The sequence below is a fragment of the Emys orbicularis genome, chromosome 6 (assembly GCF_028017835.1).
Source record: "Emys orbicularis isolate rEmyOrb1 chromosome 6, rEmyOrb1.hap1, whole genome shotgun sequence".
In the NCBI taxonomy this organism is placed as follows: Eukaryota; Metazoa; Chordata; order Testudines; family Emydidae; genus Emys; species Emys orbicularis.
Genome location: NC_088688.1, coordinates 58,261,114 through 58,405,292, shown reverse-complemented (window position 1 = coordinate 58,405,292; position 144,179 = coordinate 58,261,114).

Sequence of the window (144,179 nt, the reverse complement as noted above, 5' to 3'; positions counted from 1 at the left end):
TTGCAGTGGTCATTTGGGGATCGGAGCTGGCTAATATAAGAATGCACTTCTGGCAGATCGCACAGGGTTATGAAGTTGGTAAGGGCGTTTGTTCTACAATGCTTAACCTTCAACATCTGTTTTTTCTTCCAAGCACGTGCCGGGCATGGATAATGGCATAGCAGATGCCTGGTCTCGTTTCCAGTTCCACAGATTTCATGAGCTTGCAACAGGGGCTAGCAATGAACCCTAGCACATGCCGCAGGCTATCTGAAACCTCAGAATGTGATGTGGTCAGCAGAATGGAGATTTTTGGCTCCAGCTTACAAGTTGTTTTATTTTGTTTTCTTTTAAGGAGTTTTGTCAATTCAAAGATCCAGAGAAGGGGTCGCCTATGCGGCCCTCCGTGGAGGGCGGTTGTCAAGGACAATGCAGCTGCTGGTGCCCCTCAACGATCACACATGGGACAATTTATCCCCAGTAGGGCTGCTAGGCAAAAGGCCAAAAGGCCACAGGTATTTACTTGTATTCACTTTCTATGTAGCTTTGAGTGGTTGAATTTTACTCACATGAATATTTGGGGAAAGCATATTTAAGTTTCAATGCCTGAGTATTCAAGGGTGGTGAATATTAAATTTGCACTGGAAGTGCTCCCATGACTACACAAGCAATTAAATGAGCCAGAAGAGGATATGACCACACCCTTCACAGCTAGGATCACCTATACACATACAATTAGTGTGTGTCAGTGACTGTGGTGGTGATGACAGATAATTACAGACTAATCAATGCAATATATTTGATATATTTTTATGTAACAGGGTGCTGCGTTTTTAAAACAACAGGGGATAGAGTTCTCAAAACCATTGCCATAATGTGGATACAGAGGCGATTAAATGAGCCTGTCATAGCTATAAAGGGAAGGGTAACAGCTCTCCTGTGTACAGTACTATAAAATCCCTCCTGGCCAGAGACTCCAAAATCCTTTTACCTGTAAAGGGTTAAGAAGCTCGGGTAACCTGGCTGACACCTGACCCAAAGGACCAATAAGGGGACAAGATACTTTCAAATCTTGGGGGGGGGGGAAAAGGCTTTTGTTTGTGCTCTTTGTTTAGGGGGTTGTTCGCTCTTGGGACTGAGAGGGACCAGACATCAATCCAGGTTCTCCACATCTTTCTAAACAAGTCTCTCCTATTTCAAACTTGTAAGTAAATAGCCAGGCAAGGCGTCTTAGTTTTACTTTGTTTTCTCAACTTGTAAATGTACCTTTTACTAGAGTGTTTATCTTTGTTTGCTGTACTGTGAACCTAAGACTAGAGGGGAGTCCTCTGAGCTCTTTAAGTTTGATTACCCTGTAAAGTTATTTTCCATACTGATTTTACAGAGATGATTTTTACCTTTTTCTTTAATTAAAAGCCTTCTTTTTAAGAACCTGATTGATTTTTCCTTGTTTTAGATCCAAGGGGTTTGGATCTGTATTCACCAGGAGTTGGTGGGAGAAAGGAGGGGGATGGTCAATTTCTCCTTGTCTTAAGATCCAAGGGGTTTGGATCTGTATTCACCAGGGAATTGGTGAAAGGTTTCCCAAGGCTTCCCAGGGAAGGGAATTAGTCTTTGGGAATGGTGGCAGCGGACCAGATCTAAGCTGGTAATTAAGCTTAGAAGTCTTCATGCAGGCCCCCACAGTTGTACCCTAAAGTTCAAAGTGGGGATACAGCCTTGACAGAGCCGTACAAGGATTTGACTGCACTCTCCATAAATAGGACCAAGCCCAAATAGGCATCACTGTGTGTGAATATGATGAGAGAAAATTAAATTTAAATTATGAACACCCGGTCAATAAATCCGTGGCCTAATTTTTCTAGGAATGATACCTAAATAAGACTTACTTGATGCACAATAGGCCTGCAAATTTCTATAATTCGCTAATCCTGTTTGTCTGCCAACTCTTCCTTAGAAATCCAGAGCCCCCAGTGTCTTCAAATCCAGATTATGGGCTTTATCCAAAACCTACTGAAGTAAATGGAAAGCCTTCCTGGTACATTCCAGTTTCCCATTCAATAGGCTTTGAATGAAGATCTATAAGAATTAGGCTCATTTAATCTGGGTACCCAAACAACATCATGTGGTTTATGTGACCAACTGATCTTGAATTTAGAATAGTAAGTATTAAATACTCCTGGTGAATAATTGATGCTGATTTTATAAAGTAAACAAAATACATTGAAAAAAGGACACAGAGAAATCTATAGCTGGCAAAATTAAGGACAACAAGAACTTTTTTGTTAAAGTATATCAGGAACAAACGGAAACCTAACAACGGCATTGGTTTGTTACTGGATGGAAATAGAATTGTCAGTAATAATGCAGAAAAGGCAGAAATTTTCAATAAGTATTTCTATTTTGTATTTGGGAAATGGCCAGATCATATATTCATATCATACAGTGATGATATACATTCAATTACAAAAGTAACAAAAGGAGGAAGTTAAATAATAGTTACTAAAGTAAGACATTTTTAAATCAGCAGCTCTAGAGAACTTGCTTTAACAAGAGCTGGCTGAGGGGCAGTCGGGCCCTTTAATGTTGATTTTTAATACGTTGGAAAACTGGAAAAGTTCCAGAGAACTAGAAAAAAGCTAATGCTCTGCCAATATTTTAAAAAGGTAAATGATATAACCTGAGTAACTATAAGCCTGACAACCTGATGTTGATCCTGGGCAAAATATTGGAACAGCTAATACTGGATTTGATTAATAAAGAATTAAAAGGTAATATAATTAATGTCAATCAACAAGGGTTTATAGAAAATAGATTTCGTCAAACTAATTTGAAATTTTTTGATGAGATTACAAGTTTGGGTTTTAAACACAATGGTGTTACAAAATACTTAGACCTTTGTGTGGCATCTGACTTGGTTCCACATGATATTTTGATTAAGAAAATAGAATGATACAAAATAAACTAGCGCATATTAAATCGATTAAAAACTGGCTAACTGTTAGATCTAAAAATATAGTTGTAAACAGGAAATTATCATCGAGCAAGTGGAGTCCCTCAGGATTGCTTCTCGGCTCTTCACCATTTAATTTTTTTTTTTAACCTGTGAAATGGAAAAAATATAAATCACTATTGATGAAGTTTGCAGAGGACCCAAAGATTTGGGGAATGGTAAATAATTAAGAGGATAGTCACTGACACAGATTGATCTGGATAGCTTAGTGAGCTGGGTGCAAGCAAACAATGTATGTTTTGATATGGCCAAATGTAAGATTGTACATCTGGGAACAAAGAATGTAGGCTGGGAAGGCTCTAAAAAAAATGTTGGGAGTTGGGGCATGGTGGATAATCAGCTAAACATGGGCTCCCAATGCAACATAGTGGCCAAAAGGGTTAATATGATCTGTGGATGCATAAAAGAGGGGAATATTGAGTAGCAGTAAGAAGGTTATATTACCTCTGTATTCTGCACTGCTACTGGAATACTGTGTCCAGTGTTTGTGTCCACAATTCAAGAAGGATGTTGAAAACTTGGAGAGGGTTCAAAAAAGACCCACAAGAAAGATTAAAAACTTAGAAAACTTGCTTGAAGTAAGAGACTCAAGGAGTTCAATTTATTTAGTTTAAGAAAGAGAAGGTTAAGAGGTGACTAGATCACAGTCTATAAGTACCCACATGGGAAACCTAAATTTGAGAAGAGGGCTCTTCAATCTTGAAAACAAAGGTATAATAAGATCCAATGGCTGGAAGTTGTAGATAGACAAATTTAGAATAGAATTAAGGTGAAAGTTTTTAACAGTGAAGGTAATTAACCACTGGAACAATTTACCAAAGATTGTAGTAGCTTTTTCATCGCTGGCAATATTTAAATCAAGATTTATGTTTTTTCTAAAAGCTATGCTCTAGTTCACACAGGAATTAATTCAAGGAAGTCCTATTGCCTGTGTTAGACAGGAGGAGGTCAGACTAGATTATTGTAATGGTCCCTTCTGATTTTATAATCTGTGAACGTATGAAACTGGGCTAGGCCCAGAGTTAGTGAGATGAGATCTCTAGGAGCAGCTGTGTGCTTTCCTTTCTCCTTTGTGGTCTTCCTTTCAGCTTTATATTTTGATATATATCATAGCAAAAATCCCTGAAATTACCTGTGAATTACTGCGGTGCTGCACTCTAGGTATTGGCTATGTGAAAATGCATATAGAAACACACTGTATAGGAAAGTCTCAGGTACATCCGGAAATTATCAAATACAAAATCCATGGTACAATAGTTAATTATATTTCTTAGTACTTTATATTTGAAGATAATCCTTTCCCCTCCTGTTAACCTCTCATCCAGCTAACTAAGACTCCAATCATGCAAAGACTTATGCTTATGCCTAACTTTATGCTATATGAGTAGTTTCATTGATTTCATTAGCTATACGGGGAAGAATGTATTACATTGTTAAAGATTTATGTACATGCTTAGCTTTACATACTGTGAGTAATCTCACTGAAGTAAATTCAGGATCACGCCCTAAAACAACTGCATTCCTCTCTTTAATATATCTATAAAATGCTAAATCACCATCTCAGAACAACAGCTACGTTCAAAATAGAAGTTTTGTTATGTACTCCAAATACCATGGTGATGTGTAAAAATTACCTACGTGGTAGATTAGACATATTAAAAGTAGATTAGGTAGATCAAGAGACTAGGTAAAATGCATGAAACATTAGCTCATATAACAGATTAGATGTATTAGATCAAATAGATAAGAGATTAGATAGATCATATTAATGAGATTAGCTATATATTAGAATCTATTTTATGTTCTCCCACAAACCAATTCATTTGGCGATGAAAGGGGGAAATGGATCAAATTGTACAAACAGTATTTATAATATAGCACAGCCATGGAATGCTTTAGCAGTAAAAGGAATAAAGAGGTAACAACTTTATATTCCTGTCTGGTCTCTATTTCTTTTCAGGCCCTCTGCTGAGGGACATTATACTAGTCATAGAGAATGAATATGATCACCATCTGTTGGCTGTTCTGTGGCCTATACAAAATGAGTAGTGGTCTCAATTCAGTTCCCAGTGAACAGGTGCCCAAATCACAAAAAACTTCAAAAATGGCACTAATTGCCACCCTCACTAGTGTTATAAGCAGAGAGGCCAAGAATTGAATTGGCTTGATGAATTAACTACCCCTCACATCTAGAGCAATAAAAAAGTTCATTAGGATACAGATGTTCTGCAATAGGAATTAGAGAGAAAAAAATGATAATGTTTACTCACAGAATAAGGTAGCTATGATATTTTGAGGCCCCAGCTATTGCTGCCAAAATTTAATATAGAAACATTTTGATTTTATCAGTCAGTCTTAGTTCTGCAAATATTTTAATGTTGGATCTAATTCTGTACCCATTGCACATATGCGATTCATCCCCACGACTAGGAGTTGCAAAGGTGGCATAAAGCCAGCTGTGTCCCCCATTGCTTTTGTGTTTCTATGCCAAAAGCTGCTTGACCAGATCAAAAATCTGGGCACCTGAGTCTGTCTAGAGTTATCTATACTAGAGCATAGTATAGTAAATACTGAAATTTACCACAGTCATGCAAATGTGAAAGAATTAAAATTGAACATTTTGGAAATGATGTGATGGGACAGATTCCTGAAACAGATGAATAGTGACTACAATAAAGCCTTTGCAATGCAGTGCAAAATTAGGGCCAGATTTTCACACCCGCCTGTGGGACTATTGTGGAGAAAGGTGCTACTGAGAGTGAGTAAGGGTACTGGAATCTGGCATTTGCTGACTAGTTCCAATTCTAGTGATTGCTTAGGGAAGATACAACTGTCTATAAGAAATTAAAGTCTATAAACAATAAAGAGGGAAAAGAATTGTGAGAGAGAAGTAGAAAGTCCCATCATTTCAGTTGTTTACAACAAGGCTTAGCAAAGCATTGATGCAGAGAGAGGAAACACATTGAAAGAAAGATGGACAAGATGATTTTTTCATCTGTTGTTTTTTTCTGTTGCTAATGCTTAGGATGCTACAATTTTCTCTCGATAGAAAAATGTTCCATACATGGACAATTTGCTGTTTAGGAAGTACTCAGTTTTCCAGAAATGATGTGGGATTGTGGAAGATTTTAAGAATTGTCCATTCACTTTCAGTAGGCAGTGCATAGTGCCCACCACAAAGTTTATCTCCCCCTTTCCTCTCCCCCATCCTGGGTGCCTTCTTCTCTGAATGGAAGTCTATGACAAATAAACAAACAATAGATTTGAAAAATATTACAATGCAATATTTTTAAAGTCACATTTTTCTTATTGTCATAATTTAAAACCAAAGCCATTTGGTGAGAATGAAAAATTAGATTAATAATTCTATATATAAAAACTCCACAAATGGAAATTAATCTAACTATTTCCCCTGTTTGAAATCTGGCCTCATACCTGTTGAAAATTGACCCATGTATCAGTCCCCATTTTACACATCAAAATCATTGCAGAATTGTAAAACTGAGAAGATGTATTATTTATTCAAAAATGCAAATAATATATACTTAAGATAAATGTACACAGTACATTTTAGTAGGGAATATAAAAAATACCCTGAAAAATATTTTATTAGAACTGAGGAATCCTTTTCAGTCTAAAAAAACTGATGAGGTAAATCATTTGAAGTGTGTAAAACTAACATCATAAAGTACAAAATTATGAGTATTGCCCTAATTACATTAGTCCAATAAAAATTACATGTCACTTCTTTCTGCAGTGATTTAGTCATCTTGAATACTATCCTTATACTCCCTCAAATATGTAAAACTCATTTAGGGAGGACATTACACCATTTCTTTAGTGTTACTCTCATCACCCCCCCCCCCCACCCCCAATCCTGTTCTTCGAATTAAAAAAAAATCTGCTGAACACTAATTATTTAACCTTACCTCCTACCTACTTTCTCTCTTTATTCTGGAGATTTCTTAAGGGCTATAATGAGCTGTCCCCACACAAACAGGCCAAATTAGTGGATAATTACTGCTGGGCCTGTGAATGTTCTCACTCCTCCTTTCTTACAGTTTCACAATATTACCAGAATGGTCTGTCACCTCCCTACCAATTAGGCACAATTACTACTTTATAACATTAGTGGTGGCAGGCTTATTATGTTGGAGGATATGTAAAAGTAAGGGGGCTTGTAGTGAGTGGGCAGTGAATCAAGGTCAAAGGAGGTCATTACAGCACTGAGAATTTGTTATGTGCATAGTTTTATTTTTATTTTCCAGAACTAAACCTGCACCAACCTGTATAAACATGGTGGAAGACAAGAAAGTGAATCTCACACACCCACGTTTTTTTCTTAAATAAACAAGATAGCATTTAGTTTTGATGCATGTAGATTTTCCAGATGATGGAGCCAGCGCTTCCTTAAAATTTATGATTATTTTCATTTAAAGATGTCTTTTAGCAGAGAGAAAAGGATCTGGGTGTCTGAATTTATCAAAATGAGGTATATATCAAGTGTGTCATGGCAAAGGGAGGTACAGTGACCCCAAAGAGTAACAAAACATTCCCGTCCAATCTGTATTTAAATGGGAGAGTTCAGGTCAAGATAAATCTAGGTCAAACATTCAGAGAGAGAAAGAGAGAAATGTTCTAAAGGTTTATACGTCCCACATTATTATGTGTGTAGTTAACTTCTGTCCTTCTTGTGGAAAAAATAACTCAGGCTCACATGCCTTAGATTATCTGTTCTCTGCCTTTCACATTTCAAAGGCCAAACTTTTTGAAATGTCCAAAAGTCTGCATTTTAGAGGTCATAGATACATTTCTAATAGTGAAATGACTCATTGGGATAATAAAAATCAGAGATTTTCAAAACAAGAGAGGCCACAGCACATTTGGTTTTCTGATGTCTGTTTAAAGAAATTTCCTATGTTCCTCTTTCTCCTCATCCTCCCACCCCAGAGGAAGAGTTTCTCTTTAGGATATTTCAACTGGTGATTAAAAGATATGTACTTACAAATAATAGTGTGTATGGGTATCTTGGAAGGGGTGGCAGGCAGGGGTATCATTTGCTATGTGGCAAGATGGGCATTCTCCCCCACCTCACAACTTTACATAGGTCTAAGCACTTTTTGCCTCCCTCCCAGCTTTTGAAGGACATAATATAATCACATATAATGTTCTATATGCTGACAGAACTTTGCCTCTCCCAAGATTTTTTCTGAAATGACACCCATGCTGGCAGGCATGAGGGAAAGGAATAGTGAATTTTAAAGTGGACAGCATGGAAAGTACCACATCACTGTTCTGTAATAAAGGAATTTTGTGTTACTATCATGAGTGTTACTATCATGTAGAGATAAATTCCATGATTACCCTGTATATGCAACTCCATCTCTTTTATGGAAGATGGTCAAGCAGTTTTAAGACCAAACTTCAGCTGTTTATTGTTAAAGAGAGTTATACAGAACTGAATATGATTAGAAACATTTTTCTGTAATTAAAAACAAGCGAACACAGGGTTTTCTTTTTTGGGGGGAAGGGAGTAGTCAGAGGGGAGTAGGGGTAGACTAAAGAATCCCCTGTAGTGCTGGTTTCTCAGTGCATGAAAACCTGATAATGAAATTGACTATAAACAGAAAATTAAACTGGCTAGTCTAGTTTCACTGCCCAGTTCAGTGCTGTGCAAAAACTGGGCAAATAGCACAAATCATGAATTTTTGTTGTTGTTGTTGAATTCAATTCAGTTAATGATTTTTAATGCATTTTTATAATGTCAGTGTCCTTTTCACAAATGTCACTCATTAGGGGCAGCTCTATGTATTTTGCCGCCACAAGCACGGTAGTGAGGCATGCCTGTGGGAGGTCCGCTGGTAACGTGGATTCGGCGGCATGCCTGCGGGGGGTCCTTTGGCGTACTTGCAGCCTGACTGCCGCCCTCACGGTGACCGGCAGGCCGCCCCCCCGCGGCTTGCCGCCCCAGGCATGTGTTTGGTGCGCTGGTGCCTGGAGCCGCCCCTGCACTCATGGAAGCTACTACTGGTAGTGTCTGCTAGCCTTGCTATCGGGAATTGATTCTTTGTAAGATGGTTTCCTCAATGAGAGTAAAGAGAAGGAAAGAAGGATGAGGAAATAAACAAGGGATATAGGTAGAGTAAAATATGGTTATAGAAGATACAATGTACATCTTTAAATATACATTTAATGATTATATTACATGAACGTTATTATTCCCTATTCTTACTTCATGCATGTTAGCTATCAACATACCTCAAATCTTTTTGCGTACATACCCTCATACTAGTTTATTCTGCTTTAAATTTGATGTTAAATTCTCTTCCAAAGAGACTTGATAAATATTCTTACCCCAACAACAGGCACAGAGGATAAGCACAATCTTGCTACTGAAAAATAAAAATATGTGAAGTCTCCAGCAGACACAGAGCATCACATTATGAATTACAGTGAAACCTTGTATTAAATGTACCACCTTTATAAAGCTTCCACCTGCCAAGATATCCCTAAGCATTTTACAATGTTAATTTATCTGTTTTAAGCTACCTGCTTGGGACATCATTGCCCATAAACATATATGGTATAAATACATAGCTGTGCACAGGGTACCCTACACTTTGCATCGTTTTGGGTATTGCTTTAATTTTTTATACTGAACCACCAAGCAACAGGTCAATACAAATTTCACATTTTTATTTCATTTTGTCTACAGACGTTAGCAGACAGAGCCTTATTTCAGATGTAAGTGAACATTCAAACCTGTTTTCATTAAGTATTTATATTTCAGGTAATTTTGTAAAACTAATAGTATTTTGTCTTACAAATGTTTTATAAACTCACAATTTTTTGAATCAAACTGATTTTTTTATTGGACTCCCTTCACCTTCTCAGATAACCTTCTCAGTAATCTTTATTAAAAATTAGCAGCTCCTTTAAGAAATCATATTTTGACGGGTCCTTGAGTAGTCAGTAAAAATATAGGTTTCACTTAGGGATACCTTGGCAGGTGGAAGCTTTATAAAGGTGGTGCATTTAACACAAGGTTTTACTGTAATTCATAATGTGAATGGATAGATGATAAAAATGAATTCAACACATACAAGCTCAGAGCCTGATTTGCCTTTCTGTTATAGTGCTGTATCATAGAATCATAGAAGATTAGGGTTGAAAGAGACCACAGGAAGCCATCTAGTCCAACCCCCTGCTCAAAGCAGGACAAACCCCAACTAAATCATCATTGTCAAGCTGGGCCTTAAAAACCTCTAAGGATGGAGATTCCACCACCTCCCTAAGTAACTCATTCCAGTGCTTCACCAACCTCCTAGTGAAATAGTTTTTCCGAATGTCCAACCTTACAGTGCCCGGTTTACAATAGCTCCAGTGTCTCCATGGAGCCAGGCCCATGCTCAGAAGGGGCTCGGCCTGCTCCGCTTGCACTGCATCCCGAGACCCTGCTGCCTTCCCCCGCCTACCACTTGCTCCTCTCAGCCTGCCCGCCAGCTAGCCAAGGGCTGCTCTCTGGCCCCTGGCCAGACCGCAGTGCATCTCCGGCTATGGGCAGTCTCTGATTCCCACCACCTGTTGGGCCCCACTTGTCTCCCTGAAGCTGAGCTGCCTGGGACTGGTGCAGAAGCCTGGCCAGTCTCAGCCAGATGTAGGGGGGGAACAGTGTGGAGGGCTTGGCTGGGCCCCTCCAGGCAAGTGCGTCTTGAGGGACCGGAGCCGGGGCAGGTCCTGGCCTGGCTGATCATGCCACTCCCGAGGGGCCAAAGTGATTCCCCACCCTGGGACCGGCCATGGCTGTCCAAGTTTCCACTTCTTGTAAGCTTCATTTTTGTGTTTAAGTTCACCAAAGATTTTTCTGTTAAGTCAAGCTGGTCGCCTCCTATATTTGCTATTCTTTCTGCACATCAGGATGGGTTGTTTCTACGCCCTCAATAAGGCTTCTTTAAAATACAGCCAGTTCTCCTGGACTCCTTTCCCCCTCATATTAGTCTCCCAGGGGGTCCTGCCCATCAGTTCCCTGAGGGAGTCAAATTCTGCTTTTCTGAAGTCCAGGATCTGTATTCTGTTGCTCTCCTTTCTTCCTTTTGTCAGGATCCTGAACTTGACCATCTTATGGTCACAGCTGCCCAGGTTGCCACCCATTTCTGCTTCCCCTACCAATTCTTCTCTGTTCTTGAGCAGAAGGTCAAGAGGACCATGGCCCCTAGTTGGTTCCTCCAGCACTTACATCAGGAAGTTGTCCCCAACACTCTCCAAAAACTTCCTGGATTGTCTGTGCACTGCTATATTGCTCTCCCAGCAGATGTCAGGGTGATTGAAGCCCCCCATGAGAACCAGGGCCTGTGATCTGGAAACTTCTGTTAGTTGTCCAAAGAAAGCCTCATCTACCTACACTGTTGTAAAACTGGTATAATGAGAAGAGAATCAGGCTCACAAATTCCTAGTCTGTTCCACACTAAAAGAAGTATGTGCAAGAAAAATGGTTTTATTAAAAATGTGCCTTCTATGTGCCAACTAATTCTTTGCTGAGTCAGCCAGCCAGGCACAGAGCCTAATTCCATACCTACTTTGATAGTGCTGTGATTGCACTCATAGAATTGTGAATGCCCTTTCACACATACCCACTCTGTGTGACTTTTCCTGAGACATGACAGCAATGCCAATCCCAGTCTGGAAACTCCTGGAAAAGCACCGTTTGCAAGTCTGCAGTGTGTTTTCAAGAGAAAGTTTGCACTGAGTTCCCTACAGAGCAACATGCTAAGGCTTCCCAGTCCCCTGCTTCTTTTGTGATTTGTGGTTTATGATCAAGTATTTCCTGAGATTTTGATGCCTTTTATATATCAAATTAATCTTGAGAAAGTGATACATTAAACAGAAAATATATAAACCAGTAGCATACTGAATCAGAACTGCCTCTGTTTCTACATATAGGCTGAAGGAAAATAACAGTGATAGATGAAACTCAAAAGATTCATATCTATACCTAGAAATTTCACAGTTATATAAGAAGAGTACCTAAATCTTTTTGGGTCAGAAGTGTTCTGAGAACAAGCTCTCTCATGAGATTTCAAGAATATCTGTATTTCAGATGAGTCAGAAATAAAACAAAAATAGCTTAACTCATGCTAGATCAATATTTCTATTTCCAGACTCGATCAAAAATCCAGCAATTCAGAGGCTTGCAAAAATAAAAATTTAGCAGCAGCAGCAAAAAAAAAAAAGGCAAAACTTTTTGGAGGTAAAAAGCTCTGAATACTTTTGGGGCAAAACTTCAGGTCAATTCTTATATTATTTGATGTAGTTTATTCTTCTCCTGAATAGAGCTGTTTTTCAATATAAAAGAGTGTTGAAACATTCAGGTATCAAAAAACAGCCAGTCAAACTAACTTCTTTATTCATAAGTTTCTTTGGGAGATCAGATGGCTTGCGTGCAACTGGCAATGAACAACTAAGCTTTTCATGCCTAAACCTAATCTTGTTTAGTTGCCAGAAGATAGTATTTTTTTATGATACCAATAGGAATGAGCATGCTTGTTGGCACACACAGGCCTTGTCTTTGTCTACATACAAACATTGAACAAATGTTATAAAACTGGTTTAAAAATTGATTTATTTAAATCCATGCACCCCATTGTGTATGCACTCTTAAAACAGTCTAAGAGTGCTTCATATCAATTTAGTTTAAGCAGTTTCTTTAATGGCTTAGCTAAATTGATATCAGGTACTCCAAAACTGGAGGCTTGGACCAATTTAACTAAATTGGTTTAAACTGCTGCAACTTTTGTGGGAAGATATGCTTTATCTCATATGCTTTATCTTCACTGCTTAAAAAAGGTGATGGGGGCTTTTTTTCTTTTATAGTAATGTAACAAATGTGTGATAGTTCTCTGACTGTAAAAACCTAGTGGAAATAAGCTCCCTGTTCTTTTTACTGTGAGGTAGCGAGACTAACTCATCCCTGTGGTTGACATCACCTTGTTCACTGGGAGTAAAACTACAGTGACTTGCCTCCAGTAGGATTTTGCAGCAGGATATGTAACGTGCATTAGTTATCCCACAGTAAAAAGCTTTTTTTTAGCAATGAAGACAAAGTCAAAGAGGTTAAGGACTGAGGTGCCAATTCAGTATTAAAAGTCACATTTACTTCAGTGGATTTAAGCACGTCCTTAAGTGCTTTGCTGAATTAGGCCCTGAATGGGCATAGAGCTTAATCCTACTGTATTGATTTAAATGAGAGCTTTGCCATTTATTAAAACAGAGCAGGTCTGGACTTATAAAGAAATCAACTTCGAGGTGAACCTTCCTCAAGTCTTCTGTACATTGGTGGGACAGAATAGGGCATATTCAGCTGCTACTGTACTTATTTCCATTCTGTATATAAACTAATAAACACAATTTCCAGTGTGGTTTTTATAAGCATTAGATTCACTTTACAGATTCTAAACTTTTGTAAATTAAAAGGGGCCTTTCCTCAAAATTAGGTTCAGATCTATCTTGAACACAGAATAAAAATGGGTTACTGATCTTACAGTAGAGTGGTCCCAAGGAAGCTTTAGAGGGCTAATTGAGAAGTTCACACATAAAACTAATTTGCTGTGCTGCCAAATGAATGTTAATTTCATATTTTTACATGCATTGTTTCTGTGTTTAATTTGAAAAGTAACAAAGCACTAGAAAATATATGCTGTAGGGAACAATCCAGAATTGGCAGAATGACGAACTAGGTGACCTAAAAGTTGTTTGGATTTTGTTTTGTTTTTCGCCCCTTCCATTCCTAAATTCAATGCTAGCATTTCCATTGCTGTGAAAAGCAGTGTATGGTGACACAGTTGCATGAATGTTTCAAAATTAAATTGAATAATTTATATTGTGCAGCTTTCAAAATAATGATTATTCTTTAGATACTTCTACTTGCATGTGTCTTCCTTTCAGAAATAATGAACATATTTTTTTAATGTCAAAATCACCCCACAAACATTTTACAGGTTAATTAGTAGCAAGATACAGTTTCTTTCTGGTGCGTGGCTCTCAACCCCCATGGCTTCGCTGGGAATGCCCTAGAAGCAAGATCTAGGGATGAGTGAATCTTGTTGATTTCAAGGTTTTATAGACCCGGCACACTGTTTTTGAGGGTTCATAAATCTATGTTGAGTTCCTAAAACTTTCCCCCCCCTGTAATTTAAGCCTATCGTTTCTCTCATTTTAGAAAAACAACTGAAAGGAAACCTATATTATGTTGTATTCTTGATAAAAGAGTTGTTCCCTCAAAAGCCTATATAGTGTATAGAATGCATCTATACCGTCATCAGAATGTTTTCCTCTCCCCTTTCTGATCTGTATTTCAGTCTGTCTATATTTGTTTTACATTCTATCCCCTCTCTGCTCCATTTTTCACAATTTCTCCTAACCAGAACATGAATCCAATAACATCTAAATCAGTCAAACTTTCAAACTCAGGATGTTCAAGTGGGTATGAAATTATGCAAAACAAATTTGCCTATTCTTAAAAAAAAAAGACAAACAAATGCTTTATTCTGCCTGGCATATTGTATTGTAACAGACAATTAATGGAGAACACAAGTCACATGATGATTTCAGCATAGGCAATAAACTCAGAATTTCCTTTGCATTGTATGTTACTCTAGTTGTATAGTTTCTAAAAACAACTGTGGGATTTGGCATTCATCATTACACTTCCAGAATGTGTTTCATGGCATGATCTCAAAGGGCTAGATCCACAACGGGATTTCATTGCCACTATAGGTGCCTAATCCAAAATAGAGCTCCTTGGAACCCCTGCTCAGCTGCTGCCTACCCTAGTAGGTGCCTAAAGTCTCTAGATGTCTAAGTTTCTACCAACAAAGTCCCTTAGGTGCCTAAAAATCTGCTGCTGGACACATGCACTGCTGCCTCATTTCTGATGCCCATGCAACTAGCTCATACCTAAACTCTGTCAGGATCTTCAAACTACTCATTTCCCTGCCTCTCTCCCCTGTGGGGCCCAATCTGATAGATATTTTCAAAGGCTGCCTAAAAGACTGGGCCCAGCACAAAACACAACCAGAGGAGGATGTGAAGGTGCACCCCATTATAATGTTTAGCCCATTGATTAGTGCACTCAGTCATTGGAACTGGGACATGAACTTGGGTCTTCCAGGTGAGTGCCCTAACCACTGGGCTATAGTGTCATTCTCACTTATTCTCTGGCCCAATGAATATTTAATTATTTTACAAAATGTGGGACAACTTCGATAAGAGAGATTGAGAGAGACCCACCCCAGAAATTAAGGCATTCTCCTGAGAGGTGGGAGACCAGCTTTCACATCCCTGCTCCAAATCTGGTGGAGGGAGTATTTGAACCTGTCTCTCTCACATCATGGATGAGTGTTCTAACCACTAAGTTTAAGGTTATCAGAGGGAACAATGGCATCACCACTATACCTAGCCAGAGAGAGAAAGGCACCTAACTTTAGGAAATGCTTCACAGCTGTGAATTACAGCTTTGTCCCTTCATCTGACCTGGACAAAGGCACCTAACTCCTTCTGAGGGGTAGGACTTAGGCCATACCTTTCTCCTAGGCATTTCCTATTGGCTAGCTTAGACGGGTCCCCACTAAGCACCCTGGCTTCTATGAAACCCGTTCTTAGGTGCCTAGCTCTCACATACAATGTATAGGCATCTAACTCAGGGCTGAGGATTCAACTAGGTGGCAGAGCTCCCAAAGTTAGGTATTGCAATTAGGGTGACCAGACAGCAAGTGTGAAAAATCAGGACGGGGTGAGGGGTAATAGGCGCCTATATAAGACAAAGCCCCAAATATCGAGACTATCCCTATAAAATTGGGACACCTGGTCACCCTAGTTGCAATGCTGAGCCTAAATCCTGTTTGTGGATCTAGCCCAACATGTCTTACAAACATTCAAAATGGACCCTATCCAACATCTATTGAAATCAATGGGAGCCTTTCTATTGACTTCCTTCTATTGATCCTGTTCCACTTACCTTTTAAGAGTGGTAATATGAAGGACAAAACAATGAAATATTTGCCCCCAAGGATATACAATGTGCCTGTGAAAGAAACAGTAAGAGAACCCAGAAATCCTGATTCTCAGCCACTTTTCATTTGATGCAGGCTTTGATGAATATTTGCATGCATCTTCTGTATGCCCCAAATGCATGTTGTTCCTCTACCTGTTGGACTGGAGACCGATGTGAAATTAAACAAATTATTCCAGTTCTTGAGAATCTGCTCATGCTGCATACTAGAGATCACTCTTCTTAGATTGCAGTTTTTATTATAATTGACAAGAAATGCTGGAAAGATTTCTTTCCCCCTTACTATATTTTCCTTTGTATATAGCAAGGCTTGGTCAAAAATACCTCTATATCCAAAAACGTCAGATTAGATTGTATAGTTTTTAATTTTATCATGTATTCTTTAAAATGCTGTGTCTTATCTGAAGCCATCCTGAAATAGTATAAAATTGGCTTATAGTATATGCATTTGCTTTCATCCTTTTCTAACAGCATTAAAATGACAATTTACTACAGTCTAGTATGTTCATTTTCTTGGAATTTAAAGGTTGCCTTTCTGTTGCTAATTGTTAAGATTAAAATAGCAATCATTTTCTGAAATATCACTGTTCTTTCCACTCCTAAAACCAGAAAAAACATCCAATTCATTTGTAAATACTGCACTTAAACAAATGGGTATGCCAGGTCTTAGCACACACAATGTCCATTGTGATGCCAAGAGAGAGCAGAGCAGGAGAATTTACCAAGGCTATAATTAATGCTATTTTCTGGTCTGGTCCCCAAATGGTCCAATGTATGGTCATTACCTATTGCCAAATCCAGATTCTTCCCTTGGCAAGCCTTCTCTCAAATAGCAGCGCAACAGTTTGGCTAAAATTAGCACAGTCATTGCAACCAGTTTCAGTGTCCTTAATTATCTTTGACTACATTGTGTATTAATGGCTCTCAGTACCTAGCAGGATTGATCTATAATTCCATATATTTGTTTAAGCCGGTCCCTAATGAATTTTGTTTAAGGGGTTACTATGACATCATCAGAGCCCTTTGATCTGAGGGTATTGCAGTACACTGTAGTCCAGTAACGTGTGTAGTGTTCATCCTCTTTCAATTTTCTTACATCAGGTACTGGTCTCTGGTTGGCCTCAGGATCAAAGAGCTGCAAGTGGCAGCTACCTTCATCCCCTCCTGCAGAGCTGCACAAAGTCTACTTGAGTCTGGGCAATGGCCCCTGTCTCGAGTAGATTAATTTCTAGAGGCCCAACCCTGTAAGGATTACCCAGCAGTGATTATGTAAAGAGTCATTCACCTGACCACTCATGTGAGTAAAAGTCAGACTTGCGTGCAAAGTGTTTGAAGGATCCAGCCTTATGTTAGATAAGTCATGACAAAACACAGGGATATAGGACAACAGAGAAAAGGATGGGAATGCGAGGGAAATTTGCACAGCATAAAGTTACTTGTTTTCTCCTGGTTTGTATCATGTTATTTCCTTTAAAATTTTTAGGTCAGTATTTGTTAAGTTTGCCTAGGGGTGGCTGTCAGGTTTGAGGAGATAATCAAAAGATGTAGGTTTGGAAGCTTTCTGAAGTATTAGAAAAGGGTTTATGAATCATCTCCAAAATAACAGCCTAAGCAACATATTCTTCTCCTCAACTTCATTGTTTTTATTTATTACACTGTACATTTGAAAGCTACTGTACCCGCTGCATGCAAGAAATATATTCAGGAACCCATAGGGGTAGGAGCTTTCCATAGCCTCAACAGAACAAATGCTTCTACTCCAGTTAAATATTCTACACAGTTTTGGTCTCAGAGATTAATACGCAATAACCTCTGCCAGACAATTGGCAACAAATAGCTAAAGAAAATTTGCACCAGACAGCTTCTAACATCTGAGGAAGCTAAAATCTCAGACATAAATAAGGCAGGATTTGTTAATGTTTCCGACCCTGTTATATAACACAAAGTAAAATTCTGATGAGTTTTAGATGTAGCACATTTTTCTTTCTTAAATTGCGTTATTTCTCCTTCCATCTCCCCAACAGCACCAGATTGGGACAACTCATCCTTCAGTGGGAAAGGGCTGGACACAGCTCACTCTAGAGCCTATTAAATGCTGGGTTATAGCTGGAGAAGATCACCTGAGAGGAACTGCAAAGATGTCCTTCTCCCAGAGCCTGAGCACATCACTTCCTGTGTGCTTCCAGCCCCTATGGCCTCAGAACTTGGGATTGAACTCTCTTCCCCCATATGAGAGCTTGTTGCAGTGTCAGTGTCAATAGACAACTTTACTGTAACGCTCCAGGACACAGTTCCTCCAAATTTTCACTGGCAGAATCAGGCCCTGAAGCTTTAGAGATTCATTTGCCCTTTGTTACATGCAGTCGTACTGCATTTTGCATTGCTGTTTAGCACTGTGAAATTCTGACTGCCAGATGGTACCAAGGGGGAACTTTGTCACTGGCAGGTGGCTTCGCCTTGATGTCATGTTACCTATTTTTGTCTAGGAAAAAATTCCCTCCTGATTTTTCAGTCTCATATCATATGTGAGCAAAAAAGATAATCTTCCCAAGAGTATTTCTCCTATAGGTGCAGAACATATGTCTAAGAAATGGGTTCATTTCAGTGGGTACTGATGGGCCATCACAGCCTAATATCTAAACAGGAGAAATTAGGAAAAAAATATTCTTTTTAAACTCAGAATAACTAATTGTAAAACTTGGCAGGCAGCCAACCATTTGAAAGTGAAGAAAACATCTTGATTTAACATCTGAGCAGGGATAGGGTTGGTGTGGTTTTTTTGTAATCTGTAAACAATTGGACCATATGTAGTGTGATGGGAAACATGAAGGCTGTGATAGAATATCATTTAAGAAACCTGGTGTTTAATTATTACACTTGATTAGCTGGATAGAAAAGGCTTTTCATGTTGGCTTATAACCTCTGTTTTAAAGATATACAGAGTAGGTCTTACTCCGTTTGTGAGAGATGCAGAAAAGTCGATAACTTCAGAATAATTTTGCAGCCATCATTTAGAGCATTCATGCTTTAAATATACAGGTATTCACAGTTTTTAAAAAAGGGACTAGTTCTCATAAGAAGACAAAGATTTGCCATCTGGTCCTCAGAGATTCCCCAGACTCCTCACCTTCTTAGTTCAGTGTCTCTCTTCTATTCCCTCAGATCAACTGCAGGCTTAGTCGCTTCCCGTTGCTACTCTCTTGAGTTCAGTCTCTTTCCCCAGTTATCCCCAAACCTGTTCATTGATCAAGACACACAGGTGAGTGACTGACCCAGGAATGGATTTAAGCACCAGGCCACCCCAGCAACTTCACAATGAAGAGGGGCACGATCCGCCCAACCCCTCTCAGATCAGGCATTTAATCCAGTTACAGACATCCCACAATATAACCAATAACTCAGGATAGACCCTCTTCAGCCTAACACTATGACTCAGCTACCTTCTAAATCTTCTCACTTTGCTCCCTGCAAGGCACAGCAGGTAGGGGAATCTCAGTCTGCGAAGGCTTTAGATCTCCCCTTCTCCTTATAGCAAAAGGTCCACCAAATTCAGGGTCTCATTTACCTCCGGAAGTTGGCCCTCTTAGCTTTTATCTACACTGGATCCCAGTCACAAGTTGTGACAAATGAAACTTTCCTATATACCCTCCTAACATTAGAATTCCTCTTGACCTACACTGTGCCTCCATAATGCTGTGAGAAAGGCGAAAAACCCTCCAAGACCCCTGCAAATATATCCCAACAGGAAATATTCCTTCCTGATCTGCAAAACAGGCAATTGCTCAGATCCACAGCACCCTGGAAATGCAGCTCAATACCAGTATACCTCAACTACAGAGAGGGAAGATGGGGCAGCCATCATTGTAAAATAGCCCCTAGATGTAAATTGAAAGAAGGGGGGGACCCTGAGAGAAAACCAGATTCCTTAATCTTTCCCCCACCCCACAGGCACACTTTGTGTGCACTTTGAAACACAAGGTAGGGCTAGGCTCCAGCATCTCTGGGCACAAGCTTTCTCCTCTCCCTTCTAGGGGCTAGCCATCCTTCGGATGGTCTGACCAAACTTCATCCCCATCTCCCTGCTGAGATAGGGAGGAACATTCTCTTCTATCCCACTGCTATAGATATTACTTGTTATATCTATCCTAGATCATGTTTGTTCTGACTCTGTAGGACTCTCAGAGCCTGCGTAACAACAAAAGTGGGACTTATTAGATAATATGCCCTTTTCCATGCCCAAAAAGGGAAAAGCATATATCACTGCTTTATTTAATTTGAACATTTGGTGCTGCATGCACATGCCTTCCCCACTTCTGATGCACACTCAACACAATAGGGTATGAGGAAGAAGGTACAGGGCCTAGCTATGCCAGATGTATGTCTGCTTCCCCATCTCAGGAGAATCCCCAGCAGGGGACATGCAGATAGTTTCTGTCTGCTTTGTGCGACCCAAACAGTGCACAGGGTGTAGAACCTACCCCTAAAATATTGATTGTGGCCCCTTGACTGTTTTGAAATAATATGTTAGGCCCTCAGGCTGTAAAGGGTTGGACACCAGTGTTTCAAAGGTTTTACTTGTCTTGCTTTTGCTGAGCCAACCTCCATTTCCATGGAAACAGAAGAAAGACAGCTGGCAGCCAGCAAGTGGGAGTTAGAAGAACTCACCCTCATGCCAATTTCAACTGAGTGCTACCATCTGAGACCTGTGCTGGATGTTAAAAAGCACCTAGAATTTTAGAAGCAAAATGGCTCCTAACATCTTTAGCATTTTAAGTTTGAATCCATGCACAAGGCTTTTTAATGGAGCTCTCTGTTACTTGCCTTTACTAAACCTTCTTGTAAAATATACATTCTAGCTTTAAAATATGTTAGTAAATGATTTCTAGCAAAAGATCTGTGGGATAGACCTGTGAGTACAGACAACTAAAGGGTAGGAACTCCTGTTCCTGAATTCTAATCCTACTTCTGGCACTGACTCCCTATTGGGCACTGGGCAAGTCATTTAACTAGAGCTGGTCCAATTTTTTCTAAAAGGGCCATTTTTCAGAAACTTGTATGAAAAATTTACATAGTTGACATTTTGTTTTTTGTGAAAGGATTTTGTGCCTTTTTGATTTTTTCCAAGATTTTAAAATGAAAACATTATCAAAACAGTTATTGAAATGTTTCATTAACTGAAATGTTGGGTAAATGAAACACTTTGATAATATTTTAATATGTTTCATTTTGGAGGGTTTTTAAAAAAAAATTGTTTAAGAAATTTGGGGGGAAATCATGATTAAAAAAGAAATAAAGAAATAGGTCTGTTTTGAACTCTTTTTAATAAGTCACCTTTTTCATTTTGAAGAAAATAGTTTTCTTTCAGTCTCAGTTTCCCCAGCTGAATAGTAGTGATAACAACCACCAGTGGAGCTCAAATTGATATAGTTCTCTCCACCTGGAGCTACAGGGGTGTGTCCTTCAGCAATATTTAGGGACTTTATCTTACTGCATCCATTATACACCTCCCTTACAGATGGACCTGATCAAAACCAATTAGACAGACTGCAGTTTTTGCAGTACTAATTTGGCCCCATTTTGAAGGGGAAAAGAATGAAGCCAATCATTATTATTAGTGTGCCACTATCGTCTATCTTTGAGCATCATTAATACCGGTAATTCCAGCCCAGATGTGGAAATACCATTTCTTAATTATTAAAGTGCCTCTAGAGATAGCACAAATGGCTTTCTGTGGGCCACTGAAAATACTGACCTGTCTTACCTTCCTTCTGCGGTGGAATAGTGGATTTAAAAAAAAAAAAAAAAAAGATACTAGAGAATTTTGAACATCTGATCTTAACTCTTAAATTAGCCATATGTTGAGCCTCAACAGATTGACAGTATTCATTAACATGAATGTAAAGTTTTAATATTTAAAATCTGCATTTTATTAATATTTAATCCAGGGTCATAGGTAATGTCCATGGGTATGAGATAGAAAGGGAAGAAGGAGGAAGCACAGGAATCCAATTCAATTACTTTTCTTCCTAATTGCAAATGACTCCAAAGATTGAGGCAGTGTTCTTCCTGTATGACCTCTAGTGCATATTCGAGGCTTCATTAAACAATACCTTTTGTTCCTGTCAGTTATAAGTAAATTCTCTCCCATCCCTATTCCTCTGGCTTCTGTTTGTGATCCAGTGACAATTTTGGTAAGAACAGTAAATCGAGATGTCTGAGTATAATCCATATGGGAATCAAAATATGATTGTTTCTTAAGTGTTTTCATCCTCAAGCAATCTTGATCAGCTCTTATTGTCCATTGAAACATACATTTACTTAAGCATTATGTGACACAAATAAATCAGTATATTATTTGTTCTATTCAAGTATATCCATTTTCATATGCATAGCATTAATATCGATCTAAAACTAAAATACTATGTCATTCATCCCCCTGCACTCTACACTTAATACAGGAAACATCCACTCGTGCCAAGTTTTAAATTAAAAGAACAGTAAGAGAGTTCAAGAGATCAAGCTACTACTACAGGAAATATCAAATGATATTGTTTATTTCCACATGACCACATATTTGTGCTATACAATTCTGTCTAGAATACATAGGTTAATGTACAGAGCAGCAGTAAAACAATAATGGAAATTCAGGGAGAGCTGTAGGGTGTAACTATTTTCACATTTAGGTGGATTATAGTGTAGTCCATGACATAATACAGAGTTGGTCATAAGTAGAAACAAATTAATTTTATTTTCCTCTAGTATCAATATGCATTGCACAAGATCTAATAATGTGAACAGTTTTCACATACAGTAAATATTGAGTCTTTGACTAGCCAAGCAAGTACAGAGGAAGGGGAAATGACAAGGAAAGGTGGTTTCCTGCTCCTGGGGCTTCAAGTGTTGTTCTGGCAGCTGGGATGCATGATGTTTGCTCACACCAGTGTTAGAATAAATCCTCTTCAGGGTGGAAGATGTATGATCACATCCCCTTTATGGATGGTGGTGGAGTGCGCAGGGCTTCCTCAGAATGCTTCCCTAAGTGGTTTGCTTCTCTTTGTTTCTGCCGTTAGGCCCAAACTGGAGATCAGCACATAGTCTAAGTGCAATGGCAATCTCTCTGGGGTCCAGCAAGGGAATGAATCCTCTGGACAGGCCATGAAATGACTGTGGGGCTACTCCACTACTGCTGCAGCCCTTACACCCCTTCTCTCTACGGCGAAAAAAGTCATTGGATCCAGAAGGTGGAGGGTCCTGATACCTCTTTCCCCTGCCTGCCTCCACCACATTCTCCCAAAACATGACATAGGCTTCCCCTGGCCAGGGAGAAACTGGAGCCCCCTAGCTCACTGGTGAGCTTTCCCCTACTTCTGAGCTTCTCCTGTCTCCCCAGCTTCCAGACTTTGACTCTCGCTTGCAATCCCAGATTTTCCTCCTTGCAGACTAGTTGAAGTATTTCCATATTTTCAAACGTTTGAGTTTCAAGTTGAACCTTAACACGGAATTTTCTGGGTTTCTAATTGTTGTTTTACCACACTATATAAATATGATTTTTTGTTTTTTACCCCAATATGCACTCAAAGCTTTAACTGCCTCTTAACCAAGCCCATTTTCTTGGTGGACTTTCATTATTAGTTTTAGAGGTATTTAAGGAAATCAGAAGGTCTACCTAAAAGACCACACATTAAAGAGGGACCCTGATGCACCAGAATGACAATGTACAATGCACTGATTTCCATTATAGCAATCCAAGCTAGAGATGGCAGGTGTAGTAGCTGTATATTGTACCTGGAAACGGTGTGTAGCAGACTAGAGAGACAAGAAGCAAGCAACAATAATAAAGCATGTTGGCCTGCAAAGTATAAACAATAGAATATTTGGTTCAAGGTTATAGAGTTAGCACAGCTCTTCTGCCAGTGTTATCCATGCATAGCATATCTATATTATCCACTACAGTGAGTGGCACTCTTTATGAATATGAAAGAATGGAAAGTACTGAGCATTGTGTATACATGATAAGATACTGTATATAAATGAATTGAGATCCATTTAAAAGGATATAGATAATGGCTCCCATTCTTTCATTAAGATCATTATTTTTTTCATTTGTGCAAGGAATTTGCATTTGCAGTATAGGGTTTCGGTGTGAAGTTTCCAGCCCCAGTATTTGCAAGCATTGTTTTTTATTGTATATCAGCTGAATATCACAGATGTGGCTGTTTTGGCTTATTTTCAAAGCTGCATTCTTTTAAAAGCTGTATGTTAATATGTTGTGACACTACTTTTCCTTATTAACTTTTTCCAGCTGACACTCCCCATGGAGAAGTATCCTGTTTGACTGTATCAATCATGTTTCTCTTTATGACATCACTCAATGTAAGTGAATCCAAACGGGTTACCCTGTAACATGGGTGCTAAGAGAGCATTTGGAAAACAAATGTGGACCAGATTCTTCCCTCATCCACACTTAGGTAATAAGAAGCTTGATCCAAAGCCCACTAACTCCAGTTGAAAATATTTCAGTTAGCTTCAATGGACTTTGGATCAGACCCTAAATCATGAGTAACTCTATTAAAATACTTGTGTTACATTGTTGCAAATCAGGCTACTCTAAGTAAGAGGAGAATCAGGCTCATTGTACTCTTCTCAAAACGATGGGTAAAATTTTCAATGACACCAAAGTGATTTCGGAGCCTATTTCCTATTTTCAGAAGTGATTTAGGCACCTAGAATAATAGAATCATAGAACCATAGGGCTAGAAGGGACCACAAGGGTCTTCTAGTAAAACCACTTGCCAAGATGCAGGATTTGTTGTGTCTAAACCATCCAAGATAGATGGCTATGTAACCTCTTTTTGAAAACCTCCAGTGAAGGAGCTTCCATGACTTCCCTAGGTACTTTGTTCCATTGCTCTACTGTTATTATAGTTAGGAAGTTTTTCCTGAGATTTAATCTAAAACTGCTATGCTGTAATTTGAACCCATTGCCCCTTGTCCTGCCCTCTGTTCACTTAGGAGTTTAAGTTTAAGTAAGGGTAGGAGAGATGTCCTGGAAGCCAAATTTAGGCTGCTAGGGAAGAGACTGAAATCCAGGACCTCTATGGTGGCATTTTCAGAAATGCTCCCAGTTCCACGCGCAGGGCCAGATAGGCAGGCAGAGCTTCAGAGTCTCAATGCGTGGATGAGACGATGGTGTAGAGAGGAGGGGTTCACGTTCATTAGGAACTGGGGAAACTTCTGGGATGGGAGGAGCCTATACAGGAGAGATGGGCTCCACCTAAACCAAAGTGGAACCAGACTGCTGGCACTAAACATTAAAAAGGTTGTAGAGCAGTTTTTAAACTAGGAGATGGGGGAAAGCCGACTGCTGCAGAGGAGCGTGTGGATCGGACACAGACTTCTCTTAGGGGAGAGTCTGATGATAGAGAATTTCCAGGTTATAGTCAGGAGCAGAGGACTGAAAAGTATAATGTAAGGGCCGGATCAGATGATAAACAGCCACATAAAAAAGAATCTGGCACATCAGAAAAAGGCAGGCTAATAAACAGGGACAAGTTTTTAAAGTGCTTGTACACAAATGCCAGAAGTCTAAATAATAAGATGGGTGAACTAGAGTGCCTTGTGATAAAGGAGGATATAGATATAATAGGCATCACAGAAACCTGGTGGACTGAGAGCAATCAATGGGACACAATCATTCCGGGGTACAAAATATATCGGAAGGACAGAACAGGCCGTGCAGGGGGAGGAGTGGCACTATATGTTAAAGAAAGTGTAGATTCAAATGAAGTAAAAATCTTAAGCGAATCCACAGGTTCCATAGAGTCTCTATGGATAGAAATTTCATGCTCTAGTAAAAATATAACATTAGGGATCTATTATCGACCACCTGACCAGGACAGTAATAGTGATGATGAAATGCTAAGGGAAATTAGAGAGGCTATCAAAATTAAGAACCCAATAATAGTGGGGGATTTCAATTATCCCCATATTGACTGGGAACATTTCACTTCAGGACGAAATGCAGAGATAAAATTTCTCGATACTTTAAATGACTGCTTCATGGAGCAGCTGGTACGGGAACCCACAAGGGGAGAGGCGACTCTAGATTTAATCCTGAGTGGAGCGCAGGAGCTGGTCCAAGAGGTAACTATAGCGGGACCGCTTGGAAATAGTGACCATAATACAATAGCATTCAACATCCCTGTGGTGGGAAGAACACCTCAACTGCCCAACACTGTGGCCTTTAATTTCAAAAGGGGGAACTATACAAAAATGAGGGGGTTAGTTAGACAAAAGTTAAAAGGTACAGTGACTAAAGTGAAATCCCTGCAAGTTGCGTGGGCCCTTTTTAAAGACACCATAATAGAGGCTCAACTTCAATGTATACCCCAAATTAAGAAAAACAGTAAAAGAACTAAAAAAGAGCCACCGTGGCTTAACAACCATGTAAAAGAAGCAGTGAGAGATAAAAAGACTTCCTTTAAAAAGTGTCTGCCGCTCTAATTCTCCTTCCCCTCCCAGGCTTGCGGCACCGATTGGAGGAGAATTAGAGCGGGGTCTGTGTGCTCAGCGGAGGAGGCAGAGTGGAGGTGATCTGGGGCGGGGAGCGGTTCCTCTGTGCGCCCCCCGTTACTGCGGGCGGCCCTCCCTGCGGCCCTCTGCCCCAGCTCACCTCCACTCCACCTCCTCGCCTGAGCGGGCTTTTAGGCGCCCTCAACCACTAGACGCCCTAGGCGGCCGCCTAGTTCGCCGAGTGGTTGCACCGGCCCTGGCTGGAGGTATAGGTTACAGCCCAGGTTTCACCTTAACACAGGTCCTAAATTTTCTATTTTGGACACAAGCTGAAACCCAGGTTACAGAACACAGGCTCTGATAGTCCTCCATTGTCCTCTTTCTGTTTCTGGTTGCAGAAATGGGTGGTGCATTAATATGATAGCTGGATAAAATCATGGTCCTGAGCTGGATTGACACCTTAGCACCAGCTGGAATGGATGTCACAGACAGCAGTGAGGAGCATCCAAAGTTGGTAATGGTTTAGTTTTCTATGTTGGTGGGCTAAGTACGACAATGAGAATACATAATATTCAACACAGGAGCCCAGGAAGGACGAACAAGGTCTTCCACAATACACTGTAAAACAATTTATAGAGCACCATAGCTCAGTGCAGGGCTAAGAACCATAGGATGCCCTTAGAAATCTTAGCACCTAACCCAGGTTATGGCAGCACCCGTGTGGACATAGCTACATGCACATGACTCAAATGTAACTTAGTACTTAATAGATGCTTGCATCTGGGGCTTGGCTAACTTAGGTTCCCATACCCTGGTAAACTTTGCAGTGAAGTCATACCCTTAGACTCCTAAGGGCATGCTTCACTGCAGTTACCTTGAGTTGCAGTTCAAGTCTTACCCCGAACTCAAATCCTGTCCGCACAAAAACACCCTTAATTCTAGTGTGGTGGTGCTTTTAACTCAAGTTGGCTGGCCCTTCAAGAGGTATAGGTTACAGCTCATCAGCTTGCTAACACAACCCTTATGTGTAGCTTGCATGTTTTTCCACAGTGTGACTGCCCTCACTTGAGCTAGGCTCTAACTCGAGGGGAGGTACCTCGAGTGTAGGTAACTCAAGTTAACACATCAGTGAAAACATACCCTAAGTTATTTTTCGAACTTTGACTTAGACACTGAATATTGATATCACACCTTAAAACGCTCTGTAAAATAACATTACTAAAGCAACCAAAAAAATAAAAAAAGAGGAAAAAGCATCCATGTATGTAATGATTGATTTACACCGACATTAGAGTGTGTACAAATTTTGCACTTTATGTGAATATTAATGAAGCATAAATATAACCCATTAAGATATATTACCAAACTACGTAATCAGGCCAAGTTTTAAAGTTCACCTAGAGGACAAATTAGATTGGCATCTAGTGTTATGCTCAGGTTAAATGTTTCAGCTTTCTGCACATTCTAGGTTTTTTTTTATGTAATTGAATTTATCCCAGCTCCCAGTACCAAAGGATTACATATTATTATTTGAAATAATCTTACTCTGCAGACAAGCAGTACGTTTTCCTTCAACCTATAAGATATAAACCCAAACATTAGCAGCATAGTAAATATGTATGCTTCAGAACAGGAAGAAACAGAAAATGAATACCAGCTAGAATATTTACAATATGAACTGTTTAAAGAAAAAATGTGTTTGATCTTTGGCAAGTTCCATGACTTTGAACTGACACTAGACAAATGATTATGTAGAGAAGATTCATGAATAGCTACTCCTCCACTTGTGGGCTCTTACATTTGACTGTATAGCCAGCATTCCTGCCTGTGTAAGATATTTGCTCCCACATATGTTACTAAGGTCACTTATTTTTGGTACATTGAGACAGAAAGAAAAAAGGTCTTTCAGCAATGTAGCCTCAATTAATTTAAAACACATAGTAATAGGCTCTAAAATAACAGCATTTTAACCAATGAGTTCATTAAACATTTTCACAAATGCATAACCATTATTTTGCTTAGTCAGATGTTTTCTCAAAGGAGAGTTCATTCATTTTAACTGCTTAAAATACATGATGAATGAAGTAATTTGTTTTTTTATTTACATTTTACCACTGATAATATTTTATTAAAACCACCACCACAAAAGAGCAGAGTATAGCTTTAATCAGTGTTTAGTTTCCAGGGCAAAGCTTGCTGTTACATTTAAAGAAATGTTCGAGTTGTCTTCAGAAATGATGGGAAATGAGCTACCCCAAAACTCTGATATATGGATGCTACCATAATTAGTTCTGGAAATTGCTGAGGGATCTATAATGTATAACTAAGCTCATAAAATAATTATATAGATGGTAAACTGTTACGCTTAAGTATATTCACAAATACAGGTTATAGCCCTTGAATATTTAATAAAGGCAGGTTTACCGGAACTGATTTCAGCAGAATCTACTCAGACATTCTAGTGATGAAAGAAATAATCACAAAACTAAAGGAAAATCCTATTGCATGCAAGAGGAACATATCCGGCTAATGGTTAGAGGAGGAGGCAGGCATTCCTGAGCTCTATGTACTATACCACTAGTTTACTGTATGACCTAGCGCAAGCCACTTAACTCTTCTGTGCATCCATTTCCTTTCGGTAAAATAGGGATAGCAATACTTAGCCTTCCATTTAAAGAGCTTTGAGATCTTCACATGACAAGCGCTTTATAGGTGCAAAGCAGTATTACCAAATTTTCCCAGGTTTCAAGACATTACTGTAGGAAAACAGGGCCATCAGAATTCCTGGCTCAATATAAAATAACCATGAGAGTGTTCGTGGTGTTGATAGTAGTAATTATGAAAGTGTGTCAGCACCATGACATCTCATTTTCTCACAGTCCATTGTTTACTCCTCTATTTTCATTGAAGGTGGCCTAAGGTAGGAAATGAGTCATAGAAATATTTCACAACTTTTCACCATTTTTAAATACCTCTAAAAGCCAATATTTAACCTATTATGATATCAGTGTGCTACTTGGGGTCTAGTTCTGCAAGGTGCTGACTACCATCATTGACATGGCAACTGAAGTATCTTAGCTCACCCAAGTAGCTTGTATAATTCAGGCCCTTATAAGGGCACAGTCATGATATTTTTCATAAATTTAAACCTTGCACATAATGTTGCTCATAATAAATAGTGAAAGAGGCAAAATAGTTACAATAGACTAAGAACCTCTAATAAGAACTCTATGGCCTGAGTGGAGGATTCCATTTCCCCAACTTGTCTGCTACCCCATCCCGCACAGCTCATTTACTCAGGCTGGGTGAAATTCCTGAGGAATTTACAGTCATAGTACCCTGAAAGTAGTCCTTACTCATGTAAAGTGTTGCATTAACTGTGTGCAATTGAGACCTCATGTAACAAATGATAAAAACAAATAAGGGTGGGTGAGTGACAAGAGCTATCACCATATATTGTGTGGATACTTGAACTTGTTATACATACATCTTGTTGCTTTTGCCTTTAAAATAAAAAACAAATAGACAGCTTGGTTACAAACTGAAGACACTGGCTGAGATTTTGTGCTGTGCCTCCAGAGGGAAAGAGGAGCAAAGGTAGCTTTATGGCATCGGCATTCTGGGCAGCTCTATGAACAAATTAGAGCAGCCAAAGCCTCCTGCTTGTAGGCTGCTGCATGGTCCAGAGCTGCCTAAAATCCCCTATATTGCTTTTTGCTGCTGTGACCCACAAATTCTGGGCTGCTCTGGATTGTGGAGCAGGCCATAGGCAGCCATCAGGTGTCTTTTGTAAATCTGAGCAGCACCTGCCTTCTCTAACTCCTGACCAATGCTCCACACCCAGCACACCCTCTGTGCCAGGCCTTGCAGGGAGAGTCAGTGTATTGTATTTTTTGTGGGTTGTAGTAATAGGTAAAGGGAGGTAAAGAAGGATGAATGGGAATTACACATATAGACACCTAATGCCATCAGGGGACATCATAATTCCCCCTAACTGTTGCAGAATACTTTTTTAGTTTTAGTGTTCAAAACACTAATGTAAGATAATGTTGCTTTTCATACATTTCAAAAATATGTAAATTCCAAGTGATTGCATCTGTATTTGTTATGTCACTGTGAATCTGCAGCAAAAATCCCAGCAGATATATTTCATGGTGCCAAAGCCACCCACTGTCTATTTGTGCCTACAGGGTAAAGCAACTTTAAGTGTCAGTAAGGATTGGCCTATTCTGAATTAGCGTAAGTGATGGGTGAACCAGTTAAACTAACAAAAAAGCATCATGACTCCCATGACTGTTCCTCAAACTGAACCCGAACCCCAACCTTTCAAGGGAACTAATTCAGTGTAGTGAAAGGCCTGCATTTTGCAGTTGACACTTGTCTGTGTAATGAACTGAAGCAAATCCTAGAACAGAACTACACAAACTTAAGGAAGTTCCTAATCCAAACATGAATCCAGATTCAAATTATGCAGCTGGTCCCTATTCTCTTTGGCTCTGAATCAATCCAAAATCTGGGTGGGTTGAAACTGGAATGCTAATTTTGTACTCGGGTTTTCTCTAGTTTATATAAAGGGCCTAGACTACCTTCCTTCTCTTCAGAACATCTGCCAGTCCCTTGCCTCATTCAGTGTGACCTCTCACCTCCATGACATATGTTGCCTTCCACTCTATCATGCCTTAGCCTGCCCTCCCCTAGAATCTAAGTTCCCACACAACCCTTAGAGGTTTATGGCAGGGTCCAGATATCTTTCTCTACCACAAATATTGATGCTGTCTAAATCGCATGTACTCATTTATGTGAACAATGCAGGCTAGGGCATATTAAGCAGCAGAACATGCCAGAGTTCATGAGAAAGATATAAAATCCAGAACATTTGAGAGAGGTTTTGGACTCTGCAATGGATCTTCAAAAGCAGGGGAGCTTCTGTAAACACTCTGGGCTTGTCTACACTTACCGGGGGATCGACGTGCGGCAATTGATGTATTGGCAGTCAATTTAGCGGGTCTAGTGAACACCTGCTAAATCGACCGCAGATCGCTCTCCCGTCGAGTCCTATACTCCACCTGAATGAGAAGCACAAGGGGAGTCGATGGGAGAGTGTCTCCCATCGACATAGCGTAGTGTGGACCCCACGGTAAGTAGATCTAAGTACGTTGACTTCAGCTACATTACTCACTCGGTAGCTGAAGTTGTGTAACTTGGATCGATCTCCCCCTGTAGTGTAGACAAGGCCTCAGTCTCCAATGCTACTCTTTTGTTTTGTAACATTACTGCTGAAATTCACCCATCTCAGTGAGGTGGCTTGTTGTTAGATCAACTGTTTTTCTCTGCACTAGGCCCAAATATTACCTGTACTTTAATGGGATGGGAGTGCATTTCTGTAAACCTCCACCCACACTTTGTTATTTATATGACTAAAGTAACAACCTGCTGCTGCTAACCCATTCTTTGTGCATGTCCTGATAGTCGATTAACATGTTAATCAAACAAAGAGGAAGAGAAAAGATTGTAAACGTTCATGAATAGCCAGCTGTCTGGGAGAGGTACGTTCACAGAGAGATGGATGGAAAGTGGATCCATTTGAGAAGACATGGCTGGAAAGGGAGAATTAGGTTTATGGAAGTGTCTCAGGGAATAGGCTTATGAGCAGGTTACAGTTTTGGGAAGCTTTTGAAGAACTTACTCCTATTTGGGGAGGGAAAAGAGGGAATGTGGTAGGGCAGCCTCAATCCAAATGCACTTTACAAAGAGCCTCTAAAAACTGTCTGTGCTAATGCATGTGACATTCATTTTAGGGTCACACACCATCATCATACCAGCTTCCTTCAATTGCAAAGGATCATTTCTCTTTCTGGTTCATTTTCTCCTGGATCATTCACTGTGCTGCTACTGCTTTGGTCCATTCCCTTGCATTTGCCTGTATTCTGAATGATCCTATACCACTATGATCACATGGACTATTTTTTATCTTCATATTGTTGATCTATCCTTAAGTCCTTTATTACTTAGCCCCTGCCGCTCTCTCTGATGCAACATTCTCAACCTTCAAACCGAGATGCTCATTCCATAGAATTTAAGGCCAGGAAGGACCACCAGATCATCTAGCCTGTATGTCACAGGCCACTAACCACCCCCCAGCACGCACACATCAAGGGCAACAACCAGAATTAGATCAACGCATTACAGCCCAGTATATGTTATATTATAGTAACAAACACAATGTGCTAGACACTGCACAAACACATGGGAAGACAAAGCCCTGCATCAAGGAGTTACACTGCAGAGATTAGACTTTGGCCAGTCTCTCTGCAGGCATACAGTGGTGAGGAGGAATAAAGAGCTCCTTCCCACCTGCCCATTTTGTGGCCTGCATTCAGTCCAGCCAGATTTGGATCCCCTGCACTCAGGGCAGCTACTGAGACATGACCCAAAGGGAACAGGAAGTAAGGCAGAGCTATAGCTCCATCCCCACTATCTGCCAGCAAGTAGAGCTAGCTGATCAGACAGGATATAGCTGTTTGTGCACTTTACTGTGCACCGGGCAGCTGCAGGTAGCATTCTGTCTTACAGATTGCCTTCAGGGCTCCCCGAGGGTGATGCATCTCCACCTAGCCAACGCAGGGCTTTGCCTCAAAGGCACAATCCAGCCCTAAATAAAGATAAAGAGACCCCAATACTGGACTGATGCCCTCTGCAAGGTTTCTCAGAGGATATTTGTTCCTCTTTTGAAATCACTATATCTTTGTCTCCAGGACACCATTTTAGCTCTCTCCCTCAATCCGTCCCTCTCTTTCTTTCCATCATTTTATGTTTTATAAATCAAGCTATTGTTTGTGTGTTTCTTGAGAACACCTTGGGCTGCTTTACCAAAAAATTAAAAGCTAGAGAGAAAAACAAATAAAAAAATGTGCCACTCAGAAGGACAAATGAATAACAGCTTTGTTTGATCAGCATTCACTTTAAGAAGTTGGCAGACATCAACCCCCTGTACTAGCAAGCTAATAACACAAGGGTGAGAGCTGTCATCACAGGGAACACAGGGACTGACCAATATGTATGAGAGTTGCACATGATGCCAGGGACCACGCACACAAATATCACTACCCCCAAAGAATCCTGTGAATACAAAACAATATTGGTGCCAAGTTATTCCTTGGTGATTCCACAAATAATTGGGATAGCAATGAAAAAACAGTGAAGACCCAAAATAATCAGCTCTATGAGTCTACAACAATAATATTCAACCAGAGGGAATGTTATACCATAAGCAGCAAGGCAGGAACCATATTCAGCTGATGCAAGCAAACATTATATGATTAACAATATCAAGTGCTGCAGAGGAGTCCAGCAACAAGAAAGAAATGTAACCTGTATTCACCAGATATATAGAGGTCACGGTGGATGGTAGATTGGTTAAATGCAGTCTCCATATATAGCTCATGCTGCAGAGACTAATATTTTTTCATATAAACAGGATTCCTACATGTAAGGATCACATAAGTAAATTTTATACATTATGCTGCAAATGTCATGTAGGAAATATAACTGTCTGATTGATATGCAGAATGTTTGCCAGAACAGTGACAGCCAAAGTAAGTTCAAAGTCACAGAAAATGTTGTCATCAGCCCACTGTAAAAATGTACAATTACTTGCTATTCTCTTTCTGTTTAAAGGTGACTACTACCATCTTTTCCCTAGGCTACTTGTTCACTGTACCTTATTATCATTACAAAGTATTATAATGGATTAGCTTTTCCATATTGTGTTCATATTGGGAAGGGCATGTTTTAGACAGCACACTGACAAGATTTTTGAAAAGGCATTTATTCCTCCACTAAAAATTACCAGGCAGCTTGTTTTCAGAATAAAAATCTCTAAATTGCATGCTTGCAAATTCCTCTTTCCTGATAATTCATTTAATATAAAGAAATCAGAAAGAAGAAGTGAGCAGTATCTAATTAATATCTCCTAATGCTCAACTAATGTCAAGCATGACTCCAATTTATAACTGAACTATATTTTTACATTGAAAAATTCAATTACATTTACTGACAGACTTTGAAATGCCATATTATTTATATTGGCAAACTTTGCAGTCTCTCAGTATATTTATTAACATTCTTTCCACAGAATAAAGCATATATACAATACAGATCACTGCATTCTTCATTTTTTAATCTTTCAAAGTGATATGTACATCTGCTTGAGTAGGATGGCACTGCCTCATTCTAGGAGATCCAAAAGACCAAATAGAGCCAGCAGTTAATTTCCCTTCCCTTTTGATTCTCCAGGCAAAACAAGGTAACCTTGACATTTCCCTCTTTCTCCTCTCCCTCCCTTTCTCTCTCCCTCCCTCTTTTTCATCTTTCTCTCATTCTCTTTCTCTCCTGCTCTCTTTCTCTCTCACACACACATCCCCCCACACCTACTGCACTCTCAGTGCACACATCAACAATTTTGAGCTGTGAAGAGGTTCAATTGCCACCTTGGTGACTCACTTGTAATGCACAAATCATTTACTAGGATAGCTTGAGGACATGACAATGACAGAGAGACATCTGTTGGGTGGAGGGGATTAAAAAAAGAGGTTATTCACAGCTGGTAGATTAGCCATGCTCGCCACTAGGCCACCATAGTGTCCTAGTCCTACAGCTTCTTTTTCCTCCTTTCTGCCTGTTCCCTGCTGTCAGCTGCCAAAAGATATCTGTTCTCACCCTTTGCTGAATGAAAAGGTGCTAATGCATGACTTCAGGATATGTCAGAACATACAGTACTTACAAGTGTTTGGAGATGCAGCCAACCTGACCATGGGGAAAAGAAATGAGTAACTAAAGAGTGATTTTCTTGAAAAGGAAAGAATAGGGAAAAATAGTCAGGGGAGTGATTTCTTTCTCTAGCTATACAGGGGAAGAAAAATCATTTTCTTTTATTGAAACTCAGTTGTGCTTCTCCTACAATAGCAAAATACCTAATCAAATGTATTTGTTCAAAAACTGGCCTGTGTTTTGTTTTGTTTTCCCCACTCTGATTGACTGAAGTTTCAAAATATATAAAAAGTACACAATGGTCGGGAGAGTGCTATTAAAGGGACAAGATTAATTTGAAATGACTTTCTAATATAAATGATTAGAAAAAGATGGAGGGGGGTGTTAAATGAGCTGTGAACAGTCACACAAAATGGCTACTTGTTCTCTGTTGTGGCTGCTGTACAACACTCATTCACACACTTCAGATATGTAGTAATCCTCTCTCACATAACACAAGATTTGTGCTGCATATTCACTCACATAAGCTCAACAGGCAGAACGATGTGTTTGCTTTGGGATCGGCATTTCAGCATTCCATTGCATCTCTATATTTTCTGCCCCCAAAGGAGTCAAGATAACATTGGACACTGTTTAAAGGCTTTTAGCATAAACCTGTTTTGCAGGGCTTTAAAAACTAAGGGTGGGGTGGGGTGTGTGGAATAAAGATTTGCACCGTTCACCTGATAAACAGGCCTACATTGGTTCATTTATTTAGGGTAAGGGGCAAAAATCAGCAATTCTAGGATAGTCAGAAGGCAGCGTGCCCCAGAAAATACTGGTGATTTTTGTAGTGATGAAAATAAAATAAGACATACTTTTGAATGATAGCACTGGACTATAAGGTAGGAAAGTCCTGCAGGTAGGAAGGTCCTGAACACATTTTAAAAGATACATGTATTAAAGAACTCTTTCTTTTCCCCCTCCAGCCTGCTGTATAGTCTAAAGGGAAGGCTAGAACTAATCAAGGAGTGCATCAGTCCTATAGAACCATATAATAAAGTACACAAACTCAGTCCCAGATCTATCCACCTCATAGTTGTGCATGAATTACATGCTCCAATACTTCTGTTAGTCTATAAGGTGCCACAGGATTCTTTGTCGCTTATCACAAATTGATACTCCTGCAATAATCTGTGGATTCTGTGGTTTGCTGAAAAAAGGGCGCAATGGAAAAAAGGATATTCTTCCTTGTTGAAAACTGAGAAACACATTTTTCTTTAAACAAAGATTTCTTAGTCCACTGGTTTGAAATTCTAGTGAGAGACATTGCCCTTAAGAATAAATTTACATTAACTCTACCGTGGGAAGTTTGTCTCCTAAATGCATTCAGAAACCAAGAACAATTCTTTAATGTTTTGGGTGAAAAAACTTTATTTAACAAGCACATTGAAAGAACTAGCAGGAGTCTCATTCAGTGGGAGCCTATATGCAATTTTCACACATGAGCATGTATGTGTAGTGGTCAATGCATACAAATTCACTGCACTCTCCACATTGTTTGTGGCTTTTCCAGTCAGCTGACCTTGGGCAAATATGGCAGTGTCCACTGTTGAGCTTCCTAAGTGGTCCCATGGTAGCTGGTTTTCAATGGTAGCCAGGGGATGAGGGTGCTGCTTTGATGGGCATAGTGAGATGATGGATATCAAAGATTTTGCTCTTTATATGAACATCTACAAGTCATTCTCCTAGATTGACAAGGAACAAGAGCCTTTTTGGTCTTGATCTTGTGTGGTGCCAAGCAGGATTGTTGCTAACCCAAACAATAAAACTTGCAATGCAAGCAACATCAAGCACACTGAAAAAAGAACCATTGGCCACCTATTTATCTTGTGCCTGCAGAAGTACAGTTTTGCAAGATGGTCCATGTTATTGACACAGCTTTTAGTGTTATCGTAGTGGAGAATTGGGTGAGGTTTCTTTCTGTCTCCTTCTACAACCTTGCCATGATGCATCATCAATCACATTATTACCAATATGCCCTTCTTTGGAAAATAGGAAACCAGGATGAGTGGCCCAGCAAACTTGAACACCGATGACAATTTTCTCTGCTGAGATATGGATGCATCTCTCTAGGTTATAACTGGCCTGTTCTGTTGGATTGTTCCAACATAGGTCAAGTTTTCATTGAGCAGGTCTTCAGCAAGCTGAGTAGTGGTGAAGAAGTTATTCCTAACTCTCTCTTCCAGTCTTATAACAGGGCTGAACATGAGCTCCACATTGTCTGAAAATTAACTTGATGACCAATCAAGAGAAACATGGTCCTCCTTCTTGGAGCAACTCTCGACATGACCTGGCACAAGTCACTATCATGTAATACGTTGTCATCACGTGCCAACTCAATTTCAGAATTGCAAATCATTTTTATAAGGTCAGAAGCAGAATATTGTACCCATTTGTTCACCATTTTGACTTGTGCAACACAGAAAATCCCCCCAAGAATATCCTAAATCTGCTGTATTTTGAGCACAATACCTGGACAAAGTAAGCCAGCATCAGTTCACTCTGTGCTGAGGTTACCAACAAGCCTGGATTTGAAGGGACCAACCCTCCTGAGGTACCTTCTACCTTAGGGAGACAGAAGGCAGCAACCACTATCACTGCAATGCATTAATAATTAGCATAAGCTAACTATTATGATACAAGATACTCTCCTTAGAAGCAAACAGATGTAGATAGAACTACTAAAAATACAGGATAACATTGCAACCTGTTTGGGGTACAGTTGTAACTCACATACTTTTTGATATTAACCCCCCCCATTTTTCACAGTAAATCATGTTTTTTGCTGACTTGTATACATGTGCACACAATGTTCTAAAACAGCATAGTTGGAGGGCCACTAGTTCATGAGTTATCATAACAATATGCTTGTGAAGTAAAACATTACCCCATGAAAGTGGATGAAGGTTAACCCATGGTTCAATTCCTGGAACTTTTGAAAAGACCAGTAAAAAAGATAAATGTTACTGATAAAGTTATTTTAAAATTCATAGGGCAGGGGTCGGCAACCTTCAGCACATGGCCCATCAGGGTAATCCGCTGGCAGGCCGTGAGACATTTTGTTTACGTTGACCGTCCACAGGCAAGGCCCCCCACAGCTCCCAGTAGCCGCAGTTCACCATTCCCGGCCACTGGGAGCTGCGGGGGGGGCGTGCCTGTGGACAGTCAACGTAAACAAAATCTCTCACGACCCGCCAGCAGATTACCCTGATGGGCCACATGCCAAAGGTTGCTGACCCATCATAGGGTATGGCAAGCTCCTAGACAATCACTGATGTTGGTGTATTTTCATATTTAAAATGTTTGTCAGGATAAACTGAGAGCCAAATTCAGCCTCGCAGCAAATATGTAGGGCACAACTCCTGCTGACTTCCTACTCACCTGCTAAGCTAAGAATTCCTACTCACCTGCTAAGCTACTCTGCATGTTCAAATTAACAGCAGACACACACCCATTTTGTTCACCACATGAGGCTATGTTGTTCTTTCAGAGAGGGTCTCTAGTTTAGAAAGATTAAGACAATCTGGACTCTGAAAGCTTCTCTTCACAAGGAAATTGATGGGAGGGATCTATATTATTCGAATTGCCTGTAGTTTGCCTCCAAGCTCCTTTTCTTAATAATTTACCACAATTTATATTAAAAACAGCATATCTCTTCTGCTCCAACAACAGTTCGCTAATGGTTATAGCAAAGAAGTGCTATGACGTAAATAAAACAAAAAACTTTTAAAAGAAATTCTGGGGACTTTCAACTGCACATAATAAGCAGACAAAGAATTTCCTGTACACATTTAGATGTGTAGATTGGGGGTGGGGGGAAAGAAGCAAGAAATAAAACTTTGATTCAAGACTAGGTCTCTTGAAAATTACTGAATCTAATATGAAGCATGGTCTGGCCTGGACTGATGAAAGGAATAAATATTTTGTCTGTGGAATTTTTTACCCATTGCCTTCCTAATATACCTACTTTAAAAATTTCATAAGCATTCTAGTGACAAGTAGTAAATGTGGATATTTATAGCAAAATGGTACTTCATAAGTATAAAATCATAGCAGTATCTACATATTGTATGTGCATAGCAATTCAGTAATTATCACTAGTACTATTCATTAAAACTAGAGAACTAAGAAATTGGATTGACATTAGTTAAAATTCAAAAGTGAAAAATATCTACTTGTTATCCCTTTGATGAATCCATCTCTGTCTCATACTCTCTTTAGTCTATTTTCATGTAAATGTTCAGTTTCCATTTGGTTGAGGGCACAGTTCAGTATTATTCTATTTTTAATTGTTATCACAGTTAGCAGGGGAAAGGGAAGTTCCTCTGTCATTGAATAATATGGCTCCTCTCTTCCCTTTTATCAATTATTGTTTCACTTCAACAACAGTTCCAATGATTGAGGCAACATAATGAATACAAACGATAATGAAAATGGAGACAGGAGTTCAACTGTTGCCTTAATCACAAGTGAAAATGAATATGGTGGTTTCATTCTAATTCCCCTTTGTGAACATCAACTAACCACACAGTTTGTCAAAATTCAGGGTTGACAGTTTCTGCTGAAGAGAAGTCTTGGCTGGAAAAGAAGGATTCTTCCTTGTCAGGAGCTGGATTGAAGTACAATGGCACTCTTGTGAAAAAGCCTGCACAAAACATACTGACTTAACCCATCTTGGCACACAGAAGGGCTGAACTGCAGACTTCTAGAGCTAGAAACATGAGCTGCTATCACTTGAGCTAAAGAACCATGCCTGTAGTTAGGACTGTAACAGACTCTCATCAATTCTGGACCAGACACAGAAGGGGACCCATAACACACATTAACCAGTGGGTTACACGGACACTATACTTGGTTCAGAGCAGTTGGTCTCTCACTTACATGAACACTTTTGTTACTGTGTTGTACTATTTGATTGTGTCCTAGGCATGCCACACAAGACAGAGGGTCCCTGCTTAAAAAAGCAAACTAAATTCAGATGTGACATGGTGAGTGAGGGATGAAAGTACAGTATAGAAAGATGAGGTTTAGAGAGAGGAGCCTTGCAGCAGTTATAGGAAGAGATTAACTAAACTTGAAAAAATAAATATAAAATGAAGGCTCAGACTGTGGCTGTCCTCATGCACGTATGCACAGGGAGGAGGAGAGAACAAACACATGACAGATATTAGTCACGTTGCTTAATGTTCGCACTACAGTGAGAAGAGCGGTGTAAGAATTTATAGACTAGAAGAGATGGTGTCTCTCCCAGCAATGTGTCCTCATGCAGAGGCCAGCTGCAATGTTGCTGAGAGTGCAAGCACTGCATAAGGGTGACATCACCATTGATAAATGCCTCCCTTAAAGGGAAGGAAGTGGGGTGAGGGTAAGGCGGGGCCAGGCCTTCTCCATCCTAGGAGTTCATTGAGTGCATGTTGCTCCTGTTGCATTATGAATGGCCCTCGAGCCCAGGAAGGAATTGTCTGAGTCTGCTAAAATGCCTCTTATTGCTTCTGCTACAGTGCAGTCCCCTTGCACCTTTTCCAATCTCAGGGTTGAACTTTAAAGGCACAATACAGACTTAAGGATTTAACTGAAGATGGTTAATTGTTCTAGCTGGCTCAGAAGTGCAGCCTGTGACAGTGGACCAACTCACAAAAAAACTCCTGGGAAAATTAATAAGAGTTCTGGGTGTAACCCTGTGACGGGGCGCACTCACCCCACACTGGACAGGGAAGGGTTAACCCTACATTGTGGGCTGAGGAAATCACACCCCCTCAACTCTACTGGACATGCTCCAAATGCACTAGTATAAAAGGGAGCAACTCAGCTCAGTTGCTGCTGTCAGCTCCAGTCAAGGATCAGCTGAAGCCCAAGGCCGTGGGAGCTGGAGACGCTGCAACCCAGGCAGATGCCATAGTACCTGTGGAGGCCCCATATAATCCGGAGTCACCGGAGATGCCAGACTGCAGCAGCAGCAGGAACTACGGTAGGAAACAGCCCAGGGGAATTAGATAGTGGCCTGGTTAGTGAACCAGAATTTTTTAGTTGGCATGTATTGGTCGGAAACCTCCTACTGACTCTCATACTCCTGCCATTACCTGGTCTGGGGTATGATGGAGAGGGAGGGCCCGTACCCCCCTACCTGGGCTGTCACCCCCCCTTTATTGTTTGTGGCAGCTCCCTTTGACTGGAGCCACTGGGCCTCACTACCCTACCACCAGGGATGAAGTTACTGACTTTGGCCACTAGGCCTTACTGCCCTGCAAAGAGGGATGAATCTATGGACTCTGGCTGCTAGGCCTTACAGCCCTGTCAACTGGGGCAAATCTATTGACTCTGGCCATTGGGCCACACTGCCCAGCTATTAGGGGTGAGTACATTGACTTTGGCCATTAGGCCTAATTGCCCTGCTAAGAAGGGCAAGTATATTGACTCGGGCTAAGGAGGTATAGATATAAGTTATGTACACCCCAATCCTATGCCCTAAGAGATGGGGTGCACTCACCCCACACTGGACAGTGTCTCCCCCATCCCGGTCACAAACCCCCTTTGGAGTTTGCTAGCTCCTGGAACACTGAACTGAGTCTCTAGTTATCCTAACCTCTGGACTATAGCCACAATGGTTCCTGAGCCTCCAGACACCATTTCCCAGCCTGCTCAGGGTTGGAGTGGACACAGAATAGCCTGGAAAAATCCCACAAAATCCAGTGGGGAGCTCCAGACCAAGTGATTTATATAGACAGTTTATAGGGTCAGTGTGAAGCCAGGACTGCTCAAGTCCCTCAGTGGGAGGGGACAGGCTGCCTCAGAGAAAAGTGGAATAGTTTTGGTTTCCCTTTAGGGCTGTTTGAGTTTGCAGGAGCTGAGAGAGGAGCAGCACAGCCTGGAAAGTCTCTACTCCCCACACCAAGGGAGACTTTGAGCTTGTGGGATTTAGTATGTAATCAGGGAGTGCCATCCCTGCAGAAACCAATGATCAGGGAGGCAGAGAACCAACCCCGTGCTGGCTATCTAAAGTCAGCCAAGACCTCCATAGGGCTCCAGACCAGGGGGCCAGGAGAGGACCCTGTCCAACACAGGAGTGAAGACACCATAAGGAATCCCTTTACTTTTTGTTTAAGCTGGCTAATGTTCACAGCGCTGCAGCAATCATTGCAGGATTTATCCTCAGCATCCCCATCTGCCTGGAAATGTACTAGGGAGGAAGCTGGCGGGGGGTGAAGGGGCTGCGTGAAGGGAGATGTGGGATTTGTTATACTGTTGAAGTTTTCATATTTACGTTCAACTTAATCCTTTCCTTCCATAGAACATAAGAACATACGAACAGCCATACTGGGTCAGACCAAAGGTTCATCAAGCCCAGTATCCTGTCCTCTGACAGTGGCCAATGGCAGGTGCTCCAAAGGGAATGAACAGACAGGTTATCATCTGCAAATTTTGCCACCTCACTGTTTACCCCTATTTCCAGATCGTTTATGAATATGTTGAATAGGACTGGGCCCAGTACAGATCCCTGGGGGACACCACTATTTACCTCTCTCCATTCTGAAAACTGACCATTTATTCCTACCCTTTGTTTCCTATCTTTTAACCAGTTATCAGTCCATGAGAGACCCTTCCCTCTTATCCCATGACTGCTTATTTTGCTTAAGAGCCTTTGGTGAGGGACTTTGTCAAAGGCTTTCTGAAAATCCTAGAGCTTTTGTTTCCTGTCTGCAATAAAGTCCCCTCTCTTATACTGTTCTTTTTGAGAGTGACATTTCACTGATTTGGGTTTGTATTATGGGTTATATTCCTTGTGAATAGAGTAGCAGTATTAGTTATTTTACCAAGGGACCACATCCCTGGTATCCCAAGCACAGAGAGGAATCACCTTGAGTGGAGGCACCAGGTACTTGAAATAAATAACTCAAGACCCAAAACATGTGAAGAGGGGTGGAGAAGCCACTCCGATTAGCATGCACCAGAGAGGGGACTTGAGTCACGTCTCACGGGAAGAGATACATGTGGACGCAGCAAGCGGTATTTGACCCTTTCCAATTAATGCATACTAACTCTTAGCAAATTTTCCAAGAGTAAGGAATATACATTTAAACTCTATTTGTATGTTTTGTCTCCTTGATTATTTCTTTCCTCAGTGTTTTTTTTTTAATCCTATACAAAATCATATTATCATTGTGGTTAGATGGCCTCAAGTAGACACTGTCAGAAAAAACATTTTTTAAATGTCACAAGTGATCATAAAGCCAGTAAATTTACTCTTGAGCTGTCTGTCTATTAAATTATCTAAGGATCAGTATAATTTTTCCAAGTGTCTTGTTTCTAATCCACAGCATCTGATTCCTTTTTTGGAATGCTAAGGGGTTATACTATCTCATTGAATGATTAAACAAATAATCTCTTACCTTAAATCAGTTAAGGAGAGCACCATATCTCTAGAGAAAGCTCATATGACATCTTGAGAAACAGAAGTTGTGAGAGGGTAGGTAGGACATGCAGTAACTAGTGTTGGTTCAGGCCAGGTACTCAGATTTATAACTGTAGTATAAAAACCTATGATCTCCAAGTCATCACACAAATAAAGACAAGAGAAAAGGTGCATTGTGATGCAGAACACACTTGGATAATTCTACTGACCCTTTGCAATGTTTCCTGGAACCCACTTACAATGAATAGTCTGAGAGTAAAACTCCATCTATAACACTTCAATGCATTGGACTTCCTCTTATAGACTGCTTAAGGTCTCTTAACATGCAATTTAAGTGAATTTAAAAGGTGAACAGGACTTTGTCCTGGCCCTTTGCATAGGAATAAATTTAATCAATAGTGAAGAGTCACTAAACTATAAGCAGATACCATTGTTAACCCTCTTGGAACACAGTAATCTCCACCTATCAGCTATTAAACTGCTTTGAGCTAATTGCTCATAGATTGTGTTTTTGTGGGATCATAAAAGTTTCTGCCACTGTAGTAAATGGACAATGGGACACTGCCATCTCTCTATTCATGTTCCAGTGTGAAAGAGGGTCTGGACTTCTGCCCACAATTCACTGTTCATCACACATTTATTTAGGACAGAAATTAGATATAACCTGCAAAGATGGTCTATGAAAGGCGAAGTCAGTAAGCCTTTGAAAGATGGATATTGATAATCACTAAAGGGTTATTGCATCTCTTGGAGAAATCAGATCGCATTAAGTGTATAGATAACTGCAGTAAACACATTTGGAAAATAGGTGCAGCAGGCATGGACCCGAGTGAGGCTTGATAAGAGAGATCTCTGGACATCAAAGGGAATTGCTATTACATCGCCGGTTGACTGATGCTGATCCAGAAACCATGATGCTGACAGGTGGCCTACCATGGTGAGAGAAAGAGGACTGCTTCCAATGTACATAAACCATTCACTTTTCCTTTTTTTCTTGGTAACTAAGCTGAAAATGCCTTATATAGTTTAGTTTATGAGAGGTACACATCTGGATGTTAAGCAAACTGTTTATTTTGTTTTAATTCATTTTTGTCTCTTGTTTTAATTCCCTTTTGTTTCTGTCTTTAATAAATCTTGCTTGTTAAGATGATGGTTGTATTTCTCACAGATAGCCTCAAAGAGAGAAAAAAACCTGGAGTCTCTAAAAAGTTCTGCAGAAGAGTAAAGAGCTTCTAGAACTACGCCTCCCCCCTCAGACTCCATAAAGGAGAATAGAAAAATTGTCTATTAAGTTGCCATCAGGCTGTGGCAAGAAGAGAAGCCAAAAGAATAGGGAGCAGATGAGAGATAGTATGTGTCACTCACACTTGTTAAGCTATTTATACTCTTTGAGACATGATAGCTATGATAGTTCCTTAGATGAAGTTCACAAGAAACAGGATAAAGTGTTCTTGGTTAAGGCCCTCATCTGTAGATGAAGTTACTGAGCCTACAGGGATCTGTTTCTAGATGGCATTTGAATGTAGTTGTGTCATTACAGGCACCCAGGGTTTCCATAACTCATTATTTTGTTGCACTGATTATAAAATAGCAATGAGCAGACTTACTGATTTAAGATATGACCGGTTATACACATTAGATGTTCACTTTTGACAACCAGTAGTGGAGAAGAAAAGAATGGTGGGCTTCCTGCCTTTATGTTGCATTGTACCCATACCATACATGTACAGATATTGTATAGTTGATATATATTTTCACTCCAGCCTTAAGTCTTCCTTCCACTTTGTCCCTGCAAATAAGGGGACAATTCCGCACTAACCACCAATGTCGGGTTCTATTTAGGTAGTTTAGATGTTTCTAAGTACTGGATTTTCATTCAGTCATTAAAGTGCAATTATTTGTGCTGACAGACTCCTCCTCTCAAATGCAGATGTCAGAGTTCAATGTCCAGGTTCCATAACCAGAGGATAGCCTCTGTATGAAGGGTGACTAGGTGTTGTAAACCGTGCTCCAGCTGTCCAGTTGGGCACTCTTCCACCACGAGCTATTGCCTACGAAGCTCCCCAGGACTCACAGCACAGAGAGGAAACCAGGCCAAGCTGGTGCATAGTTGTGGCAACTTGGAGTGAGCCAGAAAGTAGCCTGTTAAGCCTGGTCCAGGATCTGCAATCAAGTGGACAAGGAAGCAGATGCTACAATGGGCTCCTGAATTTACTTACTATATTAGACTCTTTCCCATCAATGTTTCACTCTGTCAGAATGTAGTTTTCAGCTCCCTGGCAGTACTGATCATCTGTGCATGGTAAAGGGCCAAGTGAAACATGTGAATTGTAGTAGCAAAGGGGTATTGAGTGATCATCCATGGTGAAACACCCTGCTCTGCAGCAGTGGGATTTCTCCCCTGAATATGAGCAGACATTCAAGTTGATATAGTGAGTTTGCTGTCTGAAAATGGAGTATTAGTCAACTGGCGATGCAACAGGTTGGTTTCATCTGTCCTAGTTCTTGAGGCAGACTTATCTGTAATGGCTTCTCATCAAAGATCTGGCAGTCTTAGCACTTACAAACTGAAAGTTAGGGTATAGTTCAGTCACTAATAACAATATGGGTTGTCAATACAGAACTGAATTCAACAAAGTGAGTATGATGACTGCACACCCAGACCACTGAGTGATGATCAGCTACAGCAAACACTATGCCCCATACAGATTTATGAAGGACCAAAGGGTCTAGTCCCCAGAAGGTTGCTGAGAGTTTTCATATCAAAGTGGGAAGAGATCTTCCCTGACTTTCAGGATGCTCACAAATTAAGGGTGCAAAAGGCAAGGACGCATTTTGAAAATGCGCCCCTTAATACACAGTGCTTACTTTCAGTGGTGCTCAATCTTTACAATGGATTTTCAGCCTATTTGTAGCCCACTTCTTATTAGCTACCAAATGAGAAAAAGACATTACATTGAATTTTTGTGGTCCAAATAATGGTAGTTTAGATTGTTGGAAAACTATGAGTCTGCAGCCTCCCTGGATAACATGGCGTGCAAAATACTACATTTAGAAATCAAATAAAGTACATCATAAAATTGAAAATACACAGTATGAACTTCCATGCCACAGTTCCTATTTGACCTTATCTATTGGAATGGGATGGAAGAATCTGTCCGCTAATGTATAGTCTCATCTCTAGAAACTACTTCCTGATCTAAGTCCTTACTGATGACAGAACAAGTTTGGTAATATGAAATTAAATGCCTTGGAAGGATGAAGATTGAGAGGTAAGTGAAAGTACCATTACAGAAGAGACTGTAAACTCTTTGGGGCAAAGACCATGTCTTTCAATGTGTTTGTATAGTGCCCAGCACAACAAGATCCTGATTGAGGCCTTTGAGCTACTATATATATAGTACTTAAAAGTGACTCTGCAAAAATGGCATAGGCAGGCAGGTCCATATTTATTGCTTGTCACTGAATTCCAAAGCAAATTAGCTGTGTTTCATTTTTTTCTAAAAATTGTTTCTTCTAATCACAAGTACAGAAAAACTTGTTATCTGAAATTGAGGTTGTTTATTTCCTCTTGGTTGTACATCCAGTAATGAGTCTACAGTTGAAACTTAATTAACAGTTGTGTTGTTGGTGTGAAGAGAACAAACATTTCCTTAAGTAGATATGACTCTAAATATTCCAAGGGAGCAGACCTCCTGTGGAAGGAGGAGTCATTTTACAGTCACTTTTCTAACATACAACCTTTTTATCAGATTTTCACCTGTCAATTAAAATGTGTAATCTTAAATTGAGACCAGATATTGGATGATTCTTAATATGAGCTACAGAATTTAGTACCTGATGTTGTAAGCCTTTGCACATATGAGTACTCCTTTCTCATGAGAACAGTCTTCAATGTAATTAAAAACATGTAAGAATTCACCAGCTCAGGCCCATATATACCCCTTTACATTTTGCCATATTACATCCATCATCATCTGGTGCTGGAAGTGTCACCAACTGGTTTAGGCAAAGAGTTTAAGACATTTTTACAGATGACAGGCACCATTTGGTAATATCTCTTGAAGATATCCCTGAAATACCTATTATGATTCAATAGCAACCCGAGCATCCATTAAAATTGGACTATTTTGACTACTTTATTGGCTAGTCAATAAGGCTTCAATCTTCACTGGGAATAGGGTCAGACCTCAATCCTCTTCATTTTGATCTGCCAAAAATACTCTGGATCTTGATAACCTTGAGTCAACCTTGCTAACAGAAATCACACCTTTTGATCACCTGAGATGTTTTACTCTGAGTGTTAATAGATGTCCTGTGTGTGGCCTCTCCCGGAACAATGCCTCTCACTTTCAGGAGGAGTAGCTAGCTGGGGCCCACTTGCAGAGGGATAGTGTGCTGCCACTGCTGCCCTTTGAGCACACTTTCCATCACCAGAACCCTGCATCAGGGGGTTAACTCCAGTAAGAGCTGGCATAACCCAGGACAACTTGCTCTGATACAGTGAGCTGGAACTGTCTAGTGTATGCTAAGCTTCTCAGCTCTAGATTCTGTTTATATTACAGTTGACATTCATCTTGACACACAGGGTAGTGAGCAGTTGATGGAATATAGGATCCACAATTATGTGGTAACCTGGAGAGCTATGTGGATCTAGTGGCCTAGAGGAGCTGTGACAGCTATTCTGTCCCATACACTGGAGTAATGGCCAGAGGCAGAGGGGGAGTATACTGCCCCCTCAGGATGTAGCTCCAGATTTTGGGAAGTGAATTTAATCACCCAAACTCCATGCACTGCACCCACATAAAGCCAAATTATTCTGGTTTTATGTAGGTTATGTGAATGTCACTATTGGGTAGGTGTGAGTATATAGCAGATAACTCTCCTGAATCAGTGAGGTACTTTATAGTGTTGTACTTAGGTTGACACATTTCTTTCCTCTTTTTTCTTCCTGTCTTCTTCCTCTCTTGATCTTTTAACTGAACTACTCATTCTTTTTGCTCACACAGTCAACCTGATTTCTTTTTATATGCAACCTTCAGGTTAACTGGGAATGAGACTAATTAATTAGCATGCTTGATTTTCAATCTTTAGTGTCTTCCAATGAAATATGATAACTGACATTGACATATGAATTGCAGGATATATAAGCCACCTTTCTATTTCATTGCATCCTTTTATATTAATTACTCTTCCAACCTAATATTTTATTCATGTCAGAAGATTGTTTGTGTTAGCACATGTTCGCTTTAAAAAGATGGTTAAGGAAGAAAACTTTGCCAGCATATCTGGTACAAATAACAGAGCTGATCACTAGAATAATTTTTGTCCACTGGTGAGAAGGTACTAAAAATAACTCCATTTAAAACCTGATGCCTCCAGCCTTGTTCAAAATAAAGACAAACATATGCATGACAAAAATACATGATTTCATTACAATTCAGAAAGACTGTGGATTTGATTTTTAATTCATACAGAAAATTCTGTATGCTAGTCGGATGCATTCATGATGTCAGTGACTGTATGAGCAAAATAAGCTTATATAGAATTAGATAACAGTAATCTATTTCCTGTTAATTTGGTGTCTTTATGTCTTTTTATGCCTGCCGTTTCAGTGGGTACAAATTCTCCTGCAACCCAACGAAACCTGGGAAAAAACCAAAGCTTGTAACATCACTCCTCCAGAAATGCCAAATTATGCCACGAGGCACAGTCCTGCCTGGGGATGTTGCAGAACCATTCACCCCAGAGAGAGCTAACGACACATTATGGAGCAACTGGCTCTAGAGAGTACATTATGCACTCCCCTTTGCAACTAGCCTGATCGGATGATCAGCACATAAGCAAGGGTAGGGCCATGATTCTGCCTCCTTCCTGCTCCTCCTTGTCTTTTTTGTGAGGCAGCTTTATCCCCAGGGAGATAAAATATAAGCAGGGAGCAGTTCCCATGTTCATAAGACTAAAGGCTGTTAGCTGGCTCCTATGCAGGGAGACAGCAGAGTGGGAGGAGTAGCTCCATGCATCCCCCTCTGTGAACTTGCAGAAACGCCGGCCACATTTTCAACTTAAGGGAGCTGTCTGGTTGGTTCTTCTCCAGTCTCTAGCAGGCAAAAGTAGCTATCCTGGCTTGTGAAGCTAGATAGTTTCTGGTCATTTATTATTTGTATTCCAGTAGTACCTAAAGACCCCAAATCAGCACCAGAGACCTATTGTGCTAGGCATTGTACAGACACAGAATAAAGACATGGTACCTATTGCACTTTTACTACACTAACATCCTCATGATAACTACTTCTCTTCCTGGATTAAGTCTATCCCAACAGTAACAAATGCACTTTACCCCCAAACCCTGCCACGCAAGTAGGAATACAATTTAGTTACTCAATATGAACCTGACTTCCTTCTGCATAGGTCCAGCAGCTTTGCCTTACAAAAATGGCAAACTGATGCAGGGAATACACTGTAACCACTCAAACTTTCTCTGAAGCATTAGTTATGTTTAGTTCATGACAGAGAAAAGAAAAACAAAATCCTCGATTGTCTTTGGCTGAAAGAAGGTTTGCACATGTGAGTTAGTACTTAACATTGCATGAATGCAGATACAGCATTACATTTGATTGGTAATTAAAGTCAAGTGCCCCCAAGTTTAGGCAAATCCAAAATAGCTAATTACAGGTTTTACATTGCAAAACAATTGTAGCATTAAAAGCCCCCTTACAGAAAAAAGAAATCTGGAGGGAATTTTTGCAATTCTGTAATAGTTTCCCCCAGCTCTATGCAAATGTAATTGGGAGGAGGAGGAAACTCTCTTGCTTGACTTCATCTGGCACATCTCTTACTGTTACTCCAGCTCAGGAGAGATCCACACTTCTCTGCAACACTGTTATCACCTTCCCCCTTTTAATTACAAAAAACATGAGGCCACTACTCTCTTCAAATCTCTTCTCAAGACCCACCTTTGCCACCAGGCCAATCACATAGTTGAGGAGCTGGCCCCAGTCCATAACTAAGTCAATCAGTGGTACTTTGTTGATTGTTTGAGTAAAGAGGGGCTCTCCCCCCTCCCCAACACCAACCAGGGATGTATTATTTTTTTTGGTCCCTGCTGTGGCCAGTTTGCATTTTATTCACATTTCCCCTGCACTGAGCCTGATCTTGATTGGGGCCTCTGGGCACCAGGGTAATATTAATATTAAATAAAAGCACTGGGGTCCAAACCCTGCTCAGGTTCCACTAGCTTCTGTGGAACTGCTCACGTGAGTAAGGTGGGCAGGATTTGGCTCTCTGGACCATGGAGTGTTTTGAAATAGCCTTACCACTTTTGGTGTTTTTGCTCTCTCTCCCTGAAAGCTGCCCTCCCTCTTGTGAGTAAATTCTCTGTTTGGATTTTTGGCTGCAGCAGTGCTTTGCTGGTGTTCCAGCAGATGCCTGCTGTCTGGCCCCCTCTGCTTACCAAGGCCTCTATTATTTCTTCCTTTCCCCCAGAATATGTATGTGATGGATGAACATCTCAGTCTCATTATCCAGACTGCCCTCTCACCACTCTAAGTCATTAATTTTCAAAATCATCTTCCTCAGCATGAACCTAACCAACCAACCACAAGTTGATACTCTTAATATTTGTTTATAGCTCAAACACAACTGAATGACAGCTGTCAATACTTAAATAAAATCCCACTTGCTGTTAGATAATACGGACTTGGGCCAAGATTTTCAAAAATAAGAGCCTAAAGTTAGGTTCTTGGGGTAAAATTTTCAGAAGTGCTAACGTTACCTTGAAAGTCAAGGGGATTTTGGTCAGTAGGCTGCTTTTGAAAATGTTATGCCAAATCCATATTGAAGTCAGACCTGTTAGTTTAGCACTTCTGAAAATCAGGCAAGTGCCTAACTATAGATTTAGGAGCCTAACTTTAGGCTTTTTTTTTTTTTTTTTTTTAATATTGACCTTGGTGGGTGGGTGGAGGGAAATCTAGAAAACCTGTCTGACTTTTAAAATCCATTACCTCTGTTTGCGCGTGTGTGTGGTGTCTTTGTTTGTTTCCACATGCCTTTCCTAATTTTCTGAACTAATTCTATACTTTTCTTGGCCAACTGCTTCCTTTGAAATTAATAGATGTTCATACTTTAAATTTACCACCAGGCAGAACAATTGAAATGTCTGCTTTTTTCAGATGCAAATGAAGCACTCGGAGTGTGAGTATAATTAAGTGGCTTAATGCATTAGGAAATACACCTTTTCTATGGTCAACTTTCCTTTCCTTTCCTTACTGTTGGTAATGTTTCATCACTTTGAGGTGAGTGAAAAGGGAAAACTGTTATTTCAGAAAACATTATTGTTCCTAGCCAGGGGAAAACTTGGGCTCCCGCCCAGCTTCTGCACTGTAAGTCTGCACCTGTGTAGTCTGCCCGTACCTCTGTTTTCATCTAATATGCCACAAACTTCCGTATAGGTTTTCATGTGAAGAATAATACAAAAGAGATTCTAATAGTTATGCTAATGGAAGACAGAGGGATAAAATAAAGTGTTCATGGTAGAAATGCTGGAAGGATTGTTTCTGTTACAGTACTCACAGTATGTCCCATTTTGGCAGGGGTGTGGGGGAGCAGTGGGAAGAAAACTGAAACAGGCTGGCATGCCGGCCACCTGCATTCAACAACAAAAAATTCAGAGAAAAAGGAAATTGAGGCACAGATGGTACCAAACATTTTCAAATCTCCAAGCAGAAAAGCTTTAAGCGGGAACCCTTTGGGATTTAGCAACCCATATTTTCATCAAATATACTTCAAAATGACCACTTCTTTATCAAGAGAGGTCAGTTATGGGATGTGGGAAGGCAGTGGGAGAAGTTAAACAGAACAGTACATAAACATAAACCATAAACAATTCTTCATTAACACTTTTGTGCAATATGAGCCAAATATGAGTTAAAGTGCTGACCAGTTGTTGATGGAAGTTGAATATGGTACTATGTAATGAATTCATCATAGAAGCTGATTGAAACAACCTTTGCAGTAGGTTGAAATTCTTGGGCAGGTGGCCTTTTTCACTTGTTCATATCATACTGCTGGAACAGGGCAGGGAAAGAACCAGTAATGTGATAACTCAAAGGAGAACACCTTACAACTGATTAGGTGAGAAATCTATCTTCATCGATGATACTGGATGTGGCACTACACAAAGAGTCTTTCCCATCCTCCTGGCCTTTAAATACACATACAGTATTAATATCAATACAAGGCTAAAAGTAATCAAAAGTGTATGAAAACAGGTTCTAGCATTAGGGGCCTGTTGACAACAGGTAAATTTTCTTCAAATCCACCATTTCTAACTTGTTTTAAAATGCTGTGATGTAGAGTTGCATAAGATTATACTGTATACGTTAATCACATGTGCTGATATGGGCCATAAATACGACATAAGATTGTGTAATGCAGGGGTCGGCAACGTTTGGCACGCGGCTCGCCAGGGTAAGCACCCTGGCAGGCCGGGCCAGTTTATTTACCTGCTGACGCGGCAGGTTCGGCCGATCGCGGCCCTCACTGGCCGCGGTTCGCCATCCCGGGCCAATGGGGGCGGCGAGAAGCGGCGCGGGCGAGCGATGTGCTGGCCGCGGCTTCCCGCCGCCCCCATTGGCCTGGGACGGCGAACCGCAGCCAGTGGGGGACACGATCGGCCGAACCTGCCGCGTCAACAGGTAAATAAACTGGCCCGGCCCGCCAGGGTGCTTACCCTGGCGAGCCGCGTGCCAAACGTTGCCGACCCCTGGTGTAATGAAACAATCATATATCAGGGTAGTGGCCCGGTCTAGTGGCCAGAAAAAAGAAAAAAGAATCAGAACTGTTTTTTATAGCTGATTCCATCCCTAAACTGCTGAATTATTATGGACTAATAATTTTGTCTCTGTGCCTCATTTTCTCCATTCGCCTGTGTATAGTGCGTTTGATTCTTAGAAGAAAGTTCAGAAATACTGTCAGTGCAAAAAAATAGTATTACTACTACCAGACACATTAAGAGTTATTAAATCCTTTAATTCATCTTGGGTGGTCATTATGCGTGAACATTCAAAATGTCTGGGGCAATAGGTGAGGAGAGCTGGGCAGTGCTGAATATAAACAGACTCTATGGGATGTGGCGTGAAGGCACACCTTAACATTTACCAATACTCAATGGAGAAATGAATTACTGAATGTCAGTCTCTATTAACCCAACAATAAATTTGGACAAAAATACACATAAAAATGAAATAAAACAATTAGATAACACTTTAAGTGGTTCATTATTATTAATTCATTTAGTATTCATTGTAACTGTGCTGGTCATAATGAATTCATTTGATATTAATGTGGATGTTCTGCAGCAATTTCATTGTAATGCAGTTTTAATTCATGTGCCATTAAAATAAAGTAATGCCAAAATTTATATTTATTATTCGGAGTGCATAATTTCTTATTTTCAGAAATATTGTAATATTGGTTTTGTTTCCCACAAATTTAACTGCATATTTCAATCACGGGGTCCTTGACACTCAACAATATCATCCCCTTTCCAGGGATACAGCACCTTTACTTCCACAGTCCAAAGCACAGCACAGATTTTAGCTGCACTGCTCCAATTAAAGTCACTGGGAGATGTATAGTTAAAATTCTGCACAACACTTTAGAAGTTTACAGGTCAAACACAAATGTGTTTTATATGCCCCAAATCACATAGCTAAGAGCCTAATTTTATCACCCTTGCTAATATTGTTCAGAATATTGCTCATGCACGTAGTCACACTGAACAAGTAATACTCAGAGTGAGCAAGGTGGCTGAATTGGGTTCAGTATGTTTAGCATGAGTAAACATTAACTTTAAACCCACAGTAGAGAATGTTAATCAGGACCGCAACTGTGACTTTCTCAGCTACCGAGACAAAAATTTTGGCCAATACAAAGTAATGTGGGTTTTACTTACTATCACGGCTGATGAGCCCAATTATTAGATGGATGCATTCATTTTCCTAGACAATACTATCCATAAAGTAGAGAGGAAATACAATTTATTTTTCTTATTACTAATGCTTTACATATTAAATGCTGACAATTGCTAAACTGTTAATTTTTATGTAGGATATTTTTGAATCAATGCACCAAGATATGATTTTTTTTTAAATAGAACCAGTGTATACAGAGTCCAGACAGTGATGTGTAATCAGTGTTGAGCCATGCTAATGTATTTGTTACTAAGCAGCTATTCAGATATCCTGATTCTTGTGGCGTGATAAGCATTGTGGGCCATTCTAGAGGGCCTCTCCCTTCTCCTCCATCCTCTGGAGTGCTGTAGGCCACGTGAGGCCAGATTTTCAAAGTGCTCAGTCAACACCCACAGTTGAGGCCAAATTTTCAAAAGAAATCAGCGCATTCCAATTGAGATGCTTATGGTCATATTTTCAAAGAAGCTCTTCTGAAAATCTCACCACTATTTTTGGCGCCTTAATAGAGCTGCTTTTAAAATTCTGGCCACAATACCTGCCTTCTGCTGTACAGAGAGCAACACAGGAGAATGAGACTCCCGCAACGTTTTTCTCTCTCTAATTCATTGTATAGAGGCAGTCTTAATATACAGTACATACCAAAAATGGTACGTAATGCTTGAATTATAATCCTTAGTGAAATTAAATAGTTAGAAATGTGGGACTGCGTTTTGGGAGATGGAGTTGGGGTGCTTTTTAATGTTGTACAGTGCTTTGTTTTTGATGGGGGCAGTTTTCACTCTCAGACACTAATGTGGTAATACCTAGCTCATGAGGCAAACTAAAATGGCTATTAGGATGTTAAGGAGTAACATATCAGAGTTGCTTGTACTTTCATTTAACCTGTCCGTTATTAAAAAGACTTATCTCCCTGATATAATTAAAAAATATAAAGTGTAAAAAAAATACTCCTTTCAGTATGTTACTCATTTTAGTCCAGTTTTCAAAGTCTTCCCACAGCATTGATCACAAATAGAAACATTACATCTAAAAATCTCAAAGGAAGAATGGTATCATCCATGGCATTCAGAAAATATTTGTAGCTGATCTGGTCTGCAAGGAACAGTGGGCAAGATCAATAAAGTGAAAACTAAAGAAGCAACCTTTCTGGTCTCAAAGTCTGACTGCTCTTTGTTGGTCCAATAAAAGGTATTGCTTTAATCTACTGAACTTTGTCTACCAAGGAAAAATTAAAAGTTCAAGGCTTAAATCCAGATCTTTAGCTCTTCATTTTTCAGATGTGACAACAAAAAATCTCCCCCGCTTCTATCCTCCATTTGACAAAGAATAATTTTGTAGGAGCCTTTTAAATTGTAACTATTTATTTTACTCATCATTAAATTCATACACTGTAAGCACATACATTTAATACCTTCCTCCCACTCAGAAATAGCATAACAGTTATGGTATGTGATAGGGATTGGAGTATATCTTCGACTCCTGCTGGCTTCAACAAGAGGGTGGTCTGTAGACACTCTGCACCTTGCAAGATTGGACCCTTTATCTGGTTAAGTATCCAGTGTAATAAACTTGTATACAAGAATTCTTAAACCCAACCATTATTGGAAAACATTGGAGTATTCTACAGTTACATGTGATTCTATTGTAATAGTATTCTACAGTAATAGTGCTCCTGCAGTGATTTGGGCCAGTACTGAAGAACAACCTAGTTTTAAAAAAATTATGAGGGAAACTATACTGATTAAATACTATGCCTCAGAGAGAAACAAACAGATAAAGAAAGGAAATATACAGTTAGCACTCAACCTAGTCAGGTGCTCAATAGTTCCTATCAGGTGCTGAGCACCCTCAAATCCAACTAGTTTTAATGGGAGTGGAGGAAGCCCAGCACCTCTCAGGATTGAGATGTTAGAGAAACCTACTATACATCCTCATATGCCCAGAAATAACATGACACAAAAGAAAATGGCTCTTTATGGCACCTATGCATAGAAGGACTTACTTACACCAGTTGATATTTGTCACACAACTGCAAATTTCCACACTTCTATCTATCTTAGGGTTTTATCTGGTGCCTACTCATTATAGAAGTATTTACTTCTATCAGTTTGTGTCTCGGTGAGTTAATGCACTTGACTTTTACTTCTGGAGACCTAGATTTAAGTAAGAAATGCATTAAATGGCCTTAGTCTAGTAACTAGCAGACATTCATCCACATCACAAAACAGCCAAGACATTCAGTGTTATTAGCATTCTCTGCTCAAGAGTCCAAGCACTTGGGGAGGATATTATTTTCCTTTCAAGTATAAAATAAATAAAAAACCTCCATAAAATCTTTAAAGTGAACCCCTCCCTCAATCCTCCAAAAAGAAGTAAATCACAGAAATGCACTATTGCTAATAGTGAACATGTATGCATAAGCACTACTATTGAAGGATACGTATCAGCCAAGTGTGATGCACCAAGACTACCCTAGCTCAAAGAGCAAGAATTCAGAATCATTCATAGAAGTAATGTCCCTACGACAGGATTTTCAAAAGTGTCTAGGTGACTTACGAGCACAAGTCCCATGACATTTCAATGAAACTTATGCTCTAAGTCACTTAGCATTCTAGAGGATGGGGATTTTCAAAAGCAACTCTCAGTCAGAATAAACATCCAGAATGGTGGATGGATTTAAGGCTATTGTGTAGCTACAAGATGAAATATCCCCACATAAAAAAAATACAATCTCTTCCTCTTTGCTATTCAGTAGGACTATATTTGGATCAGCATCCTCTGAATTTAGCACTGTAACTATTATTACTGCCAGGTTTTGGTGATGGTATAAGAGATGTGTCCATATTTTGAAAATCTAACATGTAAAGAAGCTGCTACTGAGTTATTGCAACAACTTTAAAAGATTTCCTAGGCATACCAGGTCATCCTCCAAAAACTACTAGCAACTTACCCAAAACTGCCCTGTTGATCACATCTCTCTTTTCCATATCCTGTTGATCTGAATGCCAAAATTAATGCATATCCTAGTGCATGTCAAACCCACAACCTGTTTACAGTGCAATACCAGCCTATTTTTGTCTTTATGTGCATTAGACTTTCTGTACATGGAGTGTCATTAGGTTAAAAAAAAAAAAAGCTTTCTGCATTATCCAATCTATGGACATTTATTTTGCTACTTGAGGTGATATGTATCCACGAGCAAAAAACAAAACAAAAAAATTGAACCTCAATTGCCACAAAGAATAAAGTTTCCTCTCATTATACATGATGATAAAAGAAAAGTCACTGTATAAACTTCCCATATCAGGAGGAAATTTAGGTCACCTGAACCCAAAGGTTTAATTTAAGGTACAAAATAAGGCACATAATGCATTTATCAAACAGGCATAGTCTATTGTGGATCATTACGCCAGCCAGAGTAACCACAGTTGGTGGCATAACACCAGGCATTGTGTAGTGAAGTTCCCAGATCTGGCTCAATCCTACGAATCCACAAATCTCTGGGGCAGCGCCAGGTAGCGTCAGGGCATGCCTCCCTTCACACATCAATGGGGAGTTTGACAGCATTGTGTGCTGAGGTGTTTTTGTCCATCCTGGTGACATGGCCAAAAAGCATGCAACATGACTTTTGAATATAATGGGTGATTGAAGGAAGGCCAGATTTCTATGAGATTATAAAATTGTACACAAAAATCAAATCACTTAATATTCAGGATTTGGTTCTGAAAGAGCATATGGAATGTCTCTAGCTGCTCCAAGTATGTCTGTAAGAGGGTCCAGTTTTCTGACCCATATAGCAGAAACCATATAGTACAGAAGTTCGATAGATCCTGAACTTTGTCACAGCACAAAGATGTTTTTGTGAGACATGGACTTCATGCAGGAGGTGGCAAGACCTACTGGTCAAAGAACAACTTGTTTGTTATGACTATTTGTACTCCGCTTGCAGTCAGATAGATGAATTAATCAGTGCTTTCCACAGCACTAAATCTGACCTGCACAGGGGGCTGTGGTGGCTCAGCTCCAAAGTTCTGGATCTTGGTCTTTTGCCATGAAAAGTTCTACCCCATGGTGCATGCAGCATCTTAAAGACCTTGGAGTGTGGGGTTGAAATTCTGACTTCACTACAGGGCAGCATTATCTGTGTAGTCTTAGTTAATGAATACTTCTTGGACAACCTTGTTCTTTATGTGTAGAGCAGCAAGTCCTAATAACCAGCTGATAGCACTACAGAATAGTGCTGGGGAAAGAATGCAGCCGTCCCACACAACTGAGATTGTGTAGAAATCTAACAAAAGCCATGACCAACATACACTCTCACACAGGTACTAGTGTGAAGATTAGTCACCAAATTTAGCACCAGCTCCTTTCAGTGGAAGCCAAAGCACAACCTCAACTGAATTTAAAGCTGCTCTGATGTAGATATATGCCATGTGAAGCAGAAATTTAAATTCTCAATGCAGCTCAGACAGAAGCCAGAGGGTAAGGGCAGAGTCCATTGTCAACCGCCCAACAGCAAAACCTGATTGCTATGGAAAACAATGTCTGTTAAGGAGCAGCTGCATCGTAACAAGAAAAATGTGAGCGAAGACCTTTCCAGGATAACAATGAGATAGGCCGGTAGTTGCCACAGTTGGTGCGAGATACTTTGCCATTGCATAGGGACACTATGATGCCATCTTTCCTTTCTGCTGGTATTCTTCCTGATGTCCACACTTTTAAGAATAGTTATGCGAGTCAACGCTCACTAGTTTCCAAGACATCTTTGAGCAGCTCAGGCGGAATACCAGGTCCAGCAGCACAGCTGCTCCTTAACTTTGGATAGTCTTTCAAACTTCCTTGAGTGTTGGAAGATCAGTGATCATCCCTGGGTCTGCAGCTGTGTGGTTCACCAGGTCACATAGCTCTGGACAGTCCTCAGCAGGGGTTTAGTTCACAGGCTGTTGAGGATAACATATGTAACTTCAGTACCTTCCCAGACAAAGAGGAGATCACCCGGAGTGGTATCTGTAATGCTATCTTCTATTCTGCTTCTGGAACAATCTGCATCAAATAGTCATGCAAGAAACCTTGGTTTTCTGAAGAGGTCTTTGATATAATGGTGAAAAAGACAGAAGCACACAAGCAAGGAGATGTCCAAGAACATAAACCTCTGAAATGCATTTTCTGGGCCACTGCAAAATATGACCATGAAATCTACATCAACTCCCTGGTCAACGAAGTAGAGGGTGACCTAAAGTACAACAATCTGCATCCTGCGTACAGAGCCATCATCGGCCTGGCTGGCAGCTATACACAGCCTTCTAACATTTCCATCAGATGGCTTTCCTGGTCATCAATGGATGAAGTCCTGGGCAGATGGAAAATACATTATGAAATCAGGCTGAACCACACACTGTAACACACTGAATCTCCTATTTAAGGAAATAACCTTTTCAAGAAACAGACCCGTTATCCTTCAGTACTGGGTAGTCTGCTGCAGGCAAATGTGTGTGTATGTGTGTGTGGAGTGTTTTCTCCTTAACTTTATGGCACAGGTTTGTCAACTTCTTCCTGATGGGTATTCTAGCATAAACATTTCTCAGCATGAATCATTGTAACATTTTTTGAAGAAACTCATGCTAAAACTGAAAATACCAAGCATAATTATGTAGCATCAGCCACCTTAGAACAACTTGTATTTTCTGAAAGACGACTTCTGTTTACCTTTTCTCCAAAAGGAAATGTCAGAAAAACATGTGTTAACATTATTAATAAAGAGGGTCACCTGATGAGGCATGATTTTACATGTTACAGAAATAATGTTATGTATAAACTTACCACAAATGTATTATCAAGTTATCATAATATGATCTTGAGAAATTAATATGCAAAGAGTTGTTCAAGAGTTTCCCACTTAATCTGTACATGTAATTACCATAACTGTCACGCAGATCAAATAGTTTTGCATGCAAACAGGAATATATGCATCTAATTAGTTAGTTAAAACATGATTTGGTACACGTATTTGTTGTAAAGGCACATACAGATTTGGTGTGTAACTGTGTGTAAGTAGATGCACCTGGCCTTCTGAAAATGAAGTCCAAAGAGTTACATTGTCTGGCTATACCGAATGAAGGACAGGAGACATTTAATGTGGTTTAAATCAGGCCACAACTTTATTATTAGATGTTTGGGACTAATGAGCAGATAAAAGTGTACAGTGCAGGTAACTCCATGTTCATTTCAATATTCACCTAGGGGCTTCCTCCAGCCCCCCTGTTTTTTCCATGCAGGTCTCCCAGCCAAGCCATTGCTGGGACTTTACCATCCCCCTCCCCGCCAATGAAGGGGGGTGGCTCCCTGCCGTACCAGTCATAGGAGCCCTGAACCCCAGTCCCGCTCCTTTAACAAACACCTCCTTTTAAAATCCTTTACCAAGCCATTTATCTGGTCTCTGTATCTCTTCCCTCTGGAGTACCTGCACTGGATAACTGCCCCAAACTTATATACTGAGTTGCAACATCACAGCCTAACTCCCTTCCCTACTCATCATAACAAAGTCCGTCCGTCCCTCCACCCCGCACTGTGGAGAAGGGGGGGGGGGGAAACGTTCCCCCTAGGCCAATCTGGTGGGGAGGGGAAAATTCCTTCCCAGTCCCCCTCTAAAGGAGTGACTAGCATGATGCCTACAGCAGGTCCTGACCAAACCTGTTATTTTGCCACCTCAAGGGGAGGGAGAGTGGGTGCTGCTTTGGGGAAAAGGGTGCTGCTTTGGGGAAAAGGGGCATCACCTGCTGGACTTGCTTCTTTTCAACTCCCCAGCCCTTCCAGTCCCTGAGGATGAGTCAGTGTCACCACACTGACCCACTCCCCCTTTTGCAGCAGCCTCTGAGCCTCTCTCCCACACCCCACCACCTGTAAAGCGCTATTCTCTCTCCCCAAGCAAGCTGGACAATGCTTCTCTCCTCTCCTCCCCCCCGCATAAAGTGTGGTGAGGTCATTAGTAGAATTGTTACAAATGCACAACCAACTTAACTGAGAATCTTTGGTACTATAATGAAAATATACTGGAACATTCTTCTTCTGTTTGCATTTTGTACAAACCTACTAACTTCACCAAACTCTAATTTTAGATCAAGTCTTCACTGATAAGTAAACTTATAACAGTTCACAAAATTATTACAGAAGTAACTGGCTGAAAAACAAAAGGGAAGAATGGAAGTTAAGTACCACCAGACACTCAGGGAGTTAAGAGGAAATACAAAGAAGACAAATGTGGTGGTGAGGGAATAGACTATCAAAAGCAACAAAAGAAGTTGCAACTGTCAAACAAACATTTAGACAGAAAAAAAAACATATGCAATGTTAAACAGATACTGCACATAGATGGACTTAGATTTGCTGCATGGGACCAATTCATTTCCAAATGGTACTATATTACTTCCAATCAATATACTCCCAAGATTGTAAGATGGGAGAAATGTGATCTATAAAGTGAATCTTGGTAATAGCGCTGATGACAGCATTCAGGACCATCTGCAGATGATTTAGCTACCTATCTGGAATGCCCAGAAATAAACGATTAGAGTGGCCCATCTTGTGAATAAAGAAGGTATGGACAAGTGAGATGAAGTCAGCTATAGAGAGAATAGTCTTTAATCTTGCAATATTCTATAAATAATTCTATAAATGAATTTCCAACCATATATTTAATATGAAGATCAAGAGACAACTTGTTTTCCCCTACATTTCAAACTACAAAAGAATAATAAGATTTCCGCCGCTCACTAGAATGCTGAGTATGAATACAGGAAACTAGTTATAAACCAAGAGCAGTTATTCTCCAGAAATAAAGTGCACTAGAATTCCTAAAAAGACACTTATTCTATACATCCTTGCCCATTATTTCTCCTAACTAAGGAAGATTGAAATAGGGTAAAAACATGTAGGGTCATCAAAAGTATCAGTTTTCTTCTGAAGTGGAATTAATTTATTAAACACATTCAACTCTCTGGAGATTGGGAAACACAGCTTTTTTATTCAAACCAATTGCCAATATTAATAATTTGCAGAAAATATCCAAGTACTAAAATAACGGAAAAGTTCATTCTAACAAGAGTAAGTATAACCCACTAAACTTTGATTACACAAGTACCCACTATCATTCCATTTTACGGCAGGAATAGTGAGCGGGTTCAGTCTGCTTTGACAGCAGAACTCCCACCTGGGGATAACAACACATAAGGTAAATATGCAATTTGAATAGATGTGGATATCCCATCCCTTGGTTGCTCCAGTTTGGAATAAAGATACCACAATGTAGTAAAGCTGCTCAGCTAAAAAAAAAAAAAAAAATATTTAGGTTTATAAGAGGACAATTAACTAAGACTTCTCATAAATCTAAACACAAATCTTATTACATCAATAAGCAAATCTATGCAAACAACAACAAAAATTAGTATCAAACATATAGATTTATTCAGTACCAAATGGTACACAGACCACAATTCCTATACATTTAAAACATACACTACTGATTTGGCATTAATATCAACACACCATCCTGAGCTGAACTAGGAGCAAGTGCCCAGGTTTTTTAATAGGCTGGTGTCCCTCTCCTTGTGGTTATCCACAAGTACTCCTGTTCTTCCTGCTGCAACTAGTAAAGCAGGCCTGTGAATATCAGCCCTCAGGGCAGAGATCTTCACCACCCCTCTGCTATGGCTGTCTCCCTCTGGGTCTGGCTGAACTAACTGAAGAGTTTGGGAATATTGACTATTACTGTTTAAAAGGAACAGCGACAGAAGCATGGGTTACATAAGGACTTACATGCAAGTCTTACTGACTATGTATTCAAGAGTATCTGACTCACCCTCATTTTATCTTCTATAGTGATCTTATCCACTCTTCATTCTGCACACATCAGGACTTTTTTTAGGAGCACAAGTAAACATGGTGGTAGCCATGTTTAAGCCTTAATTAGAGGTTCAAGTTTGTTTTATGGTATCTGCTCAGATAGCTGGAAAGCGTCCTAAGCCTCTGAAAGGCCACCAGGTGACACTGAGTACTGTTAGGATTTAGAATAGAATCAATTTTACAAATAACAGCTGTAGGATTTCTGCTTACAGCACTGATTTTGGAACATTACTGCAACTTAGCTAAAACCACAGATTGAAATGTACTGCTTCCATAGCTGACCATTAATTTTAAGAACAAATCATCTCCAATCCCTTACAACCAGCTGCACACATGTATTAAAGATCCCAATTGTACCAAAAGGATAATGGACCACAGATAACATCATACAAATATAATGGTGTTATTATAAACAGTTAATGTTAACTAAAAATGCTATAGCCATAATATTCAACCGTAGTTCACTATTAGATAATAAAGGAAAAAGGCAGAAAGAGCTACAAATATCATGCCACTCTGATGAGTGTCAACAGCAAAAGTGACTGGAACTGAGGAAAGAATTTGTTCAAGAATTAGAATCACTGTGGTAATCAAAGTCAAAATGAGAAAGTCCAAAAATAGTAATAAAGCATATAACCTCTTCAACCTGTAGGAATGAACCAGAGAGAGAGAGAGAGAGATGAAAAATTCATAGAGTAAGGTAAGTAATGTCATCAGACGCACTATTTAATCTGAATTTGAAGTCTCCAAGGATTTGCACTCTACATCCTGGGAGAAGTCAGGACCAGTTCAGACAACACCTTTGCATACTAAATGGGAAAATCTCTAGTAGCTGATTATAAATAATAAAGAAAAGGAGGTGAGTGTGTGAGAATAAAACTATACAAAAGTGGAGGGGAGGGTAAATAGTATATATGGGAGCCTAGTAACCCCATTAGCAATTTAGCATTTTGTAGTAATCAGTTACATATTACTTGCATGTACCTTGAGAGGACACAATGAAAAGAAAATTGCAGTGACCAACTTTTTCTCCTAACTTCATTGTCATAATGAACTCTTCACTTCTGTCCATAAATTTAGCAGTTGGAAGATCAGTAAAAGTATACAGTTTAAGTCTATGCATTTTTCAACTGATCCACATGAATCAGTGACCTATAGTATTTTATCTGTATTGATACACATTGTGGTTACATCTCCATAGAGGTAATGCTCCTGAAACATTAGGTAAGTTCATACAAAATCCATGAGCCATTTCAGATTATAAAAAAAAAGCACTATTTTATGGAATTCAAGTCATCCCATTAACTTTGCATTGCATAAAACCACTAGGTTAGGATTTTTAATTGAATGGGTTTGCACTTTCTATTTTTTCCCCATTCAACTATAGTAGACTTCTAGCTTATCACTTTGGAGATATATACTCTTGTTTCAACATCCAAATTCATATCTCTTAAAGAAATTTCAAGAAGAAGGTCATATACAAATACACCAGTGCTTAGAAAAAGCACTATATAGCATCACAAAGTAAAGCAGCAGAGGATGATGATGACTTATTTTCTCTCTGTCTTAAAAAAAAGATATTTTTAGCACTGACCTTTCATTGAAACTTGAGTAAAGTTAGGACATACTATAGATCAGCTGACTGAAAGATACCTTAGGGTTTACAATCAAATCAGCTAATAGATTGGTGCAAAAACAGTATCGATGAGTCTTATGGAAGTTCTAGATCAAAAATGACATGATCTACCTACCTTTCCCAATGCCCTACATATATCTGTCAGAAAGAAGTAATATGAGAAAAAAGAAACTAACACCACAACATGAAGTTTTCAAAATTGTTAGTGCCCGATAGGAAGGTAGTTTGGTGGTGAGTGGAATGGAATTTCATGTTAAGTACAGGAAATGGGACACACCTTCACCATATGGGAAAAGTGGACCAATATCCCAAACAATGTAAAAATGTCAAAGATCAGCATCATAAATGAAATTAACATCTTCAAGAAGAGTTTGTTGACTCTCTATTAAATGAAAAACTTAAATAAATAAAGAAGAAAATAAACGAAAAAACCCAAACCACACTCTTATAAACAGAATGGTAAAAAATATTCAGATGTCCCAAACATTGTGGCATGCACCACAAACACTGCTGCTTTCTCTATACTTATGGCGGCATGTAGAGTACTGGCACTACACGTGCAGCTACGCACCACAGTGAAAGCAGGCTGCTTCCACACTTGTCACTGCAGTGTGTAGCTACGTGTGGCAGTGAAAGGCTCCAAGTGGGTAGGCAGCAGGGAATGGCTCTGGCAGGATGGAGTTACTGGTGCCTTTCCCCACTACCTCCTCCCTGCCAGAGCCTTTCTGGGCTACTGTAGCCTTTCACTACACCAGGAAAAAACAGTTGGGAAAGTCTGCAGCAGTGGGGAGGCAGCGGGACAACACACTGCTAAAAATAGCAGTGCAGATGTGAGAGGTATTGCTTGGGCATGTAAAGAGCTGTGTAGGGGATATACCCTAGGGTTCAGGTATATAGGGTACTCTATTCTACTCACCTAAGCTGTGCCTCACCAGCTATGCTAATATTTATACTCATACCAGCTGGGCATGATATGTCTATTCTCTACACACTGCCATTAATGTAGACATACCTTGAGAGACCATTCCACTACCCAAGAGAGCTCAGAGTTCATTTCAATGGGACAGGATCAAGCACTAACTGTAACTGAGGCCAAAAAAAATTTAGCCTTTAAAACGTCCTTATAAAAATCAATTCTTTAAACTTCTCAATTTTGTTCCTGTGCACTGAATTCCTTCCAGTTGTCTAGCTGATGATGAGGTGCCCATAACCGAATAAAGTATTTATAATAAATACTGCTATTAATTTATGGTGTGATCAGCCTCAAACTATACAACAAGAAACTGTTGCCTTTGATAATGTAGCCCCAAATTGTTTTGGCCATTGTCCCTGCAATATCACATCAAAAATGTAACTTAATTTGCTATCTTCTCTTACCCACAGCTGTCTCCAGGTTTTATCCCTCCCAACAAATATCTGTGTTTCAATCTATTGTTCCACTATTGTAGTTTCAAAGCCAAATCTCATTTTGTTATATTTTGTTAAAGTTTTCCTTCTAGTTGCCTTTTTTTACTCCTATTATTTCTCCACCCTCACTGGTATTCAACACCTCCCAACTGAGAATGATCTTTGAATTTCAGTAAAGTGAAGTTGTTATATCTTCTAAATAATTAAAGAATACATTAAAAAAAATAGAACTAACAGCAAGAACTCCATTCAAGAAGACATGGTCCTTGGCCTGAAGAGTCATTAGAAGGGTAATACATGATTCTCCTACCAGTTTTCACTTGGTGGGTATGTTAATATCCAAGTCAAGAGTAATATTTTGTGAAACACTATCAAAAGTCTAATTAAAATGTAAGTAAGTGTGCAATCATCTACTGTATGTGCAATGATATTAAATACACACAAGTACATGTGTGCACATTTTGTGAACTTTGGGCCTCTACTTTTTTTTAAATAAACCCCCCTAACCCTAGATGTTCAATAATATCCTCTCTTTTAAAATGTGCATTGTCTTTATTTTACTAGGATTTGAAGTTAGACCTACTGGACTTACTAGTAAGTGGGAAAATCTATTTCCTTTTTTGAAGGCTCCAAACTTCTAATCTCTCTCTTCTCTGGCTTTTCAAAAATACCTGCTAATGGCAACATAAGTCTGTTATCGAAGTTCCTTAAATCTTAAAGTGTTCTTGGATTAGTGGAGTTGTAGATATAAAAATAATCAGAAGTAAAATAGTCAGCTAATTAACATAATAAATGAAGTATTATTCAATTCATGTTCTACCCTTGGGAGAGAACTTGCAGTATCCCAAATAATCACAAAAGTTAGGTTAGCTGGTATCATTACTTTTTCCTCCCATCTTTTACTTACAATAATAAAAAAAACCTACCAGCTGCATGTTTTCAATAATGTTAGGAATTTGTAATGTTAAGCATGACAGCATGACAGCTGATTGTACTGTAGAGGAGTGGAATAAGATGGAAAACCACACCATTAACTCTACAAATTTGTTCCACATCTGTACTAAATTGTCATTTGCAAAAATACAGAAAAGATAAACAGGATTACTGTCATTAAAATGATTCTGATACCACTGTTATATTTAAGGCTGTGTGGGTTCATATTGTATTATAATCCCTGTTTTTTTTCTGTCCTTTTCCTCTACTTCCCATTTTTCTCTCCCCAACCTGGAACATACCAAAAAAATCCTCCCATCATTATAATTCCATTCTTTCCTCTTCCTGTAAGCCAACTTCCTCCTGCAGACCCACAACAGGATCCCCTGCCTTAGTAATATGCTGTAAAAGCAGAAGGTGGTTCAGATTTGGCACCTATTTATTTTATTTAAAGATTTATAAATAGTTCCCATCACTATGGCCATTGGGCTTCTGAAACAATAACAGAAATAAGAAATATGAAAAGAAAATAGTCTCATACTGTGTGATAGTGCTGGCTCCTACCGGCTGTGTAAAATCCAGTCCAACCAATAGGTACTGAAACTAACCAAATATAGGTTATGTTGGGGCCAGAGAAGTTAGTCCCCAGCTGAGAATGTGCTAACTCCAGGAACTGACAGCAAGAGTAACCCAGCATACTGCAACCACTTGTATGAAATATAGTGGGAGAAGATATCTCAACTAGTTGGGTAGAAGGCTATTTAGAAACTTTATTCAACTCCTGAACTGCTCTCAAAAGTGAACAGGTTGCCAGTGCTGAACATAGAGCACTGGTTTCATGTACTTATTGTACTTATCAGCCATTGAGAGGGATGGAATCCTCCACTCATTTTGCACTACCTGAAGCTTCCAGATACTTTTGAAGATTAGTTCCAAATTTAAAAAACATTGCAATAATCTAGACTTGAGGTTACAAAGATAGGGTCCTCTGTGCAAGGGACCACTTCAGGTTGCATCCTCTAGGTCAGTACTTCTCAAAGTCGGGCCATCGCTTGTTCAGAGAAAGCCCCTGGCGGTCCGGGCCGGTTTGTTTACCTGCCGTGTCTGCAGGTTCGGCCGATCGCCGCTCCCACTGGCCGCGGTTCGCCACTCCAGGCCAATGGGGGATGCAGGAAGAGGCACGGGCCGAGGGATGTGCTGGCCGCCCTTCCCAGAGCCCCCATTGGCCTGGAGCGGCAAACCGCGGCCAGTGGGAGCCGCGATCGGCCAAACCTGCGGACGCGGCAGGTAAACAAACTGGCCCGGACCACCAGGGGCTTTCCCTGAATAAGCGGCAGACTGGCTTTGAGAAGCGCTGATCTAGGTCACCCTTAGATAAAATAAGACATTAATTGCTATTACCTAGGACTCCAGGAGCACTGATAGATCCCATAGCATCATAAGACTACAAACTATACAGGGAAAGGTTAAACACAGATATGCCTGTGATAGAAAGCTTTGCTACAGCCACAGCCCATTCTTCTAGAAGTTTCCCTTCAGCTATTACCATCACTACTCTGTTAACCAAAAAAGCAAGTTTTAAATGAAGCCTCTATGAAGTTGCTTGCCGTTTGGAATACTAGAAATAGCCTTGGTGGAGCTGGATTAGTGGGCACAGTGCACGTGATGCAATCAAAGATGTATGACAAATATGGTGTATGAAGTGGCTATGCAGTTTATCACGTCTCTGTGCAAATTTGTACATTAATATCAGCTGCACATATTCATATATAAAAACACATTGACTGCTATTAACAGACATTAGTTTAAATAAAGTCACATCAGTAAAAGGAGTTTTCTACTATTCCTCACAAAATAACCAATATACACTGTACTTGTAAAGTAATAGTCAAGCTACTGACTAGTATCATTTACTGTGGTGACAAATCCTGCGTCTTTAACATAACATAAGAACGGCCGTACTGGGTCAGACCAAAGGTCCATCTAGCCGAGTATCCTGTCTACCAAAGTGGCCAATGCCAGGTGCCCCAGAGGGAGTGAACCTAACAGGTAATGATCAAGTGATCTCTCCTGCCATCCATCTCCACCCTCTGACAAACAGAGGCTAGGCACACCATTCCTTACGCATCCTGGCTAATAGCCATTAATGGACTTAACCTCCATGAATTTATCCAGTTCTCTTTTAAACACTGTTATAGTCCTAGCCTTCACAACCTCCTCAGGCAAGGAGTTCCACAAGTTGACTGCGCGTTGTGTGAAGAAGAACTTCCTTTTATTTATTTTAAACCAGCTGCCCATTAATTTCATTTCATTAGTCTCCTCTTTTCCAAACTGAAAAGTCCTAGTCTCTTTAATCTCTCCTCATATGGGACCCTTTCCAAACCCCTAATCATTTTAGTTGCCCTTCTCTGAACCTTCTAATGCCAGTATATCTTTTTTGAGATGAGGAGACCACATCTGTATGCAGTATTCAAGATGTGGGCGTACCATCGATTTATATAAGGGCAATAAGATACTCTCCGTCTTATTCTCTATCCCCTTTTTAATGATTCCTAACATCCTGTTTGCTTTTTTGACCGCCTCTGCACACTGTGTGGATGTCTTCAGAGAACTATCCATGATGACTCCAAGATCTTTTTCCTGATTCATTGTAGCTAAATTAGCCCCCATCATATTGTATGTATAGTTGGGGTTATTTTTTCCAATGTGCATTACTTTACTTTTATCCACATTATATTTCATTTGCCATTTTGTTGCCCAATCACTTAGTTTTGTGAGATTTGCAGGGGGTTAGGCTAGATGACCCTTGCAGTCCATTCTAACCCAATGATTCTATGACACAAACATTCTAATTTTCCCATTGATAATGTTACCTCAATATTTATAAGATATTCCCTGCATTAAGTATTGCAAATACTGAGGTACTGTTATCTAGTTCTCTAAGACAGAAATTGGATAGTTTTAAAGTGTGATGTCACACTGTACTTTTGTTTTAAATTTGAAGGAGGATTTTTTTTAAAACTTCCACATCTGGGAAGGATGTGTCCCTTCTTTCCAGATGGAATTAAATCTTACAAATAATGTAAACTAATGTAGCTAATACATATAATAATATATTTAATTTATAATGCCATGCTCCAAATCAGGGAAAATTGTTTTGCTTGAATTTGAAACCCTTCAAAATAAAAAACTAAATTTATATGATAGCATCTTTTCCGATTAATATACCATGCCATTTGATTTGATAAATATTTCTCTTTTGATCATACAGAAAAAATGAATGACTGAATTCTGCATCATACATAAGGATAGCTGATGAAATATCATTTTTAAAAGATTCTGTTATAACTAGAACAAATAGGGATGGGCAAACCAGTTGAAATAAGGTACAAACCAACCCAAACTTTCAAACATCCACAGTTTCCATTCATTTAAATGTTAAGAAATATTGGCTTTTTTTTAAATATTAGGAGCCCAATTAGAGTGCAGTTGATCAGAGTGCACATAGAAACTGGGTAACTGTGTGATCAAATAGCTATTGGGTATTTCTAACATTTTCAAAGTTTGGCCTTTTTTCTGTGTGTGTAAGTGTTCTTACAGTCATATGGAGGTAAAAGAATTTACCTACCTCACAAAGACTCTGAAGGTTAATTAACTAATATTTGTAAAGCGCAAGGAAGGTGCTGTAAAAATGACAAGGATCATCACTATAAAAAAGGATATGCTCTGTCTGAACTTTGAAGCTGATTTTACCAACCATATCCCCCAGCCTTTTGAGGCTCAGCAATCACATACATCAAATGGGCCACATTGGTGGCCCAACTATATTTTGTTGACTGGTAAGTGCAAAATACACATTTGTATAAGCAAACTGGGTTGCAGGGCTCATACTTACAGACTAGTTTTTGTAAATGCTCTTTGTTCATAGATACCCAGAAAGAATTTAATATTCTTTTTTCTTAGAAGTCACACTTCATATATTTTTTGGATTATTTGCTTGCTCTAGTTAGGAAAAACCATGACTCTCTTTCTGTCTACCAGACATACATGTAAATGTGTGGCATACTCCTATTTTTTAGCATGTTTTCCTTGTGAACAGGTGGGGAAAATCCTTTTTAATAAGCTATTGGGCTCTTTTCAGGTCACCAAAGGATTTTGATTTCTTTGCTTGTCAGCTCTGATTAAATTAAAAGAAAATGTTCTAAAAAATATGACTTCATGTGGCAGGCTATGTCAAAAATAGTTAACACAGCATGGGAAAATGTTTCAAAGCATCTTCAGGAACAAGTCAGAAAAAGTATTACACTCTTTTCTTCAACTAGGTCTTAAGAACAATTGCAATAATTAATATCAATGCTATTAGAAATCAATGAGGAAGGTAGTAAGAAAACAGTCAGATTCATTGGATTTGTTTGCAAGTTATATATCCTGCCTAAATACTAATGTGGGCTAACAACACTGGATATAAGCTTGCATTTCCTAATCATGCACTTTAAAGTCACTTTACTTTAAAACCTCAGGACATTTTGAATGTTACATATGGTTTCAGTTACATATTGTTACAAGTATGGATGTCATAAGATGGAAAGAAAATGTCATATTTAAATGATAGTAAAAGAATAAAGATATATATTTATCATATAATAATTATAGAGAAAATATTAATTTATTATTTCTTTATGCCACTATGTCTCAAATGTAAAGCATATTTTATGTTTATTAATCAATGGTTATATTTATATTTTTTTTAAAGAGATCACAGTTATAGATTTTCAGAGTGAAGTAGTTGTTGCACTCTAAAAGATTAAAAGATTTTTAATATTTAAATCAATTAGTTCTTACTTTGCCCTAAAACCAACTTGAAAGTAGAAATGCTTCCTGTGTGTTACTTTTCTTTGTAACGTCAATACACGCTCCTTTCATGATAAGTAAACAGTTGGCAAGGAACTCCCTCTTGTGGTCAAATATTCTTAATTAGAAAAAGATTTGCACTCAACTGATGGTCTGGATTATTAGAACATGGGTCACTTGAAACCATTAAGATTAACAATACTGATATAAGTGGTTTTACTGAAGCAATTCATTGCAAATTAGGACTGAGTTCTGAAACATATGCTCTTAATTTTTGCTAAAAAGTAGGGATTTGCACCCATGTTCAGGATAAATTAGATATGAAGTACAATTTCCACCTCTCCCCTCCCTCCCTTCAAAATTGCAGCTCCTTATAAGAAGATCTGTATTCCCTAAACATATCTAGTGTACAATGTAGAAATTCAAAAGGAAGACTAATTTCTCACCCTATGAAGGACAAGATTAGCTTGCTATTAACTACTGCTTTGCCGTGCCACATATAAAAATAGAACGCCTTATTCTCAATGGCAATAACTGCATGGTTCTAAATCAGCGAGCTTTCCAAACACTCCAAATTATGGATGTGGTAAATTACAAGGAAAATCGGATGTCTGACAGATTCCAATATCTACTACTACCTGATAATTTGATTTGAAAGCTACCTCAACAATTTTGAAAAATTGAGAATGATCTAACATTATTTTGTTATAATAACATACATAGCACCAACTGTGCATACTAGCTGGTTTATAAACAGTTAAGAACAACAGGCCCCTGATCTGAAGAAAACTGCAGGCCCAATTTCCCCAAAATAGCAAAGCTACCACCTGAGCTGGAACAAGGGCTCTACCAGGGGAAAGGATTGTGCCCAGACTAGGAAGGCGTCCAGTCTGTGATAGAAGCTTATTGAAACATCTGAGGGTGAGTTCAGACCCAAGCTGCCACTGTGATGGGTTGGATCACAGAAACCCCCTTTGGGACTGCCACCTGATGTGCCAAGACTACCTCTGAGCCCATTTTCCCTGGCAGCTTGGGACTTCAGTGCCCTGCCTGGTGTGAGCCAGACACGTTAACCTGTTACAAATCCAGACCCACGTCTGAACTGCGTCCCCCAAAAGCTGAAGGCTTAATTGAAAACAGCTTAAGAAGTGTTTCTGTCTCCAACACTCAGATACACAGCTCCCAATGGGGGTCTAAACCCCAAATAAATCTGTTTTACCCTGTATAAAGCTTATACAGGGTAAACTCAAAAATTGTTCGCCCTCTATAATACTAATAGAGAGATATGCACAGCTGTTTGCCCCCCCCCCCAGGTATTAATACATACTCTGGGTGAATTAATAAGTAAAAAGTGATTTTATTAAATACAAAAAATAGGATTTAAGTGGTTCCAAGTAATAACAGACAGAACAAACTGAATTACCAAGCAAAATAAAATAAAACATGCCAGTCTAAGCCTAGTACAGTAAGAAAGTGATTACAGATAAAATCTCACCCTCAGATGTTTCAATAAGCTCCTATCACAGACTGGACACCTTCCTAGCCTGGGCACAATCCGTTTCCCTGGTACAGCCTTTTTCCAGTTCAGGTGGTAGCTAGGGGATTTCTCATGATTGCAGCCCCCTTTGTTCTGTTTCACCCCCTTATATAGCTTTTGCACAAGGCAGGAATCCTTTGTCCCTCTCTGGGTTCCCGCCCCTCATTCTAAAAGGAAAACACCAGGTTAAAGACGGATTCCAGTTCAGGAGACATGATCACATGTCACTGTAAGACTTCATTACCCACTTGCCAGCATACACATATACAGGAAGACTTACAAATAAACAGAGCCCCCAGTCAATTGTCCTAGTTGATGGGAGCCATCAAGATTCCAAACCACCATTAATGGCCCACACTTTGCATAATTACAATAGGACCTCAGAGTTATATTTCATATTTCTAATTTCAGATGCAAGAGTGATACATTTATACAAATAGGATGACCACACTTTGTAGATTATAAGCTTTTTATTGATACCTTACAAGAGACCTTTTGCATGAAGCATATTCCAGTTACATTATACTCACACTCATTAGCATATTTTCATAAAATCATATAGACTGCAATGTCACACAAGGATTATAAGACATCCATATACTGCAGAAATTGTTTAGATGCTCAAAGATGTACACAGCATTATGCAGACCAATTGAAAGCTAAGGGGCGAGGTTCTGTATTCTTCTTCTAAGAGACAGTACAGAATTTGTTGCTCAGGAAAGGTAGAGCTCTGGTAGCTTTAAATTATCTTTCTTCTCTCCTCATCCTGAGTTTCTCTGGGAACTAAAGATGCCCCTCCCCCACACAGTGTAATTTAAACAATTCTAGAAGTCGATCTAAGGCTTGGTCTACACTACATACTTATTTTCGTATGACTGCATTGCTCAGGAGTAAAATCCACACCCCTGAGTGACATACTTATACTGACCTTAACCCCCCATGTAGACAACTCTATGAGCTTCTCCCACCAACATAGCTACCACCTCTGGCAGAGGTGGAGTTATTAAGACCATGGGAGAGCTCTCTCCCATCAACTTAGAGCATCTTCAGCAGACATACTACCATGGTGCAGCGGCACCTATGTAAAAAATGTAGACCTGCCCCCATTACAGAGCCTCCCAGGCCTGCCCTATGAGCCACAGCACTGCCTAGACTCTTCAGAATATTGTGCACTGTGGACTCAGTCCTTACATGCTCTTCTTGCCCCCTAGCCTCACCCCCAGCAGCCCTATGCCAAGACTTGCAAGGGGTTTTTAGGAAGGCAGCTTTATGGCTGTCTTCCACAGTGCCTGGAGCAGGAGAATCTTCCCTCAGCTGGAACTAATGTTTTAGTGTCTATTTACGTTGCTCTGGCACTTTTAACTCAGAGTAAGTGTGCTGAAGCAGGGGTGAGAATCTCACCCAAGAACCCTGCCAGGCCATAGGAACTCACAATCTAATCAATGGAAAAGGACCATAATCACACCCATAGGGAAGGGGAGGACACAAAGAAGGAAACTAATCAATCAACTATTTGTTATTTCTGTTCATTTTTTCCCCAGGGATATGCAACTACCCTCACAGCTTCACATTTGTAACAACTGATTTATTACATATTTTTTGTTCAAGCTAGCACTCAACCATGCCTGCCCCAGTTTGGGTACACTAAAAGCCAGACATAATTTGTTTACCAGCAAAGGGGGCCCCAGACAACTGTAATGCAACACTTCAGAGGGAACTTCTCAGGGTAAAGTGGGGATGTGGCCTTGGCCTCACTCTTCCCTTTTGCCCCAGTGTCCCAGCCTGTGGTTCCATAGCAGCACTGAGTTGTGTGCAGGCTACACCTGAAACCGCTGCTTCCAATCATGATTTTTTCAACATCTCACTGTGCAGACATAATGCCTCCAGGGACTTTCACTCAGACAGTGCTTCCCCCCACATCTGATGCCCATAATAAAGTCCATGTGATATATTAAATGACACTAAATTGGTTGTTTGCAGTGTTGTTGTAGCCATGTCAGTCCCAGGATATTAGAGAGACAAGGTGGGTGAGGTAATATCTTTTATGGGATCAACTTCTGTTGTCTCTCTTACCAACAAAAGTTGATCCAATAAAAGATATTACCAAACCCACTTTGTCTCACTGTGTTGGTTTGCTTTTAATCACTAATTGTATACCTATTACATCCATTTTAAAATATATAAATAAACCCCATATTAATTTAATATATTTAACTCTTTCGTTGCTACTGGAACGAACATTTTTCTAGCAGGAATTTCCAACAGGCTATGCATTCAAATTAAAGGAACATTAGGGATTATCAAGTTGATTGGGCCAGACCAGACATGTTTGGTACATCATCCAGCACAGACAGAGTTAGTATGTTATGAATGCATTTTGTTTCATAGTATTTATTATACGAAATCCTGCCAATTATATAGGTCACATACATTTTACATATCTGTGTAAAATGATTCTTTAAACATATATGGGAATTAATGTTTTTCAAGCTGGGTTGTGTAATGGTTGCCTCCACTATTTGCTGTGGTCTTGAAGCACCTATTACGAATAGCTGGGGAGTTAACAATTGACATAGGAAAACTTGCCAGCTTTTTTCTTCTTGGCTAAAAACTTTCTTTGATCGCAAAGTTGCTCCCTTTGTTTTGTGTTTGACTCTAAGACCCTGTTCACATTTCTCACAAAATCCATAGGTCTTTTGTACTTGTTATTCTAGCAGTGCACTGTGTAAAGTAGTCCTACAGCTGCCCACAATCAAAGTACCGCTTGAGCACAGATATTGTTTATGAATTAGGAGTACAATCCACAGTCTTTCTGCTATGTATAGAATCCAACATTTTTAACATATGCTCCCAGATGTAAACCATTGCCTGAGAATTTAAGGGCCCTGGGACTTTCACTTTATGGAGATGCTTTACCTAGGATTATGGCACTTAGAAGAATGTTTAATATTTTTGTACCACAAATGATTGTTTTCTGTTGAAGCAAAGTAACTTGCCATGTTTATTTATAGTAGTTTCAGTTCTGGAAACCAACACCTACAATGGAGAATATAAGATGTGCTATTAAAGCCCAGTCTCACAAGGAATTAAGTAATAACAATGGAGAATATCATAGAATCATAGAATATCAGGGTTGCAAGGGACTTCAGGAGGTCATCTAGTCCAACCCCCTGCTCAAAGCAGGACCAATTCCCAACTAAATCATCCCAGCCAGGGCTTTGTCAAGCCTGACCTTAAGAACCTCTAAGGAAGGAGATTCTACCGCCTCCCTAGGTAACCCATTCCAGTGCTTCACCACCCTCCTAGTGAAAACGTTTTTCCTAATATCCAACCTAAACCTCCCCAACTGCAACTTGAGACCATTACTCCTTGTTCTGTCATCAGGTACCACTGAGAACAGTCTAGATCCATCCCCTTTGGAACCCCCTTTCAGGTAGTTGAAAGCAGCTATCAAATCCCCCCTCATTCTTCTCTTCTGCAGACTAAATAATCCCAGTTCCCTCAGCCTCTCCTCATAAGTCATGTGCTCCAGACCCCTAATCATTTTTGTTGCCCTCCGCTGGACTCTTTCCAATATTTCCACATCCTTCTTGTAGTGTGGGGCCCCAAACTGGACACAGTACTCCAGATGAGGCCTCACCAATGTCGAATAGAGGGGAACGATCACGTCCCTCAATCTGCTGGCAATGCCCCTACTTATACAGCCCAAAATGCCATCTCCATTGGGTCTTCAATCCTGCTTCACACCTCTGGAGGAACTTGGCTACAAGCTGAAGCTTTGAACAAAGGACTGAGGACCCATCCCAGTGGGGGATGTACTCCAGAGACTTGATTGGAACCTGCAGTTTATTCTATCGCTGCTGCAAGCCTGAACCAAGAACTTTGCCATTACTGTATGTAATTGATTCCATTTAACCAATTCTAACTCCCATCCCTATCTTTTTCCTTTTATGAATAAACCTTTAGATTTTAGATTCTAAAGGATTGGCAACAGCGTGATTTGTGGGTAAGATCTGATTTGTATATTGACCTGGGTCTGGGGCTTGGTCCTTTGGGATCAGGAGAACCTTTTTCTTTTACTGGGGTCTTGGTTTTTCATAACCATTTGTCCCCATAACGAGTGGCACTGGTGGTAATCTGGGAAACTGGAGTGTCCAAGGAGATTGCTTATGAAACTTGCGGTTAGCCAGTGGGGTGAGACCGAAGTCCTCTTAGTCTGGTTGGTTTGGTTTGCCTTAGAGGTGGGAAAACCCCAGTCTTGGGCTGTAACTGCCCTGTTTGAGCAATTTGTCCTGAGTTGGCACTCTCAGTTGGGTTCCGTTAGTCTCTAAGGTGCCACAAGTACTCCTGTTATTTTTGAGGATACAGACTAACACGGCTGCTACTCTGAAACCAGCCCAAAATGCCGTTAGTCTTCTTGGCAACAAGGGCACACTGTTGACTCATATCCAGCTTCTCGTACACTGTAACCCCTAGGTCCTTTTCTGCAGAACTGCTTCCTAGCCATTCGGTCCCTAGACTGTAACTGTGCATGGGATTCTTCCGTCCTAAGTGCAGGACTCTGCACTTGTCTTTGTTGAACCTCATCAGGTTTCTTTTGGCCCAATCCTCTAATTTGTCTAGGTCCCTCTGTATCCTATCCCCACCCTCCAGCATATCTACCACTCCTCCCAGTTTAGTGTCATCTGCAAACTTGCTGAGGGTGCAGTCCACGCCATCCTCCAGATCATTAATGAAGATATTGAACAAAACCGGCCCCAGGACCGACCCCTGGGGCACTCCACTTGAAACCGGCTGCCAGCTACACATAGTTGATCGCTACCCGTTGAGCCCGACGATCTAGCCAGCTTTCTATCCACCTTATAGTCCATTCATCCAGCCCATACTTCTTTAACTTGGTGGCAAGAATTCTGTGGGAGACCGTATCAAAAGCTTTGCTAAAGTCAAGGAATAACACATCCACTGCTTTCCCCTCATCCACAGAGTTAGTTATCTCCTCATAGAAGGCAATTAGGTTAGTCAGGCATGACTTGCCCTTGGTGAATCCATGCTGACTGTTCTTGATCACTTTCCTCTACTCTAAGTGCTTCAGAATTGATTCCTTGAGGACCTGCTCCATGATTTTTCCAGGCACTGAGGTGAGGCTGACTGGCCTGTAGTTCCCTGGATCCTCCTTCTTCCCTTTTTTAAAGATGGGCACTACATTAGCCTTTTTCCAGTCATCCGGGACCTCCCCCGATCGCCATGAGTTTTCAAAGATAATGGCCAATGGCTCTGCAATCACATCTGCCAACTCCTTTAGCACCCTCGGATGCAGCGCATCCGGCCCCATGGACTTGTGCTCGTCCCGTTTTTCTAAATAGTCCCGAACCACTTCTTTCTCCACAGAGGGCTGGTCACCTTCTCCCCATACTGTGCTGCCCAGCGGGAGCTGACCAGTCTGGGAGCTGACCAGTCTGGGAGCTGTTCGTGAAGACAGAGGCACAAAAATCATTGAGTATATTAGATTTTTCCACATCCTCTGTTACTAGGTTGCCTCCCTCATTCAGTAAGGGGCCCACACTTTCCTTGACTTTCTTCTTGTTGCTAACATACCTGAAGAAACCCTTCTTGTTACGAGATATATATGCTCCTGAAGAATCATACCCATAAAACACAAATATTTATACTGTCTTCTCATGTTACTAATTTGAAAGGGATTATTGACTAACAGGTATAGCCAGTAATTGACTATACTCACGGTTCATTTTAAAAAACATTCAAGACACCAAAAAACCCCAAACTTAGCCAAATTTATTGTCTAAAGATGAAGCAGAAAGGACACACATATACCTTCCTTCTGGGAAGCAGTTCTTATCCCACAGCATGCTTTAAAGAGATGCATTTCAGCTACTAGTAATATTATTTAGTATTTATAGTATGTTTTTACAAGTTACAAAACTTTTTACACGATACTAAAATCCACACCACCATGTCATAATAGTTCCTTTACTTGATGTTTAATTCTATATTTAAAAAAAAAAAAATCTGTTTTGGATACTTCATTCTAAACCAGTTGGGCATAGAGGTACCTATACTAGACACAGAACGAATGTATTTTGATTTTGACAGATTTTGTATTTGCTAGTGCCAAAGCTGACTTTAGCTTTGTACAGTGTTATGCGATGCTTAGAATGAGTGAACAAGAGTAAGCATAATACTAGTCAAATATAAAGCTTTGTGCTAACATTTATATGTAATATTATGTGTAATACATATTAAAATAGAATTAAATATGTATGACATATACGTCTTGGCTAACAGGGTCCTGAGAAGATTAACCCATTTTTGTAAAGAACCTTGAGCTCTTGTGCTAAAAAAATGTCATAGAATTGCAAAGTATAACTTATTATATTTTTATGGGTTGGGCCAAACATCACTGAAGCCATTGGATATAACTACTGCTCTTCATTTAAAATAGCTTTAAGAAACAATAAGCTCCTTTATAAACAATAGCAATCTTCACTCCAGAACACAGACAAAGGCACATGTGAGGGCACTCAGGAATTTGAACTACATGGAATGGAGGTTATTGTTTTGAAGTGTGTGTGTGTGTATATGTATGTGTATATATATATATATATGAGAGAGAGATTGACCAGAAGACACAAAAGAGACAGCAGAAAGTCAGACACAGCCTTAACAAGCACAGTGTTGCACTGAGAAAAGCCGAGAGAGAAACATTATGGCTGTGCTGGCTGAAATGGGACTGGAGTATGAGCAGAGAAACTGTCTCCTGTTCTTTTATTTCTCCTATGTTCAGGGGAAGAGGACTTTGTACAGTCTGTAAACAGGATTGCAAAGATACCTGACTCCATTATCAGTTTCTCCTCCTAATATAAACAACCCGTAGGGCCCTGAACTTTGGCCAACCGCTGGTGTCAAAGGGGAAAAACACTGGTGTAAGGAGTGGGATCCAGTTTCCAAGGAGAGAAATTGTGAGCTGGTATTTCTGTTTAACCAGAATGGAATAATGGAGGTGCTTTCAGAAATCACAAACGGCCAGAAGGAATTAAAACAAGATTTAAAGCAAGAATTGAAGGCTTCCCAGAAAAGACTGAAAATCTGCAAGCAGAGATGAAATCTTTTTTGAAGCAGCAAGTAAAAAAGCCCAACTGCAAAACTCCCTGGCAAGAGATATTGAAGAGGTGACCAGTAACCTGACTGCCATGGATTAGAAGGTTTGCCAGGAAATCTCTGGTGAACTGGTAACTTGCTAATAGAAAGGAGCTGCAGCAAGAACTAAAGAAGCTGGGAAATCATTTTGAGAAGGAAATCAAAGGGTCACAAGTCCAAAGTGGAAGTCAGTAACCTGGAACTGGAATGGCTAAAGAAGTTGGGTAAGACAGGATATTCACAGCAATTTTCTACCCCGAGTTGTAGCCCATAGAGATCCAGAAAAGAGAGGGTTAGGCTTATGGTTAGGGGGTCCAGATGGCCTTGTTAGGATGCTAATTGCAAACCTTGCCCCAAGCAGGAGAGCAAGAAATTTGTTGCTCCAGGTGTGCCTCTCTTCCTTTAATTTGCAACAGTGCTCATGTTCCTGGAACAATGGGGATGAGGTTGTAGGAATGGACCCCATAGCAACTAAAAACTCTCCAATGAGATGATCCTGATATCAGGATATCATGTGATTGGAAAATCAACTGGCAAACACGGTGAATCTGGAATAGAGTGTACCCTTACAATACCACAGTAAAAGCTTTCTGGTCACAGTGGGAAAGCTTAGAGTTTAAAGATAAAATATTATATAGAACATGGGAGAAACCAGCAGGTGATGGTTCCCCGAGTCAGCTCAATGTTAAAAAAGGAGGTTCTGAGGTTATTTGGTTTTAAATCCACTGAACATCTTAGGGTTGCAAAAACTTTAGTCAAACTAAGAGAGAATTTCTAATGGATAAAATAAAGGCAGAATGTAGAAGAGTGGTGCAGGAAATGTGATGCTTGTGTTACAACCCCCTATGCAGCAGTATCTTGTAGGAGCACCAGTGGAGTGCATTGCTATTGACATGCTTATGTATGTGCCTGAGACTGACAATCAATATAGGCTTGTTCCTATTGACTATTTCACAAAATAGCCCGAGGTTGGCCTAATAGGAAACCAAGAGGTTGTGACAGTAGTAGAGGTCCTTGTGAATGAATTCTTCACCAGATTTGGAGTCCTGGGTGACTTACGTACAGATCAAAGGAGAAAATGTAAATGCAAAAGTGGTTCAGAAGGTCTGAGAGGTTCTAGGGATCCATAATACTTGCACCACCCCAGCACACCCATAGTTTGATGAAAGGTTCAACAGGACTTCGGGGGTTCAGTTGGCTACCTTTGCAGAATGATACCAAAAAGACTGGGACCAGCATTTCCCATTCCTTTTGATGGCTTGTAGAACAGCAGTCAATGAAAATACAAAGCATACCCCACCACTCCTTATGTTTGCACAAGGATCCCAGCAAACCTCTGTTATGGAATTGCTGAAGAGGAATAAAGGGATTTGAACCATTTGGACTATGTAGAAACCTTGTAATCTAAAACCTTTGCTAAAGAAAAGTTGAGAATAGTCTGTGATGAAATTAAAAGGTTGTAAAATGTAAAGTTATACAGGGAGACTAGTAAAAGAGTGGATCTGGTCTGGTTCCACAATTTGAAGAGAAAGAAAGGTAGGAGCCCTGAGCTGGATAAACCTTGAGAGGGATGCTATACAATACTGACCTGAGTAAATGAAGTGGTGTAATGGATATAGTTGGAACTCAGGACTAAACCCAAAGTTATCCCTAAGGACCATCTGAGATGGTATCAGAAGGGCAGGATTTCAGTGTGGCTGCTCCCAGAAACTGAGAATGTAGTTGTGGAAGTTGAGGATAGGAAAACTGTGACAGTAATGAGTCCCCCATTAGAACACATGGGAAGAATCTGTCTCAGCCAGCAAATTGCACACAAACAATAGACACACTTTAAGAGCACATTGTAAGTGGCTACTTGGTTGCCTTAAAGGAAATCTGACAGGGAATGAAAAATTCATGGGATTTGGATGGGAGTAAAATTGTTGTGCTGGTGGCATGAAAATATCCTGACGGAAAGGCACTATGTAAATAGTGAAGCTTGTATCATTTGTAATTTGATAAATTATTTATTTTGTTTCTGTCTGGAATGGGTTGTTGGATGTTACCATTTTAGGACACTTCAGGATGATGGGCAGAGCTAAGACAGAGGGTGTTGTTGCCAGTTGCATAAAATGTCATTGAAGCTGGTGGGTAAAACTAGTTTCCCTGCATTTAAAAAATAGTTAAGCTTCTTTATGAAACAGTCTGCACTCCAAACACAGGCACAGGCCAATGGTCAAAACAACGGTGCACGTGAGACTGCACAGGAATTTGAACGATGTGGGAGAGGGGCTTGGTTAGGTATTGTTTTGAGTAGAGCTGTGTGGGAGGAGAAGGAGAGGAACACCACAGAAGTCACAAGAGACACAGCAGAAAGCCAGACAGACTGATTAATCACAGTGTGACCTGGGAAAAAAGCCTAGAGAAAGAGCTTTGGGGTTGAAAAGGGCTTGGAATTGTGATTAGAGAAACTATCTGTTATTTGATTGCTACTGTGTTCAGGGAAACAAGACTATTCATTCTTTGTAAAAAAGATTGCATACAATACCTTTGCATTTCCATTGGGAGGCCACAGGCAATGTAGCAAACTACTAAACAGGATAGGGTGCTCCAGGAAGTAAAGTTATTCATACTCCAGCAACAACCAGATGGTAAGGAGCAAGTGCCACTGGATGTTACCCATATTTCCAGAGTAGGGATGAGCTGTGTGCACAAGACAGGATTTTATTTAAAGGAGACCAAGCAGATTTCAGAGCAGACATCATGAGAAAGATACATACCTCACACTTGGGGTGAGATAAGCCAGAGAGAGAATCTTCTGGGTAGGCATGAATGCTCAGTTGAGTGTGTACATGTCAGCGATGTGCAAAGAGTATAGTGATAAGCAACAGAAGGAGACTGCAGTCTCATGAAATCCCAACCCAACTCCGGGAAAAGGTCAAAATAGACCCATTAACTTTTTAGTGAAAGGAGCTACATGGTCACAGTAGATTACTGCTCCAATTCTGGAAGGCAGAGTATCTGGAGGACAGTCAGGGAAGAACTGTGATCAGGAAACCGAAGGTGCATTTTGCAAGGAATGGCATAACTAACACACTGTACTCACCAAATGGGAATCTGAACATAAGACATCTTCTGGGTTCCACAAGGCAATGGGTAAGTAGAGTCAGTGAAAATACAGCCAAGAGACTGATGGCAAAGGCAAATCAGACAGGAATAGATCATTACCTGACAATATTGGACCATTGCAATACCTCTGCCCCCCTCACCACGCACATAGTGACTAGATAATAGCCCAACATAGAGGCTGATGGGCCTGAGAACCAAAACTCTGCTTTCCATGAGGGGTAGGTTACAGCAGCCAAACAAAGGAACTATGGATAGTACACAGAAGAAGTTAAAAGAACTCCAAGCTAGTCAAGCAGCCTGCTGCAACAAAGGAGCCAAGTACCTGAGGTCACTATGCACAGGTCAGTGGGTGTGGGTCCAACCATCAAATAGCCATACAAAACAATGGTGAAAGGCAACAGTACAAGTTGCAGTGGGACACAGGTCATATGAATTAGCTATAGACTCAGGACAGTAATGGAAATGAAATTGAAGACAGTTGTGGAGGACTTAACATGAGCCTCAGCCCTCAGTTGGCATGGCGTAGGAGGGCCAGAAACAAGATAGATGAGAATACAGTGGACCAACAGTATGTCATCCAGGAAATGAAGGCAACAATTGGTTTGAAACATGTCCCCTACCAACAGTGATAAGACAAATAAGTGGGAGACTGGTTCAAAGACCAACATACTTGCAGGACTATAAGATCTAGCAGACCACTTAGTGATCTCTGGTCCCAGCAAGTTGGAAATGTTGGCACAAAAGATACAACAATTGCTGAAAGAAAAGATGTAACAACCAGCATGGAACTTGGAGGGAGGACCATGGGTTGCAAGAGGGAAGAATTTGGAGGAGGAACCAGGAAACCAGTCTGCTAGCTGCAGTTGCAGCATTATTGTAAACACTGCTCTTAGCAAAAAGCTAGTTTACTTTTACAAGCATGAAGTCCTCTCATGTTATCACCCAACACATGGTATATGAAACAAAAAGTTTCAGGGTATGGGGGCCAGATCCTTGGCTAGTTAACTACATCAGTTTACAATTGGTAAGGATCTGGCTCATATTTTTTAATCTGACAGCGTCCATTTACTCTTATATTTGTAATATACAACACATTTCATCCAGACAGATCCTAAACCCCTTCACAAAATGAAACTGATGGCGCAGAACTATGTCTATGCCTATCGCTGAAATATGGCCACTTCTGAAGTAAAACGAATAGTAAAAAAAAACCCTAAACAACATACACTATTGCTTGTATGGTGAAGAATACCACAATAATTAAAATTAGAGGGGGAATTAAAGTATGCAAAAAATTAATTACCCAAAGACAGTAGTGTAGCTAAATCCTACACACCCCTTCAGAAAAATGTAACCCCCCCAACTGAATTAAAACAATGTATTTTTAACTGAATTATGTGTCCTCCAATTGTTAATGGAATGCATTAAGAAAGTTACTAAGGTAATGCTCCAAACTGGAGGATGTGTAATAAATTTCCTTGCTAATATTGGATTGCCTTTGTCAGTTTGTGTTACAATTTAACATTGTCTTACCATTGTGCATGTGTGTGAATTACTGTTCAAGAAAAAGCATATTACTGTTACTGTTTCAATTGATTTTGTTGTTTTGGTTGCAAAGTCATCTTGCTTTGTATTTTCCAGTGAATTAAGTACTTAGTTCCACAGAATAGTTTTCACTTTGTTGCCTCCTATTAAAAATGATATGCTATTTTAACTCTAAACTCAACAGCTTTAATTTCCTCCAATGTGTTTTATTTTCCTTTCCTATTTTATACACTAGAATGTACAGGGGATATAAACTCTGTTTTTATTTCATGTGTAGCTTCAAGAAAAAGTCCTTACCACATGTATGGCTGTATCAACATAATGACAAAAGAATTAGGAACACAAAGAAAAAAGGAAGTTTGTTTTAGCATAAGTAGATTAGTATTGTCCGGCTATACCAAAAGGAGGACACAAGACACTGGGTACGGTTCAGTTAGGCTGCAACTTTATATTTAGACGTCTGGGACTACCCAGCAGAAAAAAGTGTATAGTGCAAGTAACGCCATGATCATTTCAATATCTACCTGCAGGGCTTCTATCAGTCCCACCCTTTTTCCATCCTGATCTCCAGCCAACCCACTGCATGGACCTTACCACCTCGCCCCTCAAATGATAGTTAAGGTGGGCTATAAAGGAAGGTGGGATTGGCTCCCTGCCATGCCAGTCATAGGCACCCCAACCCTCCGCCCCCTTTCCACTCCTTTAGCAGGCACCTCCTTTAAGTCCATTTATCTCATCACTGTATCTCCTCCCTATGGAGTCCCTGCACTGGACATCCGCACCACACTTACATACTGAGTTGTGACATTACAGCCTAACTCCCTTCTCTATTCACTCTAACAAAGTCCCCCTGAACCCACTGTGAGGAGGGTGAAAAAAAACCCACTCTGCCTTGGCCAATCTGGTAGTGAGTAAATGATTCCTTCCCAGCCCCCAAGAAAGGCGCAGCTAGCACAATGCCTGACTAAACCTGGTACTTTGTCATTCCCAAGGGAAACAATAATTTCAGGTTGACCCCAAAATTAATTTTTTCAGAACTTTCAGCAAATGAAGAAGTTGAAAAAATAATCATTTGGGATTGAATGAAACACTTTGTTCATCCAGAAATAGAATATGTTGTATCTATTTATGTTTTTGCTTTTTTAATACTATTGAATAAAACTCCTAATGGAACAATTGAAACAAAGTTGCAAAATGTTTGTCTAACCAAATCCATATTTTTTCACTGAAAAAAGTTTCAGATGAAAAATTTCACCCAGCTCTGTTACCAAATGCTTCTTGGGAAGACTCCAGAAGAGGAAGGGACATGGTATCCAAAGCCTGTGGAACTGTAGGGATCACTGGGGACAGGAACCTTCAGCACCAGAGAGTGCTCAGCCCTCTGCCCAGCTCTGCATAAATCTTGTGCTCTTAGCAGTATAGATTGTATAGCAGTATAGATTGCCCTGCAGCAACATGGAATCCACCTCAGATAACAAGGGGGTGAGGTGGCCGCTTTGTGCACAGGTGTGGGAAGAACTATGTTTTCTTTGCCCCATGCAGACACTCTGCACTAGAATCATAGAATATCAGGGTTGGAAGGGACCTCAGGAGGTCATCTAGTCCAACCCCCTGCTCAAAGCAGGACCAATCCCCAACTAAATCATCCCAGCCAGGGATTTGTCAAGCCTGACCTTAAAAACCTCTAAGGAAGGAGATTCCACCACCTCCCTAGATAACCCATTCCAGTGCTTCACCACCCTCCTAGTGAAAAAGTTTTTCCTAATATCCAACCTAAACCTCCCCAACTGCAGCTTGAGAACATTACTCCTTGTTCTTTCATCTGCTACCACTGAGAACAGTCTAGATCCATCCTCTTTGGAACCCCCTTTCAGGTAGTTGAAAGCAGCTATCAAATCCCCCCTCATTCTTCTCTTCTGCAGACTAAATAATCCCAGTTCCCTCAGCCTCTCCTCATAAGTCATGTGCTCCAGCCTCCTAATCATTTTTGTTGCCATCTGCTGGACTCTTTCCAATTTTTCCACATCCTTCTTGTAGTGTGGGGCCCCAAACTGGACACAGTACTCCAGATGAGGCCTCACCAATGCCGAATAAGAAGGGAATGATCACGTCCCTCGATCTTCTGGCAGTGCTCCTACTTATACAGCCCAAAATGCCATTAGCCTTCTTGGCAACAAGGGCACACTGTTGACTCATATCCAGCTTCTCATCCACTGTAACCCCTAGGTCCTTTTCTGCAGAACTGCTGCCTAGCCACTGGGTCCCTAGTCTGTAGCAGTGCATGGGATTCTTCCGTCCTAAGTGCAGAACTCTGCACTTGTCCTTGTTGAACCTCATCAGATTTCTTTTGGCCTAATCCTCTAATTTGTCTAGGTCCCTCTGTATCCTATCCCATCTGCAAACTTGCTGAGGGTGCAGTCCACACCATCCTCCAGATCATTAATGAAGATATTGAACAAAACCGGCCACAGGACCGACCCCTTGGGGCACGCCGCTTGATACCGGCTGCCAACTAGACATGGAGCCATTGATCACTACCCGTTGAGCCTGATGATTTAGCCAGCTTTCTATCCACCTTACTGTCCATTCATCCAGATCCATACTTCTTTAACTTGCTGGCAACAATACTGTGAGAGACCGTATCAAAAGTTTGCTAAAGTCAAGGAATAACATGTCCACTGCTTTCCCCTCATCCACAGAGCCAGTTATCTCATCATAGAAGGCAATTAGGTTAGTCAGGTATGACTTGCCTTGGGAAATCCATGCTGACTGTTCCTGATCACTTTCCTCTCTTCTAAGTGCTTCAAAATTGAATCCTTGAGTATCTGCTCCATGATTTTTCCAGGCACTGAGGTGAGGCTGACTGGCCTGTAGTTCCCTGGATCCTCCTTCTTTCCTTTTTAAACATGGGCACTACATTAGCCTTTTTCCAGTCATCCGGGACCTTGCCCGATCGCCATGAGTTTTCAAATATAATAGCCAATGGCTCTGCAATCACATCTGCCAACTCCTTTAGCACCCTCAGATGCAGTGCATCTGGCCCCATGGACTTGTGCTCATCCAGCTTTTTTAAATAGTCCTGAACCACTTTCTCCACAGAGGGCTGGTCACCTCCTCCCCATACTGTGCTGCCCAGTGCAGTAGTCTGGGAGCTGACCTTGTTTGTGAAGATAGAGGCAAAAAAAGCATTGAGAACATTAGCTTTTGCCACATCCTCTGTCACAAGTTTGCCTCCCCCATTCAGTAAGGGGCCCACACTTTCCCTGAACTTCTTCTTGTTGCTAACATACCTGAAGAAACCCTTGTTGTTACTCTTAACATCTCTTGCTAGCTGCAACTCCAAATGTGATTTGGCCTTCCTGATTTCACTCCTGCATGCCTGAGCAATATTTGTATACTCCTCCCTGGTCATTTGTCCAAGCTTCCATTTCTTGTAAGCTTCTTTTTTGTGTTTAAGATCAGCAAGGATTTCACTGTTAAGTCAAGCTGGTCGCCTGCCATATTTACTATTCTTTCTACACATCAGGATGGTTTGTTTCTGCAACCTTAGTAAGGATTCTTTAAAATACAGCCAGCTCTCCTGGATTCCTTTCCCCCCCATGTTATTCTCCCAGGGGATCCTGCCCATCAGTTCCCTGAGGGAGTCAAACTCTGTTTTTCTGAAGTCCAGGGTCCGTATTCTGCTGCTCTCCTTTCTTCCTTGTGTCAGGATCCTGAACTCAACCATCTCATGGTCACTGCTTCCCACTAGACCCAGACCTTTGTGCAGGAGTCCAGAACTCAGTTTCCAGGAGGTATTGCTGGGATTTTAGGCAGTCACAATGCCTCTCTCCATCTACGCCACTGGCTCCTGCTGGTGCACAGGGCAGAACCTAGAACTATGTAGGACTGCAATTGAAGTTATTGACTTTTGCCACTATGTTCCATGGAAGGGTCCAGAGAAGAGCAACAGGCATGATTAAAGGTCTTGAGAACATGACCTATGAAGTAAGGCTGAAAGAATTGGGTTTGTTTAGTTTGGAAAAGAGAAGACAGAGGGGACATGATACCAGTTTTCAGGTATCTAAAAGGGTGTCATAAGGAGGAGGGAGAAAACTTGTTCACCTTAGCCTCTAAGGACAGAACAAGAAGCAATGGGCTTAAACTGCAGCAAGGGAGGTCTAGGTTGGACATTAGGAAAAAGTTCCTAACTGTCAGGGTGGTTAAACACTGGAATAAATTGCCTAGGGAGGTTGTGGAATCTCCATCTCTGGAAATATTTAAGAGTAGGTTAGATAAATGTCTATCAGGGATGGTCTAGACAGTATTTGGTCCTGCCATGCGGGCAGGGGACTGGACTCGATGACCTCTCGAGGTCTCTTCCAGTCCTAGAATCTATGAATCTATAAAGAAAGATATGGCCCTTCAGTAGCTAGCCCTTTTAACTTAGCTGTTTAGATTTGTAACACATCTTTATATAGGCAAACTTTTACTTTTCTGACTTGTTTTTTAACCACCTACAATATTTTGCATTGCATATAATTCTATTGCATTAATGTGTCAGGGCTGCTCCCCTTTAAAACAATATGTTGGGTGGGGCTGTAATTCTCAAGCAACTTGTTTTTTTCTCATTGTGCTATATGATTTCAAAGCCAGTTATCTGGTTATTATTTACCTCCAGACCTAGGTGTTATTTTACATCGCCGTGGGTGTCACATTTTAAAATAACAGTTTTTCCCCCTTTTGTGCTCTCTTTTCATATCTTCAACATGCTTTCAAAAAAAAAAAAAAAAAAAAAGAATCCTGTTGAGAAGAGATTTTTTTAATAGTTCATTTTACTCTTCTTTGTAGAATATTTTCTCCATAGCTTAAACATAATTTTCCCACTACTGATTTTTAACTTGTCCACTTGGCAAGCCATTGATTTTTTTTAACCTGTGCTTTGAACGTTGTTGAAATTATTATAGCTGTTTTTTTAGTTTCCATTCATATGGCATAAAAAATTTACATTACCAAACCACTATCATTCATGGGGATTTATTCTTAGCATAGAGTGAAAGTTGGGTCTCGCTGTACCTTTCTCTCTCAAACCCTGTATAGAATTAAGGAAGATGATCTACAATATTATGAGGATTTGGTGGGAGTATGATAGGTCACTTTCAATAAGTGAATCATTCCCTGTGCTTGGGACTAGCGGTAATTCAGGAACAGTTTTTAGCCTGAAATCAGTTGCATCTTTATCACCAAGGCCCCAGTGTATGTGTCACGTAGGACTGATGCTGTAAGGACTGCATTATCACTGCACTCCTAGTTGCTTTCTTTAAGCATTCTTCACTCCTCCTCAATAAGACCCTCATGAGTCTGCAGTTATTTCTGCAGATTTCGCTAACCTCCTCTTAGAGTTATTGACTTTTTTTATGTTGTTGTATGCAGTGTAATTGTAGCTGTGTTTGTCCCTGGATACTAAAGAGACAAGGTGGGTGATATCTTTTTTTGGAACAATTTCTGTTGGTGAGAGAGAGAGTCTTTTAAATGTCTCTTTCTCTCACCAAAAGAAGTTGTTAAAAAAAAAAAAGATATTACTTCACCCACCTTGTCTCTATTTTAGGTTTATATTTTTTCACCTGTCAGGGCTTCTGACTTGGGTTGAGATGGATTCAAAAGCAATCTAATGAAGCATCTTATGTAATGATTTGAGAAGTTGTTCTGCTGAGAAGAGTGATCTGCAGCCTTGCCTAAATCGGGGTGGACCTCCATCCCAACCAGCCTTTGTCCTGCTTCTAAAAAGAGTGATCTGTGGATGACCATAACCCAGAGGTTGTTCATCTTTTTCATTTTAATTCTGAGATGAGATTCAGAGCTGTCGCCTAGAAGCTGAGAATAAGGAGGAAATTATGGCACCTTAAGACCACCTTGGTTTTCAGAGATCACCAACAAGTGCTTTGCACATTGTCAGTGGTCCCCAGACTACAGTTTGAGAACTTCTCCCCTAAATAATGGTCTGGCTGATTGCTAGCAGAAGATCATACTCTGTCTGGGTAAATATGGATGTTATGTTCCATCTAAGCTAGTCCCCTGATATGAAATATTTTTGATCAGTTATGAATTGTAATTTTAAATTATTTTGAAACATTCACATTCAAGATTTAAAAAAATCTTACGTTTTGATTTTCCAGACTGGTGGACTAAGAAAAATAGCTTTCTTTTTAAACTTGTGATCATATAAATGGCAGAGCACACAAAAGTAACAACAAAACTATTAATGGATATTACATTACAATGTTTGGATTTAGGACTACTTGCAAGTAAGGTTGGTGAAAGATGCTTAATACAGCAGAACTGCTGTGTTGCGGAAGCGTACAGGAAACCTGAGCAAGGGTCTACCTCTATTATACACAGTGGGAGCTGTACTCTACAGGTGTACTCCCTGTGCCTCAGGAAGAGATGAGGATATGACGAGAGGTTCTGCAAATCCATCAGGCAAACCCCTTTATGTGGGGAGAGAATGTCAGCCACAGGGGCTATGACAAAGGCTCTGCCACTGCTCCATGTGCTGGCGGGGAAGGGAGAAGTCATTTCCTTCGTCACCTGTAGAGTATTTTTTTGACAGGACTTTTACTTGTGTTGTGTGCAGGGGAAAGGATCTATTCCTGTATGTTTTTCCTGATGGAAATATGGATAACATTTTAAAATGTGCTTAAGACTCATTTTCAAAAGTTACTTAGGAGCTTGACTTTCAATGGCACTTAAGCTCCTAAATGACTTTAGGCGATGAGATTTAGGCTCCTAAGTCACTTAGGTGCTTTGTGACAAAGTTCCTCCTCTATCTTGGTGGGTCCTGCGCTTATTGGTGGATTTTCTTGCCTCAGAGATTCACCATGTGGGTTGGGGAACAGCCCAGAGACCTTCCCCTCTGGAAGAACCCACAGTTCAGGTCAATTGGGAGGTTTGGGGGGGAACCCGGGCCCGCCCTCTACTCTGGGTTCCAGCCCTGTGGACTGCAGCTGTCTATAGTGCCTCCTGTAACAGCTGCATGACAGCTACAACTCCCTGGGCTACTTCCGCATGGCCTCCTCCAAACACCTTCCTTATTCTCACCACAGGACCTTCCTCCTGGTGTCTGATAACGCTTGTGCTCCTCAGTCCTCCAGCAGCACACCCTCTCACTGTCAGCTCCTTGCACCTCTTGCTCCCAGCTCCTCACACTCTCACACTACAAACTGAAGTGAGCTCCTTTTAAAACCCAGATGCCCTGATTAGCTTGCCTTAATTGATTCTAGCAGCTTCTTCTTAATTGGCTCCAGGTGTCTTGATTAGCCTGCCTGCCTTAACTGGTTCTAGCAGGTTCCTGATTACTCTAGTGCAGCCCCTTCTCTGGTTACTCAGGGAACAGAAAACTACTCATCCAGTGACCAGTATATTTGCCCTCTACCAGACTCCTGTACCCCACTGGTCTGGGTCTGTCACATGCTTGCAAAAAATCCTTTATATCTCAATCTAACCAACTTGAGTAAGTTCTGTTGTGCATGTGTTCTTGATAACAGGGACAGCTAAAAATGACCTATACCTTGAAATTTCCCTTTTTCCTAAGAGTTGTAATCTTCTGGGATCGTTTGAATAGAAAATTAATTGCTACAGAGACCTATGTTGTATTTTTAGAGTAAATTATAGTAATGCAGTAGTATTGCAATATAGTGACAGTTTTACCTGTGCAAAAATTGAAAGATGGGACCCTAAATCTTGAAAGTTGTATCAAAACAAATCATTATATTGGAAGAGCAACTCTTCCAAGTTTTTAGTCAAAATGCTAGGATCTAAATTCCACAAAGGAAGATTTTGTGCAAGAAGAAGTGGACACTGCAAATTTATATCCCTTGAAGCTTAAACTAGGACACAATACTGAAATGATTCAATTTTTCGGGATGCATTTTCAGTGATAAAACTGCTATAGACACAAATAGACAAAATACAGCATGGACTTGGATAGTTATATGACACATAAGATTGATGATGGTCTTTGCACAGTACACTGACACGTTATTAAATTGGACCTCAGAGACTTATGCATGTATTAAGATCTCAGAAACTCCCTTAACCTCTTGGTTAATTAGCCTTTTCTTATATTGTGTTGACCAAAGTAAGCCAAGCCCCCATGGTGCTTTCCAGCCAACTCAAACTCAAAATGGAAAAACCCAGCTTGCAAAGTTTTAGTCACATGCCTTCCTAAATGCTGTAGGGTCAGGTATCAGATAAGGAATGGACTTTATCAAGGTTTGTGAAACGGACTCTTATAAACAGAATATATTGGGAAAACAGCTCTCACAAACAGAATTTTTAACCAGGAAGGGACGTTGCTTTATTACCGACTACCAGAAAACAGGTTCTTTCAGCTCGCAAGTAAAACGTATGAATCAAATCATGGTATTTCTTTTTGTAGCTCTATGTGTGATAAAAATGCTTATTTAACCAGAATAACAAAGTAGCTAATAGTGACTAATATAGTCACTAGTCTAGTACCATATATTTAGAATTCTTATATTCATTTTAATTTGTATAACTCTAAAATTGTACTACAGTTAGGCGCTGTAACCTTTGCATGACTCTTGCTCTGTATACTGAAGGAGAATACAAGAAGGTCTGAGAAATACACTCAACCTTCCAAGCTCTAGGTATTCTGCTACTACAGAGATTCTGTTTTGCAAATATGTATGGGGCCAGATAAGGTCTGTAAGGTTTGTAATTTTACCAATATATATATATATCTCACATACATTTTTATTACTATGAATTTTATTCATGTTAAACTCTTCCAAATTGCTTTTTACTTATGTTAAGTTGTTTAACCAAAGGGCAATGTGAAGTATTTTAATCTCAGTGTTATGTATGGAGACATTCCAGAGAAAAAGGACAAGACAAACAATTTTGGTGATGCTTAGCTAACACAGTCTCTGTACCCAAGCTATAGCTGATGCAGGATGTCTCTAAAGTTTTGCTGATATTTGCAATGCTATGGTAAAAACAAGATAATAAGCTATTTACAATCTCTATTCAGTTTACTGTAGGATCTGTACAAGCCTAGCAAAAAGATGTCAAAAAAGAGAGATAAGAATGATATGTTAGGTTTAAAGTAATGCAACCAAATGGTGAAACCCTCATTTGTTGTAAACAATCCCAGTATATATAAAGGTAAAGTGAAGCTCACATTTTGAATCAGTGCCAGCCTCACTGCCGCCTTCCATACTGGTGGTAATGTATTGATCTTCCTTTCTGTATTATGCAGTTTTAATCTTTGACTAATAACCTATGAGTAATAAAGTTGATTAAGTCTATCTATTTGACATCTCTTGATATTGAATTAAATCAAACCCATAACAATTGCAACTAATAGCTAGCACTCCTTAATATGCTTTTCTTTCACTCTGTAGCATACAGATGTGCTCACTAGTGGGAGCTTGTGTATTTTCTAACCGTGGATTCTGCATTGTTATTGGCTATTCTAGCTCTCTGTATCATAGGAATAGCAGACATCTGGGAGCCAATGGCTAGAGCACAAGACTGGGATCCAGAAGACCAGGCTTATAGTCCCAGTTCTGCTGCTAATTCTATATATGATGTAGGACAAGTCACAATTTCTCAGTGCTTCAACTTTCCCATGTATAAAATGGGATGTTACTTACCCACCTGTATAAAACACTATGACATCTATGAAGGATAGGTACCTTAAACATATTAAGTATTATTATCTCCCACAAATATAGGATAAGTCATATAGTCCTCCCCTAAAGAACTTTTATCTTCACTGTAACAGGAAGAAGTCACACTTGTACTACATATATTTCACACACTCATCTGAGGCTGCTTTTAGTTCAACTATTGCAGTGGTATTTTCCCACAGAAATTAAACATACAAATACAACAGCTCATTGTATTGTGTTATGTAGAATATTACTTGAATATTTAATTTTTTGAAAATAAAGAAAGATTCTGCAAAACAGATTAATATAATTCAAATCCAGAATCTAGTCTGACCTGCATATTACAGGCCATGAAATTTCACTGAGTTACCACTATATTGAGCCTAATAACTAGTGTTTGACTAAAGCATAACTTATCCTTGGCTAAACTATATTTTCTAGAAAGGCCTCCAGTCTCGATTTGAAGACATCCAGAAATGGAGAACCCACCACTCCCCTAGTTTGTTCCAATAGTTAATCATACTCACTGGTAAAAATATGTGCCTACTTGCTAATTTGAGTTTGTTTGGCTTCATCTTCCAATCATTGGCTCTTGTTATGCTTTTCTCGGCTATATTAAGGAAGCCTTTAGTATGTGCATTTTAGTTAATGCGCCTCTATTGAATACAGTTTTTAAAATTGAAATACATTCATTAAGTGCAGGATTCTCCCACCTTTCTTCCCATTCAGTAGTACCTTGCTTGGCAGGTAGTTTCTTTGAAGTGGGATGATTTGGCCTTAAATTGGATATTTGTAGTTTGATTAACCACATTAATATATTTTAAATAACTTCCAAAGCTGTCATCCAACTATCCCCAATCCCTTGGCAAGTCAGAAAAAAATCTATCACAGTCAAATTAGTGATAAAGTTTGAGACATAAGGCTGCATAGATTCTCTCTTCAAACACTGAATCAAATTGTTTTCAGCAGTTTCAAGTGTTTATTGATTCCAAAGAAAAATGATTTAGAAAATCAGTTAGAACCTTGTCTCTCTAATGGGTGAAAGACATTTTATTTTGTATTATTGCAAATTGTTTTTATATTTTTGTGAATACAAAATGTTCTTCTAGTAAATACATACAGTATATGTAATTATTCTCTTGTTTCATCTCTGAGGAGGAACTCATGTTTTAGCTGCAGCTAGCAAGAATTATTTCTTGTGATAACACTAAACAAAGATAGATGAAATGCCCTATTTTGAAGTTCTGATGTATAATACACAACACAACACAAATAAACATATACGTCCATCAAAGAGGGATGCTGAATCATGCAAACAGGAAGAGAAAGTTACCAGCAACATAGGGAAAACAAAAATACTTGGCAAACAACACTTGGAAAGGGAACTCTCAAACGAGGAATACAGAACAATCCCAGATACATCTCGAAAGACATGGAGCCAAATCATGAGAGAGAGTAAAATCTAATACACAGAAACTAAAGCAACACTCAGAAAGGCAACAAAATCCTGACAGCTCAAACTCCATGTCAGGAGCTGTGTGCACTGGATCATGACCTGTGCACAAAAGGTGAATATGTGAATGAATCCATGGATGCCCTGACCATGCTAGATAACCTGGGCGAAATAAGGCAAACTACTAACAGAGGAATAAGTCTTGGACAAATGCAGAGACAACCTTCAGGTCTGAAAGCAACTCTATCATGTTAGGAAGTAGCGTCTTATGGTTGAACTTTGGTGGAGTGGTGGACTCAGTCCCAGGGTTGGAGCACTGACCTTGAACATTCCATCCTGCCTCCTTGTTTCATGAAATCAAAAATGCATGTATGTATTGGTTATGCTCTCATATCTTTAATGCACAGCTTTACCCTTTATAAGAAAGGGTATTAATTGTATTACAGTAGCACCTAAAAGACCCAATCAAGATGGGATCAATATCAGTAAATGTATATGCCAAAAACATGTGTATATTTCAAAAGCAGTTCATTCACTATACATAATACAAAACAATCTGTGCTAAACCACTCACTTAACGGTGCTTAAACCAATAAAACAAGGACATTCAAATATAAGGACTCAGGGAGGGTCAGATAAATCCTTGATGCAGTAAAGTAGCATACATTTCTCCGTTCCTGCAACAACCTGGCCTGCTGTAGCCAAAAGAGAGCCCTCGGGAGAGAGGCAGAGTGGTATCCGGCACATCAGGCACAGGCAGCCTTAAGTCGTACTCAGGATTTCATGGGAGCGATAGTGACTGAGTGCTGAGGAGATGCACTCTGCCAGAATGTGCCCACTGCTCAGGAATGAGAAAAGGAAAACTAGGGTAAACCATCAAAGTCATTAAGGGTACCTACCAGACGGAGAGAGGGAGATGCTGCAGCTAGTTGTAAAATGGCTGTTTTAGGGCCACACCTGCTTAGCTCTGTCAAATTTAAAGAGCCAGTCCCCAACAGAGTGCAAAGAACAGCTCCCTACAAGAACGTAATCCTGCATGAAGGCAAGTCAGCAGGGATTAAGCAGTCACCAAGAAAGGTACTCCTGGGGAAGGGGCAGTTCTCATTTCATGTGTATCATCACTATCGATATGTCTTCACTGCAAAGTTAACCCACATTCTTACCTAGGTATTCACAGATTCATAGATTCCAAGGTGAGAAGCCCAACCCCCTCTACCATCCTCACAAAAAACCCTCTAATTTGGATTTGGAGGTGCTTTAAGACCAAGCTGTCTTGCATGGCTGGAGATATAGGTTTAAACACAGGCTCCGATTAACTCTGGCTGGAATGTGCCCACTTCGCAGGGAGGACGCATGCAAAATTATTCGAGTGCTAATAGTCCTACAACACCCTTCCTACAATTCCCCCACAAATTCTACTGTAATTGGCATAATTAATTGGCAAAGAATCCCAGAATGTCTCAGCACAGAGAATCATGAGATATGACACTCATGGATGAGTGCAGAAATAGTAAGGATACCATAATTCAGGTGTGGCTTTGCTGTGGGGATGCTGGCACCTGGGTTAGTGCTGATTGCTTAAGGCCTTCCAATGAAAAGGCTCATTATTGATTGCTTTGTGATGCAGTCAGCCTCTCAGCAGACTTTCCACTTCCAGGGACCATTGTGGATGTGGATATACATCACAAACAAGAGTAACCAAGGGGTAAATATAGAGAATGATATAACTTCTTTCTTAATTGTACCTAAATAGTGAACCTTCACTGGATCTATTTAAATAACTTTGGTAAACAAAGATTTAAATGCCAGACATTAAGTTAAGTTTTAGGATTGGATAAATATATTAGCAACTTTAAAAACATTTAAAATATGCTAAATCCATATTTTGGTACTGTGATGGGACGCACTCGCCCCGCACCAGACGGGAAGGGGTTAATGCCACATTGTGGGCTGAGGAAGCCATGCCTCCACCTGCCTGCTGGGCATGCTCCAGCTGTACCAGTATAAAGGAGAGCAGCCCAGCTCAGTCTGAAAGAGACGCTGGTAGGGAAGAATGTGTGCCAGGAGTTCCTGCTGAGGACGGCCTCCAGCCTGTGCCAGAGGGGAGCGGAGATGTAGACCACAGCCTCAGCCCCCAGCAGCCCACGGAGCCCCAGGGAGCGGCCAGTGCTGAGGAATTAAGAGCTCCCAATGCCTCCTGGACTACAATGCCTGAGACTACGGTAGGAAGTGACCCACGGGCGGTGTCGGAGTGGTATCTCCCACTGAGGTAAACTCAGCATATTTTGGTGAGACTCCCCACTGAGTTGGTAGCTGGTTGTACCACTGCTACTAGGGCCCGGGTCGGGGCCCAGTGGAGTTGGGTGGGCCCAGGCCCCCCTACCGGGGCTGCCCCCATAGACTCTGGCCATAAGGCCACACTGCCCTGACAGGAGGGTCAAGTTTCCTGGACTCTGTCCACTAGGCCATACTACCCCGAACAAGCGGGGCATTCTCCATAGACTGGCCATTGGGCCATACTGCTCTGACAGTAGGGGCAAGTTTCCTGGACTCCAGCCATTAGGCTGTACTACCCCGAATGAGTGGGGCATTTTTCGTAAACTCTGGCCATTGGGCCACTCTACGCCATAGCTAAGCCCAGACATGTGGACTTAAGCTGATGGAGATAAGCACATAAGACTCGTACGCCAGCCCTATTCCCCGAGAAATGCAGGCGCACGCACCCCACATCGGACAGGCCCCACCTTAACTGTGACACATATGGTGGAGAATGCGGGCAGGAGAGGCCTGAACTAAGGAATCGGAAGGCGGTGTAAATACCCCTCCATGATTAACCTTCTACGCTAGTGACTCACAGATAGCCGATGCTAGTATGGAGTCAGAAAAAGTTTTGAAGGGGCTCCTAGAAAGCCAACAGCAGAACGCCGTACAGCAACAACAGCAGTATGTGCAGATGCTGCAACAGGTGATGATTCACCAACAGGAAATGATGCGGGAGTTGGCCACACAACAGCAAGCACAACAGGAGAGGCTATTTCAGCAGCAGCAGGCCCAACAGGAAAGGCTGGTTCAAGAATTGGTAGCCCTGCTGCGGCCAAGCAAGCCACCAGCCAACCCCCCAACTGACCCAGACCCCGGTGCCCTACCATCTGGGCTCCCCCTAAGGCTCATGAAGATGGGGCCTGGGGATGATCCTGAGGTCTTCCTCATCACATTTGAGTGGCCACCATTGCAGGCTGGCAGGACACTGGGCTACCCTGATAGCCCCTTATTTAATGGGACCAGCCCAGGCTGCCTACTGTAACCTGGACCCACAAGACGCCCTGGATTATGAAATGGTGAAGGCATCCATACTAGACCAGACCGGCATCAGTCCAGAGACGTATCGGCAGCGCTTTGGTCAGGGAAAGTATCCGACGGGGGCAGGCCACGGGCAGTGGCTCAATGTCTCCCAGACTACACTTGGCGATGGCTTGAGCCTGACAAGCGGTCTGGGACACAGGTGGCAGAGATGGTCATCCTGGAACAGTTCATCAAATCATCCCAGCCAGATGGAATGAGTGGGTGCATAGACACCGACCTGCGATGCTTATAGAAGAAGTAACCCTGATGGAGGATTACTTGTCACTGGAGAATACAGAACTCCAACCCCGCAAGGCAGGTGAACCTATGGGGAGAGGCCCAGTACCCACAGGAAGATGCCAGCTGACCTCCATGGGAGGGCTATGATGCCCGGAGGGAACCCCAGGCAACCCCCCCCACACACACACCCAAAGCAGAAATTGCCTGTCTCCCAAGGCCCCATGTGGCAAGAAGAAATGCCACTTGGAGGGGTCGAGCTGAACTGGATAGGCACACCACCCCGAGGACCACCGGACCGCTGTTATGAGTGTGGTCAAGAAGGGCATTTTCATCTGGATTGCCCATACATGGACTGTAATTACAGGCAAGCCTGGATTACCAGCCCCCTGGCTTGGGAGAGAAGCCCAGGGAAACTAGGGACCTCACTGCTCATCAAAGGGGTTTCTAGGCAGCATTAATTGATTCGGGTTGTAGTCAAACCCTCATCCAGGGTGACCTTGTGCCGGATTTGAAGCCCTATTTATGTCCAATGTTTCCATGGTGACCTTCATTCGTATCCCACAGCCTGGGTAATGCTGGCAATATGCAACTGAAGAACTGAACTCCTGGTGGGTTTTACCCCAAGGCTCGCCTACCCAGGGCGAGACTGGCCGTGGTTCCAAGAACTGTTACAGGAAGCCTTCCTGAACCCCCCCAATGGGAGAAGACAAAGGTCAGATACAGAGAGGGCTACTTGGGCGTGATCACGAGGTGGAGGACCCTGGGGAAGGGACCTCTAGACCCACCGAGACCCCAGTACCCCAACTGACATTGACAGAGTCCTCTGTCGAGGAGGCACAGGGAGAGCTGGAATGGGATGCCTATTTTATCCAGGAACAGTGCGAGGACCCACACTTAAGCATGCCTGGGAACAGGCCACCACTGGGGACCAAGAAGGGGTGGAGGCTTCACGAAGACCACAAGGCCCACACTTTGAGGTATGGCAGGATCGCCTCTATTGGCTGGAGGAGCCCCAAACTCAGGAAATACTCCATCAGTTGCTGGTTCCTTGAAGGCTGCACCAGGGACTTTTGCACCTTGCCCATTTGGTGCCCTGGGCAGGGCACCTGGAAAGAGAAAAGAAAGACCCTCCAATGGGTGGTGCGGCAATTCTTCTGGCCAGGGATTCACCAAGAGGTGAGAAATTACTGCGCATAATGCCCAGAATGCCAACGGTCATGCCCGAAAAGAGTACCCAAGGCGCCCCTCATACCTCTTCCGCTAGTCGGAATTCCCTTTGAATGAATAGGACTCGACCTGGTGGTCCCCCTAGAAAAAAGAGTGCTTTGGGCCACCAATACATCCTTGTGATCATAGATTACGCCACCCGGTACCCCGAAGCGGTCCCGTTATGGATGGCCACTGCCCCTAAGATAGTTGCTGAACTCATCAAAGTTTTTTCCCAGGTAAGGATACCCCACGAGATCTTGACAGACCAGGGGACTAACGTAACTTCCCATTTGATGGCCGACCTTTGCCATCTTTTAGGCATACAAGCCTTGAGGACATCCCTATACCACCCCCAGATGGATGGGTTGGTGGAGCGTTTTAATAAGACTTTGAAGAGTATGCTACACAAATTGGTGGATGAGGACCCATGACAGTGGGATACGTTACTCCCAGCCTTGCTGTTTGCTATACGGGAGGTACCCCAAGCCTCTATGGGGTTCTCTCCATTTGAACTCTTATATGGTAGACAACCCTGAGGTATCCTCGACCTTCTGAATGAGGGATGGGAAGAACAAGAGACCCAAGGAAAGGGGATTGTCCATCATGTTCTACATTTAAGGGGTCAAGTATCAGAGGGGTAGCCGTGTTAGTCTGAATCTGTAAAAAGCAACAGAGGGTCCTGTGGCACCTTTAAGACTAACAGAAATATTGGAGCATAAGCTTTCGTGGGTGAATGCCCACTTCATCAGACGCAAGTCTTGCGTCTGATGAAGTGGGCATTCACCCACGAAAGCTTATGCTCCAATACTTCTGTTAGTCTTAAAGGTGCCACAGGACCCTCTGTTGCTTTTTACATTTAAGGGAGAGATTGCAGAGATTTAAGGGAACCTTTGCTAGAGAGAACCTGGAGCAGGTGCAGCAGAGTCAGGCCCAACATTACAACAAGGGAGCCAGGTTGTGGAGGTTTGAACCCGGAGACCAGGTCCTGATCCTGTTGCCCTCATCCAAGTCCAAATTGTTGGCTGAGTGGCAAGGCCCTTTTGAAGTCACCCAGTGGATCGGCCCGGTTGACTATGAGGTTAAGCTGCCTGGCTGGCGGCATGAAACACACACCTACCATGTAAATTTGAAGGCCTGGCGCAGTAGGGAGACGTTACTGATTACCCCCTACCTTCCTGAACCAGAGCGGGGACCCCTGGCAGATGAGTCCTTTGAAGATGGGCCAGTAACCATAGGAGCAGGCCTTAATCTGAACCAGAAGGAACAACTCCAACGACTATGGTGGTCTTACCCAGAGGTCTTGTCAGCATGGCCTGGGCAGACATCTGTCACTAGTCATCATATCGCCACCTTGCTGGGACAGAAGGTACGCAACCCTCACTGGCCCCTGCCTAAGAAGATGTGGGAGGCCATTTGGAAGGAACTGGAGGTTATGCTAGACACGAGCGTGATAGAAGAGTCCCATAGCAAGTGGCGAAGCCCAATAGTCCTAGTTCCGAAACCAAATGGCTCCCTCTGATTCTGTATTGATTTTAGGAAGGTGAACGATATATCTCGGTTTGACGCCTACCCCGTGCCCTGGGTCAACGAAGTCCTAGAGAGGCTGGGGGAAGCCAAATTCCTATCGACGCTAGAGCTTACTAAGGGATATTGGCAGATCCCCCTGACCCCAACCTCACACCCAAAGACGGCCTTCCCAACCCCTTTTGGCCTATACCAATTTGTGACCATGCCATTTGGGTTACATGGAGTGGCGGCCACCTTTCAGCAACGTATGGACTGGATATTGCAACCTCACGGATAGTACGCAGCGGCATACATTGACGATATTGTCATATACAGCACTAGCTGGGACGACCACCTTGAACATCTTTTTAGGGTCCTACAGGCCTTAAAGGAGGCAGGCCTGACAGCCAATCTAGCAAAATGTCATTTTGGGCAAGAGGAAGTAACCTACCTCGGTTATACTGTTAGGGGTGGCGAGCTACGGCCCTTGGTCGACAAGGTACAAGCACTACAGGATTGGCCTGCACCAACGACCAAGAAGCAGGTACAGCAATTTCTTGTCCTAGCTGGATATTACCACTGGTTCGTGCCGGATTTTGCAACTTTGGCAGCTCCCTTGACTGACTTAACGAGGAAGGCACAATCTCAGAGTGTAGTGGTCAAAGGAATGTGAGGCGGCCTTCCAGACCTTAAAAGAGCAGCTGACACAAGAACTGGTATTAGCTCATCCCAAATTCCAGAAACCTTTCATCCTACAGACGGATGCCTCCAAAGTAGGGATCAGTGCGGTGCTGTCTCAAAGTGAGACAGAAGAAGAGCACCCGATATTATATTTTAGTCGGAAATTATTCCCCAGAGAAACACGTTACTCAAATATAGAGAAAGAGGCATTAGCTGTCAAGTGGGCCATAGATTCTCTAAGATATTACCTGCTAGGAAATGCATTCTGGCTGGTTACTGACCATGAGCTCTATGTTGGTTGCATAATAAGAAAGAGACCAACAGGCAGATAATCTGATGGTACCTATCCCTACAGCCATATGACTTCCAAGTGGTGCATCACCCAGGTAAGGCATGTGCTAATGCTGACTTCTTTTCTCGGCCAGAGGAGAGGTAAGAGACACCGAACTCCTGCCCGGTCCACTCTTAAAGGGGAGGGTATGTGACGGGGTGCACTCGCCCCGCACCAGACGGGAAGGAGTTAACGACACATTGTGGGCTGAGGAAGCCACGCCCCCACCTGCCTACTGGGCATGCTCCACCTGCACCAGTATAAACAGGTACATACATATATTATGTTATCTTTATACAGGATTGGCCTTTCAGAGCTGTTAGGATCGATCAGATGAGCTTGTATTTTGAAATGCATACAGATTCTGAGGGCATGTACGGTATTAGTTATTCCAATGGCTGTACTTCATAGCTGATAGCACTATAAAATACTGTTTTAAAGTTTGTTTCCATGTCTATTCTTCTGAGATGCTGAGTACCCTTCAATACACCTTGCTTTAAATGGGAGAAGAGGGTGTTCAGCATTGAGCAGCATAAGGTCCTATGACTCATTTCAACCCAGATTGAGTCTTTACAGCTGAGCTACAACCCATGAAAAACATGGCTCTATAATGGAAATGCAGATACAACCTTTCAATTAGAGTAGTGTTAACTGCACCATTATAATTAGAGATGCACTGACCCTTTTATTGCTCTTGTTTTCACATCAGGAGAAGACATTCTCCTTTTGCCAGACATTAGTCAGCTTCTTCTACATTCAGAGAAAAACAGGTCAATAATTTATTACCAAAAATTTAGTTTCTTTTACAAAAAAATGTAGTTCAACTTCATCCTAACCTCTCATGAGCTGTTTCATTTACTGAAAAATATTCTTGTTTATTGTGACCCAAACAATTCGATTTTAGAATATGACAGGGTTAATAGTGCATTGGCATCTGCACTTTGTACTGTGTTACTTCATTTCTCATTATTTATTATACTGCTAATAAAAATGATACCAAAATATCATCTTGTCAGATTAACCTGACAAGACAAACCTGCTCGTGTTTTAAAAGAAGTATTTTAACATTTCATTATGCAAAACAGTTGCAGAGCATGTAGTTTGCCAATTGTTCTGTAAAATCTCTAAGTAAATATTGATTAGGCTTAAAGGAACAACATTAGCAACAGTTGCAAAGCCACTGAACTTTTTAATATTATAAAATGGCACTTTTGTGCTAAGATGCTTGGTAATCCAATCAATATAGCAAAGCCATATAATGTTTCTCTGAACGGGACTATGATGCTTCTTGTTATCTTCAGAGTTGTGGCCTTCTTGCAAACTTATTAGCTTGATGAACAGGGCTACCAAACTCAGAACTAAAAAAAAAAAAAGGGGGAGGGAGAGAGAGAGAGAGATATTGAACAAGAAAACCCCCCAGCCCTGGAGCTATTTTCTTTAGAGTAGCTACAGTACATAAAAAAAAAAATCAATATTAAGAGAATATTGTTCAAGATTAGCAAGGTTAGGTATCTTTCTATCAAAGACCTTTTATCAAAGGTGTTTTTGTCACCTTGGTGACAAAATTGTGAAGCAGCAAAAAGCTTGGAATAAATGGTGTTTTCAGTCTCTGCTCTCGTTTACCACAATGTAATTTTTATATATAATACACACAAAACTATATTAAAAGTATGCTAATGTTGCAAAACCAAACATTCAAAAGTTTAAAAAATGCCAGACGGTTACCTATGAAACCTTAATTCAGTCCCCTACTGCATATTCATTATGATACCATCTTTAATTACATAACCACGTACTATTTCTCCAGCGCACCAGAAAAAAAGACAGGAGGCAATGGATGTGGTTTCATGAGGCTAAAACTTTATTCACTTAAAATATCTGGGAATACTGGCAACAAATTGTACAGTGCATGTCATCATCCTTTCCTTAATCATTTCCACAGAACCCCCCAACTAGGTCCCAGCTATTCCATTGCTGTGACCCCTCTGCCTTCCCCTCATATGAGGTGGTGGGGTCTATAAAAGGAGGAGGGTTGGCTCCCTCCTGTAGGAGACATAAAAACCTGAACCCCTGCTGCCCCTTACTCAACTCCCTTAAAGAAGGCTTTCCTTGAAATCCTTTTTTCAATCCATTTAACATGAAAACCATATTCCTTCTATACCAAGCCCCTGCACTGGACATCCACCGCAAGGAGGTGCCAGCAAAATGCTTGGTGGTCTCCTCCTGCACCTCACCAGGTTCCCAGATGTTCACTGATTCCTTCTTTTTTCACTGAGGTGAACAATATTTGCATCTGGTGACAGCTCCAAGGCAGCCAAAGAGAGTAGAAGGGGCATCAGTTGTTCCCATAGCATGCTTCTCCTTCCATGCCTGCTCAGGATTGCCTCACTTCCTAGACTCTGATGTGAACTACCCAACGACCTTGAAGCCCAGCCTGTGTACCACTTTACACTACAGAGCCCATAAATCCACACTACCACTCGATTGGCTTGGTTGCCTGATCCTGAAAGTGGTAATACAAGAAAATAAGTTGACTCTCTACTTGGGTATCATGTACATCCTGTATGCATTTGAATGCCATCACCAAGTTGCCTGAATCACTTTGGCTCCTAGCCATAGCTGGGCGCAGCTTTTGCAGCCCCTATCTGGAAAGAGTGGGAACCAAATTCTTGTGCTGGTAGCCCCATCTTTGTAAGTCCTTTTATGAAAATTGAAACAAATAGTATGTTGTGAGGGGCTGTCCATCATTATGAATAAAAAGGGGCCCATGTCCAATGGGTCTCATCACTGTATATGTCATTAATGCCCTTACTGGGCAAATTCTAAACTCACCCCCCTCCTGTAGCTTTGGCTCACATTGGCTCCTGATCAGTTTTCAAGATCCTCAGGGTTAATATGACCACTTGCTTTTCCCATTGTAAATCCAAAGTCCTTCCCAAATTATCACTCAATGAGCCAGGCACGAGTTCAATTAATCTAAAAAATAATTTTTTTTTTTACCAGGAATGAAGTCTTGAATAAGGCTGCCTCTTGTTTGCTTTTGCATATTTGATTGAGAACTTGCACCAAACCTCTAAGCATTTGAATTGTGATAGGATGACATGGATCCTTTCTAGGTCCTACGTCCCAAGACCATCCCACTGGAATTTTTTAGACTAAGAACCCACTACTAGGATCTGGGTAACCCCTTATCTTACAGGCAAAGGTAAGGCCTATTAAGCAATCAGAGATAGTAGATTATGCCAGCCAATGGATTGCCAAAGACACCATGTATTGCAGTATCTATTCTTCCATGATAGTCCATCCACAGGACTTCCCTCTGCTGAAATAAGACAAAATCATTAAAGCTCCTGTTGTAGGTCCTAAATGTTCATAGCACTACCAATCTCAGTACTACTCCAATATGTCAAGGGTTCAGAGGGCTACTCTGTTAAATTGATTCAGACATCATTCCCAAGCCCCCAAACCCTCCTTCCTCTCTTTATTAACACTTATAAAATGTTTGGGTTTTGCTATTCCAATGGTGGCAACTGAAAGTTTGGTGCAAAATGCCCACCCCAGGGCAACCATTCAGGGTGCAAAATGGGAGATGGGCCAATCTACCAGAAGTTACTTATCAAAATAAAATTGACCTCAAAACAGAAACCAAACAGGTTAAAATAAAAAAAAATGCACTGGCAGTAATTGAGAAGCTGATGTCACATTTTGCCAACAGTGTTCCCAGGCTACAGATCCTAACCACGAGTAAGCCTCATCAAAGAAAGAATAGCACTCTGAACATAATTCAAGGTTTATCACATCATTAACTGAACTGGTGGTGGATCAAGTGATACTCTCCAGGTGCCTTCTTAGGAACTCAGGGTAGAAACCCAGAAGTTCTTCATTGGTAAATGACTGAATGGCCCTGCAACTCTGTTAGCATTTATTTCCTGTGCAGTCTTTTTCTTTACAATGCCCTCAACCCCTCTATTGACTTCAAATATTTGGACATTTCTTTACATGACCTCTTACTCCCATATAAGGAATCCTAAACCCAGATGTAAACCCTTCTCATAAATTCACCCATCTATCTTGTTAGGGTAATCCCACACTTTGAATTTAACGGGCGACAAAGATTTTCCTTCTGCCAGCTCCACCACCTTTATTAAAAGCTCAGCAAATGTTATTCAGAGCATCAGATCGCTGTTGGGCTTGCCGAATAATAGGCTACTGTCAGTGTGAACACCCTGTGATGTCATCTCTCCAACCACAGAGTGTGATGTAGGATGTCCCACCAAATTTCAGCCTTTGTTGCAGCCCTCAGTCTAAACTGTTCATCATCGTTAAATGAAGCCATGCTTCTAAATGTATTATATGCCAGTCAGATTATGTCCATATACTTGAACAATGGGCTTCTTTCTGGTTATTGCCCTGAAATAACACCTGTGCAGATTAAAAAAGCTCCTTCCCAATTTTCTAAGGTTCTAGCTTCCCTTGGCTGTTTTGATTTGACATTGCTTTGCTTGTCCTGTCCCATTTTACTGCCTGCCTTAGTTTCCCTGCGGAGCAGAGATAAAATAACTATGGATTCACCTCTCAATATCTTATATTTAATACTGGAAAGAAGGTCAACTCCCACTGGGTCTGATACTCCCGCATAATCACATTGCTGACTAACCTCCATGGAATCCATTGCCCCAGGTTTCCTTGGGCGGGAGGATGGGGGGAGGTAAGTAGCTGTAGTAGGAAGCAGTAGGCCATTCCCCCATGTCATGCCAGTCTCCCTTCTATGATCCCTAAATGCAGCAAGGATCTCCCCTGAGTGCAGCACCATGCTCTCCCCAGCCATGCTCATTATACTTCTCTCCCCTGAACTCTCCTGCCCCTTAGCCACCCTTGCTGTTGTTTCAACTCACCAGCAGTGATAGTGTCTCTTGCCATACTCGTGCTCTGCTTCCTGGGTTCTAGAAATAGCTCATTCCCCTGGTCTGGCTCTGCTTGTCATGTAGTGCCCTGTAACCCTTGAACTGCTGCTGAAACAACTTCTGCTGCAACAGTATGCATTGCTCCAATCAATTCTTAGTCTGCCTCCCCAATCCTTAACGCTTGTTGTCCTGTACCAACCCCCAATGACCCTGCTACTCACATGACAAAAAGGGTCTGCTTCTGGGTTTCCCTGCTTCACCCCTTTGGAGGGCAGCCCATATTCCCTGTATCGACTGAGTAGTGCCCCAGCCCCAACCCCCTCTCACTTATATAGGAGGAGGGGATTCGCCCACACCAGCCATGCTGCCTACAGAAGCTCGGAGCAGGAGATTTCCCTTTCTATCACTATCGTTGCCACAGAGTTCCTATGTGATGCTGGGCAAGTCACTTAAACCAAACTTTTCACAGGTGGATACTAATGGTGTATTTCTCATTTTCTAGATGCCCAGCTTCAGACCCTCGGTCTGATTTGTGGAAAGGCTGAGCACTCATAGAAGTTAACGGGAGCTGTGAAAAATCAGGCCCTTGACATCTCAGCACCCAAAACTAGTGGACAATTTTGACATTAATCTCTTTGTTAAATAGGCTAATAGAATATAAGTGGGACAATTTCAGGTATTCACATACATGAAGGAAACCTTAGGTTTATAATTAGAAACTTTCAGCATAGCATTACAATTATATTTGATTTCACCGAGGAGTTGTGTGTGAATAGCCTATGGTATAACTAGGCCCTTGACTAGCACTGGGATTTTTTCCTCACCAAACTACTATTGCTTTTTTTTGTTATTGTTGACAACAAAATGCAGATTCAGCATCACCAACACATTTTATGAATTCAAGTTGATTTTGCTGAGTTTCAATTGGGGAAAAAACTGATCCACTAGTCATCCTTTTCTTTACTCCACTTTAATTAATTTTCTTTCCCAGGCCTATATTTTCTCCTTTTATTTCTCTTCCTTGTTTTCTTTAACTTTTTTTTTAGCATTGTTATTAATTCTATATAGTAAAAAAAAAGACAGAAGAAGGATGAGGAATAGGAGGAAAGAAATGGAGAGGAAAACCTTTAGCAACAAAGTAGAATGCTAATAATTTGAATTGGTTCTTTATGGTCTAAAGTAATCTCTTCTATTCTTTCATGATAGGTTAGGTCCATTACAGTTGCAAATCTATATCTAATCCCTAACAGTGTATGCTAATCTGTTCTATCCTATCCTTTTATCTTCTTGCATCAGTAGTACATTTTATTATACCAATGTCAGGAGTTTAATGAAAGGAGAATCTTTTTTTCCTACAGTACCCCTAAGAAATATGTGTTCCTGAGTTATGATTCAACTAAATACAAAAAGTCCAAAAATAATTCATTTTTGTGTCCATGCGTATTGGATATTTGTGTCTACATACACATGTACTTAAGGCTACGATTTAGTCATGGAAGTCACAGAATCCATGACTTCCAAAGACCTCCGTGACTTCAGCCCTGGCGGTTGGGAGCTGCAGGTCCCGCAGCGCCAGGGAGCTCTGAGGTACCCCTGCTGCCTAAGGCAGCGGTGCCCCCAAACTCCCAGCTGCTGGCAACAGGGGGGACCCCTGCAGCTCCCCACAGCCACTGGCCGCAGGGGGATCCCCATAGCTTCCTGGCCGTTGGCGGTGGCATGGGGGACCCCCAAGTGCCCCGGCTGCTGCTGGCTGTAGGGGGATCCTCGCAGCTTCCCCAGACATAGGGAACCCCCAAGCTCTCCAGCTGCTGCCAGTGGCAGAAGGATCCCCACAGCTCCCTGGCTGCCACCTCCGGTCAAAGGGAGATTTCCACAGCTTCCCAGAAGGGCAGGGGGACCCTGCAGCTCCCAGCCACAGGTGTGGGGGAGGGCTGGAACTCCCAGCCACGTGGCTTTTTTATCATGGATATTTTTAGTAAAAGTCAGGGACAGGTCATGGGCTTCCATGAATTTTCCTTTATTGCTTGTGACCTGTCCGTGACTTTTACTAAAATATCCATGACAAAATCTTATCCTTACATATACTTACATATTAGAAGGATACAAGTTTTTACTTCTTTGAGCTATGCTCTGCCATTCCTATTTTTTTCTTTTTCCACCTTCATCGTTCTGTTCTCTAACTTGCTCTTTTGCTATTATTTTACAATTACACTGTGGTAGCACCTAAAGGCCAATCCAGTGTAAACCCATTGTGCGTGGCACTCTGCAAACATACAGAACATCCCTGCCCCAATAATCTTACAATCTAACAGGTGGATGAAACAAACATGATGGGTATCAGGCATTATATGGTAATCAGAATAATGGGATTTGTACAGTTCTTTGCCAATCAGGAACAACAATTGGAATTTGACACCTGCCTAGCCACTTTATTTCTTCTCCTTCCTATTCTTCTCCTTTTTCCTTTTGTTTAACAAGAATCTGGCTTAGCTTAAGAAGACTCTGTATTTTGGAACACTGCTATAAGCCTGTTGCCAAAAAGGCCGCTAAAATCAATGCCGCTAAATAGCTCGATGCTGGTCCAATTTTGCCAGATTCTTGTAGTGTCTGATAAGACCATATTCTGTAACTGAGTTTCTCCAAGAGTAAGGCTGGAAGTGAAAGTCAGCATCAAAGACACAGGGTTTATTTTTTCCCTTTGCTGCTCTTCTCTCCCCTCATGTGTGTTTGTCGTGTTTTGTCTTCTAGAAAACAGGATCAGACTTTAACATCAACAGCAATAAGAAGAGCTCCAGCCCATCTCAACTAACTTTTTTTCTCTTTTCTCCAAAAAGGACAATTATCACTATCTAAAAGACTGTCAAACAAGGGTTTTTTCTCTTCTAAATACTATCTACAGAGAAACTGGAAAAGGAACAAGGGATGTTGTTAAAATGAAGGACTTACTTAACACTTTACATTTCAAATGCTCTCCTGCTTTTCTACATCTTTAATAAAATATTTAAAAGATTTTTTTTAAATGATGTGTTTCCTATGGAATTAAGAAGCCTGAGATCTCTGTATACCAAACCCTGTTGTTTAAAACTGTTTAACACTGGACAGTGACAGGGTCCCTTTGAACCCTTTGCGCTCATTTATTCCATCAAAGTTAATACAACATGCAGGAATTACTGGGTGAGGTTCTATGCTCTGTGTTATACAGGATGTCAGTCTAGATGGTCATAATGGTCCCTCCTGGCCTTAAAATCTATGATTCTATTCATCAAAGCTGCCAGATTCTGTCTCCCTGAAGAAAGTAGGGCCTATGATCCCCCTCTAAGAATATCAGTGTAGATGGGGGTAGTTCCTGACATAGGGGCACAAACAAGCTGAGGTCAGAAAAAGGTGGAAATCTCATATGAAAAGATGTTCTCTGGAGATTTCTATAATGCTGAGTCAGATGTCAGAATCAAATTTGAATCCAGGCCACTCTTTGGGATTGAATAAAAATCCAAACTCTGATTTCTAATTGCGGTAGCTTTTGAATATGCCCATCTCTAGTCCTGTGATGGAGTGGATCTCTTAGGAATACAGAGATCAAGTGCTCACTGAGTAATGCACATACAATCTTCTGTTTCCAATTGAATAAGCAAGCCAAAGATTATTTAGTACAAACACTGTATTGTTTATATCTCAAGTTAAATTTTCATTATATATATATATATATATATATATATATATATATATATATATATATATATATATATATATATATATATATATATATATATTTATTTATTTATTTATTTATTTATTTATTTGTATTTTGCCACATATATGCTATATCATGCAGGAGAGCACTTAAAGATAAAGGTTAATCCATTGTAATGAATTCGATTTTTTTTTGGCTTAAGACAAACAATTAGGATTGAAGAGTTAATATGATGAATAAAGAGTGATTCCTACCAACCTGCACCTTTTTATTAGGGGGTTAACATCACATATCTATACATTTTGAAAACCATCCGCATAGATCTTGATATCTAATTATACAGTGTATTTTTTATTTGAGCATCAGCTGCTTAATGTGCTCTCTGTGCTCCCTTGTGCACTATAGAAAAAAAACCCTTCCTTATGTTACATATATAAGCTATTTCAAAATGAGTCATCATATCTAAAGTGTGATCTAATGGAACCTTATTTTAAGAATATTTTTGTTTGTCAAATTGGATGTTCTAGTGAAAGTTCTGTGCTGTATTGCTATGTTAATTATGCTGGTAGATACTAATATATAATTATTTGAATCAAACTTTAGAAACAAGCATCTTTCAACAATTTTTTAATATTTCCATTTCATCTTAAGTGCCAGATGTCAGGAACTTGAAAATATGTGTATTTTGGTCTTTTGGTCCTTCCGAGATTTTTCCGACTCAGTACGACTCTCATCTCTTGTGGATATGTATTTAGCCCCATTGAGTGAACAAGCTTTATGGAGCAGCAATCTGTGTTCTTCTAAAATGAATGACTAGGCCACCTGCACTTTTGGAAAAAATCTTGAAGAACCAAGTAATGGTCTCTAGAGAGAAAAAATAATATTACAGAGGAACTTGGGAATTGCCATACCGATCAGACTAATAGTCCTAGTCCAGAATCCTGTTTCTGGTAGTGGCTAGGGCTTAATACATCTAAAAAGCCTGTAGTGGATTGTTGTGAAATAGTCTGTCCATCCATAAAAGAATTTTTTTCCTATCCCCTACCGCTAAGTGGATGTCTTATGCCCTGAGGTACAAGATCCAAAATCCTTCAAAAATGCATCCTATCTAATGTAATTGTGGGTGTTCTCATTATCCATACACACATCTAATTGGCATGCTTCTTAGGTATGACCAGGATGCTCAACATGTGCTAAATGTGTGTTTCATATAAAGGGCAACACCATGGCTTCGATTCACTTGTCATTGATCTTGTTTCCTAGTATTGTTATCTGATGGTCTTACCCTAACATAGAATGCCAGTCCATAATGATACCATGTTTCAACACCTTGAAAAACCAAATCATCTTTATTTTTCCTATATTATACCTTGTTTTGCTCACATTTATTCCCATGAACTCCGCAATATCATGCACAGGCTATCCTAAGTGTATACAGATCATCAAGTTAAGATTTCTGCCACCAAAACTTATCATGAATGAAATAGCATACATTATATTTTCTGCTCAGCTGAACCCACATTTTCTTGGCACCTTTACCTTGAGAAAATTAGTTGACGCATCCAGCTTATAATCAGCTGCTATGAAACCATAGCACCTGACAGAAGCACAGGCAATTAAAAGAATATGTATGGGCATCCAATGAGGTTGTCTATTGTAGGTGAGTCAATGAGTAATGTCCAAAAGATGCAGCCAGAAATATGTTATGTCTAGCTAACTTCTGAAGCACACCATCATGAATACTGAGAATTTGGAAACATTTGGGATAAAAGTTGATATTTTGTATTTGCATAGCATTACTAGTGTGATGAATCTACTTGCTCTTTATTGGATGACCTCTCCCCTCCGACATAATGATTTAGATGGTCAGGACTGGGCCACAGGTCACTCTTGGACATATGGGATTTGTGAAGTTGCATAGGAAAGGGCTGACAGAACAGAAAGACTGGAGAGACCAAAAGAGGCCACAGCAGAAGTGGGCCAACATTATTGCTGACAGCAGGTTGCCAGCAGAGGAAAAGGACAGAGGTAGAATCAAGGGACAAGAAAAAGGTTAAAAAGTTGCTATAGGAGGAGACATTGGTTGCAGTTGAGTTGGTGCTAACATGGTTTAATTACAAGACTAGACAAAACCAAAACACATTCAGCATCACTTCACAAAATGTAACTGAGCTGTGTTTAAAGCAATACTGAACCAGACTTTCTGTAACATTGCTCCACGTGGTTTGGTCCTGTGAGGTCTTGCAAGTAACCAATTTAGGATCAATTCAGCTGTACCCAATGTTGACATCTGTTGTGAACAACAGATGCATTTCCCAGTGTGGACAAAAATGAAGGCCCCTATTGTCTTTCTCCTTCCATGGTCAATGGACTGCCTGTTTGTTCCCAGGCATCACTGCCTGCCAACTTTCACCTGCTAGTTAGCTGCCAGGAGTGGTTGTTCTCACTGAGGGAGGTGGGAGCAAAAGGCAGCTATCAAGAGGCAACAAGAAATAGAGGATCAGGGTGCAAGCTACTCAGAGGATCTGGGAAGAGTGGCTTAGATGGAATCTTCTTATCAGGGTCTGAGACAGAGAACTGAGATGGGATGGGAACAGAAATAAGGGATGGGGGAAATCAAACCAATCTAGTCAGAATTCTAAAATTCACCAGCACCGTAAATTAATATGGGGTGCTTGAGCTTTGCAGATGTTGCCATTTTCTTGATAAACGTGTAGCACCCCAAATGTCAAAAAAAGGCCATCAGAAAAAAAAAAAATCTCCACATGCTGCACTTATAGCTAAGCCTTCCACAAAGCCATTAAGTCGAAATAGGGATAAAATCTGCTGGAGATGAGCTGTCCTCTGTGAAATAATGTGTACCTTTTAAAGTGTGAATTATATTAAAAAATGCATTTTAATGAAACTATAGACTGCAAATTAGTATATGTACGCTGTGTTTGGCATGTAGAATTCCGTTCTGGGATTTCCTGTACCTAAAACTAAGCATTTTCATACAGTATTTCAGAATTTCATATCCAAATCCTGCTTTTAAAAACACAAATGATTTTTTATATGCAAACTGATATGGAATTCTGTAGCATTTCTAACTGTATAGTATTCAAAATGTCAAGTACATTCCTTGGTTGCTGTATTTTTATAAATTGTATATTGTAGGATAATGCAAAGATTGTTAGTAAAGAAAACTAATTTGAGCCAAAAACAGGAGAAAGGGTTACATATGGTACACAAGGTAGGAGTACTGGTGGATACAAAGAATAAAAGAACTGTTGTACACACACACACACACACACACATGCAAAATGAATTCCCCAGCTAGGGTAAACCAGGATAGTTCCATTGAAGTCAATGGCACACCATTTTTTTCCCCCTGAACATTTTCAGATGCCCTAAAGACACAGTAGAATATAAATTCTAGTACCATATGAGCAATATTTATGATGAACAAAATATTCATCCCTTACAGATATAGGAATTGCACTTCATCCATGTCTAGTACCCATTAGTTGTTAAAATTAAAAGAGTTCAGAGGTGGAAGCTATCCCTTTGATTAGCCTGTCCAATTAAATTAGATTATATTGCATTACATTAAAAACTGTCACTATGTCATTTGAACATTTCCACTGAATCTTTGATTATTAATGTAAATAGTATTTATCCAGCTGATTTCCAAGGACAGTCCCGGAGTTAAGTGACTTTTTAATTGGATTATAAATATTCAGACCCTATTTAACTCTATGATTTCTTTCCTGGGGACTCCACATCCCTGTGTGACCCTTTAATGTCATACCCAAACAACATATACACCATACCGTAACCCAACAGGCAGACAGGCCATTCAACACAACATAATAAATTCCTGAATTTTACCCCACTTCATACACTGGGACTTTACTAAGGAGGACTGCATTGGAGCTTCAACATTGACCCAGCCACAAGTATTGCTTCTGATGCAGACTCCCTGGGGCTCAAATGCAATGCCACGGTGCCACCACAGGTCTCCCAGCCTTGCTTGTCAGGAGAGTGATGGACAAGGTATTGCAACTCCAACCCAGCACCCCCCACATGGAAGCCCATTTTTAAAAAAAGATTAAACATTTGCTGGTTAAATTCTCAGTTATGAATTTGCAAAACAAGGACATGCAGCTGTGAAATCCTCATCTGAAACATGTAATGCTTCAACATTCAAATTCATAAATATTTCAGATGGTATACAAATGCAGCAGCAAACAGCAAGAGAGACCTCCCTAGATGGAAAATATACTGTAGATAAAGCGGATGCGGGTGAGAGGAAGGGGGCCCTCACGTTTTGAACAGGAAACAAGCTTAGCAATACAACCAACCCTAATTTAGACTGCTTTTGTAATGTGCTGTCAAGAGGATCATGCTGGGTGATTCACTGTAATGAACTCCACCTGGATGCTTTGTAAATCTGAAATGGGGGACTGACTTAAGGCTGGTTATTGTTGTTACCACAGCTCTGGTTCAGTGAGCTCTAATTTGATCATTAAGTGACCATCCCACCAATGATCAATGAGAAATGCTTAAAAATTGTTAGTTCAGTATACTACTCTTATAGGCAGACTGTTACAGAGATGGGTTTACTAAAGAGTTTTGTCTTCTCCCGTTAGGAAAAAAAAAACCTCCCCGATTCCCCCCTTCAAATCCAGATTATATAAAGAGGCATCATCATGGCTGATGAAAATACTAGGAAAAACTGATCTATTAAGGCTGACCTCCAATATTGTAACTCTTGTTAAGTTAGTTCAGAGTGTATCAGTCATTAGAGCCAGTAGTTCACTGATTCCCCAAATTAATTTTTAGTCCCAGAAATAAAACTTTTGATGTTTTTGAACTGTAATATACAGTACTTAACTGTTGGATATATACGAGCTACTTTATGACTCGAAGGATCTTTCATGAGCTTCGTCAGGATCAAATTAATTCTTAATTGCCCTACAAATGCTTTTACATAGTTTAAAATGTATTAGTATCTTAGTAATTGTACTGACTGGAGGCTACACTGCCAAAAAAGTAGTATATAGAAGTATTAAGAGAAGTACAAATAAATGATTTCTACAAAAAGTTTTTTGAATTAACAATTAAAATATTAATGTATTTAATGCTAGTATAAACAATAGGCAGCATATTATTATTATTAATTTTATCATGTTGACAAGGCCTTATGTATTACTATGTATATTTGCAAGTGTATCTAACATGGGAGAAACCTGAAACATTATGTATGAATATTCTTGAATTTCAGCGGAGGGGTTGATCATATTTCAATCCCAGGAACTGAAACTGTCCTGATTGTTTCAGTTCCAAGTTGGGTTCCATTTTCTGCTTCTAGTTCAAGTGTTATTAAAGTCTCCAGACAACATCTCATGAGATTTCAGCACCATTGAACAGGATCCAGAACCCTACCCACAATTTTACCTCAGTCCTGAAATCTGGATCCTAGCTTAGTGGCAATTGAGCTTCATATTTTGATGCACAATGTATAAGTATCCACAGTCCAGTTTGAGTAATGGAAGAGATATTGCAACCTAAAAGTCACAAAGGTAAATAAACAAATTTCCATATATTACTGACATTTTAGGCTATTAAAATAATGTCAAAGTGAATTGCAAACACTATCAGTGAATGCTTATTTGTTTCAGAACAACTGGGATTTACAAAAAAATCACTTTGCCTTTGTCAGTCAGATGACTCCTGTGAAAAAACTGTTCACTAGTGTAAGTAAGATAGTCACAATCTGTATGCTTCTAAAATAATGTTACATTCTATGAATTAATAAAAGTAATTTATGCTGATATCATGTGAAGTTTTACATAGCACTTTTTCAAAGTGCTACAGCATGGAACATCCATCTAAATACTGTTAACTGATTGGGACATCTTTCCTACACACAATCAAAAATGACATTTTGAATGACCTATTAAGAGTATATCCAGGCTGTAAATGCTTTCCTACTGAAAATGGAATGACTGGCCTGACTACATTCGAATAATCATGATGGCATTGCTTGCAAACTATTTTTACAGTTTTCAAGGTTATAGTTGACATAGACAGTTGAAAAAAATGGTATATCTTGTATTCTCAGAGCAATCAAAAACCCTGACCATGAAAGCTACTTGGAAAACCTTCAAGCTCAGCTTGAATTATTTAAATATTTTGAACCCCAAAAATTGGAAACCTAGTCCCTTTTGTCAGGCTAGAAATTATCACAAAAATAGTGAGTCTTGGAAGACTTGTAAGTAAGTCTAGTAAGTCTTGTTACTTAGATTTTACACTTTTGTTGTGACCAACAATTACTGAGATCTCAATGTGTTTTTAAAAAACATTTATCCTGAAGTATATCAAGGTTATTAAAATATGTTTTGGCACATGTACAAAACCCCAAAATGGCTTTCTGCCAGTTAGAATTAGAAAGCCAAAGGTCTCCGCTTTACAGTAAAAATTAAACTGAGTAGCTTTCTGGAAAGAACTGAAACTATTTGTGTGTGTAAATATTGACCTACCAAACAGGACTTTTCATGGAGATGGGGATCAGAAGCAGAAGTTCTCTGTGATGGAGTGTCTGCCCCACACAGGTGCAGAAATGGTTAACCTCAGCAAAGAGCAGTGGAGGTGAGTCCTCTGAGTGGCCCAGAAACGCATTGTGAGGCGCAGCCAATCAGGGGGGAATTGCAGGGAGCAACAAATCTGGGCCCCCAAGGGTCAGTTCTAGGACAAATCCTATTCAACTTATTCATAAATGATCTGGAGAAAGCAGGGCTGGCTTTAGGCTGATTCCCCCGATTCCCGGGAATCGGGCCCCACGGGTAAGAGGGCCCCATGCCCATGCCTAAGAGGGCCCCGCGCCTTAGGCTCACCCAGTGGTGGTCCGCTCCGGCGGCATTTCGGCGGCGGGGGGTCCTTCAGTGCCGCAGAAGATGCGGAGCGGCCCCCCGCCACTGAAGTGCTGCCGAAGACCCGGACTGCGGAATCGGGCCCCGCAGGTCCTAAAGCTGGCCCTGGGAGAAAGAGGTAAACGGTGAGGTGGCAAAGTTTGCAGATGATATTAAACTGCTCAAGATAGTTAAGACCAAAGCAGACTGTGAAGAACTTCAAAAAGATCTCACAAAACAAAGTGATTGGGCAACAAAATGGAAAATGAAATTTAATGTGGATAAATGTAAAGTAATGCACATTGGAAAAAATAACCCCAACTATACATACAATATGATGGGTGCTAATTTAGCTACAAGTAATCAGGAAAGAGATCTTGGAGTCATCATGGATAGTTCTCTGAAGATGTCCGCAAAGTGTGCAGCGGAAGTCAAAAAAGCAAACAGGATGTTAAGAATCATTAAAAAAGGGATAGAGAATAAGACGGAGAATATCTTATTGCCCTATAAATCCATGGTACGCCCACATCTTGAATACTGCATACAGATTCATCTCAAAAAAGCTATACTGGCATTAGAAAAGGTTCAGAAAAGGGCAACTAAACTGATTAGGGGGTTGGAAGGGGTCCCATATGAGGAGAGATTAAAGAGACTAGGACTTTTCAGCTTGGAAAAGAGGAGACTAAGGGGGGATATGATAGAGGTCTATAAAATCATAACTAGTGCGGAGAAAGTGAATAAGGAAAAGTTATTTACTTGTTCCCATAATATAAGAACTAGGGGCCACAAAATGAAATTAATGGGCAGCAGGTTTAACACACATAAAAGGAAGTTCTTCTTCATACAGCGCACAGTTAACCTGTGGAACTCCTTGCCTGAGGAGGCTGGGACTATAACAGGGTTTAAAAAAGAACTGGATACATTCATGGAGGTTAAGTCCATTAATGGCTATTAGCCAGGATGGGTAAGGAATGGTGTCCCTCGCCTTTGTTTGTCAGAGGGTGGAGATGGATGGCAGGAGAGAGATCACATGATCATTACCTCTGGGGTACCTGGCATTGGCCACTGTGAGTAGACAGGATACTGGACTGGATGGACCTTTGGTCTGACCCAGTATGGCCATTCTTATGTTCTTATGGCCCAGCAGGTTCAGATAAGAGGAGCTGCAGTGCAGAGCAGGGTCAGGAACTGCCTGGAGCTCATGGAATAAAGACTGGGTTCCCAGGAGGTGGAAGGAGTACTAGCACCACGGTGCCTGAAGGCCCTCAGTAAAGGGCGAAGTAGGTGCAGGGGCCACAGGGAAGAGCCCTAGGGGAAAATGGTGAGCAGTTCCAAGGAGAGCAACATGAAGCTGCCATCAACAGGGTTCCTGGGTTGAGACCTGGAGTACTGCATGGACCCAGGTCCCCATCACTCACCACTGGGGAAGTGGCATGATTATTCGACTGCAATATTACCCCTAAAAGGGGGGAAACTCGGATGGTGACATGGCTGGAGGGCCAAGCCACAAAGAGGATGCTGCAGTTCCTGAGGCTGCGAGAGGAGCTGCAGGTGGATGCAAAGACAGAGTGAAAGTGCACAAGCAGGGGGCGGTGACCTTGAGTTAATCCCCAGACTGACCAGGAGGTGGGGCCAGCCCCTGGTGAGTGATGCTCCCTGTGATATACCACTTTCCATTATTGGAGACTAAGTCTGGAAAAATCAACCTGAGGACTTACGATGTTGATGATGATCGTATCTGTAAAGAAATTCATATTTGTCCATGGCAGGTCCTTGAAACCATTCTGAATGCTGACATGCAAACCTAACAGCAGGCACATACTCACCTCTTCAGAAAATCATAGATCCAATTCACCTGAAGTCAAAGGACCTAGAATGGTATAAAACTATAATGATAACCCAGGTCGTTAATATAAAGTATTTTACATGGAAACTTTGCAAAATTATGAAATTTTCAATAAAGGAAGTTTTTCATATGCAAACTGATATTTTCATGAAATTCTTAATACTCATGAATTTTCCCTAGAGCCATATTCTGAAATTTTCTTCAACAAGAACTGTTTTCACAATCTTTTTTCTTGAGTTAATCCCATCAAATGGGGGTCTACACGAGTCCTGTCCCTCCAAAGTGTTTTGTTCAATGCCATAACCTCCATCACACCACAGCTAACACGTCTTTCTTTATGACATCCTACCACTTTTTCTTGGGTGGGCCTCTCTATCTTTTTCATTCAGTCTTTATCTGTTGGACTTTCTTACCCACACAGTTGTCAGAACGGCACTTTACATGACCTACCCATCTGAATCTGCACTCCCCTGTTTCATTTATGGGTGTTACTTTGAGCATATCGAGAATGTATACATTCCTCATGTGGTACCCGTCACCCATCTCTACATTTGCTTTTCTATGGAACAGATCATTTGCTCATGGTTTTGTTTGTTGTTGTTGTTTTGGGGTTTTTTTGCCTAACACTCAGCACCATACATTAAAACTGGACAAACCACATTTTATAGCCTTTGCCTTTTAATGTTACTAGTATCTTCCTATCACATACCACACCACTTATCTTTCTCACTTTGAGCCAGACATTTATTAGGAACAAAGAATGTAGGCCATACTTAAAGAAGTGGAGAATCTATCCTGGGAAGCAGTGGCTCTGGAAAAAAATTGAGGGTTGTGGTGGATAATCAGCTGAACATCAGCTCCCAGTGTGATGCTGTGGCCAAAAAAAGCTAATGTTATCCTAGAATGGATAAATAGAGGGGGTCTTGAGTAGGAGTAGAGCAACTGAACTAAATCTGTGTGGCCTGAGAAGCCAGTATATTATAGAATCTGAGATAGAATCTGGTAAATTTAATCCACCATGTATGCTAAGGGGGAAAATGAACTTTTTTAAAGCAATGGGACCTTTTGGATGATCAACTAGACGAGGAGGTGATACTTTCAAAAGGGCTTTAGTGCTGGATCTTTAATAAAGGTATTTAGATGCTTACCTCCCAAAATCTGTCCCTTAGTGATTTAGGAGCACCAGTCTCAGCACTCCTAAGTCAATTGGGCACTTTTGAAAATCTTACACCTTGGTCAACATTTGATTATTCTGTCTTACATCATTAGGATATTGCAGTATGAGGAAGCAATAATCACTTAGGCCTGCAAAGACTTCAAATTAAGCCAGTGTTTAGTAAGTGTGTGCAGCATTGTTGCCTTACATATAATTCTGGGTAGAAAATGATACTTGAAGGCTGTGTTGCTAGTCAACAAAATTGATTTTGTAGAAACAAATTAATATTAACTGTCCTTGAAAAACAACAATAGGAAAGATTAAGCCTGAAGTTCTATTCCCATTATAGTACATTCAGTACAGTATATATAAAAGAGTATTAAATATCTCCAACCCATAAGTATTATAGTGATCAATAAAAATAATCCATCTATACTGAATACATTCATGTAAGATATTCAGAGTATTGTCATTTCAAGTATCTATCTAAATAATGCCATATTTTGTGAAGTTTTATTACCAGTACCAGAGCAGTTAGATACCAGTATTAAGAACAGGACATGACATGGGATGGAAACATATTTGGTAGCTATCACAGGATGTCACTGGCCCTTTCAGAGGGAGCAGGGCCAGTGCACCTGTGACTCAAACTCACTTCAATTGGACTTAAAAGAGGGCACCTGGGCCTAGAGTAGAGACAGATCCTGCTGAGTCAGAGCTACCTGAAAGCACCGACAGAGACAGAGAGCTGCCTGAGGAGGAAAGGAGAGATCCAGGGAGGAGGAGCAGTAGAGGTGAGCTGATACACAGAGCCATTGAGAAGAGCAGAAGTTTGATGGTGAGGACTGGCCAGAGCTGGGGAACCCTTGCTAAGTTACAGGAGAGCTTGTGCAGAAGGCCCTAGGAAAAAAGGGAAGAACCAGCCCACCTAGGAGAAACTAATCCAAAAAGAAGAGGGCACAGAGAAAGAGTGGAGGGGGGAATCGCTAGAGCAGGGTAGGACTCACACTCAGAAGCCTGGATAAGTGGAGTACTTCAGGAAGTACCACTGCAGCAGGCCTGAGTGAACGGCTGCAGGAAGCCAAACCCAGAACAAGGGGTTGGTTCTGGAGGAACATTCCCTGCACAGGAGTAGGATTCACAGGCAGGGATGCCTGGATGAGTGAAACTGTGTGGAAGTCTGTCATGGAGACCTAACTTGGGTCTACAAGAGAAGACTCATGGGAGAAAAGCAGGTCTGAAACTCTCAGGTAGAAAGCCTGGAAAGTGAAGCCCTGGAACAGGAGCTAAAAGAACTGGGATAACATGGTTAATGATTGTTGGGAGAGTGGCCTGAGAACAGTGACCTTTGAAAGGGATTGAAGAGCTGCTCTTTGTAACCTTGTTTTACTCTGGGGTTTTGAGAAAAACTGTTTTATTTTGAGGGGACTGTGGCATTAAAATTAATACAAGGGTTTGAATTTGCCATTAAGAGTCTAAAGGGATTCCAAAGGGAAACAAAGGCAGGCATGCTTGCCATGCTGCAATCTGCTACTGGAGGGCACCACAGATGGTCTTACCTTATCAGAGTAGCACTGGAGGATGATCTCTTGCTGTTGATGAATGGATATCAGACATCCATTCTCATCCACCTGGACTGCAGCATTTTACACTGTAATTCATAAGATACTGCTGTCCTGCCTGACAGAGGTGGCAGGAGTCCAGTTGAATGCATTAAAATGATCTGAGTCCTTCCTGGAGGGATGCATCCCAAGAACAGTGGTGGGAAACTGAACTTCTGCCACAGACCCCAACTTGTGGAGCTCTGTAAGGAACAATTCTTCCTCAACTCCTATTCAAAATTTACATGGAGCTACTAGGAGAACAGGTATGATGACATGGAATTATGGCAACGATACGCCAATGACACACAGTTCTACCTATTCTTCAGCATATATGAACATATCACTACCAACAAAATGGCCCAATTTTTAGATGAGATCAGCCCATGAATGAACAGCGGCTGGTTGAAGCTGAACCCAAGCAAGACAGAAACAATGCTGATGGGCAGAGGAAAGCACTTTGAAGGGTTTGCAGCCACCATGCAGTCTCCTTTGGTTTATGACAGACCAACAATTGGTTAATTAAGTCTGTAGTTCAGGAGTGTTCCTAAATTTCTCATTGACATTAAGCTCCCACACAGCAACATCCACATGTAATGCTTTCTAACATTTCCAGCTAGCTAGGAGACTCCATCCCATCTTGCCAGATGAGGACACTACCTCAGTTACGCATACCTTCATCACCATTCATCCATCTAGACTACAGCAATGAAATATACCTGGGCAGGAAGCCATCAGCCTTCAGAAAACTCCAATTACTAAAGAACACTGCAGCATAAATCCTCAACACTATGATCTACCATGAGCACACTAAATCCGTCTTCTGCTTCCTATGACTATCAAGCCAAGTTCAAGGTCTTGGTATCTATCTTCAAAGCACTCAACGGCCTGGACTCAGAATCTTTTTCAAATAAATTGCCTAAACTTTCAAGATGAGGACTGTGGTCAGCAGCTCCACTTCTTAGACATAATGGAGCTGTCAACCACAAGGGCATACCTTGTCTATGCCAGATGCAATGCCTTTTCAGGAGCTGGTCCCTGCCCATTGAATGAACTCCCATACGAACTGTGAACCATCACAAACCTCAGCACCTCCTGCTCCAAGTGCAGTACACACTTCTTTGACCTTGCCTTCACAAATATAAACACATAGCAACATATACATATAATAATAAAAAAACTACTGTCACTTTTTGACTGTTGGAGTACAGGAATCAATATACAAAGTTCTAAATATAATGAACGCCCTCAAACAGTCTAGATAGCTGAATGTATATTGGTGCAAAAGATATCATACAATAGGAAACGATTTACAGGCTTGATCATTATTGAGAAAAATTGGTCTATTTAGCAATAGGAGTTTAGAGGTGATGGGAAAAATAGGCATAGACAAGGATTATGGTGTGTATTATGCATTTCCTCTCTGTGCCTGATCTACAGAGGAGGTGAATCTGTTATATCCGCAGCTACAGAACCTGTAGCTAAAGCTGTAGAAACTAATATTTTCAGCTCTGGAGGGCCTCAGTTCAATCCCTAGCATCAGCCACCACACAGACAGCTTAGCTTAAGGGTGACAGTCTCCAGGTGGGTACAGCATTTGTATCAAGGAAGGAAGACAGATCAGACTACAGGTAGGGTACAACAGTTATGAGAAGGGACTCTTGAGTCAGGTGAAGTAAGGTGGAAAGTTCTTATTTTCTCACTTACACTGGTTTATTCATTACAGTTACTTCTGATTTACACTGGTTTAAATGAGAGTTGAATTAGATCTACTGAGTTTAGTGCATGGGGCAGATGCAGCCTCTTGATTTGATAGGTACATGATACTAACCTGCCAAAGGAGAGCTGGCTGTATTTTAAAATACCCTTATTGAGGATCCAGGAACAAACCATCCTGATATGCAAAAAGCATAGTAAATATGGCAGGTGACCAGGTTGGCTTAACAGAGAAATCTTCGGTGAGCTTAAACACAGAAAGGAAGCTTACAAGAAGTGGAAACTTGGACAGATGACTAGGGAGGAGTATAAAAATATTGCTCGAGCATGCAGGGGTGTAATCAGGAAGGCCAAAGCACAATTGGAGTTGCAGCTAGCAAGGGATGTGAAGGGTAACAAGAAGGGTTTCTACAGGTATGTTAGCAACAAGAAGAAGGTCAGGGAAAGTGTGGGACCCTTCCTGAATGGGGGAGGTAATCTAATGACAGATGATGTGGAAAAAGCTGAAGTACTCAATGCTTTTTTTGCCTTGGTCTTCACAGACAAGGTCAGCTCCCAGACTGCTGAACAGGGCAGCACAGTATGGGGAGGAGGTGAGCAGCCCTCACTGGTGAAAGAGCATGTTAAGGACTATTTAGAAAAGCTGGACATGCACAAGTCCATGGGGCCGGATGCAATGCATATGAGGGTGCTGAGGGAGTTGGCTGATGTGATTGCAGAGCCATTGGACATTATCTTTGAAAACTCGTGGTGATCAGGGGATGTCCTGGACAATTGGAAAAAGGCAAATATAGTGCCCATCTTTAAAAAAGAGAAGGAGAACCCAGGGAACTACAGAGCAGTCAGCCTCACCTCAGTGCTTGGAAAAATCATAGAGCAGGTCCTCAAGGAATCCATTCTGAAGCACTTGGAGGATATGAAGGTGATCAGGAACAGTCAACATGGATTCACCAAGGGCAAGTCCTGCCTGACCAATCTGATTGTCTTCTATGATGAGATAACTGGCTCTGTGGATATGGGGAAAGCAGTAGATGTGATATACCTTGACTTTAGCAAAGCTTTTGATATGGTCTCCCATACTATTCTTGCCATCAAGTTAAAGAAGTATGGATTGAATGAATGGATAATAATGTGGATAGAAAGCTGGCTAGATCATCGGGCTCAATGGGTAGTGATCAACATCTCAATGTCTAGTTGGCAGCCAGTATCAAGTGGACTGTGCGAGGGCTCAGTTCTGGGGCTGGTTTTGTTCAACATCTTAATTAATGATCTGGATGATGGGATGGATTGCACCCTCAGGAATTTTGCGGATGACACTAGCTGGGGCGGGGGGGAGAGGTAGATATGCTGGAGGGGGTAGGGATAGGGTCCAGAGTGACCTAGACAAATTGGAGGATTGGGCCAAAAGAAATCTGATGAGGTTTAACAAGGACAAGTGCAGAGTCCTGCATTTAGGATGGAAGAATCCCACGCACTGCTACAGGCTGAGGACTGAGCGGCTAAGCGGCAGTTCTGCAGAAAAGGACCTGGGGATTACTGTGAACGAGAAGCTGGATATGAGTCAATGGTGTGCCCTTGTTGCCAAGAAGGCTAATGGCATATTGGGCTGCATTAGTAGGAGCATTGCCAGCAGGTGGAGGGAAGTGATTATTCCTCTCTGTTTGGCACTGGTGAGGCCACATCTGGCGTATTGCATCCAGTTTTGGGCCCCCCACTACAGAAAGGGTGTGGACAAATTGGAGAGAGTCCAGCGGAGGGCAACAAAAATGATTAGGGGGCTGAGGTATATGATTTATGAGGCATGGCTGAGGGAACTGGGGTTATTTAGTCTGCAGAAGAGAAGAGTGAGGGAGGATTTGATAGCAGCCTGCAACTACCTGAAGGGGGGGTTCCAAAGAGGATGGAGCTCAGCTGTTCTCAGTGGTAGCAGATGACAGAACAAGGAGCAATGGTCTCAAGTTGCCGTGGGGGAGGTCTAGGTTGGATATTAGGAAAAACTATTTCACTAGATGGGTGGTGAAGTACTGGAATGGGTTACCTAGGGAGGTGGTGGAATCTCCATCCTTAGAGGTTTTTAAGGCCCGGCTTGACAAAGCCCTAGCTGGGATGATTTAGTTGGTGTTGGTCCTGCTTTGAGCAGGGGGTTGGACTAGATGACCTCCTGAGGTCTCTTCCAACCCTAATCTTCTGTGATTCTAAGGGGGCACCAACCACCCACAGCAACACCTCCAACCTGACACTGCAGCCCTAATTCTGGCCTTGTGAGGAGGAAAGCCACTGCGTGTGGGGTGGGGAGAGAGGCCACACAACGTACACCTTGCAGCAGCAGCTCCTGTCCCACAGAACTGGGCCCAGTTACCTGTTCCAGGCATCGCGACCTGGTGTATAGGGATGGAGGGGCGGATGGCCCAAACCTGAGTGGCACTGCTACCCCAGACGCCAGGTTGCAATGCCCAAAGTCGTCAGCCGGGCCCAGCCTCACAGGACAGGAGCCACTGTTGCTACGTGAGTGCAGGATGGGCTCACTTTCCAAACACACTCAGCCCTCAAAGCCTCCTTTCCGCAACAGGCTGAAAGAAGTGTATGTTTGCCTGGTTTTGCTACCTAGGTTTCATGATTTGAGCAGGTGCAAATGAACCCATGAACACACACTAAAGCTGCCCATGGTGTAATCCAACTTCTATTAAGGTACTGTTTGTGGCAGGAGGAAAAAAGCCTGGGGTATGGGTAGTATACCATACATGTGCTTTCAGCCTTCAAGATCATTCTTAACAGAATTATACCTAAATTAGATAAGTTCATAGAGGATAGATAGATTCATCAATGGGTATTAGCTAAGCTGGTCAGGGATGCAACCCCATGCTCTGGGTATCCCTAACCTCTGACTACAAATATGGCTTAAAGCTTAAAACACTTGATAAATTTCCCTGTTCTGTTTGTTCCCTCTTAAGCATCTAGCACTGGCTACTGTTGGAAGACAGGATACTGGGCTAGATAGACTATTGGTCTGACCCAGAATGGCCTTTTTTTGTTCTTATCGGTAACTTAGATGTGTGAGAAATCTGAATATGAGGATTGTGTTGGCCTGCATCTATGTGGATTCTGACAGGAACTCCATAGGCCTGTGGATAGTCTTGTTGTATTTTTCTAGTGAATATGCAGTTATTTATTAATTCTGTGAATCCTTCCAATTTACTTTTACACTAAAAATTCTGAAACAGCTGCTTGCTTTGATCCAAGCTGTAAATTATAAATTAAATCATATCTGGAAGCCGGTAATAGGCTTATTAAAATGTGTATTTACTTCTTTATTATTGCTCAATAGTTGTTGTCAGAATTAGAAAGTAGCATTAGAGGAGTATATAAAAATCTCACTAGGCTACCTTTGAGAATACAAATTATTTTATATTTCAAGATTACAAACTTGGAGCAAAGCTAGCTAATACAAGGAACAGAAACTTAACATAGGGAGAATGGAGGTATATAGCAGTGGGCAGGGGTCAAGTTTTAGGGATGGCAGAGGATGATGAGAGACTGAATAAGATTTTTAACCTCTAAATTGTAGCCCTATACCTCACTGCAATTAGCACCAAGCAAACTTACATTATAAATAAATAGGAAAAGTGAAGAAAAATAGATAGAGAATTAATCTAATTTAAAGTATAGGCCAGATTTCCCTCTCATATCAGAATGTGTCCTGTCTCTAGATGTAGCTATCTACCATCCTTATTTCTAGCCGTGAAATGTATGCCGGCACATTTTAACAGGTCCAGGAAGCCCATTAAAATGTGTCTTCCTCCCTACTCCCCATCCTCCTGTTTTCACCTGTGGCTTCAAGGAGGCTTATCTCAAGGGGCATACTTCACCGATCTCACTTATTTTTCCAGAATTCAGTATACTTCTAATGGTCTGTGTCCTTGTCAAGTTAACTGTATATAGTCAGGAGAACTGTCCCCAAAAACCCTTCCACCAATTCAGGGCTGGAGTGAGAGCAGCCAAAATAGCACACAACTTGAGTGGTCTCTGCCTGGTTCTTCCCACTCTAAACTACATTCTGCAGAGCTATAATGAAGGCTGCAAAGAGAAATAAATAGAAATAAAATAATTTAAAACTAACTTTTTTTCAGTAACAAAATGGGAACATCTCACAGAAAAACCCATGGAGGGAACCAGGTTTGAGAGATTTCCTCTGCAGACTATCCCCTGCATTGTTCTTAATGAGTGTATCATGATCAGTGGAACTGGAGTCAGAGGGCCTGTGTTCCCAAGAGTGACTATTACTTATGGGAGCCAGAGAAACGTAGTATGCAGACAGTTAGGCAGGAAGCAACACAATGCATAGATATAATAACATTGTACTTCTTCAACTTAACCTGCATTCATTTTCACTCTGTGCCAATGAAACAATGAGGAGGCAGAGGTTCTCTCTCTTTTTTGTTTAAAGCTCCCTGCAACTTTCCCTCCCTCCCTCATTCATCATGGTCCTGAGGAGTCATGTTTTCAGAGCTTACTTCAGTGGCAAATGACTACAGAATACCCTTCAAGGGAGGAACTTCACAGAATCAAAGGTGCTCAGTGGAAAAGATTGTACAACCTCAGGAGAACCTTTGTGGATTCAGGGTGAGGGAAGATCCAGCCCTGCGAGGTAATTGTATATTTGCTATAAAGGCTTCAAATATCCAGTGAAAATTTAAAGTTGGCACACTTCCTGCAGGACACTATGCAGTGCCTCACATCCTGTTGACATTCTGAGACTCACACGCAAAGATAGGAAGCAATTGCAGAGATAAGATAGAGAATATACCCAGGCGGGACTACAGCAACATCAGTATTGTTTTCACTTAATACATTGTTTGTTGCTGTTACTTAAATATGTTTTCTTAAAATCTGCTTCAGTCACTGAAATACTACAAGATGTGTGGAAGCCACACTTATGCAGACATTTGGCCCCACAAAAGGGAATGTTTAAAGGATATTTACCATCAACATTACCCATTTCCATAAATCATACATTGCTTGGTAATGCATCTATAACCATTTAGTTAACATGACAATACAGGATACTTATTTCATGATTTATAATGAATGGAAGAGGAGAATCCCCAAAGAGGAATATTTACTGAGAATAGAGAATCTGAACATGGGAAAGAAATTGTTTGACATTCTTGACACAAAGATTGTTCAGTGTTGTAAAGTGTGGTTGAGTATATTGGGACATTTGGTAGAGCAAGTGTCTGTTTCGAAGACGAGGAATTAAAATATAAAGCAATTATAAATTGCTTGACAATTTTATATGACCATTTTTCTCTATATAAAAAGCAACAAAACAAGCACAGTAAGAGCAGAAACTTTTAAAGATGCTATTAAAGTAGATGAATTATTCAAAAGGGCTATGCAATTATGTATGGGGTATGTAAATATTTAAATAAAATTAGGGTTTTTAAAATTAAATGTAGTGCCTCTAAAAGGTGCCAGATTGAAACACTGAAAAGATGACTGCACTTAACAAAAGAATAGCACAAGCCAAGGGAGTACACCATTTCCTTCACTGCCCCACCAGTATGAAAGACTCCTTACTTGGAGAGACCACCTTTGAAGGTGAGATGGCAATTTAAGATCCAATTCAGGAAAACACATGAGCGCATGCGTAAAGTGCTTATGTGATTTCTTGAATTGGGGCCTGCCACAGGATAGCTGGTCCCTGGAGACAGACTAGGCTCAGCTCCCCTGGATCAGAACAGATGAGTCCAATCCAGGCAATTAATGGGGGCTGAGCTACACTTGGGCCTACAAAGGGCTTCCAATGAGCAGGAAAAAGAAAACTGATTGGGACAGGCTGTGTCTGGGGAGGGAAAGCCACAGCAGTGTGGTGCTAACTCCTGTGGTAGGCCCCCTGAAGCACAGGCCAGGTGCTCAGGGAGAAAGCCCTGATGCTGCTTTTCCAGAGAGAGGGCAGAATTGGGAAGCTACCAGAGGCCCCTGAGAGGGGTGGAGCTGAAACCTGAAAGTGAAGACTGAGTTAAAAGACTGTTTTTCTGTTTACTATTAAGAAAATAAACCTCCTTGAAAGAGACTGGGTATCGCAGCATATACTGTGGAGCTGGGGAGAAGCCCAATTCAGTGACTGTCTCCATATTAATTCAACCCACACTTTCTATTAAGAAGATGGTTTGGTTGTCGTGTGGATATCTGGAATGGGACTGAGATCATGCAATCATTTCACACAGATGAATAATCATCCATCCAATGTAAACCATTATCACTTAATACTGAGATTTATCAAATTTGCACAAGGGTTTATATGTAATATTGCTGCGAGTAACCAGATGGTGCTATTACAGATAATCTTACAAGTTTTGTCCAGCTGAATGCATGGGCAGTTAGATCTTGGAGAAAATGCTTATCATTAGTCATAATATAGTTCTTTTTAGAGGTTATTATATAAACAAATAAAATTGTTTTTCCCTCCCAAATCTGATTGAATTGTTCTTTAAGGTGCAGAACTGATGCCTATAGGTTATACATATGCATGGAAATAAATTTTACATTGTGTCAGTCATGTAAGAGCATAAATAGCCTAAAAAGGACACGTGGCCAGGATCATGGAGTTTGCTGGAATTCAATAGCCCAGGATAAGTTGGGCAAGCATAAACTATTCCTAAGGAGTGAAAGAAATTCAAGCAGAATGCAGAGCTCATTTTCAAGGTTTTCCTGAAATTGAAAGATGAGGAGGGAAAAGTGCTGCAATTCTGAGTTGAAGGTTGCAGGGAAAGGTATGTCAGACAAAGGGATAAAACAGCTATTACAATAGGTCATTTCCTTAGCCCCCACTCATGCATGGCTTTCTATAGCTTCACATATATTACAACATATATGCTGACTGCAGCCATAGCATTTTGGCTGTGGTTCCCTGAAGGGAAAGTGACATAGATGGAAGGGTCTGATCATAGTCCCAGGGAAGGGATAGATATATAAGACAGAGCATAGAAGTACTTTTAAATTTTACAATTTGAGCACTGAAGAAGTGTATGGATTTTTTTCCCTTTAAAACACTGGTAAAATGTTAAATATTTCCATCTGATATCTTTGTATTTCCCACTTTAGTCTTGTATCATAAGAGTTAACAACCTAAATACCATGCCAAACTGTACATTGCAGTTACTATGGTAATTGCTAATTGTATATTGATTAGTAGAGGAAGTGGTCTTATAAAACCTATACAATTAGCTATAGAACCCTAAGGATATCGGGAATTGCATTAGTATATGCATCTTTACTTTGGAAAATGTTGCTCTTATTCTTGCTTTAGATTTTGTGTTTACACTCACTGACTGACTCTGACCTGTTTTCAGAGCTCCACTCCACTGAAAATCTAGATCCTGCAGCTCTCATGAAGACAGGATTGAATCCAAATTTATAACTGATTGGTCTCGTTATGTGAAGTCATGAAGGAATAAACTTGTGACTCAATCCTGCATTCCTTACTCAGGTCCACATCATTCCCTACAAAGGAAAACACTCACAAGGGTCAGGGAACTCTGAGTTTTAGCTCAAACTGTCCTTGGAATCAGCTGATTGGGAAGGACAATTTGTAACCAACAGGGACCTCGATCCATAGCCCACTGAAGTTAAAAGAGTCTTTCCATTTATGTCAGCAGGCTGTGGAAGTGACTCTAGCAGGGGCAGAAGACATGGCTTTCCTAATATATCCATATTCTAAAATCTGTAGGGGAAATCCTATGACATTAGGGCATCTACTGAGAGCAATGTCATTTCATGGTAGCTCAATGACTGCACAATGTAAGTCGTAAGGTACTGAAAGGGTTTACATGTAGGTCTTATTACATTCTGAGTGAAGTCTGCCAGACATCCTTTGGAAAGGAAGCATTGAGAGTTAAATTCTAAATTGCTAACCTGGGTATTGTAACTTATTGAAATACCATGCACTGACATTAATATTTCACTGAAGACACAAGATTATGTAAATCAATAATTAATGGTATTTTCCATCTCTAAGTTATATGCTTCTATGAGAATGTAAACACATTCAAAGATATGAGCACACTGGGCTACCTGAAAGGTTATCTCTTGTTATAAATTTGTATGTGAGAAGATTTGTAGTTATCTGACATAGGCGTTGGTTTGGTGCTCACAGTTAGCTAGATCTGAACACCTCCATAATTCAGGAGGGTTCAGATTCAGGGTTTTGATTTAGTCCATTAGTTTTGATTCATCACTAAACTTCCACAACATTTTTAGTTGGTCAGAAGATCTGAGCTTCAAGCTTAAGGATTTTCAGTTGGATTGGTACTTCTATTTTTATATGAAATAGCAGATAAACTTGATGTCTACATGATATCTTACATCAATCATCTGAAAACAAGGGGCTTTAAAATAAAAAATGCTACTTAAAATAAAACAGCTGAAATACAGCTATTTTAAGAGTGAAAATTACTCATTTTTTTAATCTGCCTACAGCGTTACTCATCTTGCTCTTTGATGAAGGAAGTGGTTAGTTAGCCATCAGTATGCAATCACACCAGATTTTAGGAACTCAGAATAGCTTCATCATTTACACTGTATTATTTTATACATAAGGATAAGTATTTGGATGTTTTATTAACTACAGCATATGCTGTAATTTCTAGAGTTTCTTGTTTTTAAAAATCAAAGATGTTATATATAGACAAACATATGCACATTATTAACTTTTAAATTTCACAGGAAATCTTAGACACTGTTAAATCCAGTACCATTTACATTATGGCTCTCACAAATTACAGAATGGAAAAAAAATCTGCAAACTAGCTGCAACCTATGAAACAGACTGTTTTCCTGCCAGAGAAATCTGTTCTTATCATTGCAGAATTAGCCTCTCAGTCTTCTGCAAGCCACTGACAAATCAGTTAGAAAACTAATAGTTCACTTCCTTAAGAACTTTCACTGAACTGTTCTTTGCAGAATAATCCTTGAAGCACAATGTCTCCTAAGTAACAACTAAAGATGTATTAACATCTTTTCCTGAAAGCTAGATTAGGTATGGATACCTTAGATTGACCCTTTGTATGTACTAAATTCATGTAATAATATAAGAATATAATTCAAATTTATCAAAAACTCTTTACAGCTTTCCAACATGAAATCATGTTAGCTATGTGCTGTTCAAGCCCCATGGTATTCAATTAATTGTGGGCATTGGTGCTTCCCCACGCAAGGTAACAATATGAATGCACAACTGTAAAACCTGTTCTAATAAAGATGATCCAACTAATTTTCTAATCTGCAAAATTAAATCATGGTCATACTGGCTTGCTTATATTGTAATAATTTCCATGTGCTAGTTTATATTTAACAAATGAAAACTACACACTCACAAACCAAAGAAGCTAACATGAATGTGGGAAAATATTATCAGGATAGAAAGCACAAGAACATTTTTTTAAAGTTACTTTCAAACTACTTTCCTTGCTTTATAAAATGTCACTAGCAAATATAATGCTGCTTTCATAATGTAACCGTGGTGACATATTTGTAAAGCAGCATGTAAGCACTCATAAAAGGGTAATGACTTCCTTAAGTGATAATAAAATAAGCTTTCATGTAGAGATATACTGTAGTGCTACTGTTCATGTGCAACAGTAGTAACATTACCTATTTATTTTTTATCTTCTAAAAAACCCCATGAAGTTAGTGTGTTTGGTTACTGTCTGCGTAAGTATAGTTTGGGACATTATGCATGTGATGAAAACTGCATGAACCTACGACTAGCCCAAAAAATCATTATTTCTGAACCATAAATTACTGCAGACACCATGGTCATCATAGATCTAGAATATAGGTTGTGAATTTGTGAAGCACAATTTTAAGGTTTGCATGATATCCAAAATTCTCACATGCAAAACTAGGACTAGGTGAAGGGTAAAAGAAAGGAAAACACAGGAAGTTGAAAAGAAAAAAGGAGAGACAACGTAAAAGGGGACATTGTCAAGACAAAAATAATATTTTTTTAAAAAATCCTGTCCTGTGTCACACCATTTTAGAACAGGAAACCAAAGAATTTCACAATCTAATTTGCTTGTCACAATTTTGTCTTATTTGCTTACAGTTTCCACTTTGCTCAGCTTGGATAACGACACTACAATCAGAGGGGTAGCCGTGTTAGTCTGGATCTGTAAAAAGCAACCAAGAGTCCTGTGGCACCTTATAGACTAATAGACGTATTGGAGCATAAGCTTTCGTGGGTAAATACCCACTGCATCTGACAAAGTGGGTATTCACCCACGAAAGCTTATGCTCCAATACATTTGTTAGTCTATAAGGTGCCACAGGACTCTTGGTTGCTTGATGCTACAATGTTTAGTCAGTTGCATACTTTAGGCCAGACTATGATCCCAGCTATGTTCCTAAGGAATGACCAAGGCAGGGGAAGTCATCTGAATCTTCATCATCAACATCATTATATGTTATTTACATTATTGTAGCACCTAGAGTCCTCATCATGGACCATGATTCCTTTGTGCTGAACAAACCAAAACAAAAAGACAGTCCCTGCTTCCAAGGAGCTTGCAATCTAAGGACTTGTCTATACAAAGAGTTAGTGCCTGGCAAGCTGGGGTATAAATCTACATTGCTCCAGCAGGCTGCACATGGTGCATGTTCACCCTGCTACTACTAAAATTCCCTTGTTTGCTTTGAACTACTACTGTTTGAAACTGCAGTAAATCAATGTGCCCTAGGATAGGACAGGCAGTAGTCTCAGAACACCAGCAGTCTAACCTGAGCATCAGAGTTGGGTACAGCATTGCAGCTCCAAGACAGGGCATGCCTAGAGAAATCTGCACTAACATATATCTCTTCTTGTGATTTATAAACCATACCAGTGGCTTTGAAGTTGTTAATAAATCTGTAGGAATATTTCTAGTAGGGAGACTTGTTCAAGAAGATAGTTACAGTGTTTTTCCCATGCAATCACCGAAGCAGCACTACAGGCACCATTTTGATGCAACTTTAAAGACTGGGAGCTTCCTCTCCAGTCAGTTTATCTGAAAGCTATTATAAAAAACAGATAGGATATCAGCTACTCTTGGGACAAGAAGCCCATACAACGCTTAAACGTTAGGGGGCTGATCCAACTCCCATAGAAGTCAGTGATTCTGATGGGATTGTGCCTTAGAGCTGATCAAATAACACAAACTGGGAGCCACAAATATTTTCTTAACTAATAATAAAAAACAACAACATTGGGTTTGGTTCTTGTTGCCATGAAAATATTCATGAAACCTGAAAGTTTCACAAATTTAATAATAAATAACTATTCATCTGAAAAAAATCATACCAGAAGTACATGATGACAAAGAATGAATAATTCATCATAATTTGTTATTCTCTTTATTATTTGTTATTTTTATTGTCATAGCATCTAGGAGCCTAAGTCATGAAGCAGAACTCCACTGTCCCAACAAAGAACAAAGAGATATCCCTGCCCCAAAGAGCCAGGGAGTATAACGTAAAATGAAAATATCTGAAGTTTGCAAATAACCCAGAGAGTGTAATTTGTTCATAAGTTTTCATTAAGTAGTTTGTATGAACACTGAATATATTAAGAGAAGTCAGGATCATCTCCATCTGTTGATGCTCCTTTGGAGTGATGCAGATCATAAAGCCCAGAACAAGAACTCTCATCTGAGAAGATACAATTGTGGAATGAACGTCCAGAGTAAATTAGATTCATTCAGATTCTGACCAACTTTAAGGAATGCTGCCAAACCTTCTTTTTTGCTAAAAGTTTTCTACTATAAACAGAACTATATTTGCAACATCAGCTACTTCCCTGTTGTCCTGTTCCTAAAATCCCTAACCCCTATGCAGAACTTTCTATGACCCAGTAGAGAAGAAAAGCCAGAAACTCCAGGAAGTTCAACTCAGGACTCTGCTATTGCCAACCTATGGAAGGTGATCAAATTCTGGTGGTGATGGATGTCAATACAAAACCCTTAGATAGACTGTAAATTTACAGTAAAAACCTATGTTAGGTTAATAATTGTACAATTAAGCCTGATCCATCCCTATTAGAGTCAATGGTAGATTTACCACTGACTTCAATGGGAGCAAGATCAAGTTCACAATCAGGAACAGCCAAAGGTAAGGTAAACTCTTACTCAGCCTCTTTTGCATGTGCATGAAAACACTGGTCATTAATTATATGATCAAATACTACTTTGACATAATGGAACTGTAACGGGTTTGGGACTCACCACCTGGCGCCTCCTGCTGGTTGCCTCTGGGAATTAGCTCTGTCCAGTGGAGCGCCCCCTCCTGGTGGTGCCCCATCCGTTGTCTCACCCTCGGTTGGCGTCTGAGCCCGCGTCGCTCTCCGGCTTGCGGTGCCCTCTTCCGGACCACTGCCCTCCGGCAGTGCCCCTCAGTCCATCCACACCCCCTTCCGGGGGGGGGGGGGCGCTTAACAGGAGTCTTTGCACCGGCCTCAGCAGCCTGCCACAACCCCCAAGTCTAGCCCCTCTTACGTCAGGTGGCAGGTTGCAGCCTGACTCGGCCACTGCTCCATGGCCCGATGCAGCACAAGGGGGAAAGGAGGGGACCCAGGCCCGCCTGCTACTCTGGGTCCTGACCCAGGGACCCTCTAACGGCAGCCTCTCGGCCCTCCTTCTCTCCCCTTGCCTTCAGTCTTCCCTGGGTCACTTCCCCTCTGACCCCATTGCACCCTCTAGGCCCTTCTTCTCAGGGCCTGCAGTCTGGCAAGTCTCAGGCTGAAGCTCCACTCTGCTTCCCTGAGCCTGCCCAGCACTGCGCTGTCCTGGGTGCTGGTCTCCTGCTCAGGAGACAGACCTTCCTCCCTGAAGGTCTGGGACAGACTGACTGCTCCCTTCCTGAGCAGCTCTTTTATAGGACTGAGCCTGTCCCTGATTGGCTGCCTCCAATCTGGGCCCTGATTGGCTCCCAATAAGCCCTTCTCTAATTGGGTGGCCGTCTGCACAGGCGCACTGGCCTGCTGCAGCCTAAATTCTCCAGGAGTGGAGCAGCCGCCCCACTACAGGAACATATTCATGTGAAGGACCTTGTAGTACTTTGTATGACACAGTACATGAAAGCCATTTATATAAAATGCATGCCGTTCATTGTAATTCGACAATATACTACAGATGAAGTAGGCCAAGACCTAACACACTGCCCCATGCTGATGCCAAAATATACCATTCACCTTTCTTTATCTCAGTTTTCTTACCTTGAGAATGATATTAATACTAATACTTTAAACATATGTAGCAATTTGTCATCTGTATTTCTCAAAGCACTGGACAAAGGTGGACATACATGACTCTTCTAATTTTATGGAGTGGGAGACAGAGTTTAAGTGACTTGTTCAAAGGCCACATAGAAATCTATGTCAGACCTACACATTTTAACCCAAGTCTTTTGGCTTAGACCAAGGTCTAACCCATGATAATACAGTACTGCCTATGGAAGACTTTAATCTGTATTTCAACTTTCCTATCTATACAGTGAGCCTAGTAACATTTTGCACTTACGTTTCCCTCTGCAGTTATAAGCACATGACAGAGGCTATGATTACCCCATTTAAGCACATGGGTTTGAACAGTATTTCCATGCCAAATGACAACTTTCAAACTTATTTTTCTCCTTCATGGAGAAACCAAGCTTGGAAACTTTAATCTAACATCAACATTTCTGAAAGTTACAAGCAATTAAAAACAGATTTTATAACAGAAACTCTTTTGCAACATTATGTATTTTGAAGCGCAAAAAGGGGGAAACTTCACAACTTCTAGACAGTTTTGACCTTCTTAAACTACAAATGTGATCACCTGGCGCTTAAAGGAAACAATATTGAACAAAAGTCAATAGAGAAGAACAGTCTCCACAATGTTTCAGAAAGTCCAAGAACAAGAGGAAACTATGGCAACAAAAGAAAAATTCAGATGAGGCATCCTTAGCAACAAAATAGTAAAAGGAAAACTTTTGACAAATCTGAAAGCACTTGAAAATCAAATAAGAGGATATATTTATATATATATATATATAAAAATCACGATTAATTGTGTGATTAGTTGTGCTGTTAAACAATAATAGAATACCGTTTATTTAAATATTTTTGGATGTTTTCTACATTTTCAAATGTATTGATTTCAAATACAACACAGAATACAAAGTGTATAGTGCTCACTTTATTTTCTATTACAAATATTTCCACTGTAAAAAGCAAAAAAAAAATAGTATTTTTCAATTCACCTAGTACATGTACTGTAGTGCAATCTCTTTATCATGAAAGTTGAATTTACAAATGTAGAATTACGTACCAAAAAACCTACATTCAAAAATAAAAAAATGTAAAACTTTAGAGTCTACAAGTCCAATCAGTCCTACTTTTTGTTCAGCCAATCTCTCAGACAGACAAGTTTGTTTACATTTGCAGAAAATAATGCTACCTGCTTCTTGTTTACATCACCTGAAAGTGAGAATAGCCGTTTGCATGGCACAGTTGTAGCTTGCGTCGCAAGATATTTACATGCCAGATGTGCTAAAGATTCATATGTCCCTTGATGCTTCAACCACTATTCCAGAGGACATGCATCCATGCTGATGACGGGTTCTGCTTGATAATGATCCAAAGCAGTGTGGACTGACACATGTTCATTTTCATCATCTGAGTCAGATGCCACCAATAGAAGGTTGAGTTTCTTTTTTGGAGGTTTGGGTTCTGTAGTTTCTGCATCAGAGTGTTGCTCTTTTAAGACTTCTGAAAGCATGTTCCACACCAGTGGTTCTCAACCAGGGGTCCGGGGCCCCCTGGGGGGCCATGAGCAGGTTTCAGAGGGGCTACCAAGCAGGGTCGGCATTAGATTTGCTGGGGCCCAGGGCAGAAAGCTGAAGCCCCACTGCATGGGGCTGAAGCCCAGGGCTGAAGCTAAAGCCTGAGCAACTTAGCTTCACAGGGCCACGTGTGATGTGGGACCCTGGGTAATTGCCCTGCTTGCTACTCCCTAATGCTGGCCCTGGCTTTTATATGCAGAAAAACAGTTGGTGTGGCAGAGGTGGGCCATGGAGTTTTTATAACATGTTGTGGGGGCCTCAGAGAGAAAAAGGTTGAGAACCCCTGCTCCACACCTCATCCCTCTCAGATTTTGGAAGGCACTTCAGATTCTTAAATCTTGGGTCGAGTGCTGTAGCTATCTTTAGAAATTTCACATTGGTATCTTCTTTGCATTTTGTTAAATTTGCGGTGAAAGTGTTCTTAAAATGAACAACATGTACTGGGTCATCATCTGAGACTACTATAACATGAAATATATGGCAGAATGAGGGTAAAACAGAGCAGGAGATGTACAATTCTCCCCCAAGGAGTTCAGTCACAAATTTAATTAACGCATTATTTTTTAAACGAGTGTCATCATCATGGAATCATGTCCTCTGGAACGATAGCCAAAGCATGAAGAGGCATCTGAATCTTTAGCGCATCTGGCACGTAAATATCTTGCGACACCAGCTACAACAGTGCCATGGTGACATTGTAATTAAGAAGTGGGCAGCATTATCGCCCGTAAATGTAAACAAACTTGTTTCTCTTAGCGATTGGCTGAACAAGAAGTAGGACTGAGTGGACTTGTAGGCTCTAAAGTTTTACATTGTTTTGTTTTTGAGTGCAGTTATGTAACAAAAAAAACCCTATATTTGTAAGTTGCACTTTCATGATAAAGAGATTGCACTACAGTACTTGTATGAGGTGAATTTAAAAAAAACTATTTCTCTTGTTTATCATTTTTACAGTGCAAATATCTGTAATAAAAAATAATATAACGTGAGCACTGTACACTTTGTATTCTGTGTTGTAATTGAAATCAATATATTTGAAATTGTAGAAAAACATCCAAAAATATTTAATAAATGTCAAGTGGTATACTATTGTTTAACAGTGAGATTAATCGCGATTAATTTTTTTGAGTTAATCGCATGAGTTAAATGTGATTAATCAACAGCCCTAATATATGTGTTTGTGTGTGTGTGTGTCTACTGTGAAGAAAGGGCTCACACATATGATTCCAAATAATGAATCTTGCAGCTGCCAATTTTAAAAATTCCACTTACTTTATATTGGCAAGCATATTGTATGAAATGCAGTAAGCATGCCAGGACTTAAAAAATGGAGCTGAACTAAGGTAGTCACATATCAGGACAGATCTTCAGGTCTGGCCAAGCTGCACTCAGCTTCAGAAACCAAGAAGGGGCAGGTGAGCCACCTTTCTTTCCCCCTCTGATACAAATTAGAGAAGTTTCAGGGCTGCTCTAACCTATGCAGAATGCTGTGAGAATCAATGCAGGCTGTAACAATGCTAGAGGCTGTTGCTCTACCAAAGGATCACCCAGTCCAGCTCTAGACACACTATTAATCTCTACCCAGTAATAGTAATATGTTTCACTGGAACTTTCTCCACTTTGTTATGTTCAATACCATATCTGAAAGACTGAACATATTTACAAGCAATGTAATAGCATACTTTTTTTTTCCAGAGGAAAAAAATTAAGTAGCATGAGTATCATGCATTTTAGACTATGCTGAGAAGTAACATCTAGGACCCAGTCCCGATCACTGCTGTGACTATTCTGCCATGCTCCTGTGGCACAATGCAGCTGTTACACTGGTTTAACCAACTTAAAGAGGATGTCTCCTATATGGCAGGGATAAGATTTAATTAATTGTGGGATGAGTCTGAGATGGAAATAAGGGAAGTGAGAAAACATCGGAGTGTGGAAAGCTCTTTAAAAGTAGTTCTGTTTGAAGATTGTTTTTGGTGTTGACGTCTCATTGGGCTTTTCTGGCTATCTGTTTTTAGTTGCATATAGCCAATATAGACATATAATGAAGGATGCATGGTGCTGCACAATGCTTTATCATTTCCTTTCTATTCACCATTCACAACTTATTGCAGGAATCGTAGGTTGTCTTTAACAAATCTTAAGCAATTAACAACCAAGAAAAGTAATATCTAGTTTGTTAATGGATTTAATACAGTGCTCACGAAAGGAAACATTGCCAGCTGTGGAGACTAAAGGATTTTTTTTTTAAATGTACATATCTGCACAACAGAAGTAATGGTGCTGCCCTATCCAACCAATCTGAAAGAGGATAGACATCTTCCAAGAGTGAGTAGATCAGTATCCACTCCATCGTCCCTGCTGAAACACCCAATATGAGCACCAGTTGTGATGGTGTTTTTGCCACTTGGAACTGATCTAAGGTTCTGATCTTGCGCCCACTAAAGTCAATGGCAAAGCTCCAATGGTTCTCTATCAGGTCCTAAAACCATACATGGAAATAGTATTTCTGTTATCAAACCACTGCACAGAGCCTTGACACACTGTCTGAAGAAAGACCACTTGACACTGGCAAACCAGGATGAGATATCCCTGAGCCTAAGCTGGTTCGTATTCTGAGCCATGAGTTATCCTTGAATCCTCACCTGATGAGGCATCTGAGGTAATTATCTGAAAGTTCTGTGATGGGCCCATGCCAATAAAGCATCATCCAGACAACCCGAGGACCTAACCAGGTGATGCCAAGGCAGGTATTTAGACTCCTAAAGGAAACAGCCACTCCAGTCTGTTCAACATTGCTACCTGGCTGGGAGAATTCCCACAGTCTGGTAATTCTGACGGGCTGCCCCAGCCTGTGCCTGTTCCTTCTCCTGTTACTCCAGCCTCAGACGGCCCCCCAGCTGTCCTGATTCAAAACTCTCTGGAAGTCAATATTACAATCTGATATTTGAACATGTAAGAGTTTAGCATGACAAGACTATTTTACAATTTATGAAATCCAAGGTTAAAAAGGCATTAAAAAGGTCTTGTGATGTCTCAGAATTAGAACAAAAGAAAAGGTTGTTACAAGGAGGAGGGAGAAGAATTGTTCTTCTTAACTTCTGAGGACAGGACAAGAAGCAATGAGCTTAAATTGCAGCAAGGGGGAGTTAGGTTGGACATTAGGAAAAACTTCCTAACGGTCAGGATAGTTAAGCACTAGGAAGGTTGTGGAATCTCCATCATTGGAGATTTTAAAGAGCAGGTTAGACA